The 144179-nt window shown below is 43.4% G+C and overlaps 2 protein-coding genes, 1 long non-coding RNA gene and 2 other non-coding genes across 7 annotated transcripts; 4 read left to right on the top strand and 1 right to left on the bottom strand.

Annotated features, from left to right (window-relative positions):
* Positions 1-470: 470 nt before the first annotated feature.
* On the top strand, positions 471-90706 carry CLMP (CXADR like membrane protein). Of its 2 annotated transcripts, XM_014843661.3 has the most exons (8): positions 471-598; positions 792-1121; positions 68441-68598; positions 83841-84042; positions 84743-84910; positions 85353-85475; positions 86286-86427; positions 87032-90706. In XM_014843661.3, exons 2-8 carry the CDS (start codon positions 1094-1096, stop codon positions 87330-87332), a joined length of 1122 nt encoding a protein of 373 aa, XP_014699147.1. In that variant the 5' UTR covers positions 471-598; positions 792-1093; the 3' UTR covers positions 87333-90706. The 2 variants fall into 2 exon arrangements, with proteins under 2 accessions (XP_014699147.1, XP_044609683.1); XM_044753748.2 differs by lacking the exon at positions 471-598 and having other exon boundaries at positions 85332-85475; positions 87032-90237.
* LOC106832777 (uncharacterized) lies at positions 22866-92853 on the bottom strand. The gene is made up of 4 exons (XR_006517054.2): positions 92715-92853; positions 26142-26306; positions 24260-25356; positions 22866-23951 (listed from the first exon to the last, which is right to left on the bottom strand). It is a non-coding gene; the product is annotated as an uncharacterized lncRNA (long non-coding RNA).
* HSPA8 (heat shock protein family A (Hsp70) member 8) lies at positions 91190-97873 on the top strand. 2 transcript variants are annotated; one of them, XM_070490053.1, is made up of 9 exons: positions 91190-93064; positions 94049-94258; positions 94569-94774; positions 95046-95198; positions 95288-95843; positions 96060-96262; positions 96499-96697; positions 96929-97161; positions 97453-97873. In XM_070490053.1, exons 1-9 carry the CDS (start codon positions 93043-93045, stop codon positions 97636-97638), a joined length of 1968 nt encoding a protein of 655 aa, XP_070346154.1. In that variant the 5' UTR covers positions 91190-93042; the 3' UTR covers positions 97639-97873. The 2 variants fall into 2 exon arrangements, with proteins under 2 accessions (XP_070346154.1, XP_014699146.1); XM_014843660.3 differs by lacking the exon at positions 91190-93064 and adding an exon at positions 93101-93335.
* On the top strand, positions 95903-95989 carry LOC123279211 (small nucleolar RNA SNORD14). Its single transcript, XR_006517128.1, has one exon. It is a non-coding gene; the product is annotated as a small nucleolar RNA SNORD14 (small nucleolar RNA).
* LOC123279222 (small nucleolar RNA SNORD14) lies at positions 96327-96412 on the top strand. Its single transcript, XR_006517139.1, has one exon. It is a non-coding gene; the product is annotated as a small nucleolar RNA SNORD14 (small nucleolar RNA).
* Positions 97874-144179: the final 46306 nt, after the last annotated feature.

Genomic DNA, 144179 nt, shown 5'->3' on the forward strand with positions numbered 1-144179 from the left:
TGATGGCTAGCTTAGCTCTGCCCGGATCTGAGGGCGGGCGACTGTAAATACTGACCACAGAAAGAAAAAGAGAGGACAAGAAAGGCCAAGGGAAAGGGAGGCAAAGGGCGCCTGTGGTGCCAAAACAGGCAGTGAAGCCAGGAAAGCCACAGCCAGACGGGTTGCTTGACTGTCTTAATTGTCACTTCCACACTTATTGTCTCTATGGTCGGTCTGTAGTTTCCTACTGACAAAACCAGACCGGGAGGGCAGAGGAGAGGAGAAAAGAGGGGAGAGGAGGGAGAAGGTGAGAGAGGAGAGGCCAGAAGAATGTGAATAAGAGAGGGAGGGAGGGGGAAGGAGATGGAAGAGGGAGACAGGGCAGATTTGTGAGAGACACGGAAGCAGACAGAACGAGTGTGAGCGAGAGAAAGATCCAGAGAGAAGCGGAGGGAAGGGCAAAGTGAGGACAGACCGGGAGACTGAGGCCTCATCCCTCGGCTCTTAGCCGAGGTGTCGCCAATGCCCTCCCACAGAGAATCAACTCCACACCGAGGCCTCGCGCAGCCGCCCCGCCTCTGCGCGCCCCGACCCCCTGGGCCCTCGCTCGGGCCCCGAGGTGGAGCCTTGCCCAGCGACTCCCGCTCTCCGCCGGCCGACGGGCCCCGCTGCTCACCCCAAACGCTGGGAGGGAGGGAGCGAGCGAGCGAGGGAGGGAGGGAGGGGCTGCCGGGAGGAGGCAACCATGTGGTTCCAGCTCACTCTCTTTTTTTCCCCTCTCTCTTTCTTCACTCCTTTTTCTTTCCAAACAGGGAAAAGTGTTCCACGAAGCAGTAGCGCCTTTCCGCCTCGCCTTTTCCTCTCTGACCCTGGTCCCTGCTCCCGTCTGGGCGCGAGCTGGTGGGGCGAGCGCTGGAAGCCCCTCCGCGCCGGGCAGCGCGGGGACCTGGGCGCGGGGGCGCGGGGCCAGCTCCCGCGCCGGCACATGGCTGCTGCCACCCCGCGCGCACCCCGAGGCGCCGCGCCCAGCTCGCCAAAGGTCCGTCGGCTGCGCCCGGCCGCCCCGGAGCCAGGCAGCGGCTGAGCGGGGAAGTGCCCGCGTCCGGGGATCGGGATGACCCTCCTCCTCCTCCTCTGGCTAGGTGAGTGCCTCGGCGAGGGCAGGAGATCGGATGGCCCTGGGCAAACACAGTCGTGCGTCCCAGCCCGGACGCTGGCTCCGAACGGTTGTCCCCGCAGCCCGTGGAGTGCGCCGGACTCCTCGGTCCCTGCCTCCCGGCTGCAGAGGAGCACATCTGGCAGCTGGGGGCCGCCCAGTCGGCCATCGAAAACGTCTTACACATCTGGGCCCTGGAGCAGGCTTGGGGGTGGGGGTGTTTCCTGGTCGAGTTTGGCTGTGAACCGATGGATGTGGAGGGTAGTGTTTAGTTTCAGGAGCATCTGGGGAAACCGGAGAACTCGGGGAAGGAAGGTTTACTCAGGAATTTTTGTGCCAGGTTCCTGAGGGTGGGGGAAGATTTTTTGTTTCAAACAGGCGCCTCGAGGGCTCCGATTAGAAACAGATGTGTTGAAGAGTAAGAGGAAGGGAATGGAGGAAGAGAAGCGGGAGAGGAAAGGAGAGGGAAAGGGCAGAGCACCAGGAGCACCGAGAAGGTGCAAACGCGCCATGACCCGGGGAAGGAAGAAGAGGGAAATGGGGAAGGTGGAGAGGAAGAGAGAAAAGAGAAGGATACTACGAAGCAGAAGAGCCAGCCTGAGGGAGACTGAGCAAAGCGAGTGCCACGAAGACTTAGGAAAAAATGGAGAGAAAGAGAAGAACCAGAGAGAAATCGGTTCTGGGGCAGGGAGGAGCCCTCCTGCTGTCCCTCTGGGTGTCACTCAGGCAGGACTCCTGGGGCCTCAGAGGCCCTAAGGCACAGACTCACCTGGTTTGGAAGCCGGTGGGTTTTCAGGACTGGGCAGGACTGTGCACTTGAGGTTGTGTGTGGGCAAGAGCCGACAGGAGGGAGACTGAGAGTCTCTGAGGCACCGGGGGCAGGGAAGGCAGGCCGAGAGCTGAAGAACAGTCAGGATATGCACCACGGAAGCACGGGGTCCACCCAGGGACGGGACCAAAAGTTAGTTCGAGTTCAGAAAACCAAAAAGCCAGCCGCGCGTGGGACAGTGAGCGCTTGCCTGGACGCCGGGCCTCCAAGAACTAGTCCTGGTTTTGAACTGACTAGCTGGGTGACCTTGGACAACTTAGTATCTAGGGCTTCAGTTTGTTTAGCTCCAAACAAGAAAACTAGATGGTTCCTGAGTCTCTTCTAGCTCTGACAGCCTAAAACTCCAGGAGTTTGAGAGGGCTTGATGTCTAGAAAACCCCCAAACAAAAGTGAGAGGCAATAAAAAGTCACCCTGACATGGATGTCTAGAGCTCTCTCTTTTTATTTTTTTCTTTTAAACTTTACAAACCCACTGGGCCATATGCATGGCTCTCTAGGCCAGCCTGAGGCCACCAACCGCCTAGGTTAGAGGAATACAAGAGATGGACTCTCCGAAACTATTGCTCAAGCAGGGCAGTTGGGGAACCACTATTTTCAAAGCTCTTTAAATACTAGCCAAGTATTGCAGTGCTACCCCTGTACACAGCTGGCATATCTGGATGGCACCTTTGTCACCTTTACTAGCCTCTACCCTAAGCTATCTATTACCAGATGTTCAGGAGACTCAAACTTCAGAGCTGCTTTATTAAAAACAACTAGAATTCATTAAATACTTATTATGCTGAGCACTTTATATGTACTGTCTTGTTAACTCATTTATTCTTCACACCACTATTGGCTACCCACTATTATCATCCCCATTTTACAGATGAAGAAATCAAGGTGTAAAGAGGTGACTTGCTCAAGGCATTAAGCTCATAATTAGCAGAGATAGGATTCGAATGTAGGTTGTCTGCCTTCAGAGATTACTCACTAAACCTCCAGGTATACAACCTTCTGTCACTACAGAAGGGCTCTTAAAAGTGTTCTCCATAGGGAAGTCCAGTTTAGTTCTCTTCATCAAGCATGAGATGTCAGCTTGGTCCTGCCCTATAGGAGAGGCCTGGGGAAGGGAAACAAAACTAAATGGTTTTGAGGACTTGCTCTCTATTCAGAAGCGTTTGGGCACAGTTTACATTGAAAAGAGGAAATTGACTTTGGCCCACAAGGTCAGTTGAAATCAGCTAGGCTTGGTGATGGTTGTCCTCTCAGTTCATGAGATAGAGGAACTCACTGAGGCGTGGATCAAAAGATGTCATTTATTCGCTGGCCCTTCTGTACTGAGTGCCTACTACCTGTAATCATTCCTCTGGTGAGAAAATAATCTGTTGGGTTGATACTGTGTCCTTTCACAGAAGCTACTTCTCATGATTTCTTTCTTGGTTCTGTCTTTATAACATTGCTACAAGCTAAAGCCATGTAGAAGAGAAAAAGTGGACTACTGACTTAGAATTCTGCACAACTGGATGTTCATCATTCACACCTACTATTAAGCTTTTGCCACATCTATGCCTTTGTGAGACAGACTCAGACTCATGATGTCCCAGCTCTAAGTTGAATAAACTGTTCAAGCAAGAAGTCACAGAAGAGAGGAATTTCGGGCAGGACAAGGGACAAGGCAGGAGACCCGAGATGAGGCTGTTGAACCAGAGAAAGGGAGCTGAGGGGAGCAACACTGAAGGAACCCCTCTCTGACTGACATCCCTGCAAGGGTCGGAAGCCCTTGGGGAGGTGCTTCTGTGGGCTGAATTCCCTTGTCTCCAAAGTGGTTTTGAGCCATGGCATGCTCTGGCACTTTTTAGTAAAGCCAGAAAGAAAACCCCAGAGTTGCCTGAATCCTAAAATCATCTACTAGTCCCTTAAAGGAGCAGTTCCAGGGCTGCTTCTGATCACCGCTGACATGATTTCTGGCCTCTTTTTTTCTGGAGAATGCACAGTATTGAAGGGGAGTCAGAAGGGCTAAGAGTTCGTAGTCTGAACAAGGATAGACCAGTTGACTCCTTGCTTTCTGGACCTGCTAGTGAGTGACTCAAATGCCCTGACTCTCTGATGGGAGTGAACAAGTAATGCTGTGAGCCCCAGGGAGGAGAGAGAAGGGAGATTCATGGGTGCCCCAGCCCCAGCCCCTCCCCCAACTCCGATGCCCCTCCTGCCCTCCTCCCCTGAGGCTTGTGTCCTCTTATTCTATCTGGACTTCTCTCCTGGGCTTCTGCCATGTTGCTCTCCTGCCTGAACTCTCTGTTCTCCAACCTATACACTGCCACCAGTGTCACCTTGTGAGGCACCTGGTATAATGCAAAGAATTTGAATTAGGAATCTGGCAAGCTGTCTGAGTTCTTGTTCTGACTCCCTTGTCTGTAAAATAGGAGTGAATTCAAGATTTCTATAATTCTATGATCTCACTCCTTTTTCCCATAAACATTTAGTAGTCTCCATGGCTTGTAATATTGAGTACAAACACTTCATTCTCATATAAAAATTTTGCACAATATCATTCATAATTCCTCTCCTCCTTGCCCCTAGACAACTCTCCAGGGAACCTGGATTACTTCCTGTGCTCTAAACATGCCCCAGGCTTCTTTCTGGCTCTATACTTTTGTTTATGATAATTCCTCACCAAAAATGCCCTCTTACTCTCTGTCCCTGCAGATCAAAATCTCGTTCACCCTCCAAGTCTCACCTCAAAAACCACTTCCTCTAGCCGCCCTCCATGATTCCCTCAGCAGAATGTACTCTTTCTTTCCTTCTTTTGAATCCCAGTAGCCTTTCTATTATGCTTGTTTGTATTACAGTGACCTGAATGCTCATCTAATACCCAGTCAGACTGTAAGCTCCGTGGAGACAGGACAGTGTCTCTTTCATCTGTGTACCACTTTCAGTACCTTGCATAAACTAAAAGCTTGGGAACTATTTGTTAAGAGAATTGGACCTTTGAAACATTTAAAGTCAAGAAAGCTGAAAGATTGGAGGATTCTCACCCTTTGACAGTGGATGACACAATTGTGAGGACCCAGTTTTACCTCAGCTTGCCTTTCTGCTTCCTTGGCATTAATGCAAATAGGACCAGTACTATTTTTTTAAAAAATTGTACATAGAACATTACATGGACAGGGACCAGATAATATAGCAAACTGATTTTGTTATGTCGAGTATGTTAGTACTAGATTAACAGTAGCCTTCTTCATTGAAACTTCTGCCAGGATGCGGAAGTCATTCCCAGAAAATGATTTTGAGGAAGGCTTGAATGCATAGTCCGTTGGTCTGAAGTATCACGACAGGTCTCGCTAAGATTCCATGTCCTTCCCTCATCTTCTCACATTAATGGTGATGGTGATAATAATGATCCATCCCCAGTAGGTTCATATCTGTCTCATCCTATTTTTGTCTTGCACTCAGCTGGGCAGTATACACGTGAGTATATTTCATGAACGTACCTAATGATAATGAACTACACAGACTTTTTTTTTTTTAAAGATTTTATATTTTTCCTTTTTCTCTCCAAAGCCCCCTGGTACATAATTGTATATTCTTCATTGTGGGTCCTTCTAGCTGTGGCATGTGGGATGCTGCCTCAGTGTGGTTTGATGAGCAGTGCCATGTCCACGCCCAGGATTCGAACCAACGAAACCCTGGGCCGCCTGCAGCGGAGCGTGCGAACTTAACCACTTGGCCATGGGGCCAGCCCCATACACAGACATTTTTTAAAAAGTAGAGTCAAATATTGTCAGAACTGGGGAAAACTAACAGACTATCTAAATAAATGATTCTTAAAAGTTTGAGACCCAGATCTCTCTGAGAATCCGATGAAAACCATGAATCTTCTTCTTAGAAAAAGACACATAGACATCAAATTTTGCCTATAACTTCTAGGGGTTCATTGACTTCCTGATACCCTTCCTTGGAACCTAAGTAAATCCTTTATCTAAACCTATCCCTTCTTTTATGATGAAGGAACCAATGTTCAGAGAGGTTTGGCTAAAGTTAAACAGCCAGTAGAAGGGCCGAGACTAGACCCGTAATTCCATGATCTGTCCTAGCGCACGTTCTTGAAACAGAAAATGTCTCTCCCTGCTTTTCAGCTCGTGTAGTTAAGCTCCAGTATCACAGTTGCTCTTCAGATGCTTCAATGCTGAATAATTGGCATTGGTTTTTATGTTGAGAAATTGCCTGAAAAATAGGGCAGATGTCGTAACATTTCAATTTAGCCATCATAACTGGAAATCCTGGAAACTTCTGCAGTGCTTTGTATAATGTCTGGTATGTTCAGGAAAAGGGAATTATACCCAAAGACTCAAAGATGTGGGTGGGTGCCTGCAAGGAATAGAACGGGAAATCAATAGGTCTAGCTGCTACATAATTTTGCTGGGTTGTTCTTGGCAAATCATACCTCTCTGAGCCTCTGTTTCTTTCTCTGTAAAATGGGATTATTAGACTAAGGTTATCTCTAAGTTTCCTTATACGACCAGCCTTCTCTGATTTTTTTTAATTCTGAGAATTTGCCGACTGGTCTGGATGTGTTTATGACCAGGAACACACGGTGTTACCTGTTTATCTGATTTTTTTCAGGCACTGCTCTCTCATTGGTAGCATGTGATTGTAAATCTAGAAGGGCCGACTGCCTAATGTGAAGAGAGCAGTAGTGACGCCTCCTGGAACTGCACTGTGGCCCTTCCTGCTTAGCCAGGGAGCATCATTCAAGGCGAGGGTGGATGGCCGGAAACCTCTGCCCAGGAAGTTTAGTAACTGAAATACTCACCAAGAAGACCTCATCCTAAGCAGAGTTACCTACAAAGCAAGCCCTAGCAGGGACACCCAGGGTAGACTTCTCTGCAGAGGGTCTATTGTGTGAAATTATTTGCAACATTAAGCATTTTCTTCACTTTCTAAAATTAAGGCATAATTTACGTGTAATAAAGTGCATGCATTAAGTGTATGGCTCACTGGGTTCCTTGCATGGGTTTGAACTTGTGGCTGGATTTTGAAATATGAATTGTGTATTATTGGCTCACTTATAGTACCCGAGAGAGGATTATATGGGTAGGATTATTGTGACAGTAGAATTCGTTTCTAACATTGTACAAGGTTTAGTTTATGAAGTATGGTAACAGACCTTATCTCATCCTCAAGTTAGACTTTGAGAGTAAACATCATTATTATGCCATTTTGCAGATAACTAACTGAGGCTTAGAGAGAAAGCGAGGTTCTGAAGATTACCCCGTTAGTAAACAGCTGAGCCAGGACGCCAACCTAGCACTTTGGGTTCCAAAGACCATTTGCTTTCCGTTTACCAGGAGGCACTTAGTTATTCTGAAATCAAGGCTTCTGTGTTACCAAGAAGAGAGGGTCAGGCTGAAGCAGAGACTTTGTTTACAGGATGCCAAACGATAAATCCCACAGTGGAAAATTCAGTTAGAAGGTTTATTACCCACTCCCTCCCCCCGCTTCCTTCACATAATTAAGAAATGATTTGTTTGGGTTGATGACTATTGTTTTTAACCCGGAATTACTACATATATCGTAGATTGATTATGAGTTCCTTCCAATTGATCCGAACACTCTTGTACAAACCGTTATGCTTGTAGAGACCCTGCCCTGCTTTGGGCAAGGCAAAAGGGATGTGTGAGCCCCCCTGGTTAGCACACAGTCCTCAGGCTGTGGGTGGTAAAGGTGTATGATTGGGTATGACTTGCCCTGTATGTTGCTTTTTCTACTTAAATTTCTGTTTTCAGCAGTTTTGACTTCTTTGTCCCCCTCTCCCCAAAAAAGAATGCAGACTGTACAAAAAAGAAAAATTCTGGTTATCTGAGCTTCCCAACTGTCTGGAATCTAGAAATATAAAAGTTTATTTCTTTTGGCACCATATAGACCAAAATGGGGAAGAATGCCCAAATCAAACAACCTTTATTTTGTTAGTGACTGTCAGTTGGGTCTCTCTCTGTGTGAGCTGCCTCAGCCGAAGTCTGGCGGTGATAAGACCGAAGGCGGCTTTGTTTCAATAGAAGCCGGCGGGGGTGAGGGGTGGGGAGCGGGGGGGGGGCACTGTTTCCTTTGTGCCCATACTAAGGAGAAAAAATGGGCAACCGTCTACAGAAGGGTTCCCCCGTCGGTGTGGAATATTGGAAGTTTTTCTGAAGTGAGGCAGCAAAGAGGATCTGGAGAGTTCAGGTCACAAAGGGGACAGAGAAGAAAGGAGAGGAGCAGGAGGGAGAGGAGGAAGGGGGAAGCATAGAAATAGCAACAGGGGAGGATGAAAAAGCTAAGCTAAAACCGCTGAGCTCCTGGGGTTTACAGAGCAGCTTCTCTGAGCTCATTCTGCTTCATGGATGCGGCAGCAGCTCCTTCATCTCCCTTTTATGATCTTCTTTACCACCCACATGTGTACTATTACATTTTCTACTCCATTCACATTCTCACTCACAAAACAGTTATAGAAGGGAGGCATCTTCTGTAGTTCAGGCCCTGGGCTAGGCTCTGAGACTCCAGTAATACAACAGGTACACTTTCTACCATCTCAGAGCTCAGCCCAGTAGGGAAGACATATTCATAAACAACGAATTACAGCTGTATGAAAGTGCCGTAATCGAGGAAAGTACCAAGGTTTCTAGGAGTCCCAGGGAAGAAGCAACTTATGTGCTGTCTTGTGGAGATAGGGTATTTCTTCCATGTAGGTCTTCAGGGACTGTGTCTTTATCCCTCACGGCACTTGCACGTTAGTGGAGTTGGTGCTAAATAAACAGCTGGTGGGTTGACAGATCAGCCCCATCGTCATCAGAAAGTATAGATTAAGTGGTATGTCCTTGGCATCCGGCCAGGTGCTTCCTGGAGGGAGTCAATCTCCCGATGTCCTTGCCTACTTGAAGTTATGGTCTCATTCTTCATCACAACCTGCCAGCAACATAGTTACCTCTGTTTCCTCATCCCTCATGGGATGTTAAAAAATGGAGAGAGAAAGAAATATATCAATGAATTTGGATCTCTTAATTAAGAATGGTGGTCTGTGCATTCAAGGTTTTAATTGTCTCCCTCTACATGGAAAGTGATTAGGATCAAGCGAAGGAGAAACTTTCTGTTCCAGAAGAAATTCGTTGTGCTGAACGGAGACTCAGCCCCTGACATGGTCTTACTTCTTTTTCTGTTTGGGGGTGAGGGTGGGAGGATCAAATCCCGGAGAGGGAAATCGCTTTGTGGCTTCATTGTTTAAATTTAGGTTTGGGTTTGTGGGGATCGTTCAGACTCGGAGCAATAAGCCTTCTAACTCAGCCTCTGTCACTTCGCATTACTTCCAGTGACAGTTCCAATTATTTCCAATCATTCTTCAGGGGGAGAGTCGGGGACAACGCATAAGGCTTCCATGTGGACCAGCAGTGTAGCAACCTCTAAAAGAGCCCAGCCCTGGGGTCCTCAGACCTCCGCTTTGAAGCCCAGCTCGGCCACTTCGTGACTGTGTGACCTTGGATAAGTTACTTCACTTTCCTGACCTTAGTTCTCATAGGTTTGTTGTGAGAATTAAATGGGGCAATGCACATAAAGAATTTTAGCACCCTGCTTGGTAGATAATAAACAGTGAATAAATGGCTGTCATTATTACCATGACTGTCCTTGCTGGGAGAGGCTCAGCCAGTGGATGTTTGGAGGGTCCGTGTAAAGTCAGCTGACACCAGATCAGCAGGGCCAGCCTTGGAGCTTTGGCCACTGCTGTTCCTCCACCCTGCAGACAAGTTCCTAGATGTCCTTCTGGGAATGTCGCCCTGCTTCAGGACCCCAAGAGGCATGTGGACCCTGTCTGTGCCCCAGCTCTCTGCAGCTGCTCTGGGAGAGTAACTTTCTGCGCTATTTAGCCCTGGGCAAGAGGTGCCCTTCTTTATGCTGCTTGGCGTACTGTCTGCAGGTTGCTGAAAAGACACCACCGCGTGCAGGCCTTCTTTCCTAGGCTCTGCGCTCTCCACTACATGTTCCCGAGTGCCTGGGCCACCTTGGGTTGCCCCAGCCTAGGCAAATCCTGGGTGGTTCATTTCTGCTTTGGGTGTCGAGGATGGTTATACTGAGCACCTGCTGGGTCCCAGGCATTGTGCTAGGGACTCTATACAAGTAAGCTCTTGCATCCTCACAACCAGCTGTGAGGCAGGAATTATTAGCTCTATTTGACAGGTCAGAAAAGTGAGACTGAAGAGGTGAGGTGTTCTGTCCTAGGCTCTACAGCTTGAATATAGCAAAACAGGAGATGGGAGCTGAGTTTGCCTTCTGCTTCGGCACTGATCTGGGGAAGACAGGAATGGAGAGATAGATGGATAACATACATATAGCGATGCACAGACCAGGGCCACTCAGGGTCCACCTGGTCTTTGAGGATTCGGCCTAATAAGGAAGTGCAGGTCCCTGCGTTCTCCATTTTTCAGGCAGTCATTTGTCCTGACCAAAATTAGACTCCAATGAGCCCAACGCTCACATTCAAAATTTGTTGAATTATATTCATTTTTAAATTTGGGAGAAAAGGAAAACCTCAACGTGAGAAAAAAATGTCTGTTTTTTTCCATTCACCTGAATAGCAAAGAATATGATTTCTCTCCCCATTGAAGAGGGCTAAACAGTGTCCCAGATTTCTGCAGACCTAGAATTCCCACTCAGAATGCATTCTTGGGCCGGGGAGGTAGAGTCTGGGTTTCCAGGGGAGGCCTGGTCTCCATCTGCTTTTGTCTGGGGGAGTTCCATCCCCGACCCGGCTCCAGCCAATAGCAGAGGGCAGCAGGCTCCCACCTTCCGTCCTCTCCTCTCTCAAAGGAGAAGAGCCTGGAAATGGGGCTACCTCTCTGCAGCCACCTTCTCTGCTCCACTGCCTCTCACTCCCTGTTCCCGGAGTCCTGCAGCTTCCCAGGCCCTGAGGAATCCAGGTGACAGTCCCTCACATGCCGGCCACTTGGCCTGACTTTCTCCTTGCTCTTTCTCTCTCTCTCTCTCTGGGCCCAATATGGCCTGCTCTCAGATCTGGCACTTAATGAGAGAGAGACAGAGGGAAAGACAAAGGCACAGAGAGAGAGACGGAGACAGAGAGACAGAAAAGATGGAGAGAGAAACAGAGAGACAGAGACAGAGAGGCAGAGAGAGAAGAGAAGGAAGCATGAACTCTGTGAAGCTCTTCTTTCATTTGTTGCTTTTTTTCCTGCCTGTCCCCACTCCCACTTCTTCACATTCACAGTCCACAACCTTTCCTGAAAGGTTTTGCTCTCAACTGATCCTAAGCTACTGCTGGTACCAGCCCCTGGTCTGCCCTCAGGCCTCATATCTCGCTCTTCCTCACCTCCATACTGTTGATCTTATATTTCCCTTTGCCTCTTCACATGTCCCTGACCAGCTCCCACCCATCCTTCCAGACCGTGGATCCATGATCATCTCATCAGCAAAGGCTTCCCTGGCTTTCCCGGGCAGACAGCTCTGCTGGCCCATCTGTACTCCCATGGCACGTGTCACGTTAGAGTGGAATTGCTGTGTCACATTATAGTGTGATCTGGGGTTCTCTGTGTTTCCTGTGTGCTTGCGAGCAGGGGACAGTATTCTAGTGTCCGTAATCCCAGGCCCAGTGGCTGGCACACGTTAGATACGTGGACAACAGTGAATGAGTGAGCAGATGAACAAACTTATGCATGATCAAGTTAGTGAATGTAAAGAGTAAGCTTGTAAAAGTAAGGATGTTACCTCAACCTAGGGTATCTTTAATGGGATTATTTATCATAAAAAAGACCCCAAAGAGGAAATGCTATTTGTAGGCATGGAACAGAAGATGGGGGAAATATTTGCAGGTAGAGGGGCCTGACCAACATGCCTCCGAATCCTTCCACTGGAGAGGTCGCCCACTTAGTTGCTCCCTGAACAGGACTGACTCCAGCCGTAGGGGGATGTTAGAGCTGTGCCGTGAGCAGGTGCACGGGCAGGGGTGGCGTGACATCCTGAAAACCCTCTGTTTAGATTTGGTCGTGGGAAGCCTGTAGCAGTGCAACTCTTTTAGACTTCGGTGATTTCTTTTCCATGTAATAATTTTCAGGGCATGTGGCGTCTCCTTCCAGCATGTTCTGAACTTTAGCCTCATTAGTGCACAAAGCCAACCAGCCATGCTGACCGATTTCTTTCCTTACCCTTCTCAGGTCCTCTGGGGGTGAACGGCAAAAGTCGTGTACGGGTGCTTAGCCAATGCAGTGGCCCCTGCCCGGGCACATGGAGTTAAAGGTCCTCTTCCTGTTCTTTCCTCTTTCTGTTCTTTCTTGGTGGATTCACCCTGCATATCACTAACTCTACTGAGGCATCGCTGAGGCAGGACGAGCAGAGGAAACACAAGTCACTCAATGATTACAGAAAGTGTTGGTGGGATTTAAAATTAATATTTCCAGGCTCAGTGCTTATGCATATGTTGGCTCATGACAGCATTGTGAGGCAGATATCATCAGCCTCCATTTTATAGAAAAAGACCAGAGAGAGGTTAAGACATTTTCCTGATGTTACACAGCTAGTTGGTAGCAGAATCAAAATGAGAAGCTAGGTCATCTGGCTCCCAAATCATTGCTTGTCCCTCTCCTGCACATGCCCATGAGCTCCCCTTATGAGTGGCAGCAGCATCCCACAGCACTCAGCAGGACTGTTCGCTGGCTTCCATCCTCAGTTGTCTCATTGCCACTCCAGCTCACTGAGTGGGCAGTGGATGAACTTCCTTTGGAAGAGCCTTGCCAGGTATGGCTGCTCTCTATTCTGGGAAGGGTGAAGTTTGTTTAATAGGTCCGATGTCCAACTATCCTGATTTTCTCAGGACTGAGGGGTTGCTCGGGACATGGAACACAGGATTTTCAGTGCTAGATCCAGAACAGTCCTGAGAAAGCCATTTGATTGGTCATCCTGGCAGTGGAATATCTCACCGCTCAAAGTGTGATCCCCAAACTAGCAGCAGTGGTACCACAGGGAGCTTGTTAGAAATGCAGAATTCCAGGCCGCGCTGCAGACTCACTGAACCAGAATCTACATTTTAGCAAGGTTCCCCCCCGACCCCCAACATAAGAAACATCTGAGAAGCTGTGGAGCAGGACCTAAGTTGCCTTTGACAGGAGTTGGGGAAATGGAAAACTTGCACCTGAATTATCTGACCTGGAAAAAGCTTTGCTATCATCCCAGGTGATGTGCATTGACATGCGAGACTTAGGTTTATAGGCCGAGGAAGAAAGGAGTTACAGATCTCACATTTGACCCAATTGGGATGACAGGCTGAGGGTGTCTTGATGCTGTCTGGACATCAGTGATGAACGGTTAAGCTTTCGGTCTATCCTTGAAATGATGATGCTCTTATAAACGCTCTGAAGTTTCCTGGATTCACTGGCCCTTTTCCTGGGGAGAGGCTGGAGCTGTGAGTAGCAGACAGCAAATGAACCAGAGTGCGTGCAAGGACAGCAGCAGGCTATACTCTTGGGGTCTGGAGAGTCAGACACATGAGATAAAAGCAAAGAGGACAAACCATATAATAGATCCATGCTTGGCAAATAGTAGCCTCTCCAGAGTTATTTACCGAAGGAATAGTGCGGCTATAAAAGCAGAATTCCAAACCTGCGTGTTTTCCTGTTTGACACCTGGCTCCTTATCACAGGACCCTAATCCTGCTTTGCAAATGAGTTGTCAGTGGTTACCCAGCCCATCCTTCCCCATGGTGATCCCTTTGCTCAGACATAAATAGAAGGAATTGAATCTGTGCTCCAGGTGAGGAGGCAGTTGGCCAACTCCTAATATATTTCATCAACTTCTCTAGACTTTGGCTTATCTCAAAGTAGACCTGGGTCAAATCAATTGTTCAAATCCTTTAAATGATGGTGGTGTGTCATGTTTTGTTAATCTTTTTGCTCTAAAAACTGACTGTCAGATGTTAAACTAACAGGCACCAGGTAAGGTAGAAAAAGACATTTGTGTTTCTGGGGCTGCAGAGCAGCCTCAAACGAAAGACGCATAACCCACATTTGTCAACTTTCTGTCTCTTCCCAGTCACATGCCCAGCGGGAGCTCTGAAATAAGGGCAGCCCAAGGGAGGGAATGACAGGCAGGCCTGGAGATGAATGTGTTCATGCGTTCAGTTAGAGCTGTTTCAGACAAAGCTGATTTCTGCTCTGATATTTATCCCACCCCGGCACCAAGCATCAAACCGTCCCTTTTCTCATAGTAGAGAGAGATGTCTCTGACCAAAGTTGGTTTTATAATGATTTCTTCCGTGTGTTTTGTTTCCCTGGGATCTCGAAGGGCTTGGTTGTGGGTGGATTTTATGAGAAGATACAGATTTCCAGTATGGAGCAGCTCCTGTGTGCTTGGTACAGTGGGTGGAGATGGAGCCGTACGTGACCCGAGACCCTGCTCATCGCAGTCTGGTGGGGGGACCAGACTGACAGAGGAAATGGTGAAAGATGTCAGCAGAATGTAGTTAAATGCCAAAATGTTTGGTTCAGACAGGAATTGAAATGGGAGTTTTGGAAAAGGTTAGTCATTAAGATGTAGGATCTTACTCCAGCTAACAGTGGAGCAAGAATGTGTGTAATGAGGTGAATACATGGTGACTGAGGGCATTGCGTCAGGGGGTGGGTGACGGGGCAGGAGCTTGGAGACGCAGAGCCTGGGGCATAGGAAGGGGGAGGATATGCGGGGGTGGAGTGGAGACGGTGGTGAAATAGTTGTTCAGTCTCACCCTGGAAATAACACACATTCATAGCTTACAGGCCAATTTGGGGACCTACCTCAGGCAGTGCTAAGTGACCTTGGGCAACTCACTCTCTGGGCCTCACCCTGCAAAGGAGAGATTGGTGGAGAATTTCGAATCCTTCTGGCTGTGTAGATGGAGGGCGCTGCAGGATTCCGTAGTGGGAGGCTGCGGCCCCAGTGATTGCTCCTGTTCCTCCCACTGCGGGCACTGGGAGCTGACGCTGTCACCTGCGCCCCCGCAGCTCCTTCCTGCCCTCACAAGCTCCGGGCTGCTGCTCTGGCTCTGCCCCAGTGCTTTCCCTTGCACTTAGAATAGACCCCAGGAAGCCCTGCCCAAGCCTCTGCCCCTGAAAACGTCCCAGGGTCTTTGCGCTTGTTTCTCTCTAACCCTGGAAATGCTCTTCACCTGGTCTTTGCAAGGCTGGCTCCTTGCCTTCCAGGTTTCAGTGCAAATATTGCCTCTGTGAGACCTTTCTTGAGCCCCACCCAACCTCCCCTCTAACCGGAGCCTCTGCCTGGTCCCCCTCACATTACCCTGTTCTATTTTCTTGCTAACCTTTATCACAATCTGAAATCTTCTTTTTACCTCTGTTTGTGTACTTGTCTATTGTCTGTTTCTATGAGATCCTGGACTTTGTCTATATCATTCACTTCTGTATCCTCAGTATTTAGAACAGTGCCTGACACAGACACAGATGCCCAATAAAGATATGATGAATAAGCACGGATGAGCCCTTATGAGCAAAGGTCTTTGTATACGTTATTTCTTTTAATCCTCATAACAACTCTGCCAAGTAGGTATAATTGGATCCCATTTTACAGAGGAGGACACAGCATGTTACAGAGGCTAAGTCCTTGCGGAAGGTTACACAGCTAGTAAGCCATGGACTCCGAATTTGAACCCAGGCTGTCTGACTTTAAAGCCGGTGCCATAGTTAATACACTATTCAAGACATCTAAACCCATGCTTCTCAGACTTTAAGGTGCTTATGGACCCCCTGGGGATCTTGCTAAAATGCAAGATCTGATTTATTAGGTCTGGAGTAGGGCCTGAGAGTCTGTTTTTCCAACAAGTTCCCAGCCAATGCGATTCATCTGTGGAAAATATCTCTCAGGAAGGAAGAGACAGCCAGAGGGGGAGAAACTGAGGCTCAGAGAGATTAGGCTGCTTTCCTTAGATCATATAGCTGATTAATGGCGGCAGAGCTGGGACTCCAGCCCAGTGTCCTGGTTCCTAGCCCAAAGCTCTTTCAACCGCTCAGCAACCCCAAGGATTTTAAAGTATACACACATCTTCAAAGACTGTCTGCAGGAATATGGCCACCTGAGTTAGAGACGGCAAAGGGGGTCAATGGTACTAGCCTATGTCCCTGCTGATCACGGCTACTGTACCTGGCTGCCACTGGGCTTCCCATGACGGGGCATGACAGTTCTTGTTTTGAGAGGCAAGAGTGGTTCCCCTAGAATTTCCAAACCTCCTCTGACCACAGACACTCAGCCGTCTAGGCATGTGTCTCCAGCGTCCCCACCATCACTCTCTCTGCCTCATGGAAAGAAAGTGCCCTGAGCTCGGGCTGACCAGGTCCCCTCTGGCCGCTATAGGGTTTGCCTTTATAGTACTTATTATAATCATCATTATTATCATTGGTGCAGCCTCCACCTTTCCCCAGCCTTCCCTGTTCACAGAAGATTAAATGTCTACTTGTTGAAAACTTTTACAAGTCTGTCTCTTCCCCCTTCCACCCAGCAGAGATCCTTTCTGGAAGATGATCATCCATCCTCCATTTGAGTAACAGGAAGCTCAATACTTGCAAAACGTCCTTCCCGCTCTAAGACAGTTCTTACCACTGAAAAGGACTTTTGACTCTGAGCTGGAGTCGCCCTCCCTGGTAACTGCCACCAATGGAGGGTACGAAGATTAGTAACTGCCATAATCACCTTACAAGTACAGGGTCCTCCAATTTATAAAGTGATGTTTTAAAAACATTTACCAGTGATAGGCGCTGTGCTGGACATTTCCATGTACCCTTCACCTCATGTAATACTCACAGCCACAGCCTGAAGCCCGTAGTATCGATGTCCACTTTACAAATATGGAAATGGAGGCTCAGGCGGAGGGATTTAAGTGACTTGCCCCAAGTGACGGCCAATGAGCTTCAGAGACAATGTTGCTTCTACCACATCGTAGCCAGACATCCTCCTACCCAAAAGCCCTTTCCTGTTTGTCTCTCCTCCTGCTCCTCCTTTTTACAAACTAAACATTCCTGTTTCCTTTCACTTTTCTACCCAGTTATTATAATAACTGGGCTGACCATCGTTAATTGAAGTCATGTTATGGGCACTCAATATGTAGATGAATTAATCTCCATAAGAACCCTAAGCTATCTCCATTTTATAGATGAGCAAAATGCTGAAACTCATTATTTGTCCAATGTCACTCAATTGGTAAGAGAAAGCGAGGATTTGAGCCTGGTCTCTCAGACTGTGAAAAGGAGAAAAATGCTGGGGCGAAGGGATGGAATGAGGACAGTGGGAATCTGAGTGAGAAATAGTGCAAACTTGGATCGTTTCCCGTTTTAACTATCTTTATTGTGTTGGCAGGCCTGGCCCCCCTACAGAACAAGGTAGCACTAGGCAGGACCTTCAAGGAGCCTAATCTGTGCAGGGGAGCAGGGCCTTGACTTATTGAGGGCGTTGTTATGGAGGAGGCTATTTGACACCAATTCTAAGTACTTAAAAAAATCCAGCTTTATTGAGATATAATTGCCATACAATAAGCTGCACATATTTAAGACATACAATTTGTTAAGTTTTGGCATACGTATATACCCATGAAACCATCATCTCAAGCAAGATATTTTAAACATATTTCATAAATCCGAAAGGATGGCATTCTTAGTAATGAATTTTTTCAGGTTCTGATCTGGACCCAGGAAGGATGGAAACCCATCTCTGATCCCTAGAAAGCCTTGGAGAAGGTTTAGACCTGAGGTTCAGCTGTAATCCAGATTTGTAGGCTCCTTCGGTCTCCCTCTGCTTCTAGACTTCTGTACTATTTTGTAGGTGTCAGATTTGTGTGTGTGTGTGTATGTGTGTGTGAGGAAGATGGGCCCTGAGCTAACCTCTGTTGCCAATCTTCCTCTTTTTGCTTGAGCTGAGCTAACATCTGTGGCAATCTTCCTCTATTTTACGTGGAATGCCGCCACCGCGTGGCTTGACAAGCAGGGCTAGGTCTGCGCCCATGACCTGGGCCTGTGAACTTCAGGCCGCCTAAGCAGAGCACGCAAACTTAACCACTATGACACGGGGCCAGCCCCTGTCTGATCTGTTTCGAACTTGAGGCAGGGCCCACATCTCCAGCCCTGTCTCAATTCTCTGCATTCCCATGAACCTTCTATCTGGGTTCAAGATAAATTAACCATCAAGTTCTTGGGGCTGGAAAATGAAGTAAAATGGAACCAAATGGGACTGGTCCTCCAGCTCAGGGGCCCTTCTTTTCAGTTCTCCATTCAGCAAGGATGAGGTGACCCACCAGAGCCTCCAAGAGGATACCCAAGAGGCAGGAGGCACAGCGTCAATACCCACTTCCCGTCTTCCCAGCTGCCCCCTTTTCCCTCACCCTTGCCTCCTGAAACCCCCTCCCCAAATACCCATTGCATCAAAGGGAGCAAGAAACACCCCAAAGTAGTGAGGATTTCCGGAAGGACTCTGAATGCAAAGACAGAGCCTTGCTCCAGGATAGCTAAATGGCTTCAATACCATCTTTACTAAAGACCTTCCTCATTCCTCTCAGTTGAAGTAACCTCTGTCTGCTCTAAAGTCTCATAAACTTTCCATTATGTCACCAATCACCTCTACTCTTTGGAATATAATTAATCACATACATATCTTCTTTCACTTTCTGGCCTGTAAGCTCTCTGAAGGCATGACCTTGGTTTGCTCCATCTTTGCTTTCCCCGCAGTATCTAACCCATAGTACACAACAGTGCTTGTTGAACACATGAATGAATGACCCCCCTTGTCCTAAACCTCTGGGAAGAGCCGTGTCTCTGCAGTGAGCAGGCTCAGAGCTGAGCATAGCATTACCCTGGTATCTCTCACACCAGACGTCACACATGAAGTATTAGTATATTACACACAAAATGGTGATTCTCACTCGTGTGATATAAATAGCGAAGGAGATATATGCACTGTCTCTTTACGTACACTGTCAATTCTCAGCAAAGGTGAGACTTAGCTTGACAGGCTTAGCTCATGGACGGAAATGGACTGCTGGCACTGATGAGGCTGTCTCTCAGGGGAGATACAGCTTCCACCTCCAGTGGTTCCGGCAGGTGTGAATGAGCCAGGAGAGAATAGGTAGTTGAAGTGGGAAAGCCTACTTCTGAGCAAGGTGAAGTGGCTAGGGTTCCATTTGCTCAATCCTGACCTTTGAAAGAAGTCTACAGAGTCATGGACCACCAGTATAATTCCCCACCCAGAGACAGCCATTCCTTGTGGACAAATGTGGAAAAGCCCAAGAAGTGAAGGTTCCTCAGGTCACTCAAAAAGTAACCCATTTATGGATTAGACAAAACTTGATTTGGGGTATAGGCATGCCTAGATTAGCGTTTCTCAGACTTTTAGATTACAAGGACCAGTAAAATTTCAAAAATAAATTTGGGCCCACTTTTAAAATATTGCTGACTATAGATATTCAACAAAAATAGGAATTATCATCCTACTTTTGAAATTTTTCCTAAAAAGAAATGGCATTTCAACACAACAAAAATAATAGCAAAAATACAATTGACAACCATACCCTAAAAGCTCTCTGTCTGCGACAGCTAACATTTGCTGAGTGGCTGACTGTATGCCAGGCACCATTCTAAGCATTTTACCATTATCTCATTTTACGCCATACATATTACATTATCTGTGTTTTTTCTTACTTCCTTATGAAACCATGAAAGTTTCATCATGGACAAGTGGCACCAAATTATACCCTAGAGTTAGGGAAGCACTAGATGAGAGAACTTCTTGAGGTAGCTCACAGCCCTAGGAGTCAAAACTTCTTGAACCTTAAAGTTTCCACTTGAAGCAGAGGCCAAGATGTGATCCTCCAGAGTCAGCTCTTTATGCAGGAGGATAAACATCTTCCTCTGAAGTTTTCTTTTTCTTTTTTTTTTTAAAGATTAGAACCTATGCTAACATCTGTTGCCAATCTTTTTTTTTTCTTCTTCTTCTTCTCCCCAGAGCCCCCCAGTACGTAGTTGTATATTTCAGTTGTGAGTGCCTCTGGCTGTGCTATGTGGGACAACGCCTCAACATGACCTGATGAGCAGTGCCAGGTCTGCGCCCAGGATCCGAACCAGCGAAAAACTAGGCCGCTGAAGCGGAGCGTGCGAACTTAACCACTCGGCCACGGGGCCGGCCCCTGAAGTTTTCTCTGATATTAGGACCCACTGAGTTCTATTTCCAGTTGCAACTGAGACTCATAAGGCTGCAGTCTTTATCGACAAATGCAATGGCCCAAGTAAATCATAATCCAGCCAAAGCTAAAATGCTTCCAACTACATTTTTGGGTCATGAAAGATGAAGGAAAAGCTACCACTTTTGCAAGATAGAGCCTTTCCCCTTTTTCCCTGCCTGTACTTTCAAAAGCTTGACATCCCACTATCATGTTTCACAGTGAACGCAAACCATATGGGTTAAGGCAAGGGAAAGAATGCTGGGTTGAGTAATGGGCTATGAAATAAATAATCCTTAAATGATCATTTAAAAAACAATCTTAAGTATTTCCTAATGTCTAGATTAAAGAAAATTCATGGGGGCCTGAAATAGAAAGAGAATATAAAGGACCTTAGGATGCTGCCTCTGGACAGAAGGGCCTTCTTGAGAAGAGGGATAGGCCAGCAAGGTCATCCAGTACAAAGTCTCCCCAGAGACCAGACACATCTTCAGAAGGAGGAAGCAAGTGGGAGGCATTGTTATTTATTTTTTCAATGCTTAACAAATCAGCTCAAAGAGACCCAATGTCAGGCCTAGATGTGAAATCTTACATTTCAGGAGATAGCGCTTTAGAGTCCAGCTGGAAAAGGAGCCAGATTCAGCATGTGATTTAAGTCCAGACAATCTTTGCTTGTGTCATCCCTTCCTCTTAACCATCTTGCTTCCCTGAATAGGAAAGGAGAACACAGTTGGAACTTCCTATTATGCATAGTATGCAAAAAAAATTGTTCTCAAACTCCCTCCTATTTCCAAAGAACTAAATTTGGAGGGAAATATGAGGAAGCATATTATAGTAGATACAGCATTTAAGTAAGTGTAGGAAGAACTGACTCTGAAGGACAAGTCCTGGCCTCTCCATCAGGGGGAAAGCTCCAGGTTCATAGAAGTTTAGACTCCCAGCACTGGAATTTAAAAAAAATCTGATGGACAGGGGAGCCCTGGATACCTCCCTAGTCTGTCAGCTATGTGACCTTAGGTAAGTCACTTGCCCTGAGCCTCAGTTTCCTTATCTGCAAAATGAGGATACTAACTTCCATTTTGCAAAGCAGAAAAGTAAGGCTCTTAGAGATTCAAAACTTGGCCAAAGTCACAACCTAGTACTGTATATATCTTGTTGCAAAGCCTGTGCTGTTTTCCCTAGCCACACCAAGATGAGATCATACGCATTAAAATGTTTGTAATGAGCCAGGCACTGTGCAATCATTCCCTTGTGGTTATTAGGCACAGACTTCCATCTGGCATGCACAAACAGACGTGTCAGCCCATATCTACGTGTGCCCATGCATACGTTCATGGAAGACTGTCCTTTACAGATATAAGCAAGTTTGTGGTCTGACTAGCACGAGAATACTTGAGGAATAACAGGACACAACCAGGGTCTCTCTCAGAAATCCAGGCTATGAGGTGGCACGAGCCTTAGGAAAAGCGGTCCTGGATCATGGACAGTTGCTCCTGCTCTGACTAACGCCAGCACTGATCTTCCCAGCCTGAGTGACATGTGGCCCACTCTAGGAGGATCCTAGTCCTACCATCCTGTCCCAGAAATGAGTTCTTTCTAAGAGGTTAAAGCAAACTATATCTGCTCTTACGGATCATTATTCTGGGGAAGCCTGGGAAAAGAGAGGTTTGACTTTGGGGAAATGATAAAGAGGAGAGGGAAGCTCCTGGTTGGTACCCAAATGTGCAAGGGGGTGACATGTCCCTGGAAAGGTGTCATCAAAACAGTGAAGGGGAAGACTGTAGCCCTTTCAGAACATCCTTCCAGGAATTCTCATACATTATTAGTGGAGATGCCTTCAGAATAGGGTAAAAACCTCCGACTGTAAAAGGAGTTGGACACTGTCCTCCTTGGAGACTGCAAGGTGGACAAGGTGACGTCAGCCAGCCCTTGGCTTCAGTGTATTGTCCGAGGAAACAGGGTGGGAAGCTCCGCTGTCTCCCAGAGCCCACTGTGATTCAGCTATAGGCCTGGGCAGGTTTCCATGTCAGCTGTACTTCCAAAGCCAGATCTGCAATTTGAACCTAAAGCCCTGCAGACAAAGAAGACTGTGTTAAGAGTGGGGCCGATTGCTCACGGAGCCCAGCAGGGCTCTTGGCTCCACAACGTTCATTAGCATCTTAAGTTCACATAAATATATATGAGGCCTGGGATTCCTCTGGGAGTCCCGGAGGCCCTCTCAGCCAAAGCAAAATCTCTCCCTCTTTGCACCTCTTCCTGGGCCTTCGGACGCAGCTTCTCCCCAGAGCCCAGTGTTGGGAGGCTATTCCCCAGCAGGGGTCCCATAGCTCATTTTCAGGTGCAAAAATAGACATTTTGTCCTTTGGGGGACGGGCTCTGTTCTGCTTTCCTCCTTATGGCCGTCCAGGGTCTCTGAAGACCAGAGATTTCCCCACCGTCCCTCTCATAGCTGCAATACTGGAGACTTCAAGGCAAAGTGAATCTGTTGCATGGAGGCAGCATAGCCCCCTGCGAAGCCCAGACTGGATACTGCAAAACTTGGGACTGAGGGGGATAAGGACACTTGAGGTTTTTTCTTCTTAAAGGACTCCCAGTCTAATGGAATATACAAATTAGAGAAGGAAAACCAAAAAGTAGAAACCTGAGACACAGCACCAACCTCAGAAAAATGTAAATGAGAACATAATTAGCAGTATGTGAACCTTGTAAATTCTGTGGAGAGGGGGAAGGACAAGAAGAAACTGCTGCTGGATCCAATCTCAGAGGGCTTCTTGGAGGAGGAGAATTCTGACAGGAAAAGGCTAGAGTTGGGAAGGGTACTGACTATTGGGCAGGGACAGCTGCTCAGCTGCCCTATCTCCTTCACAGGGGCACTGCAGGACAATTGAATTGGCAAGAAGAAAAGCAGCTCCAGAGGTTCTCAGACACCCAAGAACAGCCCCGTCTCATTCCAAAGTAACTAGCCCAACTACTGCAATTGTTTCCAAGTCTGGAAGGAAAAGAGGGCTTTCAGAGAAAAGCCACAAAACGAAGCCAGTTGAATCCCGATGTACATGGGGAGAGCCTGTGTGGGTGACTAGCCTGGGGTGCTTTCTGGCTGAAGCTGGTGTGCCCTGGTCCCGGCTTCGGGGTGTGGTGCCACAGCACTGCCCTCGCTAGATAGATGACCCTCCCTCTGCAGCTTGCTCTGAGCAAAAAGCCCATGTCTCACGTAGTGGACCAGAGGAGGGCAGTGGATAAAGTGGGAAGAGGAAGTTAGGATGGCAGATTTCCAAGCTCTGACAGCATTTTCAGCTCAGATTCTTTGGAAAAGGTTTCTTCAGTCCTACTTCCTTCGCTGACCTTGGCAGACTGGCGTCCCTCAGTCAGTTTGAGAGCAGGCATTCTGCTTTCTGATGCATCTTTCACCCCAGGTAGTCTGTCCATCTTTCTTCCCTGGGCTGGATGAGAGCCCAGGCTCTTCATTTGCTTCTCCTGGAATGCAATCCTCCTCCATCTGCAAACAGCCTTCTCTTGGACAAGGAAGGAGGCAAATTTCTCCGCTAGGAAGGCGCTCTCCCTTCCCCCGAGATCATCAACTTCAAGTCACAGCAGGTTACATTAGAAGGATCTTTGGAGGTCAATAATTTCAACTCATACTGCAAGCCCAGAGTAAGGAGGTGACTTCTTCAGAGCTGGGCTATACTCCGTGGTCATCTCTTGCCACTCTGGTAGAGGTGGCACGGAACGCAGGCATGGCAGAGTCTCTGCAATCAAACCAGCCTGGCTTTCCACTCCATCTTTCTGACCTGATGGCAATGAAACCGTGAATTAGTTATTGAACTTCTCTGAGTGTCTGTTTCCTCAGACACCAAAAAACAAAAAAGAAAGAAAAAACGATAATAATAATATTACCTTTTCGTAGGATGATCTATAGGATTATTGATAATAATAGCTATCACTTATTGAGTATTTACTCTGTGCCAAGTGCCGTGCTGAGCACTGTATGCACATTACCCCAGAGTACCTCATGCCGTGCTTGGCACACGGTCACGTTCACTGTAATTATTACTACACCAGAGCCAAACAATCAGTGCTTCTCATGGACATGTCTCACCTTTGGCAGCAGACTTCTGAGATGATGAAACTCCTACAGTCCCCAGTTTCTACAAGTCAGGACGACCCAAAAGCAGGAGCACACTTCACATTCAGGCTGAGCAGTGACGCTGACCTGCTCTCCAGCACTGGGGAAAGGCCACCAGCCTGCTAGTCCAAACACAGCCTGCTCTCATCTTGTTTAAACAAGGCCAGGGAGGCAGGCAGGCGGCCTGTGGTTGGGGAGGAAGAAACGAGGGCTGTTTGGGATTCCATGTAGACTCTGGGCTATTGAAGCTGTCAGGCTGATACACAAGCTCTGTCAGGCTTGTAGCTCTTGGCATTCTGGCCGCTTCCCCTTGATGACCATTTATAGCAATCCCTCCGAAGCGCGTGGAGCCCTGGGGTTGGGTGAAAGTGATGAAGCTGGAGGGGAGGCTCCTGGCCTTGGGGAGGCAGGTGGTAACTACTAGAAACCTCCCTACCTGCAAACCCTAGGAATTTCCCAGAACTCAGGCTCAACTGCTCCCTCTTCAGTCTGCGATGTAAGAGCAAGCCAGCGCAGAAGACAGGTTGGAGGGTAGAAGGAATGGAAGGATCATGGCCACAAACCATGAATTTTTAGCGGAGTTTTAATGTAGGACAAGCCCATATGGTTTTGTGGTAGGGAATTCAGTCCCTAGGCCCCTTGAATTATTCTTTAATTTTCCCTTTTAGGCATATTGGAAGTAGCAAACATTTAACAGAACTTGGGAAAGGGAAAGATGGCTTGACAGCATCCACAGTCCAATCTAGTCATTGACCTCTGGCAAGTTCTGCCTCTTTGCATCATTGTGATTTCCATGGTGTCTGCTTCAGGAGAGGGTAGTGGATTACGTGGGTCCTAGGTAGACTCTGTGCTCTCTTAGTGCCTAGGATGATGAAAGGTTAAGAAGAGGGTTTGGAACCAGTCCTGCAGACTTAGAGTTGGGTAAAAAGAACACTGTCCTCAAAGCTAGCTGGATGAATTGCTAGCGTGTCAGGAAACGACAAATAATGATGACAAAAGGAGAAGGCTTGTGGATGCCGAGGCCACAGGAAAACAGTACTTTGAGGTGGTCACCATGCGCTTGCATGCACCTGCAGGAATGCAGAAGAATAATAATGTCCTTGTTAACCGTGAGAGGAATGTCTGAGGGTGGGTGGGAGAAGGATGGGCAGAGGCAGGGGAGGGACAAGGGGCATTGATATTATTGTGCTAGGTACCAGATACTGGGTTATGAGCTTTACACGCGCGATTTTACTTTTTAATGTTCATAACCTTGAAAGGTTAGTTTCATTCTTATTTTACAGATGAAGAAACGAAGGTTCATAGAGGCCAAGTAAATTGCTCAAGGTTTCAGATTTAGCATCTAGTGGAGCTAGGATTCAAACTTCCTTCTGCTTGGTCAGGCTGCTTTTAGCAGCTGTCCCAAGGCTAGTTACCTGCTCTGAACACTCTGACTGGGGGGGTCACATATCCTCAGGAGGCCAGGTTTCAGACTGGAAGTTGCTCTCATGGATATGAGGATCCTCCCACCAGGCCGGTGTAACTGGAGAAGGTGTCTCCAGTCTGAAGAGGTGTCTGTTTTTATCAGAAGAACAGCCAGTCCTCTCCATAGTGTGGAATGACACTGTCAAAATCTCATTTTCCTGGTTTCTTTTCCTAGAACTTTGTAGAAATCATGACACTTCTGTTATGACATCCTTTCTTCCTTGGCCAAATGAAAACATACTTGATAATGTTACAACATTCTTTGGTGAAATTCAAATCTGAGGATTCTGAGGTTCCTTTTATTAACTTTAGGAGCTGACTAACACATTTTAAAAACCTTTTAGTGCAAACTACAAATTCATTCACTCATCCAAATTTATTGAGCACTTACTGTATGTCTGACACTGGGTTCAATACTGGGAACAGGAGAATGACTAAACTTGTCTCTTCCTATGAGGCAGATACATCAGCGAGTGCACGGTAATATGTGCCAAAGTATGGTGGTGTTGAAAGCACTGCATGGATAGCTACTCTCATTCAACGGGATTTTCATTCACTAAAAAAAAAAAAAAAATGAGTTCATTATAAGATGCTAGGTTAACTACTGGAAAAACCAAGACTCTATTGGGGGAAACAGATGGATAAATAGATAAATTATATGGTACAAAAGGTAAAAATTTATAACAAATAAGGGAAATTTGGGGTAGGTACATTACTGTTCATTTGCATAGAAGTAAACTATTTAGTACTTCATCTGGAACAGGGCAATCACTCAGTAAATGGTAGTATTTGTCGTTATCATCACTATTATCATTATTGTTGACAAAAATTTGGTGCGTTCATTTGGGTTTTTTTCCTATAAAACATAAAATCGGGGCAATATTGTTATTTCTCCATTTTACAGAGAGAATTTTATACAATGTGATTTAAGTCGCTCCACCATACAATGATTTGGAGTAAAAATACAAAAATTAAGCAAACACTGGCTCCCAACATTTCCCTTTATGAGCCCCTGAACCCCCATGCTGGTCCTCTCAGCCTTAACACAAACTGATTCTGACTCTACCCCCAAACCCTTATGATCCAATCCTCAGAAGATCTGACGTTATCTTAGAATGTCCCCCTACTCCCGACCTTCAGGAGGTTGCCAGGTCCTGGTAACCAAGGCTTCTCTAACTTTACTGTGTTAAAATGCAGATTCTTTTTAAAATGCAGATTCTGAAACACTTTGAGTAGCAAGCTGTCCATTATAACTCCAAAGCCTCTCTTTCAACTACCCTCTTTTCTCTTGCTCCTGCCATCCCCAGCTCAGGCCATCCAAATCCCCCTTAGATTAGATATAAGCTCCTAAGTGGTCTCCCTACCTATAGTCTCTACTTCCACTCCACCCTACCTGCTTCTGTTACATTCAACTTCCTAAAATATAACTTGCCTCCTGTTACTTCCCTGCTGTAACACCTCCAGCGTCTCCCTACTAACACAAGCTGGACACAGATTCTCCAACCGAAGGTAAGCCCCTCTAAGATTTAGTCTCAGCTTTTTCATTGTGCGAAATCTCCCGATTCCTGTTGATTTATCCAACTCTTTATCTCCATTACTTCTTTCCCTTGGGGACTTTGTGGATACTCTTCCTTCCACTGATGCTCCTTCCCACTTCCAGCTGTGGCCCTAATCTCAGCACCCACACCTTTGACCTCCTTCAAGACACAGGCACCCACTTCGACAGCTGGAAATGACCTCTAAACTGCTGTAGCTCTTTGTCCAAGTAGGGTTATTGATGTGCATTTTGATTGTCCTTTCTGCCTCCTTCATCTCTCTCGGCAAACCCCACAGCATCTGTCACAGGGCCCTGCTCCCAGCAAGGCCTCAATTAATTCATCCCAGGTGCCTGAAAGATGTGTCTTCCAGTTCCTTTTAGTGGGACTCTATTCTCTTCACATTATTTTTCTGTTAGATGTGTTTTCACATTGTAAACCACCTCCAATCCCTTTTGGCAATTAGTGAGCTCTAAATCATAAATAGTCAGTAAGAGTAGACACTCAGGAAATGTCTGTTAATTGAATAAATGGATGCTGTCTTCAGAGCTGCGTAAAGAGCAGGTTGTTGTCTGCTCTTCCCTCTCCTTCCTGGCCCTGGCCCTTTTGCTTTTCTGTCCCTTGAAAAGGTCCTCCTGCAGCCTTCTGGAATCCTGCTCAGCTCTAAGACACAGGGTGAGCTCCAGCTCCTCCAGGAACTTCCCGCAGACAGAGCTGTTCTGGGGCATTCAGTAGCATTTGGTTTAATATTGTCCACTAAACTGTGAGCTCCTTCATGTCAGAGACTAAGCTCTCTGCATCCCTGCATCTCCCATATTACCAGCCCAGTGGTTCCCAATCCTGACCGCACATCAACATCTTTGTTCAGCTTTGGAAATATTCAGGAGCCCAAACTCCCACTTCCCACGCCAGGCCTATTGAATCAGATGGTTCTCAAATTTGAGCATTTGTGCATCATAAACACCTGGAAGGCTTGTTAAAACACAGATTGCTGCCCCCACTCCCACCCCCTGAGACTGGGGGATGGGATCAAGAATTTGCATTTGTAGCAAGTTCCCAGATGATGTTGATGCAAGTCTGAAAGGCTCTTGCAGGGCCACTGCTCTGGGTGTGAGGCCCAGCCATTCTGCATCTGAAGAAATCACAGTGCTCCTCACAGGCAGGCTGAGCGTGACTGGGTTAGCACATGGTAGGGGCTTGGTAAATATTTAATGCATTAAATCATTTGCTCCATCTATTTTAGTCCTACCTCCTCAAATAGATTATAAGTAACTTGCAGTTAGAGACCAAGTCTTAGACTACTTGTCTTGCAAATCCCATGGGGCAGAGCCCAGGCTGGGCATCGTTTGTACTCAGTACCTACCTTTGCATGAGCAGTGACCCTTCCCACCCCTTTTCAGTATCGCTGTCAGAGGAAAGCTAAGGAAACTTAAAGTTGCCTGTTTAAATCAATAAATGGGAGAGCAAGTTTCTTGTCAACTTCTTCGAAGCATTCATGCCTGAGATATTTACAGGGAGGAGCTTTCTAAGGAAGAGAAGTGCAACAGGCCTAAGCTGTTCTACACATCTTAGGAAATCAGTAAATCAAGACCTGTCGCTAACCCGAACCATCCCAAATAATTGCACACAATTCAGCCCCTTCTCCCAAGGTTCTGGTGCTGCATATCTGCTACACTCCCTGCTTTTCCCTGAAAATGAACAGTTAGTGTTCATGTGAGCCAGGATTTAGGAAATCATTAAAGAGTATAGAGAAGACACTCAGCAAATCATGCTTCTAAGGACTGTCCTTCCCCAAATGTCACTATTTATTTACCTTCCCAGGAAAGAAATTAAGTTCATGAGGGTGGAGCTGGATTATTGAAATAAATTCTTATCAGCAGAGTTTGTGGTTCTCAGAGCATTTAATAGCTTGTTATAAAAATAAAATCATCATCATTATCATTAGGTAGGAGGTCTTTATAATAAACAAACAAACATGGTAAATGTAATAAAAAGTAGACGAATTCCTCATTTTTTCCCTTTTGGACTAGAACTTGAAAAGAATTTCTTAAAGCGACAATTATTAACCGGCTGAGAGTATTTGCAGAGACTTATGGAAAACACCGCCTTACCCTCACAGACTCAGGGCTTCACAGCCTTCCTCAGGGTGTTCCCGCACCTCCCCCCCCACTCCCCCCCTCAACCCCCCAACCCCCATCCCCCTCAACGCCCCCCCCCACCTCCTCCCCAGGGAGCTGCCCCTCCTACGTGCCCCCCGGCACAGCTCAGCGTCTCTCCACTGTAACAGCACTTACCTCACTGCCTTATAATTGTCAGTTGGCCATCCCCTATTCTGTTAAGCATGAGATAGTTATCCCAAGATCAGAGCAGTAAAGTTAACATAAATCATAACTGATTCAGGACACAAATTCTCAGCATTTGTTGACTCTGGGCAGTAAGCTACACATTCTCATGTTCTCCTTCAGATGTTACACACACTCCGATGGGTCCCACACCTGCTTGGAGGGTTGCCTGCAGCATAGGGACCCAAATAGACACTAGGAGACCCTGTTTACCCTTCTCACCCACTGGGTCTCTGTCTCTTCCTCCTCCTTCCTCTCATGCCCAGGCTCGCCCTATGGGGGAATGCACGGCTCTCTTCACAATGGCCCGCAGGTAATCTGGTATGAGCACATTCTGGAAAGTTTGCAGCCTGATATTTACTTCTTACTGAAAATAGCTGTTAAATACTTCCTGGGAGATATTGGGTTTTTGCTGGGCTTTCCAGACACCACTCTAATCATTTTTTTAAAGTAACACACACACACCAATATTTAAGCACTCTCATTTCTTTAATGCTTGACAGATCATTGGTCTTCCCCACATTTTCCAAATGCCTCAGAACCAGCCCTGCATAGCAACTACTTCACGAACTCCTTGAGGCAGCGGCTGTCTATGTTTGCAGCCCCGGTGTCCAGTACAGTTCCTGGCACACAAAGGGGCTGATAAACTAGATATAGGATAGCAGCAGTCATAGCTAACATTCGCTGAACATTTTCTCTGTGCCATACACTGCGCAGCGCCGTGCACGATGCTCTCATTTAATCCTCATAACTACCCTGGGAGCTGTGTACTACTAGCACCACCTTTTGTAGATGAAATCAACCCGGGGCTCAGAGCGGTGGAGCAACTTGCCCAAGTCCAACAGCCAAGAAGTGAGAAAGCAGATTTTGAATCCAGGTCTGTCTAGTTCCAAAGCTCTTGTGTTTAATACAGCACAATATGAGGACAGCAGTTGAACTAACTCTGATTTTAGGGACTGTAAATACGCAAGTAATCTACTGGCTTTGGGACTTATTGCAAAATGAAAATAATATATCGGGGCTGGCCCCGTGGCCGAGTGGTTAAGTTCGCGCGCTCCGCTGCAGGCGGCCCAGTGTTTCGTTGGTTCGAATCCTGGGCGCGGACATGGCACTGCTCATCAGACCACGCTGAGGCAGCGTCCCACATGCCACAACTAGAAGAACCCACAACGAAGAATACACAACTATGTACCAGGGGGCTTTGGGGAGAAAAAGGAAAAAAATAAAATAAAAAAAAAAAAATAAAATCGAAAATAATATATCCAACAGCATAGCACGGATGAGAAAATAACAAGCAATGTCTTTTAAAGAGGGAGATGGTGAGGCCCAGATAGGTGAACAGGTCCACTCAAAGCCAGCAGGCCATGGTAGCACTGTCCCTTGAGTCTCCAAGTCTGATTTGTAGCAGTGGAAACTGGCACTCCAACCTTCCACAGTGCTGAGTTCTCCACCATGGCCTTGCTTCTCCGGGAGAGAGGCATTTTATCAAGATCAGAGCATTATATTATTTAAGCACACTGAGAGTTAGCTAGCTAGCTCATTCAAAGGGATTGCTTTCTCTCATTGATGAGATGGCAGCTATAATGGGAAGGGCACTTCGGCGCTGCAAAGCAGTGTGTGACTTGCCTAAGATGCCAGGGTAGATCTCAGGTGGCCAGTATTAGCACCCCAGTCACCTAACCCTGCCTTCCAGGCCACTGTCCCTTACACGGTCTTCCTACCCTGACAAAGACTTGCTGGATATCAGAGTCTGAGCGAAGCAGCATAGAGTACTTTTTTTTTTAATTGAGGTTATGATAGTTTATAACATTGTGAAATTCACTTATACATTATTATTTATCCATCACCATATATATGTGCCCCTTTACCCCTTTCACCCACCCCCCAACCCCTTTTCCCTCTGGTACCACTAATCTGTTCTCTATCTCCGTGTATTTGTTTATCTTCCACGTATGAGTGAAATCATATGGTGTTGGGCTTTCTCTGTCTGGCTTATTCACTTAATATAATACCCCCAAAGTCCATCCATGTTGTTGCAAATGCAATGATTTTGTCTTTTTTTATGGTAGAGTAGTACTCCATTGTATATATATATACCACGTCTTCTTTATCTTTTCATCAGTTGATGGGTGCTTGGGTTGCTTCCACATCTTGGCTATTGTGAGTGATGCCGCAATGAACATAGGACTGTATAAGTCTCTTTGAATTGTTGATTTCATGTTCTTTGGATAAATACCCAGTAGTGGGATAGCTGGGTCATATGGTATTTCTATTTTTAATTTTTTGAGAAATCTCTGTACTGTTTTCCATAGTGGCTGCACCAGTTTACATTCCCACCAGCAGTGTATGAGGGTTCTCTTTTCTCCACATCCTCTCCAACATTTGTTGTTGTTTGTCTTGGTTATTACAGCCATTCTAACAGTTGTAAGGTGATCTCTCATCAGCATAGAGTACTTTTCAGGTGGGTTGAGTGATCTGTGTGAGAAAGCCTCTGAGACGAAACCTGGGGGTTTTGTGCAGAAGGGACCACATAGTGAGGAGCAGGAGAAAATAAGGAAATGGCTGCGGGGGGGGGCAGTGGTGCAGTGCTGACTCAGGTCCAAGGTCTCCCTCGCAAGAAGGCAATGGCTTTTGCGCTCTCCTCCCAGCCCTGAAGGGCGTGGAACCACCTGCACTTCAAATGCAGAGGCCAGAGCTTTAGTCTCTGCTCCATCATTTACACCCATATCACTTACACTTGGGCAAGTGACTCGGCCTCCGGGCCTTCACTTCTCCTTCATGGTGAAATAAAGAGGTTGTCCTGGCGATTTCTAAGATACTCTAGCTCTAACATTCCAAGATTCTCCTGAACTGGAATTATTTAAGCTTAGGCCTAATGTCCTAAACCTACTCAGTATTCCACCACTGTGATGATCACCTCTCCAAGTTCCTCTGAATTTTATTTTGGAGTGCAGAGCCAGCTAATAAATTGATTCCAGGTATTTAATGCCCATGATTTCTTCATTGTCTCACGAGTTAATATCTCTGAGTGTTTCTGCTCCTAAAACTGTTACATATTCATTTGTTCATAAGCCTCAGTATTCAATAGAAATCTTAACCAAAATAATTTATTAGCCAAGTAAAAGACAGAATCCTGAAAAGAAAGTGTCCATGTTGTGATATCCTTGGTGGCTTTTCCTGGAGCCATATGCACTGCTGCTGGGGATGCTTAGCAAATCTTTCTGGGAGGAAGGAAGCATCATTTGGGAGATGTTATCTGTGGGATGGAGCATAGCTAGGCATCTGTCCACCACATCTCTCCACCCTTTGGCATAGATGGAAGAAGGTATCATCATTAATGGATGTGGGATGGAGCATAGCTGGGCTCTGTCCCTCAGGTAAAGTCTCACAAATGATGCTTCCTTCTTCCGGTTATGCAAGTGCCCTGCGGAGTATACTGCCTTGGGATAAAGGGCTCTCTCCCTCACTTCTTGCATCAGTTATCTATTGCTGCATACCAAATTACCACCCCGCCACCCCCAATTTAGTGACTTAAAACAACGAATATTTATTTTTTCACAGGAATTCAGAAGCAGCTTAGCCAGGTGGTTCTGGCTCCGGATTGCTCCTGAGTTTACAGTCGAGCTGGGGCAATAGTCATCTGAAGGCTTGGCTGCGGCTGAAGGATCTACTTCTCTGTATTAGTCTGCTTGGGCTGCCACAACAAAATGTTACAGACTGGGTAGCTGAAACAACAGTTATTTTCTGACAGTTCTGGAGGCTAGAAGGCCATGATCAGGGTGCTGGCAAATTTGGTTTCTTGTGAGGGCTCTCTTCCTGGCTTGCAGATGGCCATTTTCTCACTCTGACCTTACGTGGCCTTTCCTTGGCTCACTGAGATTAGTTAATGATAGAACTAGGGCTCCAGCCTGGACCTCCTGATTCCAAACCAATGATCATTCCCTAATTCTAAGTGTTACCTTATTTATTTGACGTGCTATGCTATATTTCACGATATCTGACATGATAAGAGATCCGAGGTATCTTCCAGGCTAAAACTATAAAACTCCGGGATAAAATATACACCTTTTCAAGGCCCTGTTTCCATGGACAAGACAAATGGGCAAGACCTCCAAACCCCACAAGTGGGCCCATAAATACAACAGAACAGGCCATTGCCTATCTGGCCTCCATGGAGGGCTGTCCCACTAGCCAAGATGCCTATAATAAATATGTTATTTAGTCAGAGCATTGGGATAGGGAGCTAGTTTTGTGTCTTCAAGTTTGCTGGCTTATACTCCAATCACAAAGAGAAACCAGCTTCTCATTGACAAATAGAACTCAAGTCAGGATGGGGGCACAGACATCATCCCTGAGACTGCCTGCATAGAGGAGGGTGTGAGAGGGTCTGTTCAGCGTAGGCTCTGTCTTGCTGTGAGGAATGAGAGCAGAGAAGTATGAGGGCTCTGCATTCATCCCGGGGTGGCCATCGACCCATTTTTTGGCCCGTATATGCCAGGTGTCTAATCCCAAATGCTTCTCTGAAAGGGAATAGAAAAGAACCAAAGGAAGAAAAGCCTAAGAATTAAAGAGGAATTTCCTCAACCCAGAGGTGGAAAGAATAGTCCTTATGAGCCAGTTAAGTGGGCCAGCTGTTTAAAGACAAACGCTTCATAAATATTTTTATGCTCTGCATATGTTTGTGCCCCTCCCCCTTTTAGTTCATAGTAAAGCTCCTTTTGAATCTTCCAGCCTGTGTCTGCTTCACTAAGGAGCACAAAGAAAGAGGATTAGGTATTTTCCATATTTGGGCCAAAATTTTAAGAGGGAGAGGTAAATCTCTGGGGACAGATTTAGTTGTGGCAAGAGGACTCAAAGGAGAGATGCTGGCAGGAGAGAAAAGGAAGTTCAGAGAAAAAGATCAGATAAAAGTTTTCAGTGGCGCCTTCCTCCGTGAAGAGAAAAGAGCTGCAGCTCTTATTTGCTCAAAGCCTGGAGGCTGTTCTGTGCCTGGGGAGAGGAGACGGGTTCAGTGTTCCAGACGATGGGCAAGCTTGAATGTCAGTGCTTGCTGCACCCGAGCCCGGAAACCTTGGGAGCTCCATCAGCAGTGGTCCAGGGGGATGCTTTAATGTCAATTACGGTTAATGTCATTGCTCTGTACTTTCTCAGCCAGATGCGGTTCATGGCAAGAGATTGAGTTTCCTAGAGAAAACCTTTAGGAAAAAGAAGCGTCCTCAACGAACTTCCTTTGAGGGCAATCTGTATCAGCCCAGTGGCTGAAACACTTTTTTCAACATGCTTCCCCTTCAGGCGTTCCTTCCACAACCTCTGTGCTCAAAGTCCCTTTCTGGGCCCTACTGGGTATGTCAATAGAAGACATAGCTCTGTGCTTTAGCAATTGACAGTCTGGTTGCGACATAAATGAAATACAACATGAAAAGATACAGGAGGAAATATGGAGACAGGAAAAAAACGACAAGGTATGAGGCAAATATTTCCCTAATTCGAGCTTTGGAGCGAATCAAAAGTGGCTGCTCTTGAGGGAGGAATTAGTTTGCTAGCGCCGCCATAACCAAATACCACAGACTGGGTGACTTAAACAACAGAAATTTATTTTCTCACAGTTCTGGAAGCTAACAGCCCAAGATCAAGTTATCAGCAAGGTTGGTTTCTTCTGAGGCCTCTTTCCTTGGCCATCTTCTCTCTGGTCTTCCCTCTGCAGCTGTGTGTCCTAATCTCCTCTTCTTGTAAAGACACCAGTCATACTGGATTAGGGCCCACCCTGATGACCTCATTTAAATTAATTACCTTTTTAAAGACCCTGTCTCCAAATACCTACACATTCTGCGGTACTGAGGATTAGGATTTCAACCTATGAATTTGAGGCGGACATAATTCAGCCCATAACAAGGAGTGTTTAGTTTAGAGAAGGAAAGCATTGACACTCATGTGAAAAGCTATGTAAATCTATCAGTAAGGCTGCTGTGCCACCTGCCAGGTGTGTGGTACTGTGGGAAGGAAGGAACTCAGAAGATGGAGAAATCGCCACGAGCCAGAGTGGTTTGAAGAAGCCCTTCCTGAAGAGGTGAGAACTGAGCTAGCCAAAATGGAGAGTAAGATTCGGATGAGGGCAGAGTGAGGGAGGGGGTGGAGGAGAGGGCATTCTAGGTGGAAGGAACAGCATGGAAAATGGTTCAGATGGGGCTTTAAGAAGACATGCTCAGGGGCTGGCCTGGTGGCACAGTGGTTAAGTTCACACCTTCCGCTTTGGTGGCCCGGGGTTCACCGGTTTGGATCCCGAGTGCAGACCTACACACCGCTTGACAAGCCATGCCATGGCAGGTGTCCCACATATAAAGTAGAGGAAGATGAGCACAGATGTTAGCTCAGGGCCAGTCTTCCTCAGCAAAAAGAGGAAGATTGGCAGCAGATGTTAGCTCAGGGCTAATCGTCCTCAAAAAAAAAAGAAGACATGCTCAGAGGATGTCGATTAGACCAATCTTGTAAGATCGGAGCATTCATTTTGTGGAAGAGGAGAAGAGAAGCACTTGAGAAAGTCAGCTGGAGCTAGAGTGAGTAGGCCTGGGCTGCAGACAGGCTTTCTCCCACCGAAGGCTTTTAGGCTGGGCAGTAAAATGATACCAATAATAACATCTGTGTATAACTCCTTACAAGTATTATGATTTTTAATAGAAATTATCCCATTTCCTCAAAATCAGCAGGGCATCATTATAACCTTTCTATAAATGAGGAGGTTGAGGTGGAGAGAGTTTAAGTTGCTTGAGCAGCAGATGTAAGGGCTACGACTAGAATTGTGCTATAGGCAAATTAATCTGACAGGCTGTGAAGAATGCTTGGAGAGCGAAGAGGTGGGCCAGCAAGCTGTTCAAAATCAGGATAGGTGTGAAGTGATGAGAGCCTGGATTAGGGAGTGGTCCTAGAACTGGGAAAATTTAAAACAGACAGACTGTGTTGGTTTTGATTGATAAACATGCTAAAAATGAAGATGCTATGAAATAAGCAAAAATGCCCCTGGGAAGGGTGATGCATTTTGTTCTCATCAGACTTCTGTATCTCAGCATGAATTAATTTATCAGATTCTTTCCTGACTTTGCTCAGTTGGAACAGGAGAACGTAAGTGCAGCAACATTCCCACACACCTCTTACAAGCACTTAGCATATTACAGTGTAATTATGAATTCATATATCTGTATCTCCCACTAGACTATGAGTTCCTCCAGGAAAGTGACCTGATTTTATTTGTCTTTGCATACCAAATATGTCATAAGATTCTTCAGTTGTTAGCAGCTCAATAAACACCTTCTGAGTGAGCGAATGAATGAAAGTGAGCAGGTGGGACACCAGTAGAGGGGCATGAAAGAGCATAAAAAGCAGGGGTGAAGGACCTTGAGGACAAGTGTCTGTGACTTCACAGATGTCCCCTAGATAGCCTCATATGCAGTCAAGTAAATCCAACCTAAAGGAGACCTCTATGAGACCAGGAAACTTCAAGGAAATGGCTTTGACCACCAGGTCACTAAAGGCAGCAGCCTTTTTCACATATGGACTTTGTTGTACAGAATTGCTGGGGAAATAGCATGGATGACGTGAAATAACTTATTTATAGAATAGATTTCTAGACAGAAACCAATGGTTTCCTCTCCATGCCTCACCCCAGAGGTCCTTTCCCATAAACTCTTAGATGGTCTCCTGTCCTCCTTCCCTCCTTCCTGCTGCCATCCCCACACTGCATCTCTGCCTGGCACATGGCCCCTGAACAACAGAGCCCCCTGTTAAATGAACAAGTCTGGCTGTGGGAGAAAGGTGGTGAGACAAGATGGAGACACCCGAATATATCAGCATGACTTGCTCTCCTCTCACTCTGCCTATCAAGAAGCTTAGGTGGGCTGGAATCACTTGACCTGCTGTTCTTTTATTCTCCTGGGATATAACTATAATCGGGGGCTCCTAAATCAGTTTGTTTCAATAAGTAGGTTTTGTGAAAACTATAAAGACTGGCAACAGATAGTCCTTGCTTTCCAAGAACTTATTCTCTTCATGGGAAGAGCAACGTCTTCCTGCTTAGTGTTGCAATTTGACCTAGGCCCTTTCTACAGTGAGCAAATCCCATTCTTGTGCATGCAGCAAAAGCGCTAAGAGTTCAAGAAGCTAAGCAACACTTTCTTATCACCTGCTTCCTTAAAATTCAGGGCCCCTGTGTCTGGCCCACCCCTCACCACATCCTAGCCCACTTCCAGTGTTTGAGCACATGCTTTGATTGTACAGGAAATAGAATATGACCCTTGCCTCGCAAAGCAGTGAGCATATGCTCTGTGAGGGTACAGCTGTGACAGGGTGGAAGTAGCCCTTAATGTGTTACTGATGTTTCAAAGAGAAGCCAAGACATCAGGCTGACACGCTAGACCTCAGCCTCTATGGAATAGAACAGAGGCAGTAAGTTGGTGAAGGAAAAGTCTTGCTAATTTTTAAGAATGTGAGTAACGACCAGAGCCTGGGTCATGCACCCAATTGGCCCTCTTCCTACTGTAAACGTCAAGGAGATACAGATGGGATGAGGGCAGAAGTTTAAAGACTGGGAGTTCTTCAATGCATGATCTGTTCATCTCTTAGAAGGTCTGAATGCTGGGAGTAAAGATCCTCATTGTTCAACGAAACAATCCTAGGCATCAATATCCTCCCCAGCTGCTAAGCTGTCAAGAGACTATCTGTGGCTCCCACGCGACTGACAGAAAGTAGAACAGGAACCAACTCATTTTATGAACATGTAAATTTAGGATGGTCCTATTATAGGCCAAATTTTCTCCCCATCCTCTTGCCACAATCAGGCACATCCTTGTATGTTAAACTTTAAGCTGCCAGAACTTCAGACCACTGTTGCTCCTTCCTTTTCTACTCAGATTCCATCCAAATGCCCTTGTGCAGAGTTCATACAAATCTGTGACAGCACGGTATAGTGGAAATAGCATAAGCTTTGAGGTCAGACAGACCTGGGTCAAATGCAAACTTTGAAAGCTACTTAAAAGTTCTACAAGCCTAGATGGAACAGCTACACTTACGTAGCACTTAAAACATGCCAGTTAGTATTCTATGTCTCCTGCATATGTTAACTGATTTAATTCTCACCACTCACTCATGAGATTTTGTACTATTATTATGCCCATTTCATAGACGGGGATACTGAGGAATGGAAAGATGGAGTAACTTACTCCTAGGTAAGCTGCAGAACCAAGATTTGAATGTACACAGTCTGGCTCGAGACTTAACATCCCTAACCACTACTCTATACTGCCTCCCTGCAAGGCAAGTTATATTACCTCCATTCATTTCTTTAACTACCATTTCCTGAGCACCTTCTGTGTACCAGCACTGCACAAGGTGCTGAAGATGCAGTGAGGAAGGATATGGCCCTGAACCACCAGGCACTGACAGTCTAGGAGGGGAGACGTCATAATACAGAGTGCCAGGTTGGAGGTATGCAGACAGTGCTCGGGGAACACAGAGGAGGGACAATCAAGCGAGGCTTGCTGGAGGATGTGACCTCTAAGTCTCGAGGGACCAGTGGAAGGTAATCCATGGGGTCACAGGCAGGATGTAAGGGTAGGGAAGTGTGCTCTAGGTGGATGAAGCAGTGAGTGCAAAGACTGAGGTATAAAGGTTCATATTATAGGAAGGGATTCAGTGCAGCTAGAACATAGCACAGAATGGAAAGGTTACAAGGGATGAGGTTGGCGAGCCAAGCGACAGTCACCATGGGTCTTTCTACTATACTGAATTTGAAGTAGAAGTTGAACCTAAAAAAAAAATGGCATTTTAGAAAACAGGTAGTGAATGAATTGGAAAGTATAAAACTGAAAGCAAGGGGGCCAGCCTGGTGGTGCAACAGTTGAGTTCACATGTTCCACTTCAGTGGCCTGGGGTTCACCGGTTCGGATCGCAGGTGCAGACTTGTGCACTGCTTGTCAAGCCATGCTGTGGCAGGTGTCCCACATGTGAAGTAGAGGAAGATGGGCACGGATGTTAGCTCAGGGCCAGTCTTCCTCAGCAAAGAGGAGGGTTGGCAGCAGATGTTAGCTCAGGGCTAATCTTCCTCAAAAACAAACAAAAAAACTGAAAGCAAGGAGTCCATTTTGGAGGAAACTCAGTGAATATCCTGGAGGTGTGCACTCCAGCAGGGCAGCAGGGATGGAGAGGGGTCAGAGTCAAAGGCATTGGGAGACTGGCGGGGAGGGGGTGAGTGTAAAGCAAAGGAGGAGAGGGAGCACGCGTGCCTCTCTGGTTCTGGCTGAGGAAGCAGGCAATGGCACCATTCAGTCAGCTAAGGAACACAGGGGTTATGGTGCTGAGTCTGGGACCCTCTGAGTTCAAGGTGCCTGTAAGACATCCAAGGAGAGCGACTTCAGCTGGATCTGCGGGACTTGGTCTAGGTGGTAGGGTTAGATTAGGAAGTTACCAGCATTTAGGTGCATGGAAGCCGGGGGGGTGATGAGAAGAACAAGAGCAGTGTGGAGGGAGAGACGGAAAAGAGCTGCAGATGGAGCCTGGGGCAGCGCCAATATTCACAGGACATACCCGTGAGGAAGAAGACCCAACCACAGGGACCAGAAAGGAGGGAACCCGAGAGCACAGGGTGTCACACAAGCTAAGGGCAGAGTTTTAAGAATGAGGACATGTCACAGAGTCGACGGGTGGGCGTACTTCTTCTTGTCTACCCATCTAACTCCCCACTAAGACTGTGACCTGAGAAAAGGGTTGCGCCTGATTCATCTCAGTTTTCCCAAAACAACAGGCACTTACTACAAGAGGAATAAAGAAATAATAAGAACCAACACTTACTGAGTGCCTACATGTGCCAAGCGCTAAACACTTTGCATGGATAATCTCATTTAGTCCTTACAACCACGCTATTTGGTACCTGCCCTTCTCCTTTTTTTATGGACTATGATTCAGTCTTAAAAACGAAGGAAATTCTGCAATATGAGACAACATGGATGAACCTCGAGGACCTTATACTAAGTGAAATAAGCCAGTCAGGAGGGACAAATACTGCATAATTCCACTTATACGAGGTATCTAAAATAGTCAAATTCATAGAACCAAAGAGTGGAATGGTGGTTGCCAGGAACTAGGGGGAGGGGGAAATGGGAGTTGCTAATCACCCAGCATAGTTTCAGTTAAGCAAGATGAATAAGTTCTAGGAATCTGCTGTACAACATTATACCTACAGTTAACAATACTGTATCGTACACTTTAAAATTTAAGAGGGTAGATCTCATGTTAAGTGCTCTTACCACAAAAAAGTCAAATTTTTTTTAAAAGTACATGATTTTCTTATCTGCATTTATAAATGAGGAAAGCAAGGTAAAGAAAAGTTAAGAAACATGCTCAAAGTCACACAGCTATTAAGTAGTGGGACTTGGGGCTGGCCCCGTGGCCGAGTGGTTAAGTTTGCGCACTCCGCTGCAGGTGGCCCAGTGTTTCGTTGGTTCGAATCCTGGGCACGGACATGGCACTGCTCATCAAACCACGCTGAGGCAGCATCCCACATGCCACAACTAGAAGGACCCACAACGAAGAATATACAACTATGTACCAGGGGGCTTTGGGGAGAAAAAGGAAAAAAATAAAATCTTCAAAAAAAAAATGGGCATATTTAAAAAAAAAAATAGTAGTGGGACTTGATGTCAAGCCCAGGTGCTTAACTCCAGCATCCTTGCTTTTAACCACTACATTATACTGCCCTCTGACAAGTGAAAGCTAACAGCTGAAATGGATTACCCCTCCCAGGGATATCCAGATTTTACCAGGAAAAAGCAACCTTCATGAATGGCTGTCTAACCAACAGGACTGTAAGCATCACTAGGAGAATGAGAGGACATAATGCTGGGGCGGGATGCCTCAGAGCCTCTCACCTGAGCCATCATTGTGCACTTTGTCCCACCCTAACCAGCATTAATGATTGGGAGAAACTGACGCAGCTGAGAGCTACCTGCCCTTGGCCCAGAACCAAGTTTGCTGGTGTCAGGAATATTCTCCTCCAGGGAGGGCTATAGGTGTGAGCTGAAGAGCAGGAGGGGACATGCAAGGTGACAGGGGTAATGCAGTAGGTGCTATTTCCTGGCGAGTCCATCAAGCTCACTAAGGCTCGGAAGTGCGATGTCACTCTGCATTACAGGGTAGAAGCACGGCTCACTCAGCACATTAAAACCATTAGCGGATCTGAACCCGCTCACAGAGCAGCACGCTGGCAAGTGAAAGGAGTGTCCTCCTCCCTTAGTTGCCCGTGGCCAGACTTAGTAGAGCCCTCACATTGGGCAGCAGCTCTCAACTAGCCACCACGGTCAGTTGTCAGGGTGTTCCTTCCACCACATAGGGACAGTGAGCCATGGGTCCTGCTCTTAGACAGCTTGCTAAAACATTGGGGAGTGGGAGCTAGAAGTAAGACCACCCAGAACTCTGGCAGTGCCCTTGCACAGACGAGAGGCTTGGCCAGGGAACAGGTTGTTAGGAATCTCCACTAGGTTCTTGATGTGTCCCTCCCTGGACCTATGCAGAGACAGCAGAGATGAGATGGGAGACTTTGGCCTGAAGAGAAGAAATCGTGAGCTCATGTCCAGGAGCAGACTGCCTATTTTAAGAAATCCTATCCAGCCAAGGACCTCATCCACAACTTTTCCTAGGTGATTTTACACCAGGAACCCCATAATCTCCAATTTCCCCTTCTCTCACTTAGGGTTTTGACTATGTTGTGCCGAGGTCAGAGCCACTTTCTGCAGGTTTCCCAGCTCCCCCTCTGCCAGGTGCCATGGAAACTTCCCTAAAGAGGCACTATCTAATCTTAGGCTCACCTTTCAACAACTTTTAAGATCATTCTAGTATCCCTAAAGGAAGTGCCTGGACAATCTGATCTCCCACTGCCTCCCCTAACCCACCCGTGATACTCAGGATCAAGGTCAAACCTGAAGAACTTTGACTACATCAACTGAATTCTCTCTTTCTGGCTCTGCCAAAAACAATAGCCCATCTGCTGGGCCTCCATAGAGAGGAGAAAATTTGAGTACTAAGTACTGTTGAAGTCTTTGTGTGTACTTGTGCAAAATCAAAGGAGTTATAAACACAGTCCCTGTCTTCAAAATGCATTCACTATGCTTTAGAGGAAGAGAGATGCAAATGATGAATACAAGACAATATAAGCCACCTCATAAAAAATTACTAAAAGTAATTCAGGAATTAATTTTGTGCCAGCTCTGGGGTCTAGTGGTTAAGATTCTGCACTCTCACTGCCCCAGCCTGGGTTGGTTTCCTGGTCAGGGAACTACACCACCCGTCTGTCAGTTGTCATATTGTGGCAACTGCATGTTTCTGTGATGCTAAAAGCTGTGCCACCAGTATTTCAAATACCAGCAGGGTCACCCATGGTGGACAGGTTCAGTGGAGTTTCCAGACTAAGACAGACTAGGAAGAAGGACCTGGCCATCCACTTCCAAAAAAATTGGCCATGAAAACCGTATGAAGAGCAGCAGAGAATTGTCTGATATAGCACCGAAAGTGAACAAGTATAACTGTGTTACAATAAAATTTATTTATGGACACTAAACTTAAATTTCACATAATTGTCATATGTCGGGAAACATTATTCTTTTATTTTTTTCTACCATTTAAAAATGTAAAAAACATTTTTTTTTTTTGCTGAGGAAGATTAGCCCTGAGCTAACGTCTATGCCAATCCTCCTCCACTTTATATGTGGGTTGCCGCCAGAGCATGGCTGACAAGTGGTGTAGGTCTCCGCCAGGGATCTGAATCTGCTAACCAGGGTGGTCGAAGCAGAGTGCACCGAACTTAACCACTATGCTAAGGGGCCCGTCCTTTTTTCTTGTGAGGAAGATTGTCACTGAGCTAATGTCTGTGTCAGTCTTCCTCTGTTTTTTATGTGGGATGCCTGCCACAGCAAGGCTTGACAAGTAGTCCTAGGTCCACGCCCAGGATCTGAACCAGCAAACCCTGGGCAGCTGAAGCAGAGTGGGCAAACTTAACTACTCGCCACAGGGCTAGCCCTCCTAAAAATCATTCTTAATTCCAGGCCATTCAAAAGGTCGGGGGACGTGAAAAGGAAGTGTTGTGGGATTTGACCCATAGACGGAAAGTGCTGATAAGCTTCTATAGCTCATCCTTCTATCTTGCTTTTCTTTCACCTTTTCTGATTGTAAATCCCATTTGGGAGCTGAAGCTAAACTCTACTTTCGCCTGAAAAACTTTCAAATCCTACTGAAAATAAATTACAAACAATACATACAATAAAATCCTGTTTTCACTCAATGTAAAACAAAGTTTTCTATTTCTATACGTACACATACATGTACATATAACCACACAGAGGAAAATCTAGAAGAATATTCATAAAATTAATAACAGGAATTACTTGGGGGGTGGTTGGGGAGAATGCGTCAAAGGAGGCCTTGAAGTGTTTTCATTTTTTTATGATGAGAATATACTTATGCATTAGTCCTGTAATTTAAAAAAATTTTAAATTGAAAAGGGTTAATGTATATCTTATACTAGTTTGATAAATTCGCCTCACCACCCCCTCCCCCTACCACCACCACCAAAAAAAGAAAAAAGAATCTACCCCTTTTTGCTATCTCATACTGAGGTAACTAGGGCATCTCCCAAAGGTAGAGAAATCTAGGAGGGGCCTCTGAGGCAGCGGCCCCAGGCCTTGGTGGTTTCGAGTCATTTTCTGTTTTCTGGGGGATGGAAAGAGGATGCCTTTTCATTAAATTTAAAAAAAGAAGAAGAAGAAGAAGAAACAACTACTGCTCTTTCTGCCCCGATACTGGCGGTCTAGGGCCCCTCAGAGGATCTGACTTTGGAGACCAGAAGGAGAAGGGAAACGTTGGGGGCCGGAGCCTGTTCCCTGGTGTCTGGGTCGCGGCTCTCAGAAACCTCCAGCACATGTGGTTTCAATCACCGAGCCTGGCGCCTTCCGGCGGGCCCGCCGCAGAAGCCCAGCCGCTCGGGGCGCCCAACTGACTTCTTTGTTCTCGAGGAGCTGGGCCCAGCGGGGGTGGCCGCCCTCGGGAGGCAGTTTTCACTCCGCCTTCCCCTTTCCATAAAGTTCCGGAAATCGCAGGCAGCCCCAGGGGACTGGCTGCAGGCTGCAGGCAGCGTGCTCGGGGAGCCCGGGCTGCTGGGGGCCGCTCTGGATCTCCGGGGAGAACGTAACCCTGAGACCTCTTGGCCAGCGCTGTCCAAAGCAAACAGCGAGCAGATGTCCCGGCGCTGCCTCTGGTGAAACTGTTTATTCTTAGGAGATGGCCATCTCCCCTCTGGGACCCTGCAGGCTCCACCAGCCTTTTCTCCTCTTACACTCGCGCTCCCGCTTCCTCCTTCTGAAAGCTTTCCTCTGCAGCTGATACCACTTTCTGAACTTTGAAAGAAGGGTCTGCAAGGAAAGTTCAACATTCCAACGTGGAAGGTTAATTTGGTTTTCTAGAAAAGCAGGAGTTGCATGGAAACTTCTATGGGGCTCGGGGAACTGGACACAGGTTTGGTTACCTAGTGTGGAATGAGCACAAACCCTGTCAGTCCACGTTGGCAGCAGTCACACCTAAAACCAAAGACTCTTAGCCAGCCCATAAGTAAGATTCCACTTATGGTAAGTTATTAGTTAACATATTTTGGGCCTGCATTTCAGAAGTATTGCTTAAAAGTAATAATCTAGTTTCTATCTATGAAATGCCACACTGGAAATAAAAATCTATGGGCAATCATCTTACTTCAAACAACTCAATATGCAGCCCACACTCCTGAAAAATATCTACGACAGACATCTCATTCAGGATATTTTTTCACTGTTCTTCCCTCTTGGGACATTAACTGTCAAGTCCTTAGCTTTGACCATACACACATACAGTTTATACACTCTATAAATCAAGATGGCTGTTTTCACAGAAATACTTTACTTTTAAGAATGTCAACATAAACATTGCAAAGATGTTTGACAACTTTCTTGGGTATTTTGTTGTTCTTGAGGTGAATGAGAAAAAGGAAAAATTTCACAGGATCAAAAACAGTTAATTTGTTTATTGCTGCTCTCAGATTTCTTGCAGCTGGCCTCCATGAAACCAAGCCCTCCCCTTGCAGTCCATTTGTCACACTGCTAACACAGCTCTCATGCTAGAGTGTAAATTTGAACATGAAACACCCCTGCTTAAAAACCCCTTTGGCTCCCCATTGCCTACGCATCAAGGATAAACTCTAATCTCCTTACGATGTCAGGCAAACTTTTCCTGGTCTAGCCCTATGCTACTTTTCCAGCTTATGTCCAGTCATTAGGTCCTGTCAATTCCAAACTGAAGTCCCTGGAAATTTCTCCTGTTTCCCTGAACATATCTCCAGGTCATCCCAACAACTCTGGAATTCCCTAGTGGGCAATTATACCCTCAGAGCATAGAGAAATAGGAAACATTGGAGAAACTGTTGTTTAGGAAATAGCCTTCTCCAAGGCTACCCTCCAAACAGCTTTCCCTATTCCATATATAAGTGGAATCGTACAGTATTTATCTTTGACCTTTCCCCCAGGGCATCATTCCTTGGCTGAGTCCCTTAATAAGGGCTGCTGCCCACTCACCAGCTGTGTGGCCTGGCGTGGGACTGGATCAGCCTGGAGGAAGATATAAGTCATATCTTTCTGCAGTTTGCTGAGAAAAGGTGCTATTTGTGCTTGCAGAGGCCCTGCCTTACCACTTGGGGTCAGTTCTGCTCCTTCCTTAGAGGTTTCTTACGTATATGTCCTCCCTCCCCCTAGGATTATTACTTTCTTTCCCCTTTTATACTCCTTATGATAATAGAAAAGATCTATTTCATACTACCTTCTATGGGCTTTAAAACAAGTGTTACACTGCGTTTAATCTTTACAATAGCCCTGTGAGATAGGGACTATTATTATGCATTTTACAGATAATAAAACTAGGTTTAGTAAAGTCAAGGATCTTTTTTAAGGTCACAGTAAAGAGCAGAATCAGGACTCCAATCTGACCTAAGCCAGCTCAGGTAGCCACTCTCCTCACTGTTGTTAAACCTACTATTTTAACAGTTTGGAGGAGCTAAGTTTTGGGGTAACTTTGTTGTTATTGCCCGTTTGTTTTCTTTTGCTCCTAATCTTAAAAATATAAAATTAAACTAAAAGGAGTGAAGAATTCTCTCCAAGACTCAAAATATTCTTTTCCATATTTATGTTCTAACCTCCGTGGCTACCAGGAAATATTTCTTAATGGAACTGATGGGGCAAGTAAATTTCGATAGTCTCTGTACCTGAGAGAGGACAACAAAGAACTAAAACTAAGTGGTCAAACTATTTTGGGGGAAGGAAGAATGATCATCTACATCCTATTTTGGAATGATGTATATTATTTTTGAAATCTACTTGGGAAGAAAAGCAGACTACGCAGGTCGTAGCACACTTTTTCTGCTGTGTCTGAATATCATAAGTACATGTGTACCACGTGCTGCTTAGAAGCAACTTTCAACCAAGTTTTAGATTTGTGAACTACTTTCTGACTCCTGAACTACTTTTTCTTCCCCAACATTTTCAAAATGCTTGTTCCGCACTCCCCTCCATGGTGTGGACACAGGAAAGGTGCGGTTCACGGTGGGTGCCTGCCAGGGAAGGTGGCCTCCTTTCCATCTGGGTGAGAGCGTGGCTTAAGGGACTTCAACTGTGTAAAAGGTTGCTGACACTGTTTTTCTCCTTCCTGACCTGCTTAGAGACCATCCACTCCATACTCTTTTTCTTCTTAATTCACGTTCGTGGATTGTGAAGAATTTTTTCTTCCTTTTTAACTTTGCCACATCTTTTCAAAGGGCAGGGCAAAGCTTCTGAGCCTTAATGGCCCTGGGGCCACTTCCCAGCACCTCTTGGTGGCTCTAAGAGGCCCTTCTGGCTGTGAGTAGGAAGATGGAAACTGATCTTTGTCACAAAAGGGCCAGTTTGAGGCCTCCTGGGGCACTTACACCCCCTGTTCAGGCTCCAGAATTTCAAATTTCTGAGAGATGAATATCATACAGCATTCTCTAGCCCCACTCCTAACTTTCTTTACCTTCTTTTTCCTTTACTACTTTCTCTTTGTCACCATCTGCATTCCTATGAAGGGAGGATTCCACTCAATCCTGCTTTAACATGCTCTTTTCTGAGTGTGGGCAGTGTCGTCTATGTGGCTTAGTGGTTTTGAATGCTAAACAGAGCAGAAGATGAAATTCAATCCTTGGCTCTCTAAATTATATTTATTTCTCAAGTATTTCAGGCCTGGAGCTTCTTAAGGAAGAAAAATGTGTGTTTTGGTGAAAAAGGAAGGGGTGGGTGGATTAGATGTGAAAGTAACACAGTTTCTGGAAAAAACCAGTACCCCAGGAGTCAGAAGACCTGGGTTCTAGTCCCAATTTTGCTATTAACTTGAATCAATGTCACCTGATGCTCAGTGTACTAATTTATAAGATAAAGTGGTTAGTTGAGAAGTAGTACTGAACAATGGTTAAGACCACAAACTCCAAACGACAGACCTACGGTTCAAATACTGGCTGTGCCATTTACCAGTTGTATTTCCTTAGGCAATTATTTGATTTCTCTAAGCCTTGGTTTCATCATCTGTAAAATGGGAATAAGAATGGTACCTATTTTACAGGGTGTTTGTAAGGATTAAGTAAAATAATGTTCATAGAGCTGTTAGCAAGTGCTAAATAAAATTAGCTATTAGCATAGAAGTGCCACAAGGTTTTTCCCACATTTATACATTTGATGACTCAATTTGAAAAAATGTCATTGATGATTAAATTTTTAATTATTTTTCACCTTTTAACTACTAGTTCCATTTTGGTTTTGTTTTTTTTTTGTTTTTTAATAAGTTCCCTTTAAGGTTTGCTGAGAATTTTTTAAAAATCATGAATGGGTGTTGAATTTGTTAAATTCTTTTTCTTCATCTACTGAAATGATATTGCTTTTCTCCTTTTCTATCAATATGGGTAATTACAATGATTGATTTTTTTAATATTAAACCAACCTTACATTCTGAGAAGAAAACCCACTTGGTGATGCCTTATTCTCTGTATTAATTGCTTGACTTGATTTGTTAAGTGATGATGGCATCTATGTTCATGTCTGTGATTTTGTGTGTGTGTGCACGATATCTTGATCTGGCTTTGGGGATCAGAGTAATACTGATAAAATGTGTTGAGAAGTGTTTCTCCTTCTCTATTTTATAAAAGAGTTTGTGTAGAATTGCTATCATTTTTCCTCTCTAGGAAGGTTTTGCTCTGGTTTTTAAAATGTGAAAGAGGCTGTCCCCCTCAATCCCCCTTCCCTACACAAGAAGTCTTCTTTACCAACATGGAAAAGAAGTCATTATCTCAGCAGGTGGAACAGTCTAACAGTATAGTTCAAAAAGGGCTTAAATAAGTTAAGGAAAAGTTTGAAAAGGAAGAGGAATTCTACTATAATCAAACAATATAACTGTATGGATATTAAGAAATCAAAGTATATTTAAGGATGGAATTATATGTTCATAGCTTCCTGTACTTTTCCTTTATAACATTTGTCACATTTACAGATTTCATTTAATTATTTAATTATATTAATTTATCACATTTATTATAATTAAATACCTATAATTAGGTATTTTTCTTCTATGCCTGAGAGTCTTCTTCACATAATTATAAGCTTCCTGAGGGAAGAGACTAATTCTGTCTTCCTCACTATTACCTTCAGAAGCCTGGCTCAATAGTAGAAAGTTGGTAAATATTTAATTAATGAAGGGATAGATGATGAATAAATTAATTAAAGCTTTCAGATGAGCTTCACAGAGAATTTGCCTGTCCCCCTGAAAAATTAATTAGTTCAGCTTCCATTCATTGAAGTCCTATTTGGTGACAAGCATTGTATAACTGCAAAGATGGATACAAAAATGTCCCTGCCTGGGAAGCTTAATGTCTAGTGGGAGAAAAGATGAGCAAATATTTAGGCACGACAAAATGGACTAGAATAGTAGTGTCCATTGAGTAGAATGGGAAAACAGATAAAAGAAATTCATGCTATTCAGGCAAAGCAACAAACTTGAAAGGGGGAGAGGGATTTTCCAGGCAGCAAAGGTGAGGCGGAAAAGAGCATGACTAACTCTTTGTGGGTTGGGGACGGGAATGTGTCTTTGTCAAACATGAACCCCCATCCCAGCACAGAGCCTCGTGGGTGCTCCGTATGTGTTCAGTAATTGGCATGTTTAGGAAATGGTCACTCCTTCCATAGGAAGCAAGGAGAGTGAGTGCTACAGAAAGTGGCCTAGGACCGTGTCCTGAAGGACCCTGAATGCTCACGAAGCAGTTTCCACTTGATCCTGCAGGCCTTGGTGAAGCCACTAGAGGTTGTTAAGTAGGCAGTGCTTTGCAAACTTTCCCACCCAAGTGCTCCTAAAGGCAGAGAAGCATGCATGTGCCCCTCTGAGGATTTGGGAACATAATCCAAAACCTCCCGCCACAAGGGCGTTTCTTTAAAGTCTTGCTTTAGCTTAAAAATGTGCATGGATTTTGTGTTCCATCCATATATATTTTTTAAATAGAGGGCACTGTTTTCAATTACTTACCATTTAGTAAAATCACACTCCAAGAAAATACTGATTATGTGATTATTCTATAACTCTGTGTGGCCCTGTCACACTGCCTATGACCTTCAGCGAGATGAGCATATCTTTTTGAGAGGTACAAAATAAAGAGAATATCCATTTTGTTCACTGCTGAATCCCCAGCACCTCAAAGTGTCTGACACTTAGCAGGTACTCAATAAGTATTTATTAAATGAATGAATGACAGACATGCAATGATATGATATGACCAGTTATTCTAAAAAGTGACATGGGCTGATGGCTGTTAGATTATTTCAGAGGCACAACCCAGGGAAGTGGGGATTTGGCACTCCAGGCCTCTGCTGCCAGACAGACCTGTGCTGAATGAAATATATCCGAATCCCTTTTTATGTCAATTCACTCACCTGTGACACTACAGCCCACCTAAAGCTTGGAGATTTACAAAGGGGTGGAGGGGCGGGGGGCGCAAAAATAAGTCTCCAGCTACCTTTGAATTAATCTCAAAGAATGATAAACCAGTCAGCTGGGAAAATCGAAAATAAAAACAGAGACTATTGTTAAACTAAAAACAACCACCAAAAAAACCACAGAGCTGTTCTCTAAGGGCCAGTTCAAATGGTATTTCTCTAGAAACTTTCCCTTTCTAAGTCTCTCCTCAAATGACTTGCTCTCTTCCCTCAGCTCCCCTTCTCTTTCGCTTGCAATTCAACCTTAAGTGATCAACTCACTGCAACTCAAACATCCAGCACTAGTCCTGCCTCTCTGTCTCAACAAAGTTCCCCTCAACCTGTCGCTCGTTCTACATACTTAAATGCTATGACCCCTCAGACTGGAAGTCTTACTTCCTTCACCGATTCTCATCATCCATTGGTTTCCATCTCCTCTGAGCTCCTGTGGCGTTAGAGTTTGTGCCAATTCTGTGCTTTCTTGCACAGAATTCTTTCATACAATTTACAACTCTTTTGGATGTTCCGTGTAGGCAGGAATCAGGAATTCGGTGTTAATTCTACTCTTGTATCTTTCACAGAATCTCTGTGCAACGCTGGAACCTAATACATGGTCAAGTTGTTGGTTCACTGGTTGATAGAGAAGCTGGTGGTCTAGGAAATCTGCCCGCGTGTCCCACACAGCTCCTCATAGGGCTTGCCACCAATTTCTCATGGACAAAAGTCTTCAGATCTCTGCTAGAGTTCTCTAGAGTTCATGCCCTGAGAAAGGTCACAGTTGGAGGCCAATGTGATATGCCCAGAAAAGCTGATTCCAGGACTTAGAACCACAGTGGCTTTTAAAGACCACAGAGAAAATGAAAGATTTGAACAAATATTTTTCCTAGGCAGGCCTCTGCCTCTGGTTGGGTTTCCAAGCTGCAAACACAGCAAAAGTGCTGAGAGGGAAGGAAGGAGCTCTGCTGGGCGGAACGGGGAGGGCTTCATTACACCAGAGTGATGGCCTCATCCCTGAGATTTCTGCAGTACTCCTTTAATGTGTTCTGAAACCTTGCTTCATTTTTCCCTAGTCTGAACCAAAATAGCTGAAATACAACATACCTGATGAAAAGGAAGAAAGGAAGGAGGGAGGGAGGGAAGGAAGGGGGAAAACAAGACACTAAAAAATGTCCCTACGCTCTTTTTCTCTATGCATTTCATAGGTCAAAAATTAGCAAAACGACTGGCAATTTCCTCATTCCATATGAGGAACTGCTTTCACATTTTTCTGGTACCCTTCTCTCAGGCGAGTTCTTACGGAGAAGAGAGAATCTGCATAGAAATGGAAGCATCCTTTCTCCTTTGCGATCATGCTGAGCAAAAGATGTTGCAGCAGAGATGCTTTCCAGCAGGAATGTGACCACCCTGTCTCCAACATGAGCATCCTGAGGACAAGGACAAGCAGTTCTGTTCCCAAAAGACTGTCCTGTCAGGCACAGGATTAGACAGCAGTGTCATAGATGAGGAACACGACCCTGCAAAGATGACCATCTGTTGAACAGGGGAAGTGGGAGGATAAAAAGTCACAGATATTATCAAGTGTTTAGTTGTTCTCAAAAAAGTAGCAGAGAAAATGTCTACAGTGTAGAAGACAATACCTACCCCCCCAGATCGCTTACTGGTATTTTAGGTAATGCAGTAGATTGAACACAGGTGTTTTTCCTGTGTCCTCCCCAAATCTCATTAAAATGAAAGAATAAACAGATGTAAATCCACAAGGACAAGAGAATGGGGGAGGCCATAAAGGTGAAAGAGAAATGTTGACAAATGTTTGGATGAAGGGAAGCAGATGGAGGAGAGACAACTGCCTTACCAAATCACGGTGGCTGAAAACCAGCTGCTAACACAGGGCAAGCCAGTTCATGAAAAGGCTCAAGGACTGGAAGCTACACAGCTAAAGTCGAGCTGAGGCACGGGCTTAAAGCTGGGGGATCAGGTGAAAATCTGCTTAAAAAGGTCTAAATTTCTCCTGCACCCTCCACAGAGAAGGTCCAACTTCTCGCCCATCCCACAGGAGAAGGGAGTTTGGGAGAACCAGACTCAGAGACATCAGGCACAGCAAAGAGCAAAGGACCAGCTGTAAACACAGGGATTCCCAAAGTCAGGGTCTGTAGGTCTTTTCTTTGAGGCTGTTTGATTTGCATCCTGAATAGGACTCCTCTGACCCTTTACCCGCCCCGCTCAGAGACCACTGGCAGCCATTACCCACCTCCCACTGACAGAGGGGTGACTTAAGAATTCTTCTCTGGAGAAAAAGAACAGCTTCCAAGAAAAGCCTACAGACACTGGCATTTGGGAATTCCACGATGAAAAAGCCTACAGAGAAATCCACTGTGCAAAAAGCCCTGTTCACTTATAGTACTTCCAAAAAAGCTTTTTTAGTATCTCTGTCTCCAACATGAGGATTTAAGAAAAGTAAGAGAAAAACAAATAGAAACAGACTATGAAAAGAACCCTGTGATTAATATCCTCAGAGACATAAGGGGAGAAATTGTAGAATATTATTCAAAAGGAACTTAATAATTACTCTCAAAAATTTAGTATGTACCAGACAGGTATTAAAACTAACTTAATCCTCATAACATGCTTTAATTCTCATTTCATGCCCATGAATTGAGTCCAATTATTTTCCCCATTTTATAGATGAGAAGACTGAGGCTCAGAGAAGATAAGGAACCTGTCAAAGGTTATACAACTAGAAAGGAGTGTATATTAAATGTATTTGAATCCCTGATTTTAATGACTATCTTATAATGCCTCCTAAGAGATCCTTTGAAAAAACTCTTGGGACAACTCAATCAAATAACATGAGACAACGATAAGAAAATTAGAGGAGCTGGCCCCGTGGCCGAGTGGTTACAGTCGCACGCTCTGCTTCAGTGGCCCAGGATTTCACCGGTTCGAATCCTGGGCGTGGACATGGCACCGCTCATCAGGCCATGCCGAGGCAGCATCCCACATGCCACAACTAGAAGGACTCAAAACTAAAATATGCAACGATGTACTGGGGGGGGATTTTGGGAGAAAAAACAGAAAAAAAAAAAGAAGAAGAATGGCAACAGTTGTTAGCTCAGGTGCCAAACAAAAGAAAAAATAGAGAATCAAGCCAAGAGGTCCAATATCTGACACATATGTGTACAAAGAGGAAAAGAGAAAATGGAAGGAATTATTTTTAAATAGTGTAATAACATTTCCTGACATTTCAGAGTAAATGACCTAACAGTAAATGGAGAAAAAAGACCTACACCAAAAACCTATCAGGATAAAATTTTACAACTCTAGAGATAAAGATAAGACCCTAAAAACGTCCAGAGGGAAAGAAGAGGTCACTCACAAAAGACTGGAATTAAAAGTGGCATCAGACTTCTCAGTAGTAACTCTGGAAGCTAGTAGTCAATGGAGTGATGCCTTCTGAAATTTGAGTGAAAATTACATCCAACCCAACAATCTATACGCAGCTGAACCAGAAATGAAGTGTGAGACATCAAATGCACATGAACTAGTAACAGGTACCTGAAGGAGGGAAACAAGGCCAGGTGTGGGGGAGAGACCCACTTTTCGCTGTATGCTACTCTGTTCTGTTTAAATGTTTACCATATGCTTATATTACATTATTCAAAAAAGGTGTTTAAAGCTTTTTAAATGATGCTAATAATTAACTAGATCTGGGAACCACCCATCTTAAATAATAAAGCACTTGGGTCATTTCTTGTTCTTTACTCCTCTCCTGTAAGTATGAGGTTCACTGGGTCTGTGGGCAGGGAGAAAGGGAGGTCAGCCAGAACCTGTTTGCTGCACTAGTGAAAATGCCTAGATCATCTGGAAGACAATCCTCTGGCAAGCCAAAGCCAAGACTCATAATTAGGTCACTTGAGTAAATACATGAGTGAATGAATGAATAAATGAGCATGAAGAAGCCATTTGAGTCATTTGGGTGTGGGTAATGACGGGAAGAAAGTAAAGTTAGGAGAAATTACTCGGCATTACAAATCCTCCCTTGCTGGACCTGACGTTCTCTACAGAGATACATACCGGGTATATGGAGCTCAATTGCAACGCGGGGCTTATTCTTATCACCTTAATGTGAGAAGCTGAAGTCTGCTCTAGCCGATTTATCTGCACCCCATCATTAAGTGGCATCCAGATCAAGGTCCAGATTTTTAATTGCCATTGTCTGTCTCTGGGAGAAGAGAAGCTGAGATGTTTCTTGTGAAGCATGAGCTAGGCCTGATTATAGTTCTGTTCACACACTTCATGGAGAAGCATATTAGAGCTTATTGTAGTCTTTAAGGGCTTATCTAATATGCTCGTTATTTTTAAACCCTTTTTAAAGAATCTGTGTTAATTGAATAGTCTGATGAATATGGTCATTTTTTCATGAACATATTAGTAAGACTATATTCCAAACACTTTATTCAAATGATCATAGGTCAGTAGCGTCAGCCTCTTGAAGAAAGACTACCACATTCTTTAATGTTGGATATAAGTGCCATATGGGGAATTACTGTCTTTCACATTCCTTTTTCCCCACCTCACATCAGGATGGCACAGCTTTTTAAAAAATTGCCCCATGACATATTCCAGGAAAAGTTACTGCCAGAGTGATATGAAGGTTATAATTTACACCATTTGTAGAGCATAGGAGGTCTGAAGTCAGACTGTTTGAGTTGAAATTTTGGCTCTACCAATTATAAGCTCTGAGACCTTAGCAAATTACTTAGCCTCTCTGAGTCTTAGGTTTTGCTCTGTAAAATGAGGCAAAGCCCCGCTTCATAGGGTTAAATAATTAAATGAATTTTTAGGTATAAATATATATGTACATACATATCCCTTAGCATACAGTAACTGACAAATAGTAAACACTCAATAAATGCCAGATATTATTAATATTATAAAGCATTTTCATAATTTTCAGAGTACTTTCAGATAAACTAACACTAAACTACAATTCCCATTTATTCTGAACAACAAAACTCAAAATATGTATGGGAAAGAATTGTGAAATCTGAAAAGTGCTATACAAACATAAAAGTGATAATATCAACCTTATTATTACATTTCTATAAAACAGAAAGAATAATTCATGTCATAATCTACTCTTAAGGGATGTTGCAGTTGCCAAAAAACTAGTGAATTGGTTAAAGCATTTTTAATTCTATAAGACAATGATTATCATTGTGAGTAGGGAGGCAGAAGAAGTTAATGTATAATTTTGAAACTTTTATTAAAGAATGTGGTAGGCAGCCCCTAAGATTGTCCCCAATGATTTTTGCTTCCTAGTATATTCCCCTCTCCTGGAGTGTGGGCTGGAATTATTTAATTGCTTATAACAAACCGAATATGGCAACAGTGATGAGATATCTCCTCTGACTTTCCATCTTAGGCACTTTCTTGTGCTCTCTCTTGGATCACCCAACCTGGGGGAAGCCAGTTGGCATGTGGTGAGGCAGCCCTGTGAAGAGGCCCACGTGGCAAGGGATCGAGACCTACCCACAACCACATGTGTAAGCTTAGAAATGGACTCTCCCCACCTCAGTCAAGCCTTCAGATCAGACCACAGTCCAAGCCAACAGTTTTATTGCATCTCATGAGAGATTTTAAGCCAGAGCTATCCAGTTAAGCTGTACTAATTCCTAAGCCACAGAAACTATGAGATAAAATATGTTTGTGGTTTTGAGTTACAAAGTTTTGGGACAATTTGTTATGCAGCAATAGATAATTAATAAAAAGTACAACATACACACAGAAAAATGCACAATCATAAGAGTAGAGATTGATGAATTTCACAGAATGAACATACCCAAGTGATAAGCACCCAAATCTAGAAATAGAACATAGCCAGCTCCTTAGAAGCCTCCCCATGTTCCCTTCTACTCACTACCCCTTCCTCCAAGAGTACCACTCTCTAGACTTCTAACAGCATTTCTGTATATGACCAAGAGTAGAAAAGAAGATGATGAAAAGCTTTGAAGGAACTCACAAAAATACTAGCATAACTCCAGATCAATAAAATTTTTGTTAAATATATATACAGGGAGAGAGTATAATATGCTGTTAAGGGTATAGGTATTAGAGCTAAAATGGCTGTATTAGAATCGTAGCTCTACTCCTTACTAACTGTCTGACCTTGCGCAAGTTAGTCTCTCTGCGTCTCAGTATCTTTGTCTGCAGAATGAGGATAATAATAGTGCTTACCTCACAGCACTGTTGAGAAGATTAAAAATGGAAATGAATGTAAATCGAGTAGTACAATGCTTTGCACATGTGTTCAAAAATTATCTATTATTAATAAATGCTTCCATATGGGGATTTTAAAATATATTGATGACAAATTTCTACTATCTTTTTGTTTGTTTCCTGGCTCTTCTATCTGTCCCGAGAGAGAGTGACTAAGAGGGGAAAGAGAGGAAGTTCAGACCAGTCATCTCCTTGGTGTTAATAGGAAGCTGGAGGAGGAAGGATAAAGTTAAAGGCTGAATTGAAGCTTTAATTTATCAGTGGATTTTAATTATCAACACAGTCTCAATTCTCCACTGCCATGAATCCCTAAAAATGGACTATTGCCCTCTTAGCCGTAAGTCTGTGTCTATTTTTAATTTTCCCCCTCTGTTCAAATCTCTCTGCTGAAGGTAATAAAAGATTTAGATTTAGAAAGCGACTTAGCATTTAGAATGAGATAGAGGCTATAAATAGATAGGTCAATGAAATAGGTTAGCAGGGGATCTCAGAATCAAAGGCACACATTCTTATCTGATCTGTGTACTGACACAGGCATGCTTGTGGGGTCTCTGGACAGGTGTGTGTATGTTTTTCTGCATATGTGAACATGAATACTTGTACTAGCATATTACTGAGGACAGAATTCTGAGGATAACTTGTGTATTTCTGAGTGGCAGAGTGATCCCTGTAGACCAGGTTGGCATTTTCCCCCTGACAATTATTACTAGAGAAGTCAGGATAAAACATTACTTCCAAACGGTCAACGTCCAGTCTGAAGGCAATGGCACAGCTTAAGGCTAATTAGGTGATATTGCTGACCAGCCTTTAAGAACTTGTCAGGACTAAGGGTCCACAGCAGTGTTCCAATCTGTCAAATGCTGAGGTCAGCTTAGTGACTGGTTTCCTAAGTAGTCAGGCTGCCATTTCCAATCATCACCTATCATTTACAGTGGCTAAAATTCCAATCTATTCTTCAAGGCCCACGTTAAATATTTCCTTTTCTATGAAGCACCCCTGATCACCTTGGTGATCTTCCTCCTCTGAATTCGTATACCATTTTATGACCCTCACGTTGATATTGATCACACACTGCCTTGAACTGGGTTTGTTGGGTGCTAGTTTCCTCTATTGTTGTGATCTCTTCATAGACAAAAGACAACGTCATTCATCTTTGTATCCCCAGCAGCATCTGGTACGGTAACAGGGGTGTTACTCATATTCGTTGAACAAATGTGCACTCCTGGTTACTCCCCTCTGGGTGCCAAGTATTTTGTCAATGTTCCTGTTTGTAGCACCTAGAATCTGAAGCATTGAGGATAAGGTGTTTGTTTAAGGAAATGCTGTAGAAATCAGTATCCGGAATAGCCTATAATATACTATAATAAAAAATTTGATACTAACAGATCTGTCAAGATCTTGGAATAGACTTGCTGTGATTTCAGATTCTCAATGATAATAAGAGAATATGAACGTTTTGATACATTTCAGCAGACTAGTTTTAAATATGAAATTTCCCTGAAGGCAAGACAGTGACCTTCGGCAGGCCTACCCAAGCTTGAGATTCTAGATTACATACAACCAGAGCATTTCAGGATTTTTAAATTCAGTATGATACTGGCCTAGAAGCAAAGCTAAACTCCAAGATTGAAAGGACCGTGTGAGTTCTTTTCCTGATTCCTCAGTCCCTCTAAGCTATCTGGGACAGATTTTTTTATCTTTCCCTCTTTGCCTTTCCCTATTGACTCTGTATGGACAATACTTCACAGTACCTGAGTGATTTGTTTCATAACACATTCTGCAATTAAAACAAGTTTTTTGGTCTCAAAGTAAGCATCCATTTCAGCTGGGAAAAGTTAAAACAGTGACCTTAAGTTATTAAAATAGTGTATGTTTCTATTTCCTTGATAAATTTCCTCTCAAATACCTCACCATATTTTCTAAGATTTCCTTTTTCCCGTGGCTTTTGAAAATTAAATGCAGATGGTTTGAAATTTAACATATGACTACAAGCGGCAACAAAGTGCTTATCAAGCTTAAATCCTAGGTAGTCTATAATTCTTTGTCAATTATAATTCTTTTTACTAATAATATAAGAACTATATTAAACGTGAGGGATGGCTAATCCTGTCTAAGTAAATTCTGCCCCCTTGTGGATTAAAACATCCACAGATAGGAAAGAAATGTTATAGTCACATGGGCCAGTTCCTTTTAGTTCTTTCAAAGAGCACTTTGACAATCTTTAAAAGTAATGCTGACAATGGAACAAAACTAGACCATGTGTATAACCTGTGTAAGAGCAAATTGATGATGACACAATACATTGACAGATTACAGTATACATTTGTATCTTATACTTTGCATCCCATTCAACTAGGACAGTGCCTTGAATATTTATTATATTTATCACTAAATATTTCATAGAATATTAGATTTAGGAAAGACATTAAATATTGAGTTCCACATCAACATATAATGATCCTTTTCATAACCCCTGACTTACTCCCACTTGAACGACTCCAGTAGTGGAAAATTCACTAAATGGTACAACTCATTCTCCTATCACACAGGACTGTTAGAAAGTCTATCAACATATTAAGCCAAAATGGAATAAGTCTTTTGCAAGAGAATCATATCATTTCAGAACTGGAAAGGGATGCTTTAGATCTCTCAGTCTGTCATTTTATGGTTGAATCTCTTAAGCCATCTGGACCTAATTCTGCCCTCAGGAACAACATCCAATAAGCCTATTACTTGTTTTGTAGCCTTTTAAATGTTGGACGGTAGCTACTATACTGTCTCTTAGTTTTTCTTCCTCCTAACTTTTCACCTATAATTGTGTCAACTATTCCTCATATGATATGTTTTTCAGACCCCATCATCCCCTAGTCACAACCCTCTGAATGCCAACTTTTTTGTCAATGTCCCTTTCCTGTGCAGCATCTAGAATTGAACACAGATGCTCTGGATCTGCTCGTTTGCCTAACATAGAGTACAACGAAGCTGTTGCTCCCCATGTTTGGGACATCAGACCTCTATTAATACAGCCTGGACTCGTCTTGCTTTTGACTCAGGATCCCAGCTAGCAAGATAATTATAGATCTTAAGTGTGTCCAATCAGATCAGCTCTGCTGCCTACCTCTGTGCCATCTGCATTTAATCATCATGATCTCTGTGTTTCCAGCCAGCCAATTTCAAGGCAAAGAGAATAGGATAAAAATCGGAGGTGGGGTCATGTCAACCACAGTGCCACCCATCAGCTGTTTGGCCTCAGGTGTGTGGTCTTCAGTTTTCTCTTCTCTAAAACAGAAGTAACGGGCTGACTCCATGGTATAGTGGTTAAGTTTGGCATGCTTCACTTCAGTGGCCAGGGTTCGTGGGTTTGGATCCCTGGCACGGACCTGCACCACCTGTCAGCCATGCTGAGGCGGCAACCCACATATACAGTGGAGGAAGATCAGTACAGATGTTAGCTCAGGGCTAATCTTCCTCAGAAAAAAATAAAAATAAATAAAACAGAGATGATAACATTAGCTCACAGTGTAGTCATGGGGCTCACATGCCATAATGCATTTGAACAAGCTGACAATTTTTTTTTTTTAAAGTTTGGCACCTGAGCTAACAACTGCTGTCGGTCTTTTTTTCTTTTCTTTTTTTGTGTGCTTTTTCTCCGGAGTCCCCCCAGTACATAGTTGTATATTTTAGTTGTGGGTCCTTCTAGCTGTGGCATGTGGGATGCCACCTCAACATGGTCTGATGAGCGGTACCATGTCTGCACCAGGGATCCGAACCAGTGAAACCCTGGGCCACGGAAGCAGAGCACGCGAACTTAACCTTTCAGCCATGGGGCTGGCCCCTGACTTAATTGTTAATTACTAAATAAATGTAAAGTATTATTAATCATTAGCTTTCAAATGGTTTGAGGGTAGAGGAGAAATTATGTTCATATTTCCAGCACTATAACTGACAAGAACTCAATGCAATTTTTTTTTTTTTAAAGATTGGCACCTGGGCTAACAACTGTTGCCAATCTTCTTTTTTTTTCCCTTGGCACCTTTCTGTTTTTGTTGTTTTTCTGCTTTATCTCCCCAACCCCCCCCCCCCCCCGTACACGGTTGTATACCTGAGTTGCATGTCCTTCTAGTTGTGGGATGTGGGACGCTGCCTCAACGTGGCCTGACAAGCGGTGCCATGTCCGCGCCCAGGATCCGAACCCTGGCCCGCCACAGCAGAGCGCGCGAACTTAACCACTCGGCCAAGGAGCCAGCCCCTCAGTGCAATTTTTTAATGTGGTTGAATACATATAGAGTATATATTGAGTCAGTGTTTTACAAAGGGGAAAGGAGGTGAGTTAATCATTTTTTTTTAAGATTTTATTTTTTTCCTTTTTCTCCCCAAAGGCCCCCCGTACATAGCTGTATATTCTTCGTTGTGGGTCCTTCTAGTTGTGGCACGTGGGCCGCTGCCTCAGCGTGGTTTGATGAGCGGGGCCAGGTCCACGCCCAGGATTCGAACCAACGAAACACTGGGCCGCCTGCAGCGGAGCGCGCGAGCTTAACCATTCGGCCACCAGCCCAGCCCCCTGAGTTAATCATTTTTAATCACCCTGTGTTTGGTCTGAAAACTTCTTCAACTGTCTTCTATCAGCACAAGGTTCTCCCTCTTCCCTTCCTTCTCCTCTCCTCCTACCTCCAGCTCTGCTCTGCTCTCCTCTTTGGGTCAGCCTCCTCCCCGACTCCATCTTGTTCCTCCCTTCCCCTTCCCCTGCTCCTTCTCCTCCTCTAAAACCAACCCACAGGGGCCGGCCCCTGGCCGAGTGGTTAAGTTCGCACGCTCCGCTGCGGTGGCCCAGGGTTTCGCTGGTTCGGATCTTGGGCACGGACATGGTGCCGCTGGTCAGGCCACATTTAGGTGGCATCCCACATGCCACAACTAGAAGGACCTGCAACTAAGATACACAACTATGTATCAGGGGGGATTGGGGGGAGATAAAGCAGGAAAAAAAAAAAAGATTGGCAACAGTTGCTAGCTCAGGTGCCAATGTTTAAAAAAAATTTAGAAAATAAAAAGTAAAGAAAACCAACCCACAGCCTAGTGGGAAGGGGGAGGAAGCTCAAAATCTGCCTCCCCTTCCCAAAGCCCACGGCTCAGGCTGCCGCCTAGGTCCTTGCACCTACACCACTAATTTTAGGGACTCCAGGAACAAATGCTCACCTCCTGGAAGGAAAAAATAGCAAGGCAACACACTGATTCCCAGATGTCTGCAATTCCACTAATCACCTGCAAGCTTCATTCCTTTAGCTTTAGGCTTTCTCTAAATATCAAATATGTGTTTGCATTTGAGAAGACATTAAAATATATCAGCTGCTTAGCAGCTCATAGTGAATGTGGTTTTCCTTTTTCAAAGGCCTCATAAAGGGAGCTGGCTGAAGAGATTCTGGGGTTGGGCTGGGTATGGGGTTGAGAAGACAAAATATGTAGAAGAGAAATTTCCCTGGTTCACAGTGAGAGAGCTTGAGGGGAGCAGACAGAGCACAGGTGCTGCCATTTGCTCAAGCTGCTCCCTTCACTAGGAAAGCTTTGTTCCTTCCCTCATGTCTGTGCAGGAAAAGCCTGGCCGTCTTTCTAGAACTAGCTCAGTTCCGCTCACTCATCAGAGTCTTCCTTAGCCACTCTTGTCAGAAATGATCTTCCAAACAATAGTATTGCTTTTCTTAGGTGTGATGATGATGTTGTGGTTGTGTAGAAGAACATCCTTATTTTTAGGAAGTGCTTGCTGAAACTTTTACAGGTAAAGTGTTGTACTATCTGCAACTTACTTTCAACTGGTGCAGCAAAAAATATATATATGGGGAAAGAGACAAAGCAAATGTGGCCAAATATTAACAGTTACCAAGCACACTGACTTCTAGACTCCTCTCAATTTTGCTTCGCCTCCTTAGCATGTTTTTCCGGTTTTCCTTGTCTTTCAAACTACGGTGTGTACAATTATTATTAATAATAATTACCATTTGTTGCATATGTACTGTATATGACATGCCAGTGCCAGACGTTTTACATATATCATATAAAATCCTTACAACAATCTTTCACAGTCGATGTTTTTATGCTCATTTTACAGAGAAGAAAAAAGACTCATTGCTGTCAAGGAATTAACTGGTCTTGTGCCACTACTTAAATCCACATCTGCCTGACCCCAAAGCTCATGCTCCTTCTATTGCATCATGCTGTATCTTGAATTGCACACAGTGTTCCAGAAACAGTCTGGAAGGTACATGCCTTCACACAAACACACACACACACAGAATTTTATAGATATTAGCCTAGAAATCAGGAGGGCTTTGGGTGAGTCACTTCTCTCTACGCCTCAATTTCTTGATCCATAAAATGAGAGAAGTTGATTTAAAATTTCCAAAATCCTTTTTATTTTTCTGACATTCAATGATTTTGATTTTCCTGATACTTTTTCAAATATTCTGTGTAAAACAAAACACAAGAAAATTCTCTTCCCATTCAGGTAAGTAAACAGGTTCATTGAGAAAAGTGCAATCACTGAGTGGAAGAAGGAGCCTGCACGCCTCAACTGCCCATTAGCGGGTGCCCTGCCGTACACTAAACACTGTGAATGGCACAGCTCCTGATCCTGATATGGGACCATCACTAGTATGGCTCTCTAACTTTGTTACTTGTAAACTGCACGTCTACACAGCCTTGGAACCAACAACTCAATTCTAAAAAAAGAACCCACTTGTGCTCAACCTATGCACCAAGCACTGTGGCCTCTTCTAAATGGGGCCTTGGAGCATGTGTGCCTGTGTTGATGATGGTAGCACTGGAGGATCCATTCTTTGGATCTCTTTGGAGAGTAAGATGTAGACCCAACCATGAGATCTCAGGCAACTTGTGCTCTGTAGGCCTTCAGGAAGAATTTGAGAAGTAGAATTCTCTGTTAGGGAAATAAGAGAGAAATAGATATTTTAAATGCAACATCCTAGTTTCTATTAAAAGTTACCCCTGGCCTTTTGCCTTGTTGTATCTGTGAAAGCAAGATGCATCTGTGAAAGCGTCTGTGGTTCTACAGGGAGCCATCATGAGAAAATTCAGCCATGGTTCTCATTTGTACCACTTCTGCTCAAACCAACACAGTCTGATCTGGAAATACGGCCTCAATATGGGATGGAAACAATGTTTCCGCCAGTACGTGAAGGATGTTGGCTTCATTAAGATGGACTAAATGAATTTCTTCAAAGGGTCATTCAGGACATCTACCTGGCCCCAGAAACAATTCTAGCTCTTTGTACACAAATTTTTTTTTTTTTTTTTTGAGGAAGCTCAGGCCTGAGCTAACATCTGCCTCCAATCCTCCTCTTTTTGCTGAGGAAGACCAGCCCTGAGCTAACATCCGTGACCATCTTCCTCTACTTTATACGTGGGACACCTACCACAGCATGGCTTGATGAATGGTGCCATGTCCGCACCTGGGATCCAAACGAGGGAACCTCAGGCTGCTGAAGCGGAACGTGCACACTTAACCACTGCACCACCAGGCTGGCCACTGTACATAAAAATTTTTTAAAGACTTTAATTATGGGGGCTGGCCCAGTGTGGCACAGCAGTTAAGTGTGCATGTTCTGCTTTGGCGGCCCGGGGTTCACCAGTTTGGATCCCAGGGGTGGACATAGCACCACTCATCAAGCCATGCTGTGGTAGGCGTCCCAAGTATAAAGTAGAGGAAGATGGTCACGGATGTTAGCTCAGGGCCAGTCTTCTTCAGCAAAAAGAGGAGGATTGGCAGATGTTAGCTCGGGGCTGAGCTTCCTCAAAAAAACCAAACAAAAAAAGACTTCAATTATGAGTGTTTTAATGTGAATAGAATAGTCAATTGGTTATAGAAACTGCCTTTTAAAAATTTACTATTATCTTCTCAATGGATTCATCTTCAAAATACGTAGCTTATTTTCCCTCAGTGATATAAAGGTATTCATGTTGGGGAAAAAATGTTACCCCTACCCCATCTCTTTGTAGGAGATCTTGAAAGTTCAAGAGAATCTTTAATAAATGTAAATCCCTTTAGAAAAGAAAACCACAAACTAGTCTTAACTGAATGTAGGCAGCAGTCATCTGAGAAAAAGCCCCTGCTTCTAGGAGAGAAGAGCATTTTAGGGGGAGACTCCTGTGTGCCATCACTAGGTGCTTCACCTCAGCGTCTCATTTAATTGCCATTTTGCAGAGGAGAACACGAAGGCTCAGAGAGGGTAGTTCTCCCAAGCTCCCAAAGGTCCTTTGTTAAGTGCCTGAGTTGTATGCAGAAGGCTCCACTTATGGAGAGCCGTAGGCTTCCATGACTGCATTTTGCACATGCCTACAGAGGCTGTCCTCACGACTGGCACGTTCCAGCACCTCTCCGCATCACTGAATGCTGCAAAAGTCCCAGACACCCAGGGGAGACTATTCCCTTACTTGCAGTTCTGCCACTAACTAGCTTGTGACTTGATGTTTCAATTCTCCAGGCTGCAGTTTCCTTGTAAGTTAAATTTTGATGATCCCTAAGGTCTTTCTTAAAGAAGATGAACCCTTCAATGCCCGGGGAACCCAGGTCTAGCCACGGGGTGTTTGGATTGCCCCTTTCACTCACCCACCAGGTGGCAGACACATGCTCAGCAGCCCCCACGAGCACCGCCAAGCTTCAGAGTTATACACAGCGCCCAGGGCCCTGTCTGCTTAGGCTGTGGAATACCAGTGTGGGTCAAAAAAGCACAGAAGGACCTGAGAAATCAGCAGGGAGCCCCATGGCCTCCTGGAGTCTGAGGAGCTGAGGTTCAGGGAAAACTAGAGATGCGTGCACTCTGATCTTGAGGCTCCTTGCCTGGGTAAAGTCATTTATATTCACTGAGGGGCCCCCTCCCTGCACTGCTGTATTTAATTCTGAATGTGGTATAAATAGAACTTGGTGCTCTGGCAAAACACACCACCCACCACTGTTCTTTCCTTTCAGGATATCAACCAAATCTGAGCCTCTGATTCCCTCTAGTGGCTCAAATCGGCAACTTTCATAGCTGATTCTCTGCATTTATTTACTCAATGTGTAGTAAGTGCCTACTGTATGCACCAAATTGGTGCTGGGTTCACCAGTTTTACCTGGGGTCTGGGGCACTGGTTTCATTTGAGCATTGTAGGTCCAGTGGAAAGTGATAAGGGGTAGGAGCCGAAGCTCCTTCTTATAAGCTTAGCTTAGTTCAGTGCCAACTCCTAATTTCCCTGCTGCTCTATAGTTGCTTTATGGGGACTGAGGGAGGATGGGTTTTACATAGGTTATTCCTGCCACTAAATGAGTTGTAGGACCTTGGGGCAGCTCTTTTATCCCTGGACTCAGTTTGCTCATTGGTAAAATGAGTGTATGGGTTAGATTCAAAACAATTCAACAAATATTTATTGGGTATCTGCAGTGTGCGAGACACTGGGCTGAGTGCTTTGGGAATGCAGCGGTGAATGGTACCTAAATTTAAGGAGCTTACAGGTTAATGGGAGAACCAGACATCTGGGATGCCACGCAAAACACAGGGCATGAGCAGCATAGCATGGCTGCCAGAGCGTGAGCTTTGCAGTGAGACAGATCTGGGTCGAGCCCTTGCTCTGTTACTTCCTAGCTGTGTGATCTCAGGCAAGCTGCTAATCTCTTTAAATTTTCTCAGTAAACTTGAATAATAATCCTTTCTTCATAGGGTTAAGTGCTCAGTGAAGAGTCATGCGACAGGAAGTTCTCGCTAAATGGTGGCCACTCCCATCGTAGTTTCAAGTTTTAAACAGAAATAACAGAAACCTTCTTGAGAATGTCACTTAAGACCCTACAAGGAGTTTATCCCGTTGGTTTTGAAGATGCCTCCTTAAGCCCAGCAGATTTCTATAGTCTCCTTTCTCTGCCATGGAGCTTGGGAATCCATCTGCTGCTTCTTTTAGGGTGGATGCCTTTGAGGTTCTAACCCTGCAGTTTCAGCCCAATCAGCCCCCCTGCAGAGAGAACCACAGTCGTCCCTCCCCCCCCTTCCTCATTTCGTTTCCCTGCAGGCAAGAATACAGGCCATTTTCCTTCCCACAGATTTGCTGCTGTTCAATTTTGGGAAATGAAGAGGAAATGAGAGGTAGTTTACATGCTTCTGCTAGTCATGATCCTTGGTCTTTAGTGCTTAAAACCCTTCTGAAGTGGCAGAGTGAGTTCTCTCCAGGAGAAAGGACTTCACACAAGCCCTGGCACTAGGGGCTATTCCAACCTGGAGGCTGTGTGACCCTTTTACACCGTGAAAGATTTGAGAGAGATCACTTTTCATGCTGAGCTTCTTTATCACTGTGTAAGGAAGTAAAGGAGGATCTGCAGCTGAAGCACACCTTGAATGCCAGACACATCATACCTAGAATCCTATGAGGTTTCATCAACTCATCAGTCATCAATACTGTAGATTTAACAGTCAACAATGTCAGAGCTTTAGTCAGATACTAAGAGAGAGATTAATAGGAAAGAGAGAAGGTGAGCTCGGAGTCCAAAGTTGCTGACAAAATACCATTCCTGGAAAAAGATGAAAGTTAGAGGTAAAGAAAGCCAAAAGTGGAATTGACTTCCTATTGGCCAAAGAGATAATAGATGGATGGAGGGACAGGATCCAAATGTGGTAACTCAAAATTTTGTTTTGGATAGAAAGAGCTGCCTCATATTTTGAAACCATGTGATATGAAACTATAAAGAATGAGAGAGAGAAGTCGGGGGCATGAGAGAACGTGTGTCACTAAAGGAAGCAGGAACTGCCTATAAGAGCACACTTGTGCCTAGAGGCATTCCTGCACTTACTCAGAGGTCTGAGAGGGAAACTTGTCTCTAAGAAGACTCTAAGGATTGAACTGGCATCAGGAGCCTGTTCTGGGGAGGATGCCAACCCCTGCCTTCTCCTTTGGTTTCCATCCTCTGAGAAGCCTCTACTAGTAGGGGAGAGAAGGATCAAAAGACAAACTTGTTGTGGGCCAACCCCAGTGGCCTAGTGGTTAAATTCAGTGTGCTCCACTTCAGTGGCCTGGGTTCAGTTCCTGGGCGCAGACCTACTTACACCACTTGTCTGTTAGTGGCCATGCTGTGGTGGCAGCTCACATACACGAAAAAGAGGAAGACTGGCCGCAGATGTTCGCTCAGGGCAAGTCTTCCTCAGCAATAAAAAAAAGACAGTTGTTGGTGACCTGAGTGATTTCACTGTTCATAAAAACCCAGTAAGGTAGGAAAGACGGGCATTAGTAGGAGTGTAATTCAGGCGGTTAAGGAAGACGTGATGAATTCACTCAATGGAGGAGCCAGAGTGAGACCGCAGGACTTCCAGTACTTCTTGTCTAGGATTCTTCCAACACCTCGATTTACCCCTTGCCTGCAGCAACATCCAATAATTATTAGTTGTAATATTTGCTCCCCACACATTGCATTATTCATTAGAGGTTTTCCTCTTCCAGTTTCCTACTATGCTGGAACCTTGGGGACTCACACTGAGATCAAGAGAGTGGCAGAGGAAAAGGTCACTTTGCCCTGTCACCATCAACTGGGGCTTCCAGAAAAAGACACCCTGGATATCGAATGGCTACTCACCGATAATGAAGGGAACCAAAAAGTGGTGAGTACACACCTGACTAGAGCCCCCCTCCTTCTCTCTCCTTGGCCTCCTGTGTTTGCCTTTCCTCAGTCCTCCAGTCTTTCTCATTGGGTCAGAAAGGGCTAGAATTGTTTTCTTTTTTTTTTTTTTAAAGATTTTATTTTTTTCCTTCTTCTGTCCAAAGCCGCCCGGTACATAGTTGTATATATGTTTAGTTGTGAGTCCTTCTAGTTGTGGCATGTGGGATGCCGCCTCAGCATGGACTGATGAGCAGTGCCATATCTGTGCCCAGGATCCGACCCTATGAAACCCGGGGCTGCCAAAGCAGAGTGTGCGAACTTAACCACTCGGCCATGGGGCCAGCCCCTAGAATTGCTTTCTCATCTGGCTGATAATTGAAAGACTCTAGATACAAAACTATAGAGAAGAAAGAGTATTTGTGTTGTGAGGATAAGAGATTCTATGTTCTTTGGGCAAGCAAGAACTACTGGAAAGGCATCTATGATTTGCCCAAGGAGGGAACCTGCACGATTAATGTCTTTCCTAAGAAGCGGACTAAGATGCAGTAGCTTGAATTTCTAGTCCAGCAGCCAGAACTATACCTACACTAGGAAGCCTGCCGCTCTTCCTCCTCTGAAACCATTACCATATGGCTTAAGATTTGCACAAAGCCATGACTTCCAACCTCTAAGACTGTGCAATATGATAAATAATATGATACAGAGGAACAAGTATGGGACATGAATGAACATGTTTAACACACATATAATTGGACAGCAAAAGAATTGATACTGGTTCCAGACTTGGAAAATAAAGGAGCTGTCCCTGGGTCTTCAGGGCTCAGATTGGGTAGGGCCACCATGATGGTCCACTGGTTTTTATAAGCTTTTGGCAGTGTGAACAGAACCTGTAGTACTCTGCTCCTGATGATCCACTCGGCTGGCCTTTATTAGAGAATGAGAACTGAGTAACCTACTGGTATTATCCTTTTTGCCTTGGCTGCATTCAGCCACTGTAGCTTTCCTCAACCTATGTTTTCTAGCATAACTATTTTCACTCCCTTTACCCACTGACTTTTTTTTTTTTTTACATCTATTTGTTCAAAATGTGTGATTTTTAAAATTCTGTAACTTAGGGAAGCTGACTTTAGATTTTCCTTCTTTTTCAGAGATGTACTTCCTTCCCTACTGAAAAAGTGAAAAGTTGCCCTTTCCTCTCCTCTGTCTATATCACTAATTTTATAAGATTGTTTATGTGGGGAAAAGCTAAGGTTTTCACTGAAAATAAATTTCAGGATCATTATTGGAGTTTACCCTGCTTAAAAAACTGGCTACATCGCCTTGTTATTTTGATACAGTTTGTCATTTTGTTCTAGTACGTCATCCTAAGACTCTCTCTGTTCTTTGTAGAGCAAGGTCACCTTAACCTGAGCATGTTTATTCCAATAACTTCTTAGTCAGTCCTAGACATGATACTCTCAGTTCTGAATGAAGTAAATAAGAGCCCATGTTCTGTTAATGAAAATCCAAGAATGACTCTACTCATCTAACTTTCACCCAAGTGTTTTCAATGAAACTAGATGAAATTTAAACTAGATTTTTTTTTTCAAGAAAAAAAGAGTTGCTTGGTTATGTACGTAAGTGAGTATAAGGGCTTAGGAAGTTAATTGTTGCTTAAGGAAGGCCAGTAGTATGGCTTCTGATAGCACTCTGATAAGCAGTCACAGTTCTCTACTTATCTTCAGTTAATAGTCTAAAGTAAGGGTTGTCATTTATTCAGTCATTCAGATTACATGAATTTATCTTACACTTTCTGTATGCCATACTAGGCACTGGAATACAATAATGAAGATGATATCAGAGCACCTGCCCTCTTGGAATTTACAACAAAATGACATTCAAAAATTTTAAAAAATTGTTTAAAAGTAGAATGCAATAAATGTTAGCTACATGCCAGGCACAAGTCTGTTTAACACATATCATCTCATTTAACTCAATCCTCATAACCAGGATTATTAGCCCCATTTTATAGATAAGGAACTGAGGCATGTACACATACACACACAAAGTGAGAAAATTGCTTAAGGTCACCCATTTTGCATTTTGAAATTAGGCACTCTGACATCAGTACCTAGGCTGTTAACTGATGGGGATTTTAGGCTGGTTAATTTTAAAAAACTGCAGATGAGAAGCAAGCTCAGAGGACTGGAATTTGCTTGCTCTTTGAGAGATATTTGCATTTGTGAAGGAAGAGGGGATGACCTTGTAGGGACCTGAAATTGGCCAACCCAGGACAGTCTCTTTGGCATCGGGATTGTTTGGGGCTGATTGCTTTCGATAAACTGGGACAGGGAAGGAGCCTCTGGGGAATGGAACTTGCCCTTGTTGGGATACATTTACATTTGTAAGGTAAATATCTGTAAAAGGTGCCTCCCTCTCTGTACCAGGAAGAAGAAGAGAGATGACCTTGTCCCTAGAAACTCTTAATGGGGAAGGCAAGAACTTAAGTTGGTTGCTGTCTGGCAATCTCATGTAACTGATTTAGGGTGGTGGCTTCTAACCTTTCTAATCTTTACTTAATCCGATTTGATTCTTGTCTAAAAGTCATGAGATCGCCCAATGACCAGACCCCACCTGCACTGATACCATTTTAACTTTTTTTCATGTTCTTTCCTTTGTCTTGTAAAGAGGTGACTCACATACCCATGCCTTATAAAATTAGCCCTAACCCTCAACTCGGGGCAGCAGCAGTGGCTCTGCCCGCCCATGGGTCCTGTCCTCATGCCAGCAGGGGCAGCAGAAGCGGCAGCAGCAGCAGCTCTGACTGCCCATGGGTCCTGTCCCCATGCTATTCTATTCTCTAAATAAAAGAGCACTACTGCCAGATCGTAAGAGTCTAAGAACTCTTTCTTTCGACTCCTCGGCTCACCGACCCCGCATCATTAACTACTAGCTATATTACCTTCATAAATAATTTGAAATTGTAATATGTGCTATGTAGGAAATAAGGAGAGTGTGAGGAGAAAATTATTCCAGGCAGAATTAATTATGCAAAGAACTTGATGCAGGAAAAAGCTTGACACTATTGGAAGTTCTCAAAGATCAAAATCAATTTAGTTAAATTTAATTAATATTTCTTGGATTCCCACTATACACACACTCTATTGTGAAGAGAAAAATTCTTAAAGAGACAGTTTCAGAACTAAGTGACAGGGGCCGGCCCGGTGACGCAGAGGTTAAGTTTGCATGTTCTGCTTCTGGTGGCTCAGGGTTTGCCATTTTGGATCCTGGGTTCCAAAGGATCTGCACCGCTTCTCAGGCCATGCTGTAGCAGGTGTAGGGGAGGAAGACTTTTCCTCTATCCAAAATGTGGGTTCGTCTGGCCGGAGAACGAATTAAATTCACATGAGACAGAATAGCAAGAGAAAATTAAACAAAGCTTTATGAGGAACCATGGCCCCGGGCCTCTCTTCCGGAAGGAAGAAAGGGCACTGAAGAAGTGGGGTGCATAGAGTGGTTATGTACCCCCAAACAGGGTGTTTCACATATGATTGAAATGTCCCTCCCACAACAGTCACAAGATTGCCCTGTTGGCACAGCGCTTGATGGACACAGCAGGAGGCAAGTCTATTGTCTTGAGCTGGGTGGTCACAGGTGAGCTCAGCAATCAGTTCCTAGCCTAAGGAAAGATGCTTAATCCTTAAAGAAATGCCACCGTTGGGAGGGGGAGGGAAGTCAGTTACAGGAGGTTACCAGACAAGCACAATAAAATGCAGATTTAAGTCCTTGCCTTTGGCATTGATTAAGAGTTTCTAGAGAGAAGGTCATCTCCTTTCTTCTTCCTGATACAGAGAAGGAGGCACCTTTTACAGATAGAGATTTACCTTACAAATGTAAATGTGTCCTAACAAAGGGCAAGTTCCATTCCTCAGAGCCTCCTTCCCTGTCCCAGTTTATCAAAAGCAATCAGCCTCAAATAATGCTGATGCCAAAGAGACATATCTTGGGGTGCCAATTCCAGACTCCTACACAGGCATCCCACATATAAAGCAGAGGAAGATGGGCACGGATGTTAGCTCAGGGCCAGTCTTCCTCAGCAAAAAGAGGAGGATTAGTGGCAGATATTAGCTCAGGGCTAATCTTCCTCAAAAAGGAAAAAAAAAGAAGTAAGTGATAGTGATAAGCAGAGTGTTCTAGGTGAATACAAAAGAGGAGCTATTGGCCAAGAGTAGTTGGAGGAGGGGAGAGGTCAAGGACAGCTTCCTATAAGAAGGCACAGCTGATCTGAGTGTTAATAGAAGCCATTGCCCTGAGGAAATCCCAAGAGCACAGACACAAAGGCTGGAAAATTCCGGAAGATTATAAGCAGCTAGTATAGTTGGAGTGCAAAATGTGAGCCTGTGAAGTTGCAGGACCAGAACATGGAAAGTCTTGTATGCCATGCTGGGGTGCTTCAAACGTTTCCCGTAATGTCATGGAGTTCTTGAAGGATTTTAAGAGTAAAAGGGACGTGTCTGCATTTTAGAGCAATCACGCTGGCACTGTGTAGCACACTGATTGAAGGGGGACTTGAGTAGAAGCAGGACCAGTTGAATAATTTCAGGCTGTACAATAAGGGCTTCAACTACACTCACAGACAGTGGGATATCAAGAAGGGATGATAAAAACTTAGTGGGTAAAGTTGCCAAAGCTTTTTAATTGCCAGGGTGTTGGGAATGAGGGTGAAGATGACTGAAAGGGTTGGAGTGGACGTGGTGCTTAAAAGTAGGCTAACCAATGACCTAGATCCCAAGTTTAGCTTTGCATTTCAATCTGAAGAGAAAATGTTTTCGTCCCTTTGTCTAGGATACTCAGATACGCAGGAAACATTTGGAGGTGGGTAGGCAGTCTCAGGAAGATGTGAATTTCAGCCTAGATAGCATGGCCACTAGAACACTGGAGCTTTCCCTCTGGTTCTAGGGATGGAAATACCCTGGACTTTCCAAAGAGTGACCACTTCTCCCAATATCAGTCAGGAACACACAACAGAAAACTTTCCCCTCTATTTTTCAGATGGAGAAATTAGGACAGAGATGTTCCAATTCCCATGCCAAGCCTCTCGGCCACCCCTTCACCTTTTCCCCCTCTCACTTTGGCCTTGAGCAAGAAAAATCCTACATCCATCTCATTCAAAGCAGTTTCACAATGGCACAGCAGAGCAGTTACCAGAAAACTGAGCTGATCCATCTGGTTCCACACCAAGGCCTAACAAACTGTCCTGCCTCCTCTCTCGAAAACTGCATCCGGAACAGGTCCATCAGGAATGTCAGAAGACAAACAGCCCTACAGCAGCTGTAATTCATATATTTAATTTGTTTGTTTGCAAAAAGATTAAATTTATGTTCATTGTTCTCCCATCACACCTCAATCAGTGGCTTAGTCTCAGCATTACATTTCCTACAATGAAAAACAAAATAAAACAAAGAGACACACAAACATCTGAGATTTAATGTATGCCTGAAAAAAACTGAGCCAAACTGGAAGGATGGAAATAAGCCCCAATCTGTGTCAGAAGTGTGTGTGTGAAATTCTCATATTACGTAATAGTTATTTAATTATATTAAGATTATTTTGGAGTTGTATAATCTTTGCTTTCCAAAGATGTTAAATACTTACCTTAGCTATCCCTTTTTTCCTCATTAACTATTGGGAGAGGATTTGGGGGAAAGGAGAGACAGGCAGACAGGAGTCAGCGCTTCCTGAATGTACTAAAGTGCTATGGTATAGATGTGCCCAAAGTGCTGAGGCTCGCGGGAAGGAGTCAGTGAATCTAACCAGGGAGCCAGGAAAGGCTATGTACACAGAAGGTGACCCTTGAGCTTGATCTTGAGGCCAATGTAGGTGTTGTTTAGGCAAAAATAAAAGAGGGAGAGGCATTTCAGAAGAAGACTGCATGATCCAAGACAAAGACACATCAGAAGACACTTGTTCAAAATCAAGGGACATGGAATTTGGGGACTAGGCTATTCAGAGATGTAAGGGCCAGGGGCCAAAGGTGAGGCATGGTCCAGGCTGCACTGGCCTTAGGTCCCACATTCAGAGGGCCAAGCTTTAGTCCAGTGAGTACAGGTGATGGGAAACAGATGGAGGCTTTCAACCCAGGGGAGCTCTGCTATACAAATACATGGAATGATTAATATTCTTGGGGTACTGGGCTGAACAATTTTGGAAACCTGAGAGGCTTTCTTGAACTCAGAATCAGCCTAATGAAAGTGATCATAAGTGCTTATTATCTCATTCCCACAAAAATCCTATGAAGTAGCTTATCCCAGGTTTACAATTGAAGACTTTAAGGTTTAGAAAGGTTAATTAACTGACTCGAGGCACACAGCTCTAAGTGGAGGCACTCCCACTTGAAAGTAAACCATTTGACTTCCTAGCCAGCTCTCCCAATCACTGGGCCCTGGTGCAGCGTTTTTCAAAATTAGGATTTAGTAGTGGATCCTAAATAACTAGACATTTTGTTTTTGTTTTGTTTCATTTTAACTCAGACTAGAAAATATCAGAGTGTACTGCACTTAACACTCTTTCATGAACCTTATGTTTCAGTTATATATGTGTATGCTAGGTCGCGAAGAAAAATGTATTTCTTAATATGTGTCTGTTCAAAAGAATTTGAAAGCTCCTACAGTACTGTACTTCCAGCTGTCCAAAGCAGCCAGATTCTACTCTAGTCCACACCTATGAAGGCTCTCAAAAGTCAAATGCACCTTTCAAGACAAAAGTATTTCTTTTTTTTTTTTGAGGAAGATTAGCCCTGAGCTAACTGCTGCCAATCCTCCTCTTTTTGCTAAGGAAGACTGGCCCTGAGCTAACATCCGTGCCCATCTTTCTCTACTTTATATGTGGGACGCCTACCACAGCATGGCTTTTGCCAAGTGTTGCCATGTCTGCACCCGGGATCCGAACTGGCAAACCCCGGGCCGCTGAGAAACGGAAAGTTCAAACTTAACCGCTGCGCCACCAGACCGGCCCAAGACAAAAGTAGTTCTTGATGTCAGTTCAAATATTAAAATGAACAAGAGAGAAATCCCCCAGACCAAAAAAGAGGCACCAACCTCTGAAAGCCCACAAAACCCAAAGTTCCTAAAAACTACCCAGGTCTTTAGTGATTTCTAGGTTTAGAATCTCTTCATTCTTCCTAAGAAGCACAAACTGACTTCTTTGTAGATGAGTATGCACCTGGGGAAAATATGGAAAAGTCAGAAAGAAAGAAAATAACACTAATTGAATGCCTATTAGGTCTTTCAAGCTTACTTGTCCTATCTCCAAACTCAGCCGCCTACCTTCAGTCTTACAGTGGAGATAAGTTCTAAAGCTTCCAGTGTTTTCCTGTTGCTAATGTATTTCCTCCTCTCCCCATTGTCCCACCGGGTTGGCATTTCTATGGCAGGTTTTTCCACCCCACAAGGAACTTATTCTTTCTATGAAGTGCAGCAGGATGTGGGGCCAACAACGCCCTGCAAACATTTAAAACAAACAAGTACTATGTGGGGAGAAGAGCTATGATCCTAGCTCTTCCTGGTCTGAGTCTAAAGCACAGGGCTTTAGTTGAATGCTAGGAACCCTCTGGAATTACTTGCAAAACAATATGTTATGTGCATTTTTCTGGGTCTGAGTTCATAGGTTTTATCTGATTGGGAGAAAAACAAAAAGCAGTGAGGTGGGGCTAAGAAATTACTCAGAATTGATGCTGGCCACAGCCTAGCAAATGAGGTTGGTTGCATTTTAAAGGATAAGACTAGGATAGGAATCTCTCCCTGGCCCTAGGAACTCTTCTCTGGGATGCCCCCTTCAATGGGAAATGCAGTTATTAATTAATGAATACCAGAGGACCCAAAAGAACTACCCCATTCTAGCAGGATTACACTCTAACTGCCTCAGTCTCAGATTGAGATATATGTACCCACCTCATAGAAGGCACTCTACAAACATTTTTTAAACAAAAGAATGGCCTTAAATCTAAGCACTTTACTGGAGAGACTAACTTCCTTAATCTTGTCTTGAACTTTTCATTGTATCATGCTGCCTTTTTTCCCTCAAATGCAAAGAGTTAATATTTGTAAAGCATTTAGAACAGTGCCTAGCACAAAATACATACCATATAAATGTTTGCTAAATAAGAACAAAAATCCCTGACTGAGTGTATTGCATTGTGTTGATGGATTTTCATTTCTGCATCTAATTTACATTCCTAAACCCAGAGCCAAGCACTGTGCTTGGCACAGAACAGTCGCTAAATAGTCACTGAGTGAAGGAACAATGCCCTTTCACAGCCGGCATCTCTTAAAATTCTTGCTATAAGCCTGTGAAGTTGGCCTCCAACAATAAGAATTGTTATACTAATTTTCTTTTAATATATGAGGAAAATTAGACCTTAATTCATCTCCAGAAAACTTGGACTCTAAACCTTTTAGACTTTAAAAGGTGCCGGCCCTTGCCCAAGATGGATTTCGGAGCTGGGATCTGAACCCAATATTCCTAGACCTAAATCCCTTTCCTTCCCTCTGCCCCTCCCCCCATCACTTGCAGCGTCTATTGAAAAGAATGCAGAAATTCAAGACACAACGTCTGTCTGAGAGTAAACACTGGACATTTGACTGAAATCATGCATTCCTGTACTTTCCAGAACATTTCTCGGCATGAAGATGATGTTCAGGAGACACCTACCTATGGTGTTTTGGGGAGGGGGCAAGTTTTCAGGGTATGGTAGGGAGAGATCCTCCACTGGTATAATAATGAGGGGAATTAGATCTCTCCAAGGCTGTTCCCCCTGCCCCCTCTCCTCTACTGCCTCCTCCCTTCACATGTGGTCTCCTGGTTCAACTCCCTGAGTCTCTAGTTAGAGTCCTTGAAGGGCTCCTGGGAAGAGCACTGGGGGAGAGTGTTTTCTTGTGGCTGGGATAGGGGTGGAGGGGGCTGGGGGTAGCTTCACCAGGACAGTATCATCAGGCTGCTCCCGAAGGCTAAAGTGAACTCTTGAAAGACCTCTGTCAGCAAAATGGTAAGCATGACCAGTTAAAGAATATTTAGGAGCCAGAAGAGAGGGTAGGATGTCGACGAAAATAATCCATAACAAATCTATAAATGAAAATTTGGGTGAGTTTATTCTGAGCTGAAATCTGAGGACCATGGCCCGAGGCCTTTCTTCCCGGTGCACAGAGTGGTTATATACCCCTAAACGGGATGTTTCACATAGGATTGAAATGTCCCTTTTACAATAGTCGCGAGACTGCTCTGTCGGCATGGAGATTGATGGAAACAGCAGGTAGGTCTTCTGTCTCAGTGAACACAGCAGGGTGGCAGTCTGTTGTCTCCAGCTGACTGGTCACAGGTGAAGCTGGGTGGTCAAAGGTGACTGTAGCAATCAGTTCCTAGCCTAAGGAAAGATGCTTATCCCTAAGGAAATGCCAATGTGGGGGTAAGTTGCACCTTTATCTCAAGGGCCTTTGTTCTGGCCATAGGAAATGTCTAAGCAGATATACAATGCATGCTCAATAGCCACAGTCAGGCCCTTTTGGAAAAAACAAAGTCAGGCTGAATTAGGTTTATACCAAATGGCTTCCTCATATACTCCAATATATCCTATTGCTTGCCATTTTTATTTGTCAGAAGGAAGAGAAGTTGTCATCCAGAGCTAAGGCTGGACTTGAATGTTAAGCTAAAGAGATCCATGACAGTCATTTATTTTACTCTGAGGTTGGTGGTATTTTACTCTGAGTTCTCATTTTTGTGTTTAGATATCCACTATTTGGATAGCTTCATTTTCCTTTCTCTTTTCTTGGTCTCTATATTCATGCCCTCATGGATCTTACCCAGTTTCACGGCTTTAAATATTGGCCACATACTTTTAATTCCCTAATGCGTATTTCCAGTCCAGGCCTCACCTCTGAACATCAGACTCATATATATGTAACTGCTTATTCAAAGCAGTTTGGGTGTCTAACAGGTATCTAATATGTAATAAGTACAAAACTAAACTCCTGATTCCCCTTCCCACCCTACACACTGACCCCAAACCTGCCCTATCCAATCTTGCCTCTCTTGGTTGATGGCAATTTTCTTGTTTCATAGGCTCATGCCAAAAACACAGGAGTAGTCCTTGACTTTTCTCTTTTTCTCATACCACAAATACATATTTAAATAAGGCGGTCAGTCTATTGGGAAATCCTGTTGGTTCTATTTTCAAAATACATTCAGAATCTGATCACTTCTTGCCACTTCCACTGCTACCACTCTGGAGGCAGTGCTTCTCTTGCCTAGATCTTTACTACAATAGTCTTTTGACTGGTTTTCCTGTTTCCACTCTTGACCTCCTGCCGCCTATTGTCAAAACAGATCAATCATGATACTGTTCTCAAAACTCTCTAATAGACCCCAATTTCCCTGAGAGTAAACGCCATCATCTTTACAATGGACCACGAGGTCTGTGATATGCCCCCATTGCCTGACCTCATCTACTATTCTCCTAAAAGCTCACTCCAGCTATGTGGTCTCTTTGCTGTTCCACAAACATGCCAGGTACCTTCTACCTTAGGGCCTTTGTATTGGCTCTTTCCTTGGCCTAGAACTCTCCTTCCCCTAGATAGCTCAAGGCTGCCTCCACATCTCCTTCAAGCGTTTACTCTAATAGCACTTTCTGGAGAGGTCTACCTTGACCATCTTATTTAAATTGCAATCTGTCCCCCTGGCCCACCTTCCCTGTTGTATGATTTTCAGAGTATTTCACACTGTCAAATATACCCTATAATGCTCTTTTGTGTCTGTTTCCCCATCACTAGAATATATGCTCCTCAGGGGCTGGGATTTTTACATGTGTGTTCATTGGTATCTCCCAAGCACCTACAACAGGCGCTGGCACATGGTGGAGGCTCAGAAGTCGTTGACTAAATGACTCTCATCTTGGATCTCTTTAGCTTAACACTCAAGTCCAGCCTTGGCTCACGTTTCCAGCCTTAGCTCTGGATGACAACTTATCTTCCTCCTACCCTCTCTTCTGGCTCCTAAATATTCTTTAACTGGTCCTGCTTACCAATTTGCTGACAGAGGTCTTTCAAGAGTTCACTTTAGCCTTCGGGAGCAGCCTGATGATGCTGTCCTGGTGAAGCTACCCCCAGCCCCCTCCACCCCTATCCCAGCCAGAAGGAAACCCTCTTCCCCAGTGCTCTTCCCAGGAGCCCTTCAAGGACTCTAACTAGAGACTCAGGGAGTTGAACCAGGAGACCACATGTGAAGGCAGGAGGCAGTAGAGGAGAGGGGGCAGGGGGAACAGCCTTGAAGAGATCTAATTCCCCTCATTATCATACCAATGGAGGATCTCTTCTTACCCCAGCCTGAAAACGTGCCCCTCCCCTGCACAAATACCCCAGGGAGGTGCCTCCTGAACATCATGCTTAGAGTCCAAGTTCTCTGGAGATAGGCCTAATTTTCCTCTTGTATTAATTTCTGCAGAAATAGAAATTAACTTGTGGAATGCTAATGGCGATGCCTATGTTTCCTATCCATAGAGATGCAAATGAATTTTGTCTGAAGGAGAATATAAATCCTTGCAGTCCAACCCTTATTTGAAGCTGTTGTAACATCTTTCTGGTTCCATCGTTAATGAATGAGTTAAATAAAATCTTTGACACATGTTTATTTTCTATATCTATGAAAGTCATCATTTTACTTTTTTTAGAAAACAGTTGTCCTTTAGGGGCCAGCCCGGTGGCACAGCAGTTAAGTGCACAGATTCTGCTTCAGTGGCCTGGGGTTCACTGGTTTGGATCCCGGGTGTGACCTACGCACTGCTTATCAAGCCACGCTGTGGCAGGCATCCCACATATAAAGTAGAGGAAGATGGGCATGAACGTCAGCTCAGGGCCAGTCTTCCTCAGCAAAAAAAGGAGGATTGGCAGCAGATGTTAGCTCAGGGCTAATCTTCCTCAAAAAAAAAGTTGACCTTTAAAACTGTAGGGGAGGAAAAAAAATCTATTTTTCCCTCTACCCTCCTAGGTTCTCAGGCCGGGGCACTGTAAATTAGATTGGCAAAATATAGATTAACAAGAGAAAAACAAACAGAAGTTTATTAAGGCATGCATTATGTATCTAACACCTGGAAGTACCCAGAGATGAGTAACTCAAAGGGGTAGTTAGGATTTGGATTCTATATACCTAACTTAGTAGGGGAAACGGATGGGGAGAAGGGGTACTTAGGGAAAAGCAAATGACTTTTTGGAAAGATAAATGAGCCTTTAGGAGAACAGATGGGAGATATGCTAGTTTGTGACAATGTCTATCTGGGTGTGGTGCCAATTTCTGGTCTCCCGGAAGAGAATATTAGAGTTGTTTCAAGGAATGGAATTTATGACACTCATTCTTCTGGGAGGCTCTGCCTTTAGGCAGATAAGGAATTTCAGGAGCTCAAATGCCTTCAGCTGAAATTAATTCTTATGCACATGCAAAGCGGCACATTCTGGGGTGGCATGTCCTGGTCTCCAAGAACACTTATAAAACTCATTTCTTTGTACTGTTACCATCTCTAGCACAGTGCCAAGCTCAGAATATGTTTTCAGTAAATGTTTATTAAATAAAGGACTGAGGAATTGTAAAATAGCCTAGCCAAAGACAATCAAGGGCAATAGACATATATAAAATCAGAATGCCTGAAGATCTCCTGGACAACACCTAGCATTACAGAAAGGGGACCTAGCAACATATTTGCCCAAAGTCTTTCATAATTTCTCCTCACATAAAAATGATGCAAAGAAATGCTGTGGATGAGAGCAAAGAAAAGAGACCATTCTTAGTCTCAGTGTCATATAAAGGAAGATTTCATAAGGAGTTAACAGTGATTTTGGATTTAAAAGAATGAATAGGGATTCTTTATGTGGAGAAATGGAGAAAAGGGAATTTGTAAGTGGGAAAACACAGTTTTCCCAAAGGTATACGAATACAGAGAAAGCATACCTATAATGTAATCTGATTGAACCCAGGTATGTGAGGTGCACAAAATAGGAAATGAGACTGGGAAGGTAATGCAGAGGTCATTTTGAGAACCCCAGACTGAACCTAGTCATCACTGAGAGGTGACGGGGAGACATTAAAGGTTTTCAAGCTAGACAAGAGCTAATGTGAGTTTTACATCAATATTAACTTGGCATTAACTTACATTACTATGTAGGGTAGACTGGAGGGGACAGAAATATACAGTAGCCAGGCAGCTGGAAATATGAAACTGGAGCTCAAAAATATGCTGGAGTTAGAGATAAGGATATTATCACAATAATTATCACAATAGTGGTGTTGGTTGAAATGAGGGGGCAAAACTAAATACTGAAAATGTTTTAAGTATATTATCACAGTATTTACCTTAATTTTCTTATTTCCTTCTCCCCCATTTTTTCCCCCACAAGGCTGTGAGGTCCTCAAAGTAGGAACTGTGTGTTATTGCTGCTTGTTTTCCAGCGCCTTGCACAGTACCTGGCATGTGAGCTCAATAAATATTTGCTGAAGAAAAAGAATATTCAGAGAAAGGAGAAAACACTTTTCTCAGAGAGGTGGTAAGGGCAAAATGGATGATACTGAAGAGGTGTGATATAATGGAGAGAGAATTGATGGACATTTTATTGGACGGTTTCAAATCTTTTCAGGAAAGCATTTGATGAGTTGCAGAGCATCATGTGATCGAGGATGGGGTTAAGGGCTTAAGTAGAGTGAAACAATTTGAAACAGCTGCTGCCAGAAATGTGTTCGGGAGACTCCCATATGCTTGCATGCCTTTTTTTAGAGCCTTTCTGTGTGTCTGGAATGCTCCCTCCAGCCCTCTTCTCCCTGCCTCTATCATCTCTTCTTTAGTCTACTCATCTTTCAAAGCCCAACTCAAATGCCACTAACTTTTCTGGGACATTCTCTCTGATACTATTTCAAGTTAATCATCCCTGTTTCTATGTTTATACTTCTCTCCCTGTCAATCCTATTAGATTATAAATTACTTGAAGACAAGTAAAGGGTTTTACTAATCTGAATAGCCTCCTCCTGACGTGATGGGAAGGAGTCATTCCGGTAAAGGTTTGCTGACATTTAAATCAAATGAGTTTAAGAATATGATTACTGAGGGGCAGGGAAGACAAAACTGAAGTCTTGGTGGACCAGATCAGCATGGTTTTCATGACTAATAGGAGTGAGACAATGGACTAAGAGAATTAGAGAAAGGTTCAAGAACAGAGGTTGTGACGCAGGCAGATGAAAATTCAGTAAAAATCAAGATTATTTTTTTCTGTTGGGGAAATTTAAACTTTGGTCTCCCTACCTTGGAAAACAAAGACCTGAAGCTCATGTGTATTTTATGAAAGGAAAGGACATAGTTTACTCTTACTAATCTGTAGTGAAGCCAAAAAAGAAGGAAAGCCAAACAATGAAGGCCTCCATGTCAGACCTGAATTTTAAGCATTAACTTCTACTATTCAACTCCTCCAATCCCTTCAGCTGGACTCTAAACTTTTTAAGAACAAAACAAATTGAGTTTTTAGTTTTACTTTTTCTCCTTCATTTCCAAACTTTCTGGAAGAGCAGTCAATTAGCAGTGAAATGAACACAGGTGAGAAAAGAAAGCAAGAGAGACATAACCGTGGTATACCAGAACAATGAACTAGATGGGTTTAGATGGATATGTTCAAGTGCCAGTTCTGCGACCTGTCTGTGAAATGGGATAATGACTACTTGGAAAACTTGTGTGAGAAATAAACGAGATGTAAAAGCAAGCTCCTAGCACAAGGAGTGTAGCTCCTAGCACTTTGAACAGATCATATGCAAGTGGTGAAAAATGAAAAGTTAGAAAGGGTATGCAGGGGAAAGGTGAGTCTCTTCCTCATCCTTCTCCTTTATTCTCTCCATTCTCAGTCAACTCATGATACCAGTATGTGCGCTTCCTTCTTTCCTTGACTTAGCTGAGTGACCTTGAGGATGTATGTCAAATTTAAAATTCCTTACCTATAAAATGGAATGGTTCTGAGCACTTAAGGAAATAATTACTACTTTATAATTAAAATTCTACAATTTCTAGAAGCAGCAAGGCCTAGACGAACATACTGTATTTTTAACTTTAGAACAGAGGTCTCTTAGGCCCTTAGAATCAGCCCCAGGCTTGACTGCTTTGTTCCACGAGGAGTATTCCCTTAACTGATCTTGACATCAGCAGGAGACTGAAAGCCACACTGCTTGACCCTGTCTTGGTCTGTCCCACAGGTGATCACTTACTCCAGCCGTCAGGTCTACAGTAACTTTACTGAGGAACAGAAGGGCCGAGTGGCCTTTGCTTCCAATTTCCTGGCAGGAGATGCTTCCCTGCAGATTGAGCCTCTGAAGCCCAGTGATGAGGGCCGTTATACCTGCAAAGTGAAGAATTCAGGGCGCTATGCGTGGAGCAACGTCATCTTAAAAGTCTTAGGTAAGACAAAGCGCTATGGTAAATGCCTACATCTTATTAATAAGGTCTCCGCAAGGGATAGCCAAATGCATCATGGTGGTACAAAATTTCTTGTTCAGTACTTTGTACTATATATTCAGAGGTCACCTAGTCCAGCTCCCTGGAAAGAAGTATATATACTCTGTATTTTAGCCATAGTAAAAGAAGAAAAAATAATTACAATTTTCCATAGTAGCCTATTACAAAATTTAAATATCCTCTAATGTTTAAATGGTCTCCTTGTACTTAACTTACACGTCTCAGGTATGATTCAAATCCATTTCTGTTTTCTGAAAGCAGGAACTACTAAGCTCTACTTAGTTGCTTCCAAGTTAACGAATTTCTATCCCTGTTTCAGTATTAGTAAAATCACACTCAACTTTCTTAAAATTTCCAATTAAAAAAGTATCTGTTCTTTGAGAAGTACAGTATCTATTCTTTGAGAAGCCTCTGAAAACTACAACAGCACCACTGGAAGCAGCTGGAATTGGGTGTTTATGTGTGCAGGGGATGGAGCTGGCTGCGTTTCTGCAGGTGATGTAAAGCATGGCTAGGTAGCAAAAGGATACTGAATCCCAACAAGCTGACCATAGGGATGGCTGGAGAAACAATTTAACAAGACATAGTTCTTCCAGTGACCTATTGTTTAGGGATCTTTGAATGTTTCTTCGTTTTTGGCCAGTGAGACCATCAAAGCCCAAGTGTGAACTGGAAGGAGAGCTGACAGAAGGAAGTGACCTGACTTTGCAATGTGAGTCATCCTCTGGCACAAAGCCCATTGTGTATTACTGGCAGCGAATCCGAGAGAAGGAGGGAGAGGATGAACACCTGCCTCCCAAATCTAGGATTGGTAAGTCATCTTTCTGTCAGTCTACTGAGACAGCAGAACAGTACTCTACCTATGAAGTCTAAATCCGGTCTTGTCAGCAACTCACCATGTGACCTTGAATACACTGCTGAACTTCATTGAACTTCCATTTTTCATCTGTAAACTGGGACACAAAAATCTGTTTTCTCTCCTCAAATAGTACTTAAAAGTGGTAAAAAGAGATTTAGAAGAAATGTATTATATAAATCCATTATATCTCATTATGTTTATCCCTTAAATGTTCACAATATTTTGTAATTTTTGAGGATGCACTACAATTTAAAGGAATGTTCACCCTTCTTCCCACATTCTATCATCTCACCCTTACCAAATTTTATTAGAGAATCTTAAGTCAATGATGCAATAAAGTAAACAATATAGATCCTGTCACTAAGGGGATTAGTCATTCTTTCTGCTTGTGTAGACTACAACAACCCCGGACATGTTCTGCTGCAGAACCTCACTATGTCCTCCTCTGGACTCTACCAGTGCACAGCAGGCAATGAGGCTGGGAAGGAAAGCTGTGTGGTGCGAGTGACTGTACAGTGTAAGTATCCAAAAGGTTTGTTTTTGTTTTTGCATTGTGGTTCAGTGTAAAACATTTTTAATAACAAGAGTAAAGTCAAGGTCAAAATCTTTATTTCCAGAAGAACATGGGTAGCACTAAAATAAATGCAGTAGTTGCAAGGACCACTCAACAGTTGTAGCTAACTCTATATTTACATAGATGTGTGAATTTACCAGTCCCCTAAAGAAATTTATTACATCTAGGAGGGGACCAAATGGAGATTTCCTTTATAAATGTAAATTTTGTTTACAAAAGGGTAACTTCTCTTTTCAAAACTTCTCCTGTCTGCTGCTTTTCAAAAATAATCAGCTTAAGGGGCCAGCCCAGTGGCGCAGTGATTAAGTGCGCAATGTTCTGCTTTGGTGGCCTGGGGTTCGCAGGTTTGGATCCCGGGTGCAGACATAGCACCACTTGGCAAAGTCATGCTGTGGCAGGCATCCCACACATAAAGTAGAGGAAGACGGGCACGTATGTTAGCTCAGGGCCAGTCTTCCTCAGCAAAAAGAGGAGGACTGGCATCAGCTCAGGGCTAATCTTCCTCAAAAAAATAATAATCATCAGCTTAAAATAATCCTAATATCAAAGACGCATATTTTGAGGTGGCATATTCTGCTACTCTTCAATATCAAGAGGGATAGTTGTATACCACGAAAGGGTAAACAGGGAACTCAGGAAGCTAGATATAAAGACCTGGAAATACTCATCCTGTCCAGGACTTATGATTTTTAAGTTCATATATTTCCTAGCTTATGTTTGGTTTTACTTTTGCTTTTGTTTCTGAGAAAATAGATGTACCAAGCATCGGCATGGTTGCAGGAGCAGTGACAGGCATGGTGGCTGGAGCCCTGCTGATTTTCCTCTTGGTGTGGCTGCTAATCCGAAGGAAAGACAAAGAAAGATATGAGGAAGAAGAGAGACCTAATGAAATTCGGTAAACCTCCCTCCAAAATCCCCTCTTCCACTAGGCTTCCTTTCTACAGCCAGCTCCACAGTGATCAGCCAACATAAATGTCTCCTTTCCTCTTAACCATGAGTCCGTTAAAAGAATTATTCTGGTAGGTAAGGAGTTCCAGCCTGGGGACAGAAGGTCTAGTTTACCTCAACTTCATTGGGAAACTATCTATCCTCCACAGAGGCTTAAAAGGATTAACTTTACGTTACTTCTCATTCACTTCTGCTTATAAAGGGCATACAATAAAGAATGGGCATAGCCTACAGGCCATGAAAGGGTTTCCGTAGAGAAACCCCAAACCAAGGGGAGTGCTGCCTAGACCATCTCACTGGTGAGTGCACATTCTCCCAGAATAACAGGATTGACCCTTGGGCTAAGAAAACATACGTTTGCCTAAGCCAACCATTAAGTCTCGGGAAATGGCAAAGTCCCTATTTCCCTAAATGGCTGCCTTCCACAGGTATTATTTGAGGTTCTACAGCTTGGGGAATTTATTGGGGAACCTCAGAGGGAAGCAACCATAGTGGAAGCTATCAGAGTCCTGCCAGTATTAAAATTTATCTTTGCTGTTTTTCCTCTTCAGAGAAGATGCCGAAGCCCCAAAAGCTCGCCTTGTGAAACCTAGTTCCTCTTCCTCAGGCTCTCGGAGCTCACGCTCTGGTTCTTCCTCTACTCGCTCCACAGCAAATAGTGCCTCACGCAGTCAGCAGACACTGTCAACTGAAGCACCACCCCAGCCAGGGCTGGCCACCCACGCATACAGCCTAGTGAGGCCAGAGATGAGAGGTTCGGAGCCAAAGAAGGTCCACCATGCTACCCTGACCAAAGCAGAAACTACACCCAGCATGATCCCCAGCCAGAGCAGAGCCTTCCAAACTGTCTGAATTAGAGTGGACTTGACTCCCGTGCTTTCCTAGGAGTCAGGATCTTAGGACTATTCTAGTCATTGAAGCTCAGTCACCAGGCACACAACCCCTTTGAACCAGATGAGAGGTCATTTAAGTAGTAGTGAGCATTGCATGGAACAGATTCAAATGAGCACTTTCCTTATATGACAAGAAACAAGAAAAAAGATGGAAGCCGATCATCTCCAAAAAGGAATCTACTTGTGTCTGTAGATTACAGTCGGGGAAAGCAGGAGTCCAAATCTGTGCATTTGTTGACCAGGACCTGTGGTGAGAAAGGCTGGGGAAAAGGGAAGTGAACACAATTGAAACTTCTCACCTGAGATGTTTTGTATCAATACTTCGATTCACCATTGTCAAGAAGAAATGATGTATTGTTCATAAATTTTCTATGCATTTCTGCAAACCTACTGGATTATTGTGAGTATTCAGAGTCAAGCAGAACTCACAGCCTTATATTATACCTATTTGCACCATGTACTGGGCTTACCGCTTCTGAGAAACTCCAAAAAGGAGACGTATCTCTTCTATTCTGACTTGACTTCATTTACCATAAGGTTTGAATACTAACTTCAAGAGAAGTTCACATAGTGGGAGATGGAAAAGAATGAATGAGCTTCTCCCACTCTATCCAGTACTAATCTTCCTACTTACATTGAACTGTAAGGAACCAAAAAAGGTGTCCAAAATGTTTGACAAGGGACTATGAAGAACTTTCCATCTTAACGATGTTCAGAGGGTCACTGACAAATATCAGAAATATATACTGGAACAATTGTGGATTTTCCCTCAAATCAGAAGTCTCTAAGGACTTCCCTGCTAGATATCTCTGGAGCAAGAAAACATTCACTATATGTCATTTAACAATGTCCTTAGAAGTATTCTAGAGAAAAAGAGATCTTTTAAAGATGCTGAAAGATCATCTGACATACCATTATATTCTCTTCTTTCTGAGAACATATGAAATCAGAATTTCAAGATTGACTAGACTAAAAGGGGAAATTAGATCAGTTTTTTCTTACTTTGTAAAGGAGTGATATAAGGAAGTTTAGTATTGCACCAAATTTGGAGATTCCTCCACTTCTTTCATTTTAGGAGAAGGATGAGAACCTGGGACTTTTGATGATTCTCAGCCTTAAGTTATCAAAAAGATCAGGGACTACCAACGTTTTCTAATGGCATCGCATGTCATAATCATTCCCTCCTGAGACGCTAGACAGGAAGAAATTCAGTATTTTCCCAGCTTAGCCTCTAAGGAAGTCTAGCTCTGGGCTGGAAGGAAAGAGAATTAACATTTAGGGAAGAGATGATGAGGATAACTGGTGGGCGGCAGGAGAGGGCTAGGTTAGTACTTGTTAACATTTTAATTGTCAGCCTCTTGGAAAGAATTAGCAGAAATGATTCACCACGACAGCTCTCAGAAGAGCTGATTCATGGAAGGAAGGTGTTTGAAAAATAAAAAGGTAGCAGCAGCCTCCAATACAATAACTTGTTTTCTTAATAGTTTTGACTACTCTGCTAGTCAAATGCATCCTATGGCAAGAACACTAAATCTGAAATAACTCTTCATGGACCCTAGTGCAAATGTCAACAGATCGCCATTGGGAGAGCAAAATATTTATTATTATTAAAAGGGCAGCAGGCTATAGGAAAGAAAATATAATGCCGAATATGGTGATGAAAGCATTGTTTCTAAAATAGAAATCAGATGCTTAAAGGGAAAAGGCTGATCTGGGATTTTGCCCCATTTCTCGTTATCTATTTCTACATTTAATTCTCACAATAGTGCCCTCAAATAGTGCAAATGCATTTCCTTCTAAAGTCCTTTAAGAAATAGGGGTTTATCCTTGGGTGAAAGTTTTCATCTGAGTTTTGTCTTCCTCTAAAAACAAAGGTGGCAAATAAGACACATTGAGGAAGTAATGTAAAGAATGTCTGCTATTAGTTCAATTTAAGAGGGCTGGCATATTTGGAATGCTTCTTATACTAACTGCCTCATTGTAAGATATAAAACGCCTTACTCTACTTTTTTATTTTTCTGGTAGTATGGTATTCAGGCAACATTATCAGACAAGTACACTGTGGAGGCTGCAGCTGTACCATCACTAGCAATGTGCTCTTATCATTATTTACTACCTTTGAACCTAAGGTTTCCTGCCTATGCCCTTGAAAGCAGGAAACAGTTTGCTATGCATGAAAAGGAGGTTTAGATTTTTAAACATGTTAGTTATTAGAAAACGAAAATACCAGTTGAATATCCAGATTATTCTGAAATCTATTCACACTGGAAATCTACAAAAAGTCACAAAACAGATTACTACCTAAAATCAGAAATTCTAGGAATTGGAGATTCTGAGAGATAAGGTGCTGAAGCCTCAGCAATGATAGTGCACTTCTCTTTGAGTCAGGCTTTTGGGTTCAGATATGACAGGGTCAGGACTGGTTCAAACTGGTTCAAACCATATTCCATTAACTTGCAAATCAACTAACTCTGATTCTTTAATATGAAACAAACAAACAAGAGGGATAAAACAATTAAATGGTGAAAGAAAAAATGTTTGTAGGAAGAAAATACAAATGGAATGATGTGGATGTTTAGAGAATAACCATTTCAATAAAATATATAAACCAAACTTAAAATTGTAAAATAATGAAGTTGATGCCTTTGTTGTTACACTGTGTAAAAATAATTTCAGAATTGCTATTGCAAAAAGACCTAATTTTGCTTCATTTCTGGTGTTAAACTTTATATTTCAATTTTAACTTCTAAGTTGCCTTGTAATTGGGCCTATGTTTGATTGCAAAAACCAAATATTTATTACAGATGCATCTGTATCAGCAATTAAAAAATAAGTAAAGGCGATACTGTAGGAGGCTGAAGCTCATATAAGCTGAACTGGAAATTTGTTTATTACCTTGCTGCCAAGTGAAGAACACAACTCAGACTGAGTACGACCTATTATTTATTGATTTCAGTCACAAATATACCAAGTACTTTTTTCTCACAAGGCAAGATTCTATGTAGTACTGGAGATACTAAATGATGACAGTGTTCATGAGAGTTCCTGCCCTTAAGAACTTTATCAAAATAACAAACACTATATACTAAGCAAGTATTTTATGCCAAGATGAAGTAGCAACAGAAAAGTAAACACAGGGGCTAGGCCCGCCGCCGAGTGGTTAAGTTCGCCCGCTCTGCTCCGCTGCAGGCGGCCCAGTGTTTCGTTGGTTCGAATCCTGGGCGCGGACATGGCACTGCTCATCAAACCACGCTGAGGCAGCGTCCCACATGCCACAACTAGAAGGACCCACAACGAAGAATATACAACTATGTACTGGGGGGCTTTGAGGAGAAAAAGGATAAAATAAAATCTTTAAAAAAAAAGAAAAGAAAAGTAAACACCAAGAGATTCAAATAAATCCAAAAAAACACTTCACAAAATTAAATGGGGTAATTTATGCAAAGCACTTATGACAGTGCTTGGCATGTGACAGGCACTAAAATGTTAATCATGACCCTATTCCCCAGAAACTCTAGACCTCAGACTCCTGCACTGCATCCATCATCCATACATCCAGACTTTTAGATCCTGATTGTGTTTGAAACCCCTTCCACTTAAAGAGGTGGAGACAGGATATTCATCATATTCTTAACTTCAAATATGTAAACTCTGAATCATTCTATTTAACAAGGACATAGTCCAAGTCCTGGAACACACTCTGAGAGTGACCAGAAACAGAAGTTGCCTGTTCCACTTTCTTTAATCACTGCTATTAGGTGGGATACCCCAAACCAGTGGATCTGGACCCGAGTTCTGTTTTCCACTGGTTCAGTGGTTACAATATTCTAGGTAGTTCAGAGGTTAGTTACAGAAGCTGCAAAATGTGGGGTGTAGTTCAGATTGTATTTGATAAGTTGAGTGGGGAAAAAACTGTAGATACCAAGGAAAACTGAGAAGAGCCTCCCACAGTACACATCTTTCTCTTTCTGAAGTTGGAAGCACGTGTGTTTTTAAAAAGGAAATTACACCGTAGCGTAACTAATAAAAAAGACCAAACATTCTGGAATCAAGAGTTCGATTGCAGCTCAGCCAGCTGTTTATAAGATCTCTGAATCACATTTTTCTCCTAACATAGGGTGAATAATATATATCTCAAAGAATTGTTCTGATGGTTAAATGTGCTAAATGAAAGCACTTAATACGTTGTAAAAACATCACATAAAATTAACTTCTTGAGAAGTGCGGAAGTATCTACGCCCATGGACTCAAGCCAACGGTTCCCACCAAAAGCAAACACAGAAAGAAAATTCTTTATGTTTCAATCTCTCTCTAGGCTTTACTGGCTTTCACAAGGAAAATGTGTCCTCACTCTTCTGACAGCCTTTTCCGCAGTCTGGGGACGTTTCTAATTTCAACCACGCCACTAAAAGTTACGTAGTCTTAAAAAATCTTTTCACCTATCTGTACCCCCTTACCTATTAAGCAGGCACATGAGCTGCCCTGCCTGTTTGAAAGAAGGCATCGGCTAGCATTCAAGGTCCTGAGAAAGGCTCTTAGCACGCCAAGGCGCCAAACACCTGCCGCCGCGCACCACGATTTCAAATTCTGGATACTACCGTTTTGCGCACTCGTTCAGTAACGCTTTCAAGGCGTCTCCGCACGGCCTCTCGTTTAGTTCTCAATAAAAAGTCAAGGCAGGAAAAGTATTACCTCATGTTACTGAAAAGAAGGCAGGCTCAGAAAGTCGTAATCAAGGACACAGGCTACTGGAACCCAGGTTCCTAACGCCCGGTTCACCAACATAGGAAAAGCTCGACTCCCTTGCCTTGTCTTCTACAAATAACTGAGAGCTGCGGGGCCTGACGAGGGGAGGAGGGGGAAACCAAGGAGCCGAATCGGTTCTCGGCGGGCGGTGGAGGCCCGGCGCGAAGAAGCTGGTGTGGCCATTTATTTCGCTGGGGGTCCCGACACAGGATCGGGCGTTGGGGGTCAAAAGTCGGACCCGCAAACCTCCGCGGCGGGGCTGCCGACCTCCAGCCGCCACAGTGAACCGAAGGTTCTAAGGGCCTGCCCGGCTCACCTGTCCCACCCCACGCAGAAGCGGAGGCGGGGCCCTGCAACGGCCGGGCGACTCCCGCCGACCCCAGATCCGGGTATCCGCAGGCGAGATACTCCTAGCTGCACATTGAGGTCGCAGCCTTTCGCCCCAGCCGCTCGGGGTCAGCCCTCGCCCAAAGCCATGCTAGCTACGAAATGTGGGTATGCGGACCCTGGGAGGGCCTAGACCCTGTTCACAATGCTGGGGGACAGTTGAGGGAAGAGGATGAAGACACAGGGCGGGGGGGAGGGGCGCAACAACCTTCGCGGCCATTTTGTCCTCGCTCCACTTCCGTCTTCTCTCCCGGGCCGCCGGCTCCGGCCCCGCCCTCCAGGCGCGGCGCTCTTCCTCCCCCGATTCCGCACGGATACAGAGCGCGGCTAGAGCTGCTGTCATTGGTTGGTTCCAACTTCGCCCGCCCCTCTGCCTTCTCCTCCTTCCGTCCCCTCCCGCACGTGCGCTCGGGCTAGCGCATGCGCAGAGGCGGACGCTCCCGACCCCCGCCGGGGGTGACTGAGGACTCCCGCGCGCGGGCTCTCTCGGCCCCACCCTCCCTTTCCCCCGGGCCGTTCGGAGAGCGGGGGCGAGAATGAAAGTTCCAGAACGCTGGGGTGAGTGCGTCATCGCGAGGCGGGGCGGGATGGGGCGGGATGGGGCGAGGCCGGAGGTAGAGTCGGTCAGTCATTGGGGCTTGGAGAGGTAGCCGCGCGCTCATTGGTCGAGGGTGCCATGACGGGCAGCCGGCAGGGGCGGGCCCCTTCTGGAAGGTTCTGAGGTAGGGTATAAGAGACAGGGTGGCGGCCGGAATCCGGTCTCATTGAACGCGGCTGCAGCTTTCTAGGTTTGCGACGTTTTCGCAGCCTGAGCCGGTCTACGCTCAAGGTAAGGCCACTGACCTCAAAAGACCTAGTGGGTAGTGAGAAGAGCGTGCGGCCTGGGGCGGCCGGGTGGTCTGGGGTTCCAGAGCGTGTGCTGTAGGCGGCGTGCGGGGAGCCGTGTGTAAGGTTTATTCCAGACATGAGGCGGCCGCTGTGGCTGCCGTCGGGACGAGGACGTGAAGGGCTGGCAGGGCGGCGCCCGCGGGGACGTGGAGGGAGCCGCATCCGCTTTCGGGGTGCGGGAAGTGGAGCTCGCGCCTTAGAGCTGTCCGTTTCCGGGCTGCTCCAGGCTGCCCCTTTGTAGCTAATCCTTAAAGGAGGAAACCATCCTTGGCATGCGCCCAAGGTGGGGGAGGGGGCTTCTGAGCACTGCGAGGCCGGCGGCGTCCTGGTGCTCCTGGACTGCCGGTGTGGGGAAAGGAGGGATGAGGTTCAGCTCGGAGCTTGGTACCACGTGCTCCAGAATGTCGCAGACCCTCCGGGCAGGTGTTGGCTCCAGCCAGGGGCGGGCTCTTCTGCGGTTGGCACGGCAACCTCGCTGCAGCATTGCTGCTCGAACCTTCCCGCGTGGTTATCTTGGACACGGGCAGTGTTTCTGAGGGAGGTGCCAGGTGTAGTTTTATTTGCCACGGTGATCGTACGTGATAGCCTGACTTGGGTAAATATTTCTGTCGCTTAATTGGTTTTTCAAACCACGGGCTTTTTTTTCCTCGCCAGCAACCATGTCTAAGGGACCTGCAGTTGGCATTGATCTTGGCACCACCTACTCGTGTGTGGGTGTTTTCCAGCATGGAAAAGTGGAAATAATAGCCAATGATCAAGGAAACCGAACCACCCCGAGCTATGTCGCTTTTACTGACACGGAACGATTGATCGGTGATGCTGCAAAGAACCAAGTTGCAATGAACCCGACCAACACGGTTTTTGGTGAGCCACTGATTTTAAATACCACAGCATACGTTTAAGGGGTTTAGGCAGCATGTAATTTGAGAGACTTTGAGAAGTTTGTCAAATAAGAGGCAGCCGTGAAATCCCTGAGAACAGGGAAAACTAATTTTAAAAGTCTTGAATGATTATCATCTTGTAACTGTTTAGGATAGAAAGCTGAGATACTTTAGTAGCAGTGAGAAAAAACTTGGATGAACTTTTGGCTGTATAGGAGTTATATCTGTTTACTGCTGTGGAGTGTAAGGTAATTCGAGGTAACAAGATATTTGCATTTGATAACTGTTTACAGATGCCAAACGTCTGATTGGACGTAGATTTGATGATGCTGTTGTCCAGTCTGATATGAAGCATTGGCCCTTCATGGTGGTGAATGATGCAGGCAGGCCCAAGGTCCAAGTAGAATACAAGGGAGAGACAAAAAGTTTCTATCCAGAGGAGGTGTCTTCTATGGTTTTGACAAAGATGAAGGAAATCGCAGAAGCCTACCTTGGGAAGGTGAGTAATGCACAGTATTAACAGGCAGAGGACATAGCTGGAGGTTGCAACGTTAGGCACCAGGTTCCCTGAGGAATAAAGTTGGGGTTTTGGCTGACAGAATACACAGTAGTTAACAGCTGTCAAACTAGGTGATAACGTTTTTCAGAACGTTTCTGTAATTTGGTGCTGTAACTTGAGTGCATGCCCAAGTAGACAAATGTGATTGTGGGACTATTTTATGAACCAACTGCAATGTTTTGGCTTTAATCTTTTCGATTTTTATTCCCAGACTGTTACCAATGCTGTTGTCACAGTACCTGCTTACTTTAATGACTCTCAGCGTCAGGCTACCAAAGATGCTGGAACTATTGCTGGTCTCAATGTACTTAGAATCATCAATGAGCCAACTGCTGCTGCTATTGCTTACGGTTTAGACAAAAAGGTATGTACTATTTGTAATACGTGAGTTATTTGAAGATTGATTTGAGCTGTCAGGTTTAGGTAATAAGGTAATTTCTATTTGAACTGCAGGTTGGAGCTGAGAGAAACGTACTGATCTTTGACTTAGGAGGTGGCACTTTTGATGTGTCAATCCTCACTATTGAAGATGGAATCTTTGAGGTCAAATCTACAGCTGGAGACACCCACTTAGGTGGAGAAGACTTTGACAACCGAATGGTCAACCATTTTATCGCAGAATTCAAGCGCAAGCATAAGAAGGACATCAGTGAGAACAAGAGGGCCGTCCGACGCCTGCGCACTGCTTGTGAACGTGCTAAGCGTACTCTCTCTTCTAGCACCCAGGCCAGTATTGAGATTGATTCACTCTATGAAGGAATCGACTTCTATACCTCTATTACCCGTGCCCGATTTGAAGAATTGAATGCTGACCTGTTCCGTGGCACCCTGGACCCTGTAGAGAAAGCCCTTCGGGATGCCAAGCTGGACAAGTCCCAGATTCATGATATTGTCCTAGTGGGTGGTTCTACCCGCATCCCCAAGATTCAGAAACTTCTACAGGACTTCTTCAATGGAAAAGAACTGAATAAGAGCATCAACCCTGATGAGGCTGTTGCTTATGGTGCAGGTAATAACCCTACTATAAATGGTTCAAACAGGTGGCCTAAGAGGCCCAAGCTAACTCACTCGCTGTGATGAATGATTCTTAAACATTCGTAGTTTCCACCAAAAGCTTAGCTAATGATGGCCCAACTTCCTTGGATGTCTGAGCGATTGAGATTTCTTAATGAGACAACATGAATTGTATTGCATTTTTTTTTACACTAATGTCTTTTTAATCTAGCTGTCCAGGCAGCCATCCTATCTGGAGACAAATCTGAAAATGTTCAAGATTTGCTGCTGTTGGATGTCACTCCTCTTTCCCTTGGCATTGAAACTGCTGGTGGAGTCATGACTGTGCTCATAAAGCGCAACACTACGATTCCTACCAAGCAGACACAAACCTTCACTACCTACTCTGACAACCAGCCTGGTGTGCTCATTCAGGTACGTTTCTGTATTTTCTTGGGCTGGCTTACTGAGATCCTGTAGGACTTGGGGAAGACTTCTCCCGCTGTGATGATGGATTCCAAAACCATTCGTAGTTTCCACCAGAAGTCTTGTGTTGGCCAATTCCTTCCTTGGATGTCTGAGCGATCAGTCTTCCCTTATTAGTTCTAGATTTGTGTAAGCTAACCTGGAGATCATTTGTAATTGCTTAGTAATTTCTGTTCTCTTCTAAGGTTTATGAAGGTGAGCGTGCCATGACCAAGGATAACAATCTGCTTGGCAAGTTTGAACTCACAGGCATACCTCCAGCCCCTCGTGGTGTTCCTCAGATTGAAGTCACTTTTGATATTGATGCCAATGGCATTCTCAATGTCTCTGCTGTGGACAAGAGTACAGGGAAAGAAAACAAGATCACCATCACTAACGACAAGGGTAAGTTTGGCACATTTGAGTGGCACTGTCATGTGGTCTTAAAGATTTGTGATTTGGTGTGGTAATAGCTGTGTTTTTCAAGTGTCTTTACTGCCTAAAAGCAATTAATCTAGAGCTCCCAGATCACTCTTAATTGCTAAAGGAGCTGCAGAGTGGTAATTGGTCACAGACGTGGATAACTCAATGTTCAGTCTTAAAGCTATGCCTAAAACATGTTGATTGACCTCACAGGTCGTTTGAGCAAGGAAGACATAGAGCGCATGGTCCAGGAAGCTGAGAAGTACAAGGCTGAAGATGAAAAGCAGCGGGACAAGGTGTCTTCTAAGAATTCACTTGAGTCCTATGCATTCAACATGAAAGCAACTGTTGAAGATGAAAAACTTCAAGGCAAGATCAATGACGAGGACAAACAGAAGATTCTTGACAAGTGCAATGAAATCATCAACTGGCTTGACAAGAACCAGGTTTGTAGTTTGTTGGTAAATTGAGGGTGGTGTGGATGTAAGGGCTTAGGCACAAGCTTAGATGGGTTTAAAAACTTAGAAGGTCACAGTGATGAATGGTCCAAACATTCGCGGTTTCCACCAGAATAACAAATGTTGGCAGCTAGCTTCCTTCCTTGGATGTCTGAGTGACCCAAGATTTCATATACAGCTAAGTCTTTAATGTGACAGTAGGCTGCTTCTGTGTCTGGTATCTTTTAACATTAGATTGCGTTAGGCTTAAGGAGTAATACTATTTTTTTCTCTCCTCAGACTGCAGAGAAGGAAGAATTTGAACATCAGCAGAAAGAGCTGGAGAAAGTTTGCAACCCCATCATTACCAAGCTGTACCAGAGTGCAGGAGGCATGCCAGGAGGAATGCCTGGGGGTTTCCCTGGTGGTGGAGCTCCTCCATCTGGTGGTGCCTCCTCTGGACCCACCATTGAAGAGGTGGATTAAGCCAACCCGAGCATAGATTTAGCATTGTTCCACATAAAACAATTGAAGGACCCAAATTTGTAGCAAATTCCATGGCAGTTTTAAAGTTGAGCTGCTATAATAAGTAACTGGGCATTCTTGATACTTGAATATGGAATATATGCACAGGGAAAGGAAAATAACATTGCACTTTATAGGCACTGTATTGTAAGTGGAAAATGCAATGTCTTAAATAAAACTGTATTTAAAATTGGCACCCTACAGTTGTCTGGCTCCATATTTGCAAGGGCAACAGGCAACATTGGTTTTAGGGGTTGGATTCCATTTCTTTCTGGCCTAGGTGTTAATGAATCACTGTATCTAGGTGGTTAAATACAGATTGTTCAACTTGAGGAAAATGTGTAAGGAAGATTTTGAATTGGGGTAAGAAGTGGGAGAACTTGGAGTTTTGGCGTTGTGTCAGTAGCTAGGCTCATAATTAACTATAGTAACATGTAGTCCAAACTCCTTTTGGAGTTTGAGCTGCAGATACCAGTAATCATGCTTTCCAGTGTGGGATAAGCTGTTGATGGGTAAGAAGTGTTGAAAAATTAGAAGGGAGAAATCTCAAATATTAGAGTATTTTGTGTGATTCACCAATTCTGAAGTTAACCTTTTGAGGGCTCAAAGTTAGAGGACAAAGCCAGTTTGAACAGGGAGTAGCCAGTGAGACCTGGGGGGAAATGGAGTAAAAAGGTGACTGTTGTGGGGTGTCTCTTCTGAAACTGTTTTCTGTGAGCACATTTTTTCACTGTTCTCGGCATGAGTCCTAGAGGCTGACAGGTAACTTGGACAACTGGCTGTGAAGTTGACATGGTAAAGGGTCCTTTGCTCACCTTAGAAGCAAAACTTGGAAAAGTAAGGGCATTGGGCATCTAGTTCTGATCTCATCTAACTGAATCACAGCCTATGTAATCATGTGAAAGGCTAGAAAGGCAGAAACTGATTATGAATAGTTCTTTATAACAAATTTGTTCTGATTACATAGGACTGCCTTTAGGTAAGCTTGCCTTCAAAGGTCTGTATTTGCTTGAGTGGGTCTTTGTTCATTGGGTTAGCAATGTTCAGAATCAAGTCTTAAACACAGGAAATGCTGTTGGGCAACAAGCCAAAAGTATGCCAGCTTAAAATCTGAATCATGTAAAATCACTTGTGTGAGTCACATAACCCTGATAGCCCTCTTGTTTCCTCGAGGCTGAAGCAGGGAAACTGGGTTAAAGGTGATTGCTGAGTTTATTCACAAGGCTTGGTGGCCTGCCACCTGCTGGTCAGTTTAGAAGAATCTGAATCCTCAATGATGACGTGTGCATGTCAAAATTTATACTGACAGCAAAGTGGCCCAACTTTAACCTCTTTGAGCCCTCCTTTCTCTGTTCATAAAAGGTTCATTCTTGGGTGACACAATTTGCGTTTCTTAGTATAAGAACTTGCTCCAGTAACTGCAGAGTTCTTATTGCATTACCCTAGTTCAGTTTATTGAGCATAGCAGAGGCTGCACTTAATTTTCTTTTGAAAGAATATGTTGACTGAATTCAGTGCCTTAGGTATGTATCTGTTGTAATGTTTGGAGTCTCTCCAGGGCTTTATAGCACCATAACTTGATTTTTGTCTTCCCATGTTTTCTGAGGGTCACAAATGAAGTTTGAAAGCAGCACATCCTTGGGGAAGGCCCAGGTCTGAATGTGTAATTTGTATTTTTTCCTTTATTAATGAAGAATCAGACTTGGGTTTTTGTTATTTTTAACTGCATCATTTATGAACTGGAGCAACGATTTGATGTGTTTGAGACCAGTTACAGCTGAAGAGGAATGTAGTGCACTTTCCTTTTTTAACTCTGGAGTAACGAGATCATTGTAGGAAAATTGGGGCAGGGAGGTCAAATGTAGTAATGAGTGAAAACCATCAGACCTAGCCCCATAGCAAGTTATCAGTGGTAGCTATTGCAAATTGTTGAACTTGAGGTTGATGTCCTATCTAAATTTCATGAGTGATAACTGAAATGGGAGAGGGAAATGTTTTCCTTAGACAGGCAGGAGAAGCAATATGTTGCTGGGCCTGTGTAATAGAAAATAACGGGCTTGGGAGGAGGGAGGGCAGTAAGTATTTACTAGCTTTCTCAATCTGAACAAGAATGTTTGCAGATGAGGACAGTGAATTTCAGAGAGGCTTAGTAACCTCAAATTAGTGTGGGGGAGGAGATCCAGGCATTGAAATTCTGGTAGACTACTCTAAAAACCTGTATTTTTGCCTCGACATCACAGTCTAGTGACTTAAAAAGCGTTAGCTCAGCTCAACACAGCATCCAGGATTCTATGCTTAGTGGAAGGAATTTTTTGGAAGTTGCAGTAGTTTTGTAATCTTGCTACTCAAAACATGCGATTATTTACATGACAGCTTGGTCCCAGTAGTCATTAATTCTCTGTTGTTCACCGTCACACTGGTGTTTTCAGGACTTGAGGTATTTACATTTGCAATTTTGCTCTTTGGAAGTAGAAGTCTAAGCCATCTGGGGATGTGAGGATCTCAGAGACTCAAGTCAACTTTTGTCCTTTACTTAGTTTTTAATCAGATTTGTGCTGTGGGCTAAACGGTTGCTGGTAAAGATGTGTTCCAGCCTTATATATGTCTCTAGGGTAGCAGGAGATAGTGACGTCCCAAGATGAATTGAGGACAATTACAAAGTGACAGTACAAAGTGGCATACTTACTGTGGGGAAACCTTGGCAAGAAGTACTCTTAGTTTATTATAGAAAGGTTAGAGGAAGATTCAGATAAGCTTGTCATAGGAAGAGCAATGTTTACCACTTTCCATTCAGTTTAGAGTTAACAAATGGCTTCCACTTCTCTTATTTGATTCTCCTAACAAATTTACATAAGGTAAGGATGGCTACATGGTCTAGCTGTGCATGCATAAATTTTATATAGGGTAGCAAAAGCCATTTATCTTTTGCATGAATTACTATAAGGATGTTGTGGTTAGAAGAAGGAATGTCATGGCCCAAGATGGCTGGTTCTTAAGTTTTGCACAGGGCATCACTGGATTGGGAAGAGGGAGCATAAAAAGTTCAGTCCCTCAATCTCCATGTCCAACTTTAAGAGTTACATGCTGGTTTCAACTGAACTTAGATAACAATAACATAATTGTGTTTTAAAATGTGTGTTTATTACCATAGTTCAAGTTTTGCTCGAGTAATTGTCGCACTTTTAAACTACTAAAGGCATAATTTTGTCTTTAAAGGCACAGAAATGTTTACTCTGAACAATATTATTACAATATTTATGTAGTTAAAACGTAATATAAGAAAATGATAATGCCTGCAAACAACTGTTTGCTCAAACAGTATCTATTGAGTGCCTATAATTTTCCAGGTCCTATGCTTTCAAAGGAAAAGTAACCTTTTGGATTCTGTTAAGGTGGAATGGGGCAACTGATAGGATGTAAGTAGGAAAGGTTGAGAATTTTCATTTCTGTCATCTACATATGGATGTAAAGACAACTTTGTCCGCTAGATGGCAGTAGCTATTTAGAAAATGATTACAAGAGTACCTAGGAGAAGCTTCTGGAACATTTTCTTTAAAGCTTGTGTTTTTTGTCTGTCTCACAAATTGCTTAACTGGAAACATAGCAAATACTGAGGAAGTAAGTCAGCCCCAAATATTCATGTTGATGTTCTAGGCAAAGCATTCCCAGCTGAGTAAGTTGAGCAAGTGCCCTGCTTGTGGGTATGGCTTTGAGTAGAGATCTCAGGGCATTTGTATGTGTGTTGGCGGGGTGTGGATACAGACAGAGCTTTGAAATATGGAGGGGAAAAAGATAAATCTCAGTGGGAAGAGAAAATAGTCTTTCCTGTCTGATCCACTCTTTCTGGTTTAAGCCCCCTTGTTAATTCCCTAATCATCCCTGACCTTCCGCTCCTGAGACTCGTCACACTTGTATGAAATGCTTGAATTCTCCACCAAACTCAAACCCAAGAATGCAAGAATATCCACACACTCCTTTATTCCCAGTGTCTGGCACATTATAAGCGTATAATATTTATCAAATAAATAAAAACGGATGGAGCAGGAATCCAAGAGGTTAGTGGTAGAACGTGTTCCCTTTGGGCTTTGTAATGGTATGGTCATGGTCATGGGTCTTGGAGTGGTGAGGCTGGCTGGCAGGCTGAGCTCAGGCTCCCTACAGATCTTTGCTATGGTTGCACCTTGCAGAGTTGAGTAGCCAACATCAGAGTTGCGTGAGATGATGAAATGATCAAGCCTAGGGTAGCCCTAGCCAAATGAAAGTTGGCAATGACAGAACTACCAAAATGTTTGGCCTGAAGGACCACCTGATGTCTTTAGGTTGCCCCTGAGATCTGGGCAGTATGTGGAGTGAGTGGGGTGAGCAGAGGCAGCACAGCTAGTCTGAAATAGGAGAGGACAGTGAACCAGGCCTGGGTGGAGGAATGGGGCCTGTCCTCAGAAGCTGGGCCACAGTTCAGAACATTCAGAGAATACAGCCAGCCCCAGAGCCCTGAGAAAATGGCTGCAAGTCTTCTTGACCTTGGATTAGGCAAGGGTTTCTTAGATATGATGCCAAAAGCACAAGGGACAAAAGAAAAAACAGACGTATTGGATTTGATAAAAATGAAGAACTTTTGTGCTTGAAAGACACCATTAAGAAAGTGACGAAAGACAACCCACAGAACTGGAGAAAGTATTTGCAAATCATATATCTAATACAGAATTGGTATCCAGAATATATTAACGAAAACTCTTCCAACTCAATAACAAGACAAACCAATTTTTACGATGGACACAAGATCTGAATAGATGTTTCTCCAAAGAAGATATACAAATAGCGAATAGGCACATGAAAAGATGGTCAACATCTTAGCCATCAGTGAAATACAACTCAAAACCACGCTGATAGACGTTAACACCTCTAGGATGTCTATAATCAAAAAGACAATAAGTTGGCAAGGATGCAGAAGATCACACTGCTGGTGTGAATGTAAGATGGCTCAGCCACTTTGGAAAACAGTCTGGCATTTCCTCAAAAAGTTAAACAGAATTATAATGTGACGTAGGCATTGTGCTCCTAGTTATGTACTCAAGAGAAATGAAAACATACATTCACACAAAAAGTTGTACACAAATATTCATAGTATTATTCATAATAGCTAAAAAGTGTCAATAACCCAAATGTCTCAACTGATGAATAGATAAAATGTGGTATATCCATACAATGGAATATTATTTAGCCATAAAAGCAAATTAAGTACTGATACATGCCACAATATAGATGATCCTCAAAAATGGGCAGTCACAAAAGACCACATATTGTTTATGTGAAACATCCAGAATAGACAAATATTTTGAGACAGAAAATAGATTGGGGGTTGCCTTGCGGCTTGGGAGAAATGCAGAGTTATTGCAAATAAGTGTGGGATTTGGTTTGAGGATGATGAAATCATTCTAAATTGATTGTGGTAATGGTTGCACAATTCTGTGAATAAATATACAAAAATATTGAATTGTATACTTTAAATGGATGAATTGTGTGGAATATGGATATCTCAGTAAAGCAGTTTTATGATTTTTTTAAATTTAAAAGCACAAAAAGGCTGCAGGGCTGTCTTCCCCAAAGGGAGGGGGGAGAGAGAGAGACCTGCAAATGTGTCTGTCTGTGTCTTACCCTGGTAATTAGGAGGATTGAGGAGAAGAAACAATAGAAACATATGATAAAGTTCTTAGTCTCAAGAAACTAAGTACTCATGGCTGTGCTGTTTTCCTTTTTATCCCATAGCTTTATTGACATGTAGTTTAAGGTGTACAATACGTTGATTTAATACACTTACGTACTGTGAAATGATTACCACAGTAGGGTTAGTTAACACCTCCATCACATCACTTAATTGCCATTTCCTTTTTGTGGTGAGAATATTTGAGATCTACTCTCTTAGCAACTTTCAAGAATATCGTACAGTATTGTTAACTATAATCACCATGGTGTACATTAGGTCCCGAGAACCTATTCATCTTATAACTGGAAGTTTGTACCCTTTGACCAATATCTCTCCCTTCTCCCTTCTACCTGTGCTGTTGTTTTCTCGTGTCTACACTTCCATTTGAGACATTGTGGACTCTCAAACCAAGTAGATACAGGTTCCACACGCAGGGGTTGAAAAAATTAGATTGGACTGAAAAGAAAGCAGGCTGGCAGCAACTAACCACTTCAAAAGACATTGGAAATATTCACCAGAAACCTTTTTATTTGGTTATTTATTGATTTAGTGTTTCTCATGTTTCTGTCTGAGACCGGCTCTGCAGATTACTAGGTGTGTGCCCTTAAGCAATTGATTCTTTCTGAAGCTGAGTATCTTTACCTATGAAATGGGGATTATAATAACCTTTAGGTTTGTTATGAGACTTAAATGAGCCAGTATATGTGGAGCATTTAGCTTTGTGCCTGACTCTTAGAATAAGTGCTCAGTAAGGGCTGTTATTACTAACTACTAATTAAACAATAATTTTGTTTTTTTTTTTTTTTGAGGAAGATTAGCCCTGAGCTAACTACTGCTAGTCCTCCTCTTTTTGCTGAGGAAGCCTGGCCCTGAGCTAACATCTGTGCCCATCTTCCTCTACTTTATATGTGGGACGCCTGCCACAGCATGCCATGCCAAGCGGTGCCATGTCTGTACCCGGGATCCAAACCGGCGAACCCTGGGCACTTAACCGTGCACCACCAGGCTGGCCCTTAAACAATAATTATTGTTAACATTTCCTAAGACCGCCATAACAAAGTACCAAAAACCGTGTGTGGCTTAAAAAACGGAGATGTATTTTCTCGCAGTTCTGCAGGCAGTCACTCTGAAATCGAGGTGTCGGCAGGGCCATGCTCTCTCTGATGTGCTAGGGAAGGAACCGTCCCATGCCTCTCTCCTAGCTTCTGGTAGCCTCGTGTGTTCTTTGGCTTATAGGTGCATCACTCCAATCTCATGGCTGTCTTCTCCCTGTATGTTTTCGCATTGTCTCCCCTCTGTGCACATCTGTTTCTGTGTCCAAATTTCCCCTTTCTATAAGGACATCAATCTTATTGGATTAGGGCCCACCGTAACAACCTTGTTTTAACTTCATGACCTCTGTAAAGACTCTCTTTCCAAGTAAAGTCACATTCTGAGGTAGTAGGGATCAGGACTGCACTATAATTTTTCGGGGGGCAGGGGACACAATTCAACCCATAACAATCACATTCTCTGTTATCACAGAAGAGGAATCCCCTCCCCATCTTTTGCACAAAAATAGAAAGTAAGCCCTAGACAAAATCCAAATACTTTTTCTTCCTTGGGACCAACAGAAAGGCCTTTAATTACAGTCTCTTTCCCTGAAGCAGGTCCCACCACAGGCCACCAGCTGTGGGCAGTGTTCCCCTCTATCCCTTTACCAGCCCATCGTCCCTCCGGATTCATTCCCAAACAATGCCTAATTCTATTATTTCCAGTGATTTCCCCATGGGCAGCAGTTTATTTCTGTCATCAAGTCTCTGATGAAATCTTTAGTCATGAAATGTTTAGTCCAATCCCAACAAATCGCGTATAGTGTTAACATGTCACAAGCTGCCCGTGGCCTGCATTATGTGGTAATTTGGAAGCGAGAGAAGTGATAATATAGGGCCTGGCTTCTTTTGTGAGCTCGCATTAATGCTGGAGCTGGTGATGTCAATTGACAGTCCATTGATTTGGGCTAATAGTGCATGGAGGAGGCAGAATTGGGGCGGGGTAGGGAATAAAGGGTATCGACGGCCAGGCACCAGGATCCCGGCAGCTTTTAATCTATTATTGCCCTCTTTTAATGCAACTTCTGTGTCAACTGCATTTACTTCCACCAGCTCAGCCTGCTGTGCTGAACTGTGAAGCCAATGGGATGCCACCCCCAGAGTGGCCCAAAGTTCCCCAGTATTGATTCCTTGATGCTCTGGGGTGTGAATTATAATTATTTCATTAAGCCCTTTAATGGGTATCAACTATGAACCTTCCCCAGCCCAGGCTGGGGTGGCCAGGGCGAGGTCTGCATCATTAATCTGTGTTCATCTCATTGCCACCAATTGTCCTACCCTCCACTCTTTTTTTTCCCCCTCCTATTATCGCGTCTATGGTTTTCGTGGGAAGCAGGTCGATCTGCTCTCAGAGAGGTGCTGGGAAGGGGAGTTGGCTGATTTGGGGAGGCCGGAGGGGAGGCCACGGTTGAGCAGGTTGCAGTGGTGGCTATTCACACTAAGGGACTAGCTAATCACTCCGTCAGATCTGCTCTGCCCAGTTCTGGTTTGCCTGTGCAGGGAAGTGATGAACAATACCTTGGGACGAAGTGAGAGATCTTGCAGTCACTTCGTTGTGTGGCTTTGAGGCCTGTTGTAGCTCAGGAATATTCCACACTCTCACTTAAGTCATTCATCAACCTTCCTGGGATGCTGTGGATGCAGAGGAGTGCAAAACACTGCCTGTGCCCTCAGGAAGCTTCAACTCTAGTAAGTAACGGGCGAAGAGGTAGCAACAAGACACTACTGAGTGTTCAGAAGGGGCAAAGGACAGGGAGTTATGGCACCCCATAGAAGGGGGCTTTACCCAGGTTTGGGGGTCAGGGAGGGCTTCCTGGAGGGGCAAATGTCTAAACTAAACCTGAGGAATGAGTAGGAGATAATCATAGGAAAGAGAAAGGACATACTAATCAGGGTGAACAGCCTGTTTAAGAGGCCTAGAAGTGGAAGAGAGAAGGCACGTGAAATTTTGGGGACCTCATCTAGTTGAGTAAGGCCAACATATTGTATGAGGTGGGGAAAAGTCCCTCCCCCACCCCGGTTTCTTGTCTTCTACCCACCTGCCCTTGCTGATCTATCTCATCAGGACCCTTAGGAAAGCTCGGAATCCCAGGTGATATTTCCCATCATTTTATCAGGTGCTTTCTTGTTTCTACCATGCTTTCTTTTAGGCCAAGAGGGACTTTCCTTTCAGGCCTTTCACTTCTTTGGTTCATGTGATTTAAAAACATATCTGTAATTTTTTTTACAGTCCTGTCATCAAGGTGTGGAGTCTAATTCCTGTCCCCTTGAACATGGGCTAGCCTCAGGGACTGACTTCTAATCAATAGAATGTGGAGAAAGTAACTCTGGGTAACTTCCAAGTCTAGATTATTAAGTCCATGCTGCTTCCACCTGGTTCTCTGAACAGTCACTGTAGGAGTCTTCAGCTGTCCTGTAGGAAGCTTGCCCCCTGAGGCTCCTATGTGGAAAGACCACATAGAAAGAGAGCTATGCTTGAGGAGCCCCAGCTGTTTGAGTGGTCCTAATCTGGGCACCAGACATGAGAGTGAAGCAGCCTTGGAGATGACTCCAGCCCCAGCCATCAATTGACTGACATCTTCATTCAGAGAGAGACCCTGAGTGAAAATTGGTCAGCTGAGCCCAGTGAACCCCCAGGTTCACGAGCAAAATAAATTATTGTTATCATTTTAGGGTGATTTGTTACACAATGACAGATAATTGGAACAGTTAGATTTGGTTAAGTTTTTGTTTGATTAAGTTTGATTACTATAGCTTTATAGTAAGTCTTAAAATCAAATAGTATGTATCCTCCCAACTTTGTTCTTCGTTTTCAAGTTTGTTTTGACTTTTCTAGATCTTTTGCTTTCTTATGTAAATTTTGAAAACCAACTCAATTTCTACAAGAAAAAAATAGCCTGCTTGAATTGTAATTGGATTTTAATGACTCTATAGATTAAATCGGGTAAAGTTGACGTTTTAACAATAGTGAACACCAATCCATGAACATGGTATATCTCTCCATTTATTTAGGTCTTTAATTTCTGTCAGCAATTAAATGTAGTTTAGAATGAAGAAATCATTCATCTTTTGTTAAGTTGGTTCCTAATTACATTTTTAATGCTATTGCAACTAGAACTGTTTTTAAATTTCATTTTTCAATTATTTGCTCTTAGTTTGTAGAAATGCAATTGAACTTCAATATTGATCATGTGTTGTGAAATCTTGCTAAATTCAGTTATTAATTCTGGTAATAGTTTTGTGAGTTTCTTAAGATTTTTTTCCATAAGCAATCATGTTGTCTGTGAGTAAAGATGGTTTATTTCTTCCTTTCCAGTCTGTATGCCTTTTACTTGTTTTTCTTTCCTTATTGCTTTGTCTAGAATCTTCAGTAAGATGTTGAATAGAATGCTGAGAGTGGACATCCTTTCCTTGTTTCTGCTCTTACGAGAAAAGCATTTAATATTTCACCATTAAGTATGATATTAACTTTGGGTTTTTCGTAGATACCCTTTAACAAAGGGTATCATGGTATCATGCTTATATTAAGGGTAAATTTGTTGAGCATTGCAATCTATCCTTGACAAGACTGCCAGCAGAGAACAGGATGGAGATAGAGGACTAATGCAAGTAAACATAGGCACTCACCACTTAAAGGATTGAAACTGAAGCATCAAGAAGTGTTGCAAGATGTGGCTATTGGAGATAGCCTGGGAAGAATGGAGGTAGGTAGGGCCAAGAGAGAATAAAATCTCCAGGATGGTACTTGTGGGCTTAGAATGACTCCTTTCTTCTTCTGCACCTGGTGAGCTATTCACTTTTTAAAAGCCAGCTGAAATCCTGCCTCTCTGGAACGCTCCTAGGAAAAGTTGGTGACTCCTGCAATCAGTGCTCCCTACGACCTTTGCACCTTTAGTATAGCACTTTTCACACATTTTGGAGATGTCTGTGTATCTGGCTGTACCCCTTGCCCCAGACAGTGAGATCCTCTGAGGCAGGGATTGTGGCTGCTTCATTTTCATATATCCCCCTCGTCTAGACCCTGCCTCTGGGAGTCATGGAGCACAGTCAGACCTCTGGGGTTTGTGTACCATATTCCCCCAGCTGTGCAAACCTCAACAAGTTTTCGCCCTTAGAATGCTTTTCTTTATAATTCCCTTCTAGGAATTGTACCAAGGTTGTTACTTACTACTCAGGAACTCGATTTTCTCATCAATAAAAAAAGGAATAATAATACTGATCTTAGAGATAGTTGCTACCTGCTCTTTTTTGGGGGTAGGACCTAGTGCATATTGTTGAATAAAGGGACACAGTTTTGTATTGGAAGAAAGGTGTGGCATAGAGATGAACAAAGGGACAGTCTTGTACGATCACTGGTATCAGGAAGTGAATTTGAGTGGAAACTTGGTTAGTGAAATCCCACCAGGCTTTAGAAAATGTATACTGTAATGCAATGGGGTTCCCAACGCTATTAGAGCTCAAACCTCTTTTTTGCGTCACAAAAATTTTGTGACATCCTCTTTACTATCCTGGAATAAAATTCACAGATAACTAAAATATTCCATATAATGTAGTAATTAGAAATCTGAAGGAAAATTGAATAAAACAACTTACAATAAAATAATGTGTGTTTCAATAGATGAATGTTCAAATTCAGTTAAACTGGGAAACATAAAGAATTAGTGAGATGCTCACTCCTTCTGCAGAATCTTTGTTAAAGTGAGTTATAAACGCAGACTGATTCAGGCCAATGCCTTGGTAGCTCAGAAATCAGTGGCACTGCTGTCAAAACATGCATTTCTGAAATGGGGAATAAATCTTTGTATTGTCCCAAATGAAATGAAGGACATTCATCTAACATGCTAAATTATAGAAATTTTGTTCACCAGCTGAATATCTGGAAGATATTCAGGAATCGCTTGAGATGTGGAAATTTCTTTGATGTGCAGAAATGACCTGCAAATTGCAAGACATCAAGCATCCCTCTCTCCTAACCACTAAAGACCAGTGGTGCCTCCAATCACTGCAACAACCAAAAATGTTTCCACAAATTTCCTAAGGGCCCTTTATGGGGCAGTACCACCTCTGAGCCCTGATTCTGGAGTTAGCCCTGGGTTCAAAAACCCTGGCACTGCCCCCTTTTTCTATGTGACCACTTGACTCTCAGTTTCTTGACCTATAAAAAGGGGTTGAGGGGCCAGCCCCATGGCCAAGTGGTTAAGTTTGCACTCTCTGCTTTGCAGCCTGGGGTTTGCAGGTTTGGATCCTGGGCGCAGACCTACACATCGCTTATCAAGCCATGCTGTGGAGGCATCCCACATAGAAGAACTAGAATGACTTACAACTAGAATATACAACTAGGTACAAAGCCCCACTTTGGGGAGAAAAAAAACGAGGAAGACTGGCAAAAGATGTTAGCTCTGAGCCAATCTCTCCTCAAAATAAAAAAAAGAAAAGTTTGACTGTCATAATTAAAAAAAAGAAGGGGGTTGATATACCCAGTCACAAGGTATGTAAAGGCTTAAATGACAGGATAGCAAATGACGCTTAGTACAGTGTCAAGTACCTGGCACTCAGAAATAGCTGACATATATTGAGCATTTACTATTTGTCATGAAGAGTAACAACCTCTGAGTTCAGTGCCATTATTAACTCTGATTTTCAGTTGAGTAAATGAGGCCAAGTGACTTGCCCAAGGTCACACAGGAAGTGACATGGCAGAAATCTGAACACGGGCAGTCTGACTCCCAAGCCTATTTGGTTACCTCCACACTGTACTGACTCGACTATGAGCAGTAAGAGGCAAGACTCTATCTCTGTAACTTGCCAAGATTTAGTCCTTCCTGAAAGCTCATCACTTATACAGGGTCTCCACTGGCTGACTCTCTCGAATGCTGATGCTATCTGAGGAGGAAAGGGTGGTTAAGCCAAGTGAGAGAGAAAGGGGCAAAGGGCACACAGACCATCCCACCAATCCCGTCTGCATTTCACTCTCAACTCACTCCCTTGAGTGTGGGATTGAGAGTTCTCATCTAGGGGATGCCGGAACTTTAATCATACCAGGGACACTGAGGCCTGGAGTGGGTGAGATGGTTTGCTAAGTTGGATAGGCAACTTGTTTTGGGCTCAATACAAAGACTAATTTTCTGAGCCAGCCCTGATGGCCTAGTGGTTAAAGTTCAGTGCTCACCACTTCGGTGGCCCGGTTCGCTTCTCAGTCGTGGAACCACACCACTCATCTGTCAGGAGCCATGCTACGGTGGTGGTTCACAACCAAGAACTAGAACGACTTGACAACTAGGATATGCAACCATGCACTGGGGCTTCGGGGAAGGAAAAAAAAGAGGAAGATTGGCAACCGATGTTAGCGCAGGGTGAATCTTTCCTTGCCAAAAAAAAAAAAAAAGGCTAATTTTCTAATTTTTAGCACAATCTGACAGTTCACATCAGTGCTGTGAAAGCACCTGTGTGTTCACGGTGTTATGCAGAGTCCAGAGGGGCGTGAAATGAGTCTCACAGACTCCCCGTCCTAAGGAGCCCACAGCGGAGAAATCTACAAAAGGTTCTATCAGGCTGGAAAAGGAAAGCACGAGGAGGTTGGGAGAAGTATTTCTGAATAGTTAAAAGTGTGAACGTATCCGTATTTCTCCGGAGGTCAGAACCGTTATCCATGGCTGAGTTAAAGTAACAGGAAGCTGTTTGGGGGCTATTATGCCAGTTGTTAAGCTATTGTCTCTAGCTCCAAACCCATTCTTTTAGACTCTGCTTTTTCACGCTGGGCCTGGGACTCTGAAAACCACATTTCTCCTTGCCAGTTGGATCCCTGTTTAGTTCCCTTGTTAGAGGGCATCAGAGGCAGACCGGAAGGCACGAGGAAGGATGAGGGCCTTCCCACTTCTTGTTTGCTGTCGCTGATAGCATCACCCAGCAATGGCCCTCCACCATGACGGTGGCAAGAGGTTTTAGTTTCCAGCTTTTGTCCAGCACACCCAGAACAAATATTGTCCCCCTTTGTAGGTTGTCAGTACTGGGTGAAACTGCCTCCTCAGAGGTCTGAATCGTGCTCCACAAGGCTCTCCTCCAAGCTCCTGAGGCACCAGCAACAACCAAGCAGTGCCCCTCCTTAGAGGTCTGGGTCCCAGCCTTGTGGACCCCTCCTGCAAGCTTCTAGGCTCCGGTAGCCCCCTCCTCTTCCCTTCGTGCCCCAGCCGTAGAGAGGGTGACTGACTGTTCCTGAAGTTAGCATCTCAGTGTCCACTTTGAGCTTTGTCAGTTTCTACCTATTTAAGAAGTTTCTCACAGGAAATTCTCTGCACTGACACCCCTAGTGTGGCTTCTGGTTTCTTAACTGGACCTTGACATAATTACTATCAAGAAAGGTCTTAGTACAAACCAATTAGACAGGTTAAAAACTAAATGCATGATTTGGGAGGTTGCAAAGGCTTCACCTCTAAAAGTATGGGATCACAGAATTTGTAGACCTGAAAGCATCCTTAGAAATCTTTTATTGTAGCCCATTATTTTACCAAAGCCCAGAAAATTAACTGGCTTACCGAAAAGCATGCTATTTCTTTTAACATATATATATAGCATTTCCTATATGCAAGACACTATTCTGAGCACTATGATAAACAGCTCATTTAAAACTTAACAACACTCTCAGGTAGGTCCTGTTATTATTCCCCCTTTTGTAGGGGGACTGTAATGCAGAGAGGTTAAGTAACATGTATTTCTTCACCACCTCCAGTTAAAAGTTCTCTCAGGCCTTGCCCAATGTCCGGCACTGTGCAGAATAGATATTCACTACGTGTTTAAAGAAAGACTGAGTAGATAATTACTGTTAGTGTTATTAGTAGCAGCCACACCAAATGGTTATATTAAACACTAAAAAAAAGGATTTTAAGACTGAAAATATTTTTAGCTGTGGTAAAATATGTGTAACATAAACTTTGCCATCTTAACTACTTTTAAATGTACAGTTCGGTAGCTTTAAGTACATTCACATGATTGCACAACCAATCTCCGGGACTTTTCCAGCTTGCAAAATTGAAATTCTGTATCCAAGAGACAACAGCTCCCCATTCCCCCTCCCCCTAGCGGCTGGTAACTATCATTCTACCTTTTGTTTTTTTTGAGGAAGATTAGCCCTGAGCTAACTACTGCCAATCCTCCTCTTTTTGCTGAGGAAGACTGGCCCTGAGCTAACATGCGTGCCCATCTTCCTCTACTTTATACGTGGGACGCCACCACAGTATGGCTTTTGCCAAGCGGTGCCATGTCCGCACCCAAGATCCAAAGCAGTGAACCCCGGGCCGCTGAGAAGCGGAACCTGTGAACTTAACCGCTGCGCCACCGGGCTGGCCCCTCATTCTACTTTTTCTTTGTAAGAGTTTGACTACTCTAGATACCTCACGTAATATATAAAACCTTTTTATAACAAACTAATTTTACATTCTTAGTCTTATTTGATTACAATAATCTCATAAACAGGCAAGACAGAGCCTCTTAGAGAGAGGCCTGGACCATTTCCGGTTTTTTAGACTCTTAAGATATTAAGAAATGCCAAACTGAGATTACAGAAATTGTAATATATTTAAAATGTTACATTGAATGATTGAATGCTTTAAAAAGTGCAACACCATATACTCGTCCCAGGAGAAATTTATTTCAAAAATTCCTTAGAGTGTACTGCAGAAGGTATGGCCCTAAAAAGACATAAGTTTCAACTTGGATGATACACATCTCTTTTCAGTCTTGTTAGTATTTCTCTGTGGCTGAACGCATATTTATTTTGAGATAATATCAAAATCTAAATTTGATGCCCTTCATTATTGGGAGGTTCAGGGGAAATAACCATTTCTCCCTCTCCACCAACCCTTCTTCCCATTGTGAAAGGCCATGAGGCAGGCGTCACCCCCTTTTTCACAAACCAGAAGAGTCTCGGCAAGTGTCGTTCCCAGCTGAGGATATGATAGCAGATTTGGTGGTGGGGTCAAGACTTGAACTCAGATTTTTGACAGTCAGCCTAAACACTGCAAGCACCAAGCCCAACAGACCAAGGCCAGCCGTGCTTCAGTTCACTGCTCATACAAACGATGTTAATATGGCTGCCGTAGAAGAGGCACCCTGTTCTACTGAGCTTGCTGATCGAAATGGGCTGCCTTGGAAGTAGTGAGATGCCAGGCTCCGGGCGCTGTCAAAAAGAGGTCTGACTGATGTGATCTGCATTTGCTGCATAGGAGATTCAAGAATGGGGGGTGGAAGGAGGAAGGATGGGAGGAGGGAGTTGCGTTAGATTATTTCCAACGTCCCTTCAGACACCCCAGCACAGGGCCAAGCCCGCCCCATCAGCACATCTCTCCTCTCTGGGGAGAGGCAGGCTGGGCTGCACATTCATTTCCCCACCTTTTCATTTGCAGCAGCCTGCCGCTGGTTGTTGGGCAGCCTCAGCTTAATTTGAGCAATTGGGCTCTGGTTTCCCCAGGAAAACAGTCCGGGCGCCTCAGCCATCCATCAGTATTCTCTGCAGTCCCCCGACAGCTGCTCGCTGCGGGCTGGCTCAACCTGCACTGACCTCATCTTCTCACACAGAGCAGAGGAGGATTTGGAAAAAATTAGTTATATTAGTGACTCCCCGAAACACTCCGTTTACTTGTGATATGACAAATATTTCAGCCATTAGGATCTCTCTGTCTCTTATCATCTTAAATGCACTCACTTACATTCCAAATCACTACTTAATTTAAAAGCCTATTTGTTGTGATTGTCACAGGCCTAGGGAAAAGGAGAGACAGACACTCAGCTCTAGCTGGAATAGAATCAGGCTTGGAACTTTGATTGAATCTTTTTCCCCAAGACTTATGCTCAGTCAGGTACGATCTAAACACTTAGGAAGCAAGAGACTTAAAGGGAAACCCACACTGTGGAGATTCATAAGCTCTGCTCTGAAGAGGTAGTGTGAAATAGTGACCTTGGGCAAATGACTTTGTTGCTGGGTGTCCTCATGCGCCCTGACTCCCAGAAATAGTGCCTCACTCAGTGAGCATTTATTGAATCCCTAATATGTGCTGGGCAGCGTGACAGATTCTGAGGGTACAAAGGTGAATGAGCCATGCCTGTGTGCTCAAAGCTGTTCTCAGTTTGTTACCAACAATAAATGGTTATTGAGCACTCGTTATTTGCCAACTATGCTAAATACCATTCATGCTTTGTTCATTTAATCCTCACCAAACTCTTAGGAGTTAGGTCCTACTTTTTTCCTTTTTTTTTTTTTTTTTTTGGTGAGGAAGATTGGCTCAGAGCTAACATCTGTTGACAATCTTTCTCTTTTTGCTTGAGGAAGATTGTCGCTGAGCTGACATCTGTGCCAGTCCTCCTCTGTTTGACTGTGGGACACTGCCACAGCATGGTTTGATGAGCGGTATGTAGGTCCATGCCCGGGATCTGAACCTGTGAACCCTGGGCTGCTGAAGCAGAGCACAAGAACTTAATCACTGTGCCACCAGGCCGGCCCTTAGGTCCTACATTTAATTCCCGTTTTACAAATAAGCATACTAGTCTGTCTAACCGTTTAATTTATAACATTAAACACTGTGCAGTACTCTCTCTCCCCAAATAAAACCTCCCCCAGTGGAATTTGTAAATGGAAAGTTCCCAGAACAGACCCATGTTCTATAGACGTGTATTGTATGGTCAAGATATTGATATGCTGTCAGATCTGCAACAGAGACAAAATGACTCTCAGCATATAAGAGGTAAGTACTGATAGAATTCATCGCGTCTGTCATCACTGGCTAGCTAGCACACACCAGAAACCTTGTTATTTAGATTATTTTATACTCTTGTTTTCCTTTATTTCAGTCTCTTGTTCCTCTCGAGGTCTTGGCAATTTGTTTTTAAGTTTCAGCATTTTTCAGCTGTGTTAAAGAGCAGCAAGGAAGCAGAATCATCCTACCTGGGCTGGGGTTTGAAGGTTAAAAGCAGAAAGAGCAACCTTCTTTGGACACAGCGTGGAGGTGACAGGAGATATCAATGTGGGTGACTCCTACGACCCCTGTCTGTGCTGGGAGACACGGCCCCTCATCTCCCTGCCATAGCTGGTTGATACAGAAGTAGACTCCTGACTCCAACTTGGAGCCAAGAGACCTGGATGCCAGACTTTGGAGCAGTCGTGTTAATGACAACTCAGAGAGACTTTGCACAGCTCCCGCTGTGGAGACCCCCTGTAGTTATCCATTGCTGTGTAATAAACTATCCCCAAAATGTAGTGGCTTAAAACAACAATTTATTATTTCTCATGATTCTGTGAGTTGGTTGGGCCCACTCACACAGCTGCATTCAGGTGGCAGATTGACTGGGAACTGAGCTCAACTGGGAGCCCAGGATGGCCTTCTTGTCATGTGGTCTTGAATCCTCATAGAGTCTAGGCCAGACTTCTTCACATGGCAGAAAGAGCATTCCAAGAGGGAAAGGCAAGACTTTGCTAGGATGCTATAACCCAGGTCTTCCCTGGCATTTTACCATTCAAAACATGGTGCAAACCCAGTCCAGAGTCAAGGGGTGGAGACAGAGACTCCAATTCTTGATGGGAGACATAGCTGCAAATAATTGTGGCCAGAGGATGGACTTTGGCAGATTAAAAGTAGACATAAATTATGCGTGGCCTTTCCCATTAAGAGGTGGAGTCTGTTCCTCAACCCTGGAATCTGGGATATCCTGGTGATGTTCTCTGACCAACAGAATGTAGCATAAGTGATGTCTGGCTGCAAAATAGGCCTTGGAACTCCACTCTTGCCCTCTTGGAACATTTCCCATCACTGTTTGAAGAAGCTGGGTTTATCCTCCTTGAGGATAAAAGACCACGTGGAGAGAGAGGCCTGGTTTTCACAGCATTCCCAGCTGCTCCTGGCCCCCCTGTCTATCCACCTGCTGAATGTTGTATTGTGAGTGAGTCCAGGAGAAACCAACAGAAGAATTTCTAGCCAACCCACAAAATTGTGAGAAATAATATGTTGTTGTTGTTGTTTTAAGCTACTAAGTTTTGTGGTGACTTGTTATGCTGCCATAAATAAAACAGCCTCCAGACTGCCCCACTCAAAAGCTCTCCCCAAAGTGTGATTGGTCAGCCTTCCTTTGATCTTGTGGCCACCCTCCCAATAAGTCATTTTTCCCCAAGGCAGCCAGAGTGCATGGCTGTTGCTTGTAACGAGTACTCAATATAAGAGAACCCCAAGCATAGGAAAGAAACTCAGTGTATTCTGGACTCCTCGGTTTACACCTTCCCCGGGTGGAGAGTCACTTCCCAAAATTAAAAAAAAAGAAAAGAAAAGAAGAAATTAGGATTTACTGCATAATCTCTTTCTATTTGCCAAGATCTTTACTAGCTTTTTAAAATTTATCCTTTATTATTATTATTTGTTTTTTTTTTGGCTGAGGAAGATTTTCCTTGAGCTAACATCCATGCCAATCTTCCTCTATTTTTTTTTTTTTTTTTCCAGTATGTGGGCCACCAACACAGCATGGCCACTAACAGAGCGGTGTAGGTCTGCCCCCAGGAACTGAATCCAGGCCCCCAAAGAAGAGTGCATTGGAGTCAACCAGCAGGCCACTGCCCCTGCATCTTTTTCTTGCATTGAAAATCTTGGTTCCTGACAGCATTAGTATGATTACCTATTAGCATTATTCTACAATACATAAAATAGTTTTAAAACAATCAAACTAATATTATTACTAACAATGAGACTACCAAATAAAGTTTAAAGTTTCTCTCCAGCCTTATTTGTCTTTAGAACACATTCCTCTATTACTGTGGTCTAAAGTCACTTGGAATAATTATTTCCTTTGAGTCCTTATTCATCAAATTGATTTATAGTTAATTTTTAATTTTTAGAGATTACTTGTTTATATAATACCCTTTTTGAATATATAAAACATGTATGTTTCCAAAGTCAAATTTATATAAGGTAAATTTAAATAAATCTTGCTTCTAACTATGATCCTCCCAATCTCCCTTCACTTTTATTAGCTTTTAATCTATTTTTAGTGTTTCTTTTTGCATGTATAAGCAAATATGTATGTATACTTGCATGTTTCCCCCTTTTTTGCACAAAAGGTGGCATTCTATATACATATCAGTTCCACATCTGTTTCCTCCTAATATATCCTAGAGATAACTCTATATCAGCATATGCAATTCTATCATTACTTTTCACAGCTTTGGAGTATTCCATTGCATGAATGTACCACACGTACTCAACTAGTCATTGATGGATGTTTGAATTGTTTCCAATCATTTGCCATTACAAATAATGCTGCAAAGATTAACTTTGTGTATTTTGAATGTTTGCTAGCATATCTTTGGGATAGATTCCTAGAAGTGAGATTTCTGTGTCAAAGGATAAATGTACATAGTTTTCTAGATATTTACAAGTCCTCTTCTAATAGAGTGATGCCTTTTGAGTCCGCACCAACAATGAATGTCTATTTCCTCACAACTTCATCAGTAGAATATTCTCTTGAACTTTGGGATTTTTGTCAATGTGATAGATGAAAAGTAGCATCTTGATCTAGTTTTATTTTGCATTGCTCTTATATTATGAGTGAGGTAGTGCATCTTCTCATGTGTGAGATGGCTATTTTAATTTTTTCTGCCTGTTCAAATCTTTGCATGGACTTTCAAGTATATTAGCATGTAACAACCTTTAATCTCACAACGACCAATAAAGTAGGGATTGGTAATCATTACTGCCCCTTATAGAGATGGAAATTCAGCAGATTAGAGAGGTTAAGTAATTTACCCAAGGTTACACAGCTGATATGTGGCTGAAGTCAAGCTGCCTGACTGTTAGGCCCCAATTCTCTATGGATCTATTTCCAGGAGTGAAACTTGGAGCTCCTGTGTATTGCTTTTAATAAAAGATCAGTGCATGGGTTCACATCACTGACATAGGACACTTCAGGAGGTTCTGTCATGATTGGGCCTGGGGTAAGGCAGGGGAGCCTGTGCTTATAGAGAGGAGGTGGTACCGATGTGTCACCTAGCAGCACCCAGTTCACTGGGGCATTTTGAATCTCAATGGTAGAGGATAATGGTGAGAGACCTGCAACCTATTTAATTCTGTTAGAGAATCAGTGAGGTGCTTGATGAAGCCATTAACTGGGGTTCGTGTCTCCATTCTACTTATAAGACTCCAGGAGGGCAAATGCTGATGGAAATTTATTGATTTCTTTTTCTGCCTTTACCGAATGGGTCAAAAACGTGGTATAACACTGCTGGTTCCAATTAAAATCACCTGTTAGCTTACAAAGGTTGGCCCTTTCCACCCTCCCCCATCTCCCCCATTTAAAAAGGGTTTAAAAGATTTTCATTTAATTGATTTGCTGTAAAATGCCCTTTACAATTACCCAGATAAACTAGGCGTCACCTGTGGAGTAAGAGCCAATTTGAGCTGTTTATCAAGACTTCGCCTCTGGCCACTTCTCACCCTGGGATCTTGAGTCTCTGTATTGATAGCTTGCATCTGTCAACATTGGATATTTTTAGTGGGCTGCAGAAAGCTTTTAGGGAGATGGGGATGGTGGGGCTGCATCTTTGAGCAGGTGAAGAAAGCATGATGGGATTTTTTTTTGTTTGAATTGAGAATGTCCTATTGTGCTGAAAACAAGTCAGAAAAATCAGCCCTGGCCCCATATGCCTAAAATTAATCAGAGTTGACCCCATTTAAAAACCAGGCAGTGGACCTCAAGGAAATGGGAACACAGGCAATGGATAAAACTGAGTAACAAAATTTGCCCAGTTTCTCTTGGTTTGGGTTTCATGTCAAGCTGTGTTTAATGTTAGGAAGGATAAGTTGGGGAGTCTCTACAAGAGTTGTTAGTGAAGTGACATTTGTGTGCTTTGAGCTGATGGGGGTGGTAGGAAGTTTCAGAGGGTGGGAAACAAAGAAAGAAGGACAGAGGGGTATTTGTTCTAGGTCTTGTGTATTTCTGAAACCCTACACTTGAATCCACTTAATCATGGACACAGTGTTAGTTCTGGCTAAAGAATTATGAAAAAAATCAGTGCCAGAAAACAAAAGACAGGTAAATATGGAAGGAGAAAGGTAATTCTGGAAAGTATAGACCAATAATGTTGAAATTGATCACGACAAGGTTCCAGAATAAATTATGAAAAACATGTTCGGTGAGCCTTTGAGAGAAGATTGTAGGTCACTAAGAATGAGGTATGATTTCATTCTGACTGTTATAAAACAGGGAAGTGCTCCAGACGCAGGAAGTCTTGACTTAACAGGGTGGTTGAAGAGAATAAATGATGGGATATTTTTGAAAACTCTTGGCACATAGTAGACGCATAATAAATCCTAGTCGCTCTACTTCAGGCTTTCATAATATCCATCATAGTCAAACTACTTCAAAGACTAACCTACTTTTGCCATCTCTAGGTCCTCATCTCCTTCACTCTTGACTCTGGTGTGAACCCCCACCTATCCACCAACGCTGCTCTCTTCTACTACCAATGACCACCTGGTTGCTACATTCTTTTTTTTTTTTTTAATTATTTACTTTTTGGTGAGGAAGATTTGCCCTGAGCTAACATCCATTGCCAATCCTCCTCTTTTTTTGCTTGAGGAAGATTATCCTTGAGCTAATATCTGTGTCAATCTTCCTCCATTACTTTATACATGGGACACCTCCACAGCGTGATTGGTGAGCAGAGTAGGTCTGCGCTAGGATCCCAACCCACAAAACCCACCTACCGAAGTGGAGTTTGCGAACCTTAACCACTCGCTGCGTGACCGGAGCCACTGGTCACTGCATGCAATGGACACTCTCAGTTCTTATTTTGCTTGAATTCATTGAGAATTTTGACATTGTTAACTTCTCCTTTCTCTACAAAACTTTTTCTTCCCTTGGGTTCTCTGACACCACACGCTCTTGGATTTTCTCTTTTCTATCTGCCCACTTCCCAAACTCTTTGGCATAACAGAATTTCTCTGCTGTTCCTTAACTAATAGTGTTGCTTGGCGTTCTTTTCCAGATTCTGTTCCACGCTTTTCTTGGGAGCAATTTCAACACAATTCCTATCAAAATCCCATCAAGATGGGTACTGGATACCCACATGCAAACTGGATATCTATATGCAAAATGAAGGAATTTTATTTTTATTTGTTTATTTATTTTAATTTTATTTATGTATTCATCAGTTGATGGACATTTGGGTTGTTTCCCCTTTTTGACTATTATGAATAATGTTTATGTGAACATTTGTGTACAAGTTTTTCTTTTAACACTTTTTTTTTAAAGATTGGCACCCGAGATAACTGTTGGCAATCTTTTTTTTTTTCTGCTTTTTTTCCCCAAATCCCCCCATTACATAGTTGTATATCTTAGTTGTGGATCCTTCTAGTTGTGGCATGTGGGATGCCGCCTCAACGTGGCCTGATGAGTGGTGCCATGTCCGAGCCTGGGATCCGAACCAGTGAAACCCCGGGCCACCGAAGCGGAGCGTGCGAACTTAACCACTTGGCCACGGGCCCAGCCTAGAATTTTAAAGGAATAAAAAATGAATTTAGACCTCTACTTCACACCATACACAAAAGTTAACTCAAAATTGACCAAAGACCTAAATGTAATTGCTTAAACTATAAAACTCTTAGGAGAAAAATATAGGTGTAGTGGCCGGCCCTGTGGCCGAGTGCTTGTTTGCACGCTCCGCTTTGGTGGCCCAGGATTTCCCCAGTTCACATCCTGGGCGCCAACATGGCACCACTCGCCAGGCCATGTTGAGGTGGTGTCCCACACGCCACAACTAGAAGGACCCACAACTAAAAAAAATTTACGGCTATGTACTGGAGGGATTCGGGGAGAAAAAGCAAGAAAAAAAGGTGTAAATCTTAATGACCTTGGATTTGGTCAATGCTTTCTTAGATATAACACCAAAAACAAAAGCAACAAGAGAAAATATGGATAAGCAGGACATCATCAAAATTAAAAGCTTTTGCATGTCAAAAGATATCATCAAGAAAGTGAAAGACAGAAAGAATGGAAGACACATTTTGCAAATTATATATATGATAAGAGATTTGTATCAAGGATCCACACAGAACTCTTAAAACTCAAAGATAAAAAGAAAAATAACCCAATTTAAATATGGGGAAAAGATCTGAATAGACATTTTTTCGAAGAAGATGTACAAATGGCCAAGAAACACATAGAAAGATGCTCAATACCATTAGCCATCAGAAAAGTGCAACTCCAAACCACAAGATACCATTTCATACTGGCTAGGATGTTGAAAGATTGGAACCCTCATACACTGCTGGTGTGGTGTTAAATGATGCAGCCTCTCTAGAAAACAGTCTAGTAGTTCCTATACAAGTTAAACATAGAGTTACCATATGATTCAGGAATTCCTCTCTTACTTATATTCCCCAAAGAAATGAAAATGTATGTCTACACAAAAACTTGTACACAAATGTTCATAGCATCATTCATCAACCCAACTGTCCATCAACTGTTGAATGGATAAATAAAATATGGTATATCCATACGATGGAATATTATTCAGCCATAAAAAGGAACGAAATACTGATATATGCTAAAATATAGATGAACCTTGAACACATTGTGCTAAATGAAAAAAGCCAGTCACAAAAGACCGCATATTATATAATTCTATTTATATGAAATGTCCAGAATAGGCAAATCCAGAGACAGAAAGTAGGCTGGTGGTCATCTAGGGCTGGGCAGAGGGAGTTTGAGGAAGAGGTTTGGAGAGAAATGTGGAGTGACTGCTAATGGGTATGGGGTTTTGTTTTGAGGTCACAAAAATGTTCTAAAACTGTGATGTTGATGCACAACTCTGCGAATATACTAAAAGTCATTGAATTATACACTTTAAATGAGTGAGTTGTATGTTTGTGAATTATATCTCAACAGAGATGTTAAAAACTTCTCCTCTCGCAGTGCTCATACCTTAGTGAAAAGCAAACTGTTTCAGCCTTCTAGAGATCTTTCAAATCTGGCCACTTCTCTCTGTCCAGACTGCCACCACCTCCTGTTCCAATCACCACAAGGGCCTCCTCACTGACTGTCCTGGCCCAAGCGTGGTCCTCTGTGAATCTCCACTCTGCTGCCTTGGAGGGCTTTCTAAAGGGCAAATTGGTCACATCACCTCTTGCCTCAATCTTGCCACGGCTTCCCATGGCGTTCCAGGTCAAGTTCAAACTCCTTACCCGCCTTCGAGAGCCTGCATGATCTGGTCCCTGCTTATCTATCACCCCGACTTCATCTCTCACCACTCACCACTCCAGACATTCACATCTTCTTTCAGTTTCGCAAATCTCTTTGCCTTATCTCATGTGCAGGCCTTTAAAAAGGCTGATCATTTTCTCTTTTGGGTCTCAGTTTACATGCCACTTGCTCTGAAACATTTTTTTCTTAAATACTCCCCTTCTTCACACATTTGGGTTAGATGCTCCCCTGCCCACATGTTCCCACTTATTTTATAATGTTTCTGTGTGCCAGGCACTGTTCGAAGTGTTTTATAAAATTAACTCATTTAATTTTCACAACAACCACAGGATGTAGATGCTATTATTAGCCTCTCCATTGTACAGATGAGAAAATGGAGGCACAGAGGGGCTTAGAAACTTTTCCAAAGTCACACAGCTCGTGGTAGAGCCTGGATTTGAATCCAGACAATATAGCTCTAGAGTTTGTGCTGTTATGTTAAGCTGCCTGCAATTGCTTAACACATCAGAGCACTTATTAGATTATATTGTAATTGGCTGCTTAATTACGTCTCCAAGTGACTTTTAGTTCATTGACAGTAAGGATTATATTGAGTGTATTCATTCTTGTATTCCCAGCTTAGCCCATAGTTCTTTAATTTAAAAAAATCGATGAATGAACAAAGCAATTAATTAGTTAAGATACAGGTATGTGAGATGTACAAGAAAAGAGTTATTGGGTTTCTGGCTAGTAGAACAATGCTCTGATAATTATTTGATATTATGTTAAAAGATCTCTAATTTGCAGGTTACTTGTCTTGAAAAGTTAAGTTCTCGTAAAGTGCCTTATACGTAGTAGATGATCAGTAATCCTTATCTAACTTTAACTTTTCATTTAGAATTAATGTAAGATTTACAAAAAATTACAAAAATAGTACAAAGAATTCCTATATACTCTTTACCTAACTTCCCCAAATGTTAGCATATTACATAACCAAAATACAATGATAAAACCAGGAAATTAACATTGCTACTATACTATTAACTAATTATAGATCTTACTTGATTTTCACTAACTGTCCCACTACTCCTGCTTATGGTCCAGGATCCAATCCAGGATTATACATTGCATTTATTTGTCATGTCTCCTTAGTCTTTTTTAAACTAACATAGTGTCTCGTCTTCTTCATGACTTTGCTTTTGAAAAGCACTGTTCAGTTAAATTGTAGACTATCCCTCAATTTGGGTTTGTTTGAGTTTCTTCATGACTAAATTCAGGTTGTGCATTTTAGTAAGGATACCACATAAGAGATGCTGTGTCCTTGTCAATCCATCATATCGGAAGGCACATAATGTCCATATGTTTCATTACTGGTAACATTAACTTTGACCACTGGTTAAGGAGATATCTGCCCAGTTTTTTCACTGTGAGGTTATTATGCTTCTCACTGTAATGGATAAGCATCTTGTGGAGAGAGACTTTGAGACCATGTAAATATTCTGTTTCTGGTCATATTTTCACTCACAAATTTTAGCATCTATTCATGATACTTCCTTGAAACAATTATTACTTTGGTTTTTGCAATTGGTGGTTGTCTATTTCCATCATCCCTTCTACATTTTTTAATTGGAGTGCTACAGTAAGAAAGAACTTTCCCTTTTCCTCCATTTATCTATCTATTTATTTATTCAATCATTTATTTATACCAATATGGACTCATGAATATTTTTCTTCTGTGGATTATAATTCATTGTTATCATTTCTTATTTTGTTTTCCAAATTGTACCAGATTTCAGAGCCCCATCATTAGCTTATATCATTTCAATACGTCCCGATCATTTTTGAGCACTTCCTTACTTGCTGGTATCACAAGATGTTCCAAGTTCACTCTGTACTTTCTCTGCCCCAGTCACGTAATCAGCCATCTCTTTAAGTAGGCCTGGTTCCTTTTTATTTGAGAATAATATTTAGAAGCAAAGATCTGGACACTAGGTCTTCATGGCTACTGGGGTGTCATTATTTCTTCACTTAGTGGACAGAGCTGGGAAATGCATGTATGTGTGACATACACACACACCTCTACTTATTTCCATATCTGTCTGTCTATTAAAAACCATGCCTTTATACTGATAACTCCGATTCCATTCTAACACTTGGAGTTCATTCTATCCTTTCCCTTTCTTATTTGTAGTTCCTTCTCTGACAGAAAAACACCTGGTGCTTATTATTATATATTTACTTTTTGCTCAACCCTAGATTACACATAAAGCAGTTTCAAAATTGCTAACCTATAACCTATTTGAAAAACAAGTTTACTAATTAGAGTACAACACAGGTACTCTTTAACCCTAGAGTATACAGCTTAAATTACTATCCAAAGTTACTTAGATTAATTCTTTTTTTCCCACACCTTTTATTGTGGTTATCTTATTAATTTGTTAAAAGGTCAATACGTGTTTTTAAAAGTGAATGATATTTGTAAAACTATTTTGAAAGACACCATGTGTATGGAACTGTTTCTTTCTCTCTGGAGAAATATTCCTGGGCTAGGTACTCCAGAGTCTGTAGAGAGACCCGAACCCTGATCTCTTCCCGCCCTGCTTCTTTCACTACACTTCTCTCCTCCTGGATCCCCTGTTCTTTAGTGTTCTGGGAAGAAATTCTCACAGGTGCTTTAAAAGTCCTGAATTTCCATCTAGCCCACCTCCACTGAACTCCCCACTGCTTCGGCCCCAGCCCAAGTGAGACCTTTTTATACCTGTAATACCACCTTCATCTGTGGGAATTTTCTACCCAAATGTCAGTCGTACCTGGATCAAACATCTTAATTCAATTCCTTTTCCTTTCTCTTGGGCTGAAAGAGGCCACCAGGTGGCGCCTCAGAGTCTACTGCAGTCCCATTTTAAAAGTGGTTTATTTTGGCTTTAGGAAGCAATTGCATTCCTAAGAAAGGGAGAGACATTCTAGCTCCACTTTTAATTTAGTTAAGGAATTTCTTGCCATCTAGGTCTTCAGCTCAGCTTTCAGCAAAATGACAAGAGAAGTGCAATTTAGCCTCTTCCTTCATCTTTGCCTGGAAGCCTTGGGCTCCTTCGCTTTGCTTTTCGTTAAAACTTGCTCTAAGGAACAACATACAAGTTTGTTAACAGCCATAATGGGTTTGCCTGCCAGGGGGCCTTCACAGTAAGTGTGACTGAGCTCCTTGGTCTGTCAGCCTCTCTGCAAAGGAAGCTCAGACAGGACATGAAGAGGCTGAAAATCATGTAGAAACACCACCACTATCGGTGGCTCCTTGAGGGGTCCTTTGGCTGTCCTGGACTTTGGTTTTCTTACGTGTAAAATGAAAGGATTATTGAACTTTATGGTCTCAAACACAAACCCCTCAAGAACCAGGGGGACAATGTAAATCTATCAAGAGCCTGAAGAGTGGTTTAAGACAACAGGAAGTTGCGTTGACTAAACTAGGATTGGAAAGTGCATGTCTGACTTAAAATGCACTTTAATTTAAACTTTTAAAAAACGTTGAGTAGACCAAACAAAACATGTCTGGGCAGTGAATGTGTCCAGAAAGCTGTCGATGTGCAGTTCGTGGACTAGAGACTCTTTATCACCAAGGTTTCTTCTAGGTCTGAGGTTCTGTGAATACTCTGTAACTTGCTCATGCTCTTCTATCTTCTTGGAATATTAGCCGTCGCCATTGTTCTCCATCACCTCTGTGTGTCTAAATCCTAATTCCTTCCTACAAAAGCCGCTCAAATGCCACCTACTCCAGGAAGTTTCCCTTGATTTCTCTCTCTCTAAATTGGAAAACATTTTCTCTCCTCTGAATTCTTCTAAGATTCTAACGTACCCTCTTCATGGCACTTAGGGCTTTTTTACTGTATTGTGGTTATTTTCATGCTTGTTGTCAGTCTTTCTCTCTCTATATTTTTAAGCTCCTTGAAGGCAGAACTCACGTCTAATTTTGTTTTGTATTTCCACCATCAGGAAAAATCAGTTAACAAGTATCTGCTGAGTTCCTATTCTGTGCTAGATATAATTTTTAGGCACTACACTGACTACATAGTAGTGGGTCCAATTTAATCACGAGTCCTTTAAAAGCAGAGAGTTTTCTTTAGCTGATGGCAGAAGAGGGCATCAGAGAAATTGAGAGCATGGGAAGGACTTGATGCATTGTTGCTGCCTTAACTGGGACTGAAAGTGGCCTCTAGAAGCTGGGAGCAGCCCTCAGCTGACAGCCAGCAAGAAAATAGGGAGCTCAACGCTATATAGCTGCAAGGAACAATTCTGCCAACAACCTGAATGAGTTTGGAAGCAGATTCTTTCACAGAGCCTCCAGATAAGAGCCCACATCGGCTGACACCTTGATTTTGGCCTTGAGATCTTACGTAAAGAACCCAGTTGAGCCTGACTAGACTTTTGACCATAGAACTGAGATAATAAATGGGTATGTCGGTGTCGCAATCCAATGTACACATCAGGATAGATGCGGAGAGGGCTGATGGCCACTCTGAGTTTATTATAACCAGCCTTTCAATATATACATAGCTTACATCTGTTAAACATACACAGGTGTTCTGGATGAAGTAATTAGCAAATGCCAAGAATTCTTAGTGATTTCTCAAGGAGCCCTCCCTTGGCCTCTGTTTTGATATTATCATGTTATTGCTGTGCTCGTATATTTTATCTCAGAGCATGCAAGGCCTCCTAGGCAACGGCCCCTCCTGCTCCCAATATCGTGTCTCCATCTGTGCCCCCGGGCGACCGATGCCTGTCTTAGGTTGGCTCCCCCTGGAGGTCTTACCCATCATTGGCTAACCGGCCTTCTCACGTCCGGGTCACAGTTTGTTGGCAAGCTTTTTCCAGTGATTATTAACCCTTCCTGCGTCAGGGGTGGTTACAGGGTGCTATTTTAAGCTACTTAATTTGTGGTAATTTGTTATTCAGCAATGAAATGCTAGTATAGACACTCAACCACAACTGTGGAGAGAGGTACATGGAGAGGAACTTCTGGGCACCACTCGCCAACCATGTGGGTGAGTGATCTCAGGAATGGGTCTTCAAGCCCCAGTCGAGCCTTCAGAGGATGCAGCCCAGGACAACCTTCTGACTGCAGCCTCACAAGAGATCCTGAGCCAGAACCACCCAACCAAGCTGCTCCCAAATTCCTGACTCACAGAAATCACGAGAGAAAAGATATGATTGTCATTGTTGTAAGCCACTAAGTTTTGGGGTAGTTTGTTATGCAGCGGTATGTCACTAATAGAGTAAACGCTCAGTGAATGCTTAGGGATTGATTGCCTACCCTAGGGCATCAAACCAACCAAGGGCATTTCGGGCCCCTTTGACTTCTGGCATCCCAGAATCCAGACCATGCAGGCAGTGTCACACACCCCAAGGCAGGTCCTCTGGGTCTTTTGCCCAACTCCCCTGCCCTCGTGCCAGCCCTAGTTGGAATTCCTGCCTTGGGTTCTCAGGGTCTAGAGTTGCATGCATTGCTCTGGTGAGCATGCTTAAGAGCAAACTGAGCTTCTTTAGGAGGAAAACGGGAAGAAATATACTTTCTTCACAAGAGTCTTGTTAATTAAGTGATAATGGTATGAAAATAAAATACTATATAGTCATTAAAAAGATGGAAAAAAGCACTCTCTATATGATGTGGATCACTGACCAAGGTTGCTTTGTTTTGTTTTTGTATGTCACATGGGTTTGTTTTTTTTTGAGGTAACATTAGTTTATAACATGTAAATTTCAGGCGCACATAACTATATTTTGATTTCTGTGTAGACTACATCATGTTCACCACCCAAAGTCTAATTGCCACCCATCACCGTGTACATGTGCCCTTTTACTCTGTTTTCCCTCTCCCTTCCCACTTCTCCTCTGGTAACTACCAATCTAATCTCTACATCCACATGTTTGTTTGTTTTTGTTGTTGTATTTATCATCCACTTATGAGTGAGATCATACTCATATGGTATTTGACTTATTTTGCTTAGCATACTACCCTTGAGGTCCATCCATGTTGTCACAAATGGCAAGATTTCATCTTTTTTATGGCTGAGTAGTATTCCATTGCATATTCGTATTTATACCACATCTTCTTTATCCATTCTTGCATTGGTGGGCACTTACGTTGTTTCTAAGTCTTGGCTATTGTGAATAATGCTTCAATGAACATAAGAATGCAAAGAAAACACAGATGGAAGTATCAAACTCTGACTTCAAAGTATGTTACAAAGCTATAGCAATGCAAACAGCACAGTACTAGCACAAAAACAGAGACACAGATCAATGGAACAGAATTGAGAGCCCAGAAACAAACCCACACACATCTATGGACAGTTAATTTTCAACAGGGGAGCCAAGAACATACAACGGAGAAAGGAAAGTCTTCAATAAACGGTGTTGCGAAAACTGGACAGCCACATGCAAAAGAGTGAAAGTAGACCATTATCTGACACCATACACAAGAATTAACTCAAAATGGATTAAAGACTTGGATGTGAGAGATTAAACCATAAAACTCCTAGAAGAAAACATAGGTAGTATGCTCTTGGACATAGGTCTTAGCAGTATCTTTTTGAATACCAAGATTGTTAACAATAACAGATGACAGATCTATGTTTAAATAAAAAGAGCAAGGTTCAAAACAATGTGTACATTTAGGTATCACTCTGCTACAAAAAAAGATATTTATAAACATATACAGTATAAGCATAGAATATCTCTGGTAAAAGATTGCCTTTTGGGAAGAGAACTGGATGGTTGGGGGCAAGGGTGGGAGAGAAAACTCTTTTCACTTTATATCTTTTGTACTTTTGAGTCGATGTACATATACTATCTATTAAAAATAAATTCATTTCTTGGAAAGAGATATTAGGAGCTCACCAACAATTTCCTGCTCGCTTCCCTTAACACACTCACACACAACTAGAACTCTCTGTGCACACACACCTTCCTTCCACATGTACACTTGAACAGTAAACATATAGCCAAATGCTCTCCCTCACAACCACACAGCCTGGGTATGCACACAAAGGCGATTGTGCATCTGTTGTACTCACAGATATCCCCACGCATGTACCCAACAATCATGCAGTCTCGTGTAGTTGTGTATATATATATGTCTATGTGTATGTACGTATATATATATATGTTTCTTTTTATATATATGCATATGTGCCCTTGACCTAGGCCCTTTACCCTCTATGCTCACCTGTGCCTGCTTCCTATGTGTGTACACCTGGATGGATGCCCCCAATTACAAGGCGAAATAGGTTAAAAGTATCCTATTCAAAAGCACTAAAAAGGCCTAATTATAGGTGACTGTAAAACTCTAATTAGGGGAGGACTCATTAGCCACTAAACAAGGGAGGAGAACGCAGACCTGAAATTAAAAGACTTGAATGACAGATGCAGCCTCCTCAGACAGGAGAGAGGGGCTTAATTGCCCTTTGACAAAACTGGAATGGGGTAGACAGGAAGGAGAGGGAGGCCAATAATCAAAGGAGGGGAATCCTGCAGACAAGGCCTCTCCCTCATGCTCCTCCAGCATCTGCCTGGAGGCCATTTGTATGAAAACAGTCACTTGCCTTCCACTGCTGGCAGATGAAGTAGGAGGAACTTGAAACTCACATCCTGCTCTCTCTTTCCTCCACTCTCTGAGCTGCCTCTGGTTTCCCTCAGGAATCCCCGGTCCTTGGTCCCCTTCCAGCTATCAAAATCTATTTTCTGGATGCTGCAAACATCCCTTGTGGAGAAGGCACACGTTCTAATCCTGACTCAGTCACTCACTAGCTGTGTGACCTTTGTGAGTCACTTACCCTAAACGTACCTGTTTCCTCAATTACAAAATAGACAGATAACATCTATCTTCCAGAGTTGTGAACCAGCACAGGATGATAAATGAGAAAGTGCTTTGTAAACTTCAAGTTGCTACATAATTATTAGCCATTATGGACCAGATCCCCCGGACCAGATCGAATGTTCCTGGAGGACAGGAATCATGTCTTAGTCATCTTTGCTTTCAGACTCCTGCTACGCTTATCTAACAGGGTGGAATTGAAAAGTCACTATCACTGTGGGGTGAATGACAGACCAGAACAAATAGGTTCTCTCTGCTCTGGTGTGAACACGTGGACAAAACCTTTGGAGGGATGAAGCTGTAGTGGTTATACCATTAAGTCTAATATTTACTGAGCATTTACTGCATAGCAGGTGCCATCCTAAGCAGTTTACGTGTATCCGCTTATTTGATCCTCAATGTCCTTAAAAGAGAGTATGTTATCAGAATCATCCCCATTTTCAAGGTGAGGAAATAGAGTCTCACGTTTATGAGCTTACCTACATCTACACTGCTAGTAAGTAGAGGAGCAGGTCTGAACCAAGGCTGTCTGGCTTCTACACCACAGTGTGTAGGCACCAGCCAGCAGATGGCTTTTGGGGTTTGTGGCCTTTCTGATGCCCTTGAATTACAGTTATAGCTAATATCTCTTGAGTGCCTATAATATAACAGGCACTCTACTGAGACTTCTACACGTGATCTCCTTTTATCCTTCCAACAACTGTATAAAATAGGTGATATTGTTTATTTCCCCAATTTTACAGGTGAAAACCCTGGGGCCCAGAGAGGTAAAATAAATTACCCAGGATCACAGTAAGAGATGAATCTAAAGTTTAAGTTGGAGCTTTGTTAGTCTGACTCAGAGCCTACATCCTGAGCCATAATAATATTTTGCAGTTACTTTGCATAAGCAGCCACCTCTTCTGTTGAAACTTTAAGACTGGTTCCATGTGGTCCAACTAGTCTGGTTCTGCAAGAAGAGGAGAGAAGTCTGGTGGGGGACAACTGCCATGGGGGTAGAGAAGAGACTGAGCTAGCCATGATATGTGAGGGCAGGAGGAGGGGGGAGGAAGGAGAAAGGTGGTGATGGTGACAGAGTGTCTTGTAAAAGCAAGATATTCTGCTAGTTGCTTTGGGGTGAAAAGATAACATAAACCCCCAAATAGTTTGTGGCTTAGTGGTGGCACAAAACTAACCATCAAATGATTATGCTATGAAGTTGATATGTGGAAGAGAGGAGCAATGAGCTTTGGAGGTTCATCGCGGGGAGAGACACATATGGTGGATGGAATCAGAAACAGTGTCCTGGGTGAGGAAGAATTTGACCTGGGGCTTGAAGGGAGGATACCAATAAACAAAGAGAACTGAGAAGGGCTTTCCAGGAGCTATGGTTGTGATGCCTGAACTTTACCTTTTAATAATGGCCCCATATTTGAAGATTTTGCCTATCCAAGTGATTTATTAAGTAATACCTGTGTATAATTAAAGATATTAAAACTTGATTCAAGCTCCTGATCATCACACATTAGCCAACATTTATTCAACAACAAGTGTTTAGCACTTGCTGTGTGTATATCGCCGTGTCTGTACTTGGAATTCACTGAGTACATCAATGGACAAGATACCACCCCTCCCTTCAAAGAACTTTCTGAGTTTTCCTGTTGAAACCAAAGAAACTGGACATTTCTGTCCAGCACTATCTTGGTTAGATAAATGGACATCTGTTATTTTGAAATATTTGAAAAGAAAAATTATTACCATTTATTGAGAGATAGCTACGTGCCAGGCATGCATTGGGCGCTTTATAAATACTTGGTTTTGTTTGTGTCTCTTTCCATCTTCAATCGAATGCAAACTCCATGTTTTGTTCGTTGCTTTATCTCCAGTGCCTACAATGATGCCTGCCGCAGAATAGGTGCCAACAAATACTAGTTGAATTGGCCAAATGAATTAACTCTAATCTCTCAACAACCTGCAAGGTAGTTGTGATTATTATTATTATTTTTTTACTGATGAGGAATCTAAGACTCAGAGAGATTGAATAACTTGCTCAAGTTCATACAACTCTCAGTGACAGGGCAGTGATTTAAACCTCAGATGTATCTGACTTTAAAGGTACTCTTCCCATTCTATTCTTCCAACAGAGATGCCTAAAGACAGGGACACTAGATTGGAAAGCTCTGAATAGGAAGTGAATATACAAAAGTGTGTTTGGTCAGTTTGCACCGTCAGAGGGAGGGCGGGCAATGAGGCTACACGGCGTGTTAGTGTGGAAGGCCTGAAATGCTGGGCTGAGGACTTCGACTGGATTTGCAATTTTTGACTTGGTTGGAATTGTGTTTTAGAAAGATGAATCTATCAGCAATGTATAGAGCAGTTTGGATTTTAGAGTGATGGAAGATGATCAGTGTGACTAATCCATCAGTTGAGGGGGAGGTAGACAGTAATTGAATGGAGGCGGTGACAATAAGAATGGAAAGGAAGGATGATGCCAGAGTTGTCTCATGCCCCAAGTGAAGGAGCCAAGATAGAGCTCAGAGATCATTTGCAGCAACAAGTAGGTGAATCAGCTAGTCTGTATGGTTTCCTCCCTCTTCCTAGGGTTATCTCCAGGTGGGTAGCAACCTCCGCTTTAGGGCCACAGCTTTAAACCAGTCATCTTCTTTTTTTTTTTTTTGAGTGGTTTTTTCTGTTTTGTTTTTTTGTTTGTTTGTTTTTTTTGTTTTTGGAGGAAGATTAGCCCTCAGCTAACTACTGCCAGTCCTCCTCTTTTTGCTGAGGAAGCCTGGCTCTGAGCTAACATCCGTGCCCATCTTCCTCTAGTTTATACGTGGGACGCCTACCACAGCATGGCTGCCAAGCAGTGCCATGTCCGCACCCGGGATCCGAACCAGCGAACCCCGGGCCGCCGAGAAGCGGAACGTGCGAACTTAACCGCTGCGCCACCGGGCCGGCCCCAAAGCAGTCATCTTCTTGGCAGAGACTGTAGCTGGTTGTTTCTTTAGTGAATATTTATGGAGCACTTAGTATTATATGTTTATAGCATCAGTATTTTTTTTTTTTTTTTGCACTTTGGGCTCAGGTCAATAGATGAATTAAGGTCATAACTATCTTAGGATTTGGAGAGACAGGAGGGAATCTATCAGGCTTCCTAGCTCAATCTATAGGTAACCCCTGCCTTTCAGTTTCTTCCACTGTAAAATGGGGATAATAATTGTGCCTATCTTACAGGAGTGCTGTAAGGATTCAATGAGTTAATATAGGTCAAGCAAATAGAAGAGTGCCTGACATGTAGGAAGTGATTGGTAAGCGTTTGCTAATATTACATACAAGACAAAGCCCCTCCCCTCAAAGACACAACCATGTAACTGGATTCATACAGTCTGGCAAGACACTGTGATAATAGACTTGTTTATTGTTCAAACAGATCCCTCCCACTGACAGCCAAGCTTTCTTTATATCTCCCCAGACTCCTCGGTGATAAGAAGACTATCAACTCTACCTAAGCCGCCACCACCCTAGGACTTCCCTAGAGTGTACAAGAGTCAGAGCCCCCATGCAATTTTGGAGGTGACCTTTGTCCCCTGGCCGCTCAGCAGACCTGCCAGGAATTAAATCTTTGCCTGGGACAAATGAGATTATGTTCCCTTTGGAGAGGAAAAAAAGACAATCTTCACCTCTCTTTGGACACACATATTCATTTGCCTGATCACCTGCAAGGCAGATGAGCCTCTGAGATGCCCTCTTTCTTGTTCACTTAGGGGTGAAAAATTACCAGCAAGAAACCAATTAGCATCCTCTATGAGCAGATCTCAAGCCTTCTGGAGCCAATTCTTTTGCTCCGTCCTCTGCACATAAGCAGCATCTGCTTTGGGATCTTGTCCTAATAGAGTTGAACCGTGTTGTTATTATTTGTTAATCTAGCCCCAAGAGAGGAGAGGGAGGGATGGAGGGAGGGAAGCGGCTCTGTCTTTCCTTTGTCTCCAGCCTAGAAGAAAGCAACCAAGGGAGAGGGTGATTGGCCAGAGAGGTCAGAGCTCAGGATGGAGGAACTACCTAGACGCCTGGTTTACGTGCAACGAAGAATAATAAAACTGAATCTTTCTTGAACACTTATTATGCACCAGGCACTATTCTAGATGCTTTCTATGGATTAACAGATTAAATCACCACAGCAGCTCTGCAAGTTAGGTGTTCTTATTTAAAAATGAGGAACATGGAGGCACTAAAAGGTGAAGTATTTACCCAAGGTCACATGACTAAATTGAATGGAAACCAAGATTTGGGCCTCAACATTCCTTCTGCTGCCTCTGTGCTCGTAACCATGATGTTGTACTTCTTCTCACCTCAGCTGGTCCCTTTGCTGTGCTCAGAGAGCTGGGTCGTCAGCTGCAACTTTGGAGGAAAGACCCAAGTCCAGCTGCCTGGGTCTTCGTGATCTCCCACTTATCTGCTGGGAGAGCCTTTGTGAACATCAGGTAGAGGTGGTGCCTGAATGCAGAGCTCTGACCTGGATGCAGAGGAGAGACGCAGAGGAAAGAGAAGCAGCTTTTGGGGATGCCTGGTCTACTGGGGAAACAGGATGTGCAAAGGATTGAGATAAGCAAAGCAAGTTAGGACCTGCCATTGGGGACAAACGGGCTGAAACCCAAAACTCAAACTCCTTGTTAAACCCCTTAGTAAAGCCTGAGAGGCCCCTTGCCCTGTGGTCTCTGCCAACCTCCCCAGCCCCAGGGTGCTTGCCTTGGGTGAAGACTGAGAAGAAGAAATTCCCATGTCCCACATTCTCATTTAAACCCTGCGGACAAAGCCCAGCATCCCAGGGGGCCGGCCCTGAGGCCAAGCGGTTCAGTTTACATGCTCTGCTTCAAGGCCCAGGGTTTTGCCAGTTCGGATCCTGGGTGTGGACCTAGTACCGCTCATCAAGCCATGCTGAGCCTCTGTCCCACATAGCAGAACCAGAAGGACCTACAACTAGAATATACAGTTATGTACTGGGGAGCTTTTGGGAGAAGAAAAAAAAAAAGCCAAAAGCCCAACATCCCCCTCACTGGAGTAAAACTTCTTGGGTTCACATGCAAATGCTAGATTCCAATCCTTCTGTTTCTTAGAGCGCAGTGTTGCATGTTCAAATGTCCTCAGGGGCCAGGCAGGTCAAATAAACAAAACACAGAGGTATATTGGGGCCGGCCTGGGGCGCAGCGGTTAAGTTTGCATGTTCCACTTCTTGGCGGCCCGGGGTTCACCCGTTCGGATCCCAGGTGCGGACATGGCACCGCTTGGCAAGCCGTGCTGTGGTAGGTGTCCCACATATTAAGTAGAGGAAGATGGGTACGGATGTTAGCTCAGGGCCAGGCTTCCTCAGCAAAAAGAGGAGGACTGACAGTAGTTAGCTCAGGGCTAATCTTCCTCAAAAAAAGAAACAAAAAACAGAGGTATAATCCAATAGTAAGTGGTGTATCCTGTCTTTACCTGAAGCAAACACATTTTGCCTAAAGGCTTTCAAGACAAAAAAAATTTAAAAACACTGTGCTGAGCAGGCAACCCCTCTGTGTCCATCACTGCAAGGCTCTTAGCTCTTCAGGGGGAGGAATGAAGGGAGTGGACCTAGAATTTCTCCTTTCCTTTGAATTCCTTTATGGTAAGAAAACAGCACAGTGTGATTCATCCACCATGTAAAGGCAAGGATGGACTGTGAAGCCAGATTACATGATTTTGATCCCAACTCTAATATTTATTGCCTCTGTGACTTTTGACAAGTTATGTGCTTCCCTCTGCCTCAGTTTCTTCATCTGTAAGATAGGGAGAATGGTAGGACCCACTTCTGAGAGCTGTTGCAGGAATTAAATGAGTTACATGTAAAGTGCTTGGGACAGTGTCTGGCACATAATTAGTGTCATATAAGTGTTAGCAATTATTATTTCTATAGTACACGTCACAGGTTCCAGATGCTGTGGAGATATGATGATAATCTACAGTTATGTACACAGTGTGACATCAAGAATGTAATCAAGAGTTCTATTTGTGGCAATATTACTAACTTCCTGGGTTTCCTGGAGTTCACTGCTATATCTCCACTTATGATTTTATGGTTAATAATAATTAGTGTTACTATTAGTATTATTTATTATATAATACAATATATTAATAATAATACAGTTAATTCATTAAAGGTAATAACAGCAATAGATTACACAGAGAGAGAGCCTTCTGTGAGCTGGGCACCAAACTAAATGTTTCATGTATAAGTCATCTCAATCTTTTCATTAATCCTATGTGACAAGGTCTATTATCATCTCCATTTTACAGGTGAGGTTACGGAGGTTTAGAGAAGTTAAATAATTTGCTCACTTTGTAAAAAGCACAAAAAACGTCCTGCCTATATCCTCTGCCAATATCTATGAATCTTATAGACAAGAAATTCTGGGGATAAGAACTATTCTTTCAAAGGAAACTCTTCTGGTGTTTATTTCCAGGTAATGACCTGGTTGGCTAGGAAGAGACCGCTTGGAGCAAAAGAAAGCAGAGAAACTTAGGGCTGAAAATGTGTGTTTAAAACTGTTGCATAGCACTTGACATTTTATTAAGTGCTTTCTAGTTGCTTTAGATCCTTTTTGAAACAAGGCATTGTGTAACTAAATAGTGATGTCACGTTCTTTTTCTTGAACAATCCTCCACAACAAAACTGTGAAATAGGCATTATGATCCCCATTTTACAAATGGGAAAACTGAGACTCGGATGAATTAGGTGACTTGCCCAAGCCAAGTGCAGGGCCAGGACTCATACCTCCGGCCTCCAGATTACCATCTAGCAGCCTTTCCCCACACCATGCTACCTAAGAGAGTTCGTGCCACTGTCAGGGGAGTCAATCAAGTCACTATATTCATGACACTGTACTAAACGCCACGGAGGAATCAGAGTATCCAGACTAGACATTCCTTATGCTTAAAGTGGAGAGGCAGGATCCACACAGGGAAATGAGTTAATGATGGAAGAAATGTCCCAACCCAGTACAGTTGGGAAAGTAGTTCTTAAATGTCAATAGAGAAGTCAGCTTCTGTGCATATGAAAGAGATCTGTGCACAAAGTATATGGAACATGCTGACTGAATAGACGAAGCCGAAGGGGAGAGAGGCTGCTGCCCCGCTCAGCCCCATAACCCCAACCAGCATGGAGCTGAACTCTCACACACAGAATCCTTTATTGCCACAAAATGTCTCTTCTTTTTCCTTTTCTCCAGTTGTGTGTGTGCTTCATGATGATTTTGATGGAGGACTGGGGAATTTATGCCCTGCAACTCTTCTCTCCAGCATTCTTACCACCTTAATTTGTTGAGCTGCCTGATTACCTAAATAATTCTGGCCAAGAAGCAGGATGGGGATGTTGGGGCTGGTGTGTCTATCACCTTCCTCCTCTCCCCTGGCAGTGCCATCCCCATCTCAATTCGAAAGGCCCAGCAGTTTCTGTCAGACTATAGCAGCTCCATTTCCCTCCAATATTAATAATTATGACATTAGAAGGATGATCTGCTGCAATTCAGCCTTTCTATTTGCAGGCTGGTGGCTGAATATCAATGGCATGATTAGGCAAATGAAATCAGATTGGCACTGTTATGAAATATTTACATGGCTAGAATGCATATGCTTCAATCTCATTGTTCCCATTATTAAGCCATTTTATAATCTCATAACATTTAGACTCACACTTTGCATTTCTAATTAACTTGAGGAGTGACTTTGCTGGGAATTAATTGCAACTTGTGCATTCTTATACACACAAACTCACGGAGAAACAAACTCTGGTTGGCAATCATGCAATTCACTCCCAAGATGGACTCTAGACTGACTTGTGTTCTAAACCATTTTCTCTGTCAGTTGGGAAAAGTGGCTGGGGACATTGGTTTTCATTAAAATTTGGCTACATATCACATGCAGGAACAGTCCAAGTACAAGAGTCCCTTTGGAGGGACTAGTTTCCACCTGAATAACCTTTCACAAAGAAGCGGTTTAACATGGGACAGCGGTTTAAAGCCTTTTCGATTTCCTGGGTCAATAACATCGCTAAAATAATAATAATAATAATAATACAAGATTTGGGATTCTAAATAGCTGTTCTGCTAAGCTATAATATTGCCTTTATTTCAAATTACTTCAGTGTGAAGAGTGTGATCTGTCTCTCACATTTCATGGTTGGTTAGTTAGCATTTGAAAGTATCTAATCAAAAGTCCATACCCCTGAAGTGGCTACTACAGGCACTTTTATCATCTTTATCTCCTGTTAACACCAGAGTTTGTTAATATGCACAATTGATGTCGGAAATGATTTTTTGAAGGTGAAACAAGTGGTGTTCAAGATTTGTGGATCGGTTAGAAATATTGATCAGGCACGTTCTGTCATGAATGAACAGGGATGTGCTTAGAGCTCACATGCTTTGGAGCAGTGCGTAGGCCTAGAATTTTGCCTGGTTTTATTTTAGGAAGCTCATACAGGATCTGGTTGCCTGGCTCTGATTAAGAAGTGATCTGAATCATCTGTGAGTGGACCTTGCTTGCAAGATGCTTGTTGGAGTGAGTGGTTCTCAGTGGGGGACAATGTTGCCTCTCCTCCCTATGGAGGGCATTTGCAATGTCTGGAGATATTTTTGGTTGTCACAATTGTGTGTGTGGGGGGGTGGGGTGGGGGGGTGCTACTGGCATCTAGTGGATAGATGCCAGAGATGCTGCTAAACATCCTACAATGGGGCCAGCCTTGGCGGCCTAGAGGTTAAGTTTGGTGTACTCCACTTCAGCAGCCCGGATTTGGTTCCAGCGGCATGAACCTACCCCACTCGTCTGTTAGTGGCCATGCTGTGGTGGCAGCTCACATACAAAAAGAGGAGGATTGGCAACAGATGTTGGCTCAGGATGAGTCTTCTTCAGCGAGAAAAAAAATCCTACAATGCACAGGATGTCCCCCTCCCCTAGCAAAGAATGACCCACCCTCAAATGTCAATAGTGACAAGACACCCTGGGAAAGGATAAAGCTTCAGCTTTACTGAGCTCACAGAACTGACTGTATGACTGTTTTTATATCTAATTGCTAATGTTTGTGTGTGTGGCAGAATTTAGTCCGTGCCTCTCTTTCACTGTAATATATGACCCGATGGTGAAGTTAGGGGGAAGAAATCTAGATCCTATGCCTATGTCAATTATTAGAGGTTACCAAATCTATCAAAAGGAACCCAATCATTGTGCATGACCAAGTTGTCTTAGGTCAGTTTGAGACAATACTGTAGATTCTCAGTTTTTTATTTTAGAGACTTCAAATTTTATTAATTCCTGACTTTAAAAAGAAGCAACTATCATCTACTACCACCATGATATACTAACAGAAGAAAAGCTTTATTACCAAAGACGTATAATAAAGAACAATCCTTTAAATAAAATATGTTTAGCAAAAAAAAACCCCATTTATTTTTCTCAACTCATCACGTTAGGATTTGCTCTACTGTCCCCTGATACTGGCAAGAACAAGCCCAATTTAGGAGTAAGTGTGGCTCTTGCTGTCTTTAAAGGGATTCTTCAGTCCAGGAATCAGTCCAGAAAGAGGAGAATCTTTCCCAGAGAAGGCTGAGAAAATCTTCAGGTAGCCAGGCCATTGGGATGACTTTCAAAATCCTTCCTTCACAGTGCTGGAAAGTCACAGATGGTACAAGCTTCTCTATTAGCAATAACTAACTAACTAACTAAATAAATAAATAAATAATCATGACTCCCATTTGACAGAGGAGAAAATAGGCTTTAATGACTTGTCCAAGGTCACAGGACTAACATATATTTTGAGTATGTGAACTCACGTCTCCCTGCCTCTAAGACCTCAGATGGGAAACATCTCTGCCCCAATTTGATAAAGGACTTTGAACGTGTTCCCACTCAGTGTCTGATGGATCATAGTATTGAATGATCTTTAATGGACCATCTGGTCCAGGGATTCCCAAACTTGAACATAATAGATCAACGAACCTTTTGAAAGATAATTGCATATTTTGATATTTTCCAACGAAAAATATTTTTTTAAAAAACCCAAACACTTGCTACTAATAGTGTTTCATAGAAAACAGGATATTTTAATACCAGGAAAATAGAAAGGAAATAATTCATTCAACAAATATTTATCAAGTCTCTGTTATGAACAAGTATTCATCTGGGTTTTGGTGAAAAAACAGAGAACAAGAACACCAAAGAAGTCCTTGCTTTCTCAGAACTTACGTTCTAGTGATATAATCTCAGAATAAAAGACAGCTCTTTAAGTGAAATAAACTGAACTCCATGAAAGGTTCATCACAGTGTCCTTACTGATCTCATTTCATTTTAATTAATAAAAACCTTGTCGTGTGTCAGCATTGGTCCCCAGACCAGCCTTTGGGAATTCTGGTTCCAGCACATTTGTCTGCTTCCAGGGACTGAGCCTGGAATCATCTCAGATGGAAGGAAATCAGAACAAAAATTAGATGCAGTCCAGATTCTCATTGGGCCCTGGGTTCACGGCTCAGGTGGGAAGCGGAGCGTGGCATTGTGCACCACAGGGCAGCATGAGTCAGATTTCTGTGAGTACGACTTCTGGCGCTTTGGTTCAACCCTAAAGTGGCATTTTCCACATCACGTTACTGTGCTGCCTTTTCTATACCCTCACCGTTAAGTCTGGAAACCCTCCAATGCACTCCAAATACCTTCCCATCTCTCAGCTAGTTGTAGCTCATCAGCAGCCCTGGGAGGCTAAGTTCACTTCACACACGGGGACACTGAGCCCCAGGAAGAGGTCATCTGGTAAGGCAGACATGACTTTAGGAACAATCTCAGCTCTTCTGCTTTTCATCCCTGGATCTACTCAAGGGACAAGTCAGAAAGTCATGTCTGTTCAGAATAGAAAAGGCCAGAAGCATATTCTCCAGGCCTCTGTAACAGCCACCTTGTTTGTTTTTTCCCTCTACTGTTTGGGTTCTACCTCTTCAGAATCACCCTTCCCATTCTGCCCAAAGCAGTGGCCTGGGAGTTCAGGGTACCAGGTTTGCATGGCTAATATCGCTTACTTGCTGAGCTGTCCAGCAGACTTGGAAATGACAAAAAAATGATTCAAATACTGAAAAATTACACCTGAGAGAGGGCACAATGCAGAGGAAGCAGCAAGAGGAGAAGCAGACTTGAAAGTCTGAGGCTGGAAGGCTATTCAGTTAGTTCCCCAGAGCCACCAAAATCCTGAATGCAGAAACCAGAAGGCTAGAATCCTTGTCTTAGTTTGACAGCTGGAAAATAAATACCCAGCTTCTCCTACTCTGCATGAGTGTGGTTAGTTAGCTTTGCTTTAGAGAAAGGAAAGCCTGGCTGGCTGGTATTTTTAAGCTGTCCTTTGGCTTCCAAGCAGGGCTGCATTTGCCTCATGTTTGGGGGCTGCTGGCGGGCAGCGTTCCTCTCCCTCCTGTCAGGGCTACGCAAGTCCTGCAAATGCCTGTTCATAAACGTGCTCTTCCCAACCCACCTCCCATGGAAGCCGTCCTCGGCTGAACTGAGTGTAGTACATTCACAAGTCTCCCCTTGATAGCTTTCATTCCATTTTCTTACTTAACTATGGAATTCATTCTCTGGCACTCATGTTAATGCCATGAAGAACGGGGTCTGGGGGACAGCACAAAACAGAGGCCAATAGCAAGATCTTTCTGTTTGGCACTGCGAAGTGTGGAGCAACTTCTTGAGAGAGACGCATCTCTTTTTGTTTTATTCTTTAGGTTAAGGGCTAAACATGAATTCGTGGTCCCTGAGCCCGTAACAGTTGCAAACAAAATGAAGAATCCCAGGAAGCATGGTTGGGATGGCAGCAAGAACCTTAGAATTAATGCTTGCCCCTGGATAATCTTCAACACATACAATCAAGAGGTAATCTTCTTTTCATTTCTGGAACATTTTATTTTCTTATTTTTATTGAAATATAATTGACATACAATATTACATTAGTTTCAGATGTACAACATAATGATTTAATATTTGTATATATTGCTAAATGATCACCACAATAAGTCTAGTTAACATCTATCACCACACATAGTTACAAATTTTTTTTCTTGTGATTAAGATCTACTCTCTTGGCAACTTTCAATTGTACAATACAGTATTATTGACTACAGTCACCATGCTGAAGAGGTAATCTTTTATGTATAGCATTTATTATACTGTTTAATAGATACGTCCATATATGTGACTAGCTTAGTTTCTTCTGTCAATATATGTTGGATTAATTAGTTAATCAATGAATTAATACAATATGTGTTTCTATCCAGCTTTATTCAGACCACATTGGAATATTATATTCAAGTTAAGTCAGGCGCTCTTTTAAAGTTCATAGTCCGTAATAGTGAGAGGGTGGAAAAATGATGTGTTAGAAGAAGCAGTGAAGGTTCTGGGATATTTATTCTGGGAAAGAGAATAATTAGAGAAGATCGAGCTATTTTTAATGTTTTTAAATTTTTAATATTGGAAAGGCTTCTCTATAGCAATAAGTTTTTTTCTATATGATTCCAGAGGTCGGAATAGGGGTCAGTGGGAGAGGTTACATGGAAGTAAACTGACGCTTCCTATGAGGAAGTTGTTGAACTGTCTTGGATGTTTTAGACGGGAGGCCTACTTTCAGTGGAGGTTGGACCAGATATCCTTTAAGGCCCTTTCCTGCTATAAAATTATTACATATATGTGTATGTGTATGTGGAGATATATATATATGTATGTGTATATATCTGGCATGTAGCTCTCCTCCTGTTCCCAGGCATAGTTTTTTGTTTGTTTTTTAATGGGTAAAATGTGGGTAAGAACATCCCCTGCAAGTACACCATTTGAGGGAATGTGAACATGGTCCATACATAGATACACATACAAAGATGCATCAGCACACGACAGTATTGCCTCATTTTTATTAAGCACTTGCCACATGCCGGGCACTGCACTGACTACTTTCCACCTGTCTCATTTAAAGCTCTCAACCATCCTGTGAGGAGATAGGGACCATTTATTTATATGCCCATTTTACAGATGAGACTGAGGCTCTGAGAGGTCACACATAATCTACCCAAGGGCACACAGCTAGGTAGACCTGGGTTGAACATCCAGGGGTGTCTGATGATCAGCCTCATAAAAGAGGATGTGTGGTTTGTGCTTAAATGCAGACACACATTCTAAGACTTGCATGTATTACAGAGACCAGTTTCAAAGGATGGAGTCACGTGAATACTTGCTGCTGTCCAACTCAATCACTGGCTCCTCTGATGACGGGACTGGAGAGGGGGTGGTTTAGCTTCTCTCCTAGGTGAGCGTCTCTCCCTCCCTCCTTTAGGATCCACTCAGCTCAACTTCAAGGAGCCCAGAGGTCCATGGCCATGCTGGGCCATGCCTGACCCTGACGTTGACCTGGAGTTTCCCTCCTATGGCCCATCACAGAATGTGAATAACCTCTTTAGTTGAAGCAAATGAAGTTTTCTGTGCCTATTTCTTTTTGGTATCTGTGTCTTTTGTGTCTGAATGTATATATGCAGGTGGGGTTTTGTTTTTATTTTCCTAATGGATGAAGTTGGCATTAGAGTAGCTGAACTCTCTTTGGCAGACAGAAGCCTCTGGATGAATGGGGATG

Source organism: Equus asinus, chromosome 20 (assembly GCF_041296235.1).
Source record: "Equus asinus isolate D_3611 breed Donkey chromosome 20, EquAss-T2T_v2, whole genome shotgun sequence".
In the NCBI taxonomy this organism is placed as follows: Eukaryota; Metazoa; Chordata; class Mammalia; order Perissodactyla; family Equidae; genus Equus; species Equus asinus.

Bases quoted from the DNA above. Each gene is read 5' to 3' on its own strand.
- HSPA8 (XM_070490053.1), top strand. From the start codon at position 93,043: ATGAAAGTTCCAGAACGCTGGG. The intron at 94,259-94,568 runs GTGAGCCACTGA...AACTGTTTACAG, and splicing joins CCCGACCAACACGGTTTTTG to ATGCCAAACGTCTGATTGGA. The intron at 95,844-96,059 runs GTAATAACCCTA...TTTTTAATCTAG, and splicing joins GGCTGTTGCTTATGGTGCAG to CTGTCCAGGCAGCCATCCTA.
- CLMP (XM_044753748.2), top strand. From the start codon at position 1,094: ATGACCCTCCTCCTCCTCCTCTGGCTAG. The intron at 1,122-68,440 runs GTGAGTGCCTCG...TTCCTCTTCCAG, and splicing joins CCTCCTCCTCCTCTGGCTAG to TTTCCTACTATGCTGGAACC. The intron at 68,599-83,840 runs GTGAGTACACAC...TCTGTCCCACAG, and splicing joins ATGAAGGGAACCAAAAAGTG to GTGATCACTTACTCCAGCCG.